Genomic DNA, 144,179 nt, shown 5'->3' with positions numbered 1-144,179 from the left:
CCAAAGCAATGGAAACCAATGCTCTGATACCACTTGTAGGACCTTGAGAAGAGGTGTCTAGAGGGGGGGTGATTAGACACTAAGTACCAAAGTTGCAGTTTTTAAGTTTCCTTAAGTTTAAGTGGTATTAGGCACAAGTTTAACATTCACAATACATATCAAGCAAGCATGCAAAGAGTTTATGAGCAGCGGAAAGTAAAGCATGCAACTTGCAAGAATGTAAAGGGAAAGGGTTTGGAGGATTCAAACGCAATTGGAGACACGGATGTTTTTGGCGTGGTTCCGATAGGTGGTGCTATCGTACATCCACGTTGATGGAGACTTCAACCCATGAAGGGTAATGGTTGCGCGAGTCCATGGAGGGCTCCACTCACGAAGGGTCCATGAAGAATCAACCTTGTCTATGCCACCATGGCCGTCGCCCACGAAGGACTAGCCTCACTAGCGGTAGATCTTCACGAAGTAGGCGATCTCCTTGCCCTTACAAACTCCTTGGTTCAACTCCACAATCTTGTCGAAGGCTCCCAAGTGACACCTAGCCAATCTAGGAGACACCACTCTCCAAGAAGTAACAAATGGTGCGTTGATGATGAACTCCTTGCTATTGTGCTTCAAATGATAGTCTCCCCAACACTCAACTCTCTCTCATAGGTTTTGGATCTGGTGAAAAGATGATTTGAGTGGAAAGCAACTTGGGGAAGGCTAGAGATCAAGATTCATATGGTAGGAATGGAATATCTTGACCTCAACACATGAGTAGGTGGTTCTTTCTCAGAAATGGTAAGTTGGAAGTGTAGGTTCGTTCTGATGGCTCTCTCCACGAATGAAGAGGAGGTGGAGGGGTATATATAGCCTCCACACAAAATTTAACCATTACACACAATCTACCAAACTCGGTGGGACCGAATCGTTGAACTCGGTCAGACTGATTTAGCAAATAATGTGACCGTTAGGGTTTTCGGTGGGATTGATATGCATCTCGGTGAGACCAATTCGGTTAGGGTTAGGGCATAACGTAATCTCGGTAAGACCGATTACACAAACTCGGTGAGACCGATTTTGGTAATAAGCTTTCCAGAGAGTTGGTCAGGCAAACTCGGTCTGACCGATTACACAAACTCGGTGGGACTGATTTTGGTAATGAGTCAATCCAGGAAGTTTGCATTGTAATCCCGGTAGTACCGATTGCTTAAACACGGTGAGACCGATTTTGGTAATGGACATACACAGAGAGATTACAATTCGATCTTGGTGAGACCGAGATCCCTATCGGTAGAACCAATTGCTTAGGGTTTGTGGCAGTGGCTATGACTTTTGGAATCGGTGGCGCCGGATAGTAAGAATCGGTGTGTCCAATTTTGGCTTTAGGTTTAGGTCATTTGTGGAAGTGGGAAAGTAGTTGAGGGTCTTGGAGCATATCACTAAGCACATGAAGCAAGAGGCTCATTAAGCAACACCTCATCCCTCCTTGATAGTATTGGCTTTTCCTATAGACTCAATGTGATCTTGAATCACTAAAATATAAAATGAAGAGTCTTGAGCTTGAAGCTTGAGCCAATCCTTTGTCCTTAGCATCTTGAAGGAGTTCCCACATCCTTTAGTCCATGCCACTCCATTGTTGAACTTATCTGAAACATACTAGATAAAAGTGTCAGTCCAACAAGAGATATGTTGACATTAATTACCAAAACCACCTAGGGAGCACTTGTGCTTTCAATCTTTAGCTTTAAATATGCGTTGTGCAGGACTGCATTGAAGCGAGCAAATGCGGTTCACCTGAGCAGTGTGTGGTAGTTGTGGCTGAAGGGGACGAAGTCGAAGATGAATGTCGGCGTTTCGGGAACTAGGGTACCTATACTTGCCTGCCTATGGCCCACGGTGTGGCTCCATCGACGGCCTGGTACGGCCCATCTTCAACCACGATAAGACAAGACCCTCACGAGGGGCCAAGCCTCGCGACGCGTGCAACATCAAGAACTCCCAAAGGAGCGGCCTCCTCAGGCAACCTCCTAAGGAGCGAAGATTTCTATGCAAGGCCCCACCTCATGAGGCTGAAATGACATCAGCCATGACGACCAAGGCCACGCGCACGCCAGCAGCCGCAGAGCGGCAGGTTTCCTCTTTGGTGCAATGGAGGCAAGCACAGGTGCGGAGTCCCAAGGAATCAGCCAAAGGTTGTCGTTTGTGTGCAACAAGAGCAGGACCGCTAGAGCGGCAGGATGGATGTCATCGTGGAGCCCACCATGACGTCATGATCAGAAGCTTTGCAGGCGAAGACCACCTTTCATCAGGATCGAGTGTACTACTTGTCCCCTTTCAAATTTGGTCGTTGTGGAATCTGATAACCCACAAGTATAGGGGATCAATTGTAGCCTCTTTCGATAAGTATGAGTGTCGAACCAAACGAGGAGCTAAAGGTAGAACAAATATTCCCTCAAGTTCTATAGACCACCGATACAACTCTACGCACGCTTAACGTTCGCTTTACCTAAAACAAGTATGACACTAGAAGTACTTTGTAGGTGTTGTTGGATAGGTTTGCAAGATAATAAAGATGACGTAAATAAAAGCTAGGGGCTGTTTAGGTAAATAAGCAATTAAGGTAGTATAGCGAGTATGGAAAAGTTGTGGTAGGAGTTGCGAAATTGTCCCTAAGCAATTGACTACTTTACTAGACCGATAGCAAGTTTTATGTGGGAGAGGCCACTGCTAGCATGTCATCCCTGACTTGGAATTCTATGCACTTATGATTGGAACTATTAGCAAGCATACGCAACTACAAACGTTCATTAAGGTAAAACCCAACCATAGCATTAAGATATATTGGTCCCCCTTCAATCCCGTATGCATCAATTTCTATGCTAGGTTGAAGCTTCTGTCACTCTTGCCCTCCAATACATAGTCCTATCAACATAGAACAAACCCTATGGTGTGATCCACGCGTGCGCTCATATGATGGGCACCAAAGGACAACAACATAACCACAAGAAAATTAAACGAATCATAGCAATTCACCAATTACCGAAAGGACAACGAAAATCTACTCAGACATCATAGGATAGCAACACATCATTGATAATAATATGAAGCATAAAGCACCATGTTCAAGTAGAGGGTACAACGGGTTGCGGGAGAGTGGACTGCTGAATATAGATGGGGGAAGGTGGTGGAGATGTTGGTGAACATGACGGAGGTGTTGGTGTAGATCGCGGTGATGATGATGACCCCGACGGCGTTCCGGTGCCACCGGGAGAGAGGGAAGAGAGCCCCCTTTCTTCTTCTTCCTAGTCCTTCTCCCTAGATGGGAGAAGGGTTTCCCCTCTGGTCCATGGTCTCCATGGCGTGGGAGGGGCGAGAGCCCCTCTGAGATTGTATCTATCTATCTGTCTCTCTCTATTTTTACGTTCCTAGATTCTGGCCTTTCACCGTTTCTTATATTCCCGGAGATCCGTAACTCCAATTGGATTGAAACTTTGAACACAATTTTTTCCGGATATTAGCTTTCTTGCGGCGAAAGAAGGGCAACAACCGCCATACGGGGTGTCCATGAGGGTCAGGGGCGTGCCCACCCCCCTGGGGCGCGCCCCCTTGCCTCGTGGGCCCCTCGAGCATCGTCTCACGTTGATTCCACTTCCCAAAATTCATAAATATTCCAAAAATAATCTCCGTCAGTTTTTATCGACTCCGTTTGATATGGATTTTCTGCGAAACAAAAAAGATGCAATAAACAGGAACTGGCGCTGGGCACTGGATCAATATGTTAGTCCCAAAAATAGTATAAAAAGTTGCCAAAAGTATGTAAAAGTTGTAGAATATTGGCATGGAACAATCAAAAATTATAGATACGACGGAGACGTATTAGCATCCCCAAGTTTAATTCCTGCTCGTCCTCGAGTAGGTAAATGATAAAAAGGATAGTTTTTGATGTGGAATGCTACCTAGCATAATCTTGATCATGTAACCTAATCATGGCCTGAATATTAAGACACGAGTGATTCAAAGCAATAGTCTATCATTTGACATAAAAGAATTTAATACTCGGGCATCCCAACAAACAATCATGTCTTTCAAAATATCAATGCTAAAGAACGTTGTCCCTACAAAATCATATAGTCTTTTATGCTCCCTTTTCTTAACACAAGGTAGCCCTCATGCCCATCCTGGTGTCAGCCAAGCAATTGGTTCCTAGTTTTTAACGCACTTCAGCTTTTTCAACCCTCACGCAATACATGAGCGCAAGCCATGGATATAGCACTACAGGTGGAATAGAGTATGATGGTGGAGGTTGTGTGGAGAAGACAAAAAGGGAGAAACTCTCACATCGACAGGGCTAATCAACGGGCTATGAAGATGCCCATCATTTGATGTCAATGCGAGGAGTAAGGATTGCCATGCAACGGATGCACTAGATCTATAAGTGTATGGAAGCTCAAACTAAAACTAAGTGGGTGTGCATCCAACTTGCTTTCTCGTGAAGATCTCGGGCATTTGAGGAAGCCCATCATCGGACTATACAATCCAAGTTCTATAATGAAAAATTCCCACTAGTATATGAAAGTGAAAGCATAGGAGACTCTCTCTATGAAGAACATGGTGCTACTTTGAAGCACAAGTGTGGTAAAAGGATAGTGGCATTGCCCCTTCTCTCTTTTTCTCTTTTTTTGGTGGGCTTCTTTGGCCTCTTTTATTTATTTGGGCTTCTTTGGCCTCTTTTATTTTTTATAAAGTCCAGAGACTCATCCTAGCTTGTGAGGGAATCGTTGCTTCCATCATCCTTTCCTCACTGGGGCAATGCTCTAATAATGATGATCATCACACTTTTATTTACTTACAACTATTACAACTCGATACTAGAACAAAAATATGACTCTATATGAATGCCTCTGGCGGTGTACCGGGATGTGCAATGATCTAGCATAGCAAAGATATCAAAAAACGGACAAGCCATGAAAACATCATGCTAGCTATCTTAAGATCATGCAAAGCAATATGACAATGAATGCTCAAGTCATGTATATGATGATGATGGAAGTTGCATGGCAATACTTCTCAGAATAGCTATGGAAATGCCATAATAGGCAGGTATGGTGGCTGTTTTGAGGAAGATATAAGGAGGCTTATGTGTGCTAGAGTGTATCGTATCATGGGGTTTGGATGCACCGATGATGTTTGCACCAACTCTGGAGGTGAAAAAGGGCAATGCATGGTACCGTAGAGGCTAGCAAATTGCGGAAAGGCAAGAGTGTGTATAATCCATGGACTCACATTAGTCATAAAGAACTCATATACTTATTGCAAAAGTGATGCGGAGCATCCTTCGGTCATCGCCATGGACCTACCATCGTCTCACCAAGCACCAAGAGGACCCATGACAAGAGCACGAGCTAGAGCTCTCGAGACCGAGGTGACTTCTCTCCTTAGTGATATCTCATATGATCCTCACGAGACATGGTTACTACCTAAGTCCGAAATGTTGTGCATGATTAGGTACCAAGAGGACCCTCCCAAGGAATCACATCAAGATGGTCAAGACACCAAGTCCAAGAAAGAACAGAACCAATGGAAGAAGGCAAGGACAGCTTCCAGGCACCAGACATCCGGCCCCTGGAGATCTACACCTCAGCCACGGGTCTGCAGCAGAAGCTACAGGGCCCGGACATCCGGCGTCCAGCCCGGACATCTGGCCCTCCGCACCGAAAATCCGGCAGCCAGCCCGGACATCCAGACACGCCTTCTAGGGAGCACAGAAGGCTGCCCCGACAGCTCGGACATCCCGCCGTCACCCCAGACATTTGGCTCCTCCCGAAGCCCCAGACATCCGGCCCCGTCCATCCAGAGAGCAGCAAGGCCAACTCCACCAGCCCGGACATCTGGCCCGATAGCCCGGACATCCGGCCCCTCGCGAGCGCCCGGACATCCGGCCAGACGCCCGGACATCCGACCCCCTCCTGCATGCATGCAGCACCTCTGAGCCGTAGCCCATGTATCCCTTCGCCCCTTAGACTATATATACTCCCTCTCCACCTACGTTCTAGGTTAGCATTGGTTTAGCTCATTTGAGATAGAGCATTGCTTATCCATATCGGATCTACTCCTCGTGAGGGACTGCACCTCTTCGGAGAAGATCCACCCGGATTAAAGACCTCCATCCGGAGAAGATCATCAAGACCTCCTCACGGAGAAGAACGTCTACCTTTGTATCGTCCCTTGTTGACTTTGGATCTCGTGTTACTTTGTGCCTCGATGATCTAGCACTTGTGTGATCATATTCGTGTCGGTTGAGTGTTTTCTCTTGTGTTCCCTTGTGATTTCCCTCGTTTCCTTCCGCGCGTTCTTCGTGTTCCTCGTAGGGATCCTCTCCAAACGTGAAAGATCGGCCCCATAGGGTTCCTCCCTACATCATCTTGGTATCATGAGCCACGTTGATCACGTTTTTGGAGCCCCTACCCCGTGTTTTCTAGCTTGATTTTGTTGTTTTCGTCCTAAATCCGAAAATCCCCACCACTTGGCAAGTGAAGAACTATGCTCCAAGTTACAATTGGTCAAGATGAAGCACCCACACCCCTACAAAGTCCAATGGCTAAGCGATTCCGGCACTCTACGAGTTGAGCATACGGTCCAAGTCTCCTTCAAAATTGGTGCATATGAGGACACTTTGGAGTGTGATGTCGTCCCGATGTCCGTTTGCCACCTCCTTCTTGGTCGACCATGGCAATTCGACCGCGGCGTCATCCACAATGAGTGTACCACAAGAATATGTGTTATGACCTATGTCTCCTAGTCAAGTGATAGCCGACAAGCAAGTCACCCATCATGGAGAGAAGAGTGAGAAAGTGATCCACTCAAAAGAAAGTGAGAGCCACAAGCCAAACTTGAGCGCCTCTTCGCCTAGAGAGAAAAACATAGTTCTTTTTGCCACCAAAAGTGAGATGAGAAAAGTGTGTGAGAACCCATCAAGTGTTATGCACTTTGTCCTTGTGTGCAAGGATGGGGAACCAAACACTAACACATCTCATGGTGGAAATGGCACCGTTGTTGGGATGACTAAAATGGCAGTTACCGTCCCGTGAACGTGGGGCATGGGCAGTCCGCGTGTCCTGGCTTAAATCACCCCACGTCGTCTCACATGGCGCGCGAGAAAATTGGAAACTAATTCAGTTACAGGTTAATGAAGAAGTAAGGAAAATATCAGGGAAGACATGGATCCCACTAAGAGTGGGCCGACACGCTCACCTGTGTATCTGTTAGGGCCTACCTCAATGATGCTTGGCAACACGTATGAGCCAGGCCCGGTGGATCCTGTCGGTGCAATGAACGACCATGTTTGTTCCCCAGACTTATACACAGGCATGCTAACACCCAATGTCCAACACCAACATCCAAAGCAAGACCAACCCAGAAGAACCGCTCTTCATGAGATCAAGGAGCATATCAAGAAGACCAAGACAAACAAGATAGCGGAGAACTACCTTGGGAAAACCTCCCTTACCGGGCAGGAGCGCTGGTCAGGTCAAGGCCGCCCCAAGGATGAATCCAAGACATCCCCGGCAGGCTTGCCGGGGCTGCCAGGGGCGAATCTCTGATATTTCTACGGTGTATCTACTTTTCCTAATGCTTTTCCTCTTCTTTTCGACTCTAATTTGCATGATTTGAATGAAACTAACCCAGACTGACGTTGTTTTCAGCAGAACTACCATGGTGTTATTTTTGTGCAGAAATAAAAGTTTTGGGATTGGAACGAAACTTTTTGGAGAATTTTTATACAATAAAAGCAAAATATTGGGGCCAAGAACCTTCGGAGGGGGCCCCTGGTGAGCACAACCCACCTGAGTGCCCCCCCTCAGGCGCGGCCAGGTGGGTTGTGCCCACCTGGAGGCGCCGTAGACCCTGATTCCAACGCTATAAAGTCCTATTTTTCTTGAAAAAAATCAGGGAGGAAGAATTATCTCATTTCGTGATATGGAACAGCCTCCACCTCCCGTTCTTCATCGGGAGGCCAGATCCGAAGTCGTTTTGGGCTCCGGAGAGGGGGATCTTCGATTTTCATCATCACCAACCCTCCTGCTTCGCCAATGCCATGATCATCCCCACCGTTAGTGAGTAATTCCTTCGTAGGCTCGCTGGTCGGTGAGGTGTTGGATGAGATTCATCATGTAATCGAGTTAGATTTGTTAGGGATTGATCCCTAGTATCCACTATGTTATGAGATTGATGTTTGTATGACTTTTACCATGCTTAATGCTTGTCACTTTGGGCCTGGGTGCCATGATTTCATACCTGAACCATTTGTGTTATCACCATTAGATCTATGTTCTAGATCCGATGATGTAGGTTGGAACCCTAGGTGAAGATCTTTCATGAATTGGAGGGGGAATCCCCAAGAACAAGATGAACAAAAGAGGGAAACAAAGAGGAACACTCAAGAACAAGTCAAATCACACATCCACTAGACAATCAAAAACATAAGATCCACAAGGTACATGAACAACAAAGGGAAATAAGATACATGGTAGAGTTCATCCCAAATCCTATGAAGGAGATGAGGGCTTGATGATCTAGATAGATCCTTCCCTCAAGGGGGTCTTCATCCACTAGGGATCTTCTCCAATGGAGGTCTTGAACTCCAATGGAGTGGAATCCCACAAGGGGAGGTACATGAGCTAAGCTCTAGTGTTGAGATCTAATCTTAACTTCCTCTAAATGGAGGAGATGAAGGAGTATATATAGTCCTAGGCAAAGAGGGGGATAGGCGGGGCGAAATGGTAAAAAAAGGGCAAAGCCCGCAGCATCACACAAGGGGCCCCGTGTGCACGGGGTAAGTGGAGCCCGTGCGCACACGGTATCCAGGGACCGGACGCAAGGGCCCGTGCGCACGGGGTCCGTGAGGCCCGTGGACACGGGGGTCCCGTGGGCACGGTACACGCCCGTGCGCATGGGGTCTTCAGGACCGCCAGCCTGGGAGGCCCGTGGGCACGCGGTCGGAGGGGCCCGTGCGCACGGGTTTGCCTGGGAGCTGCTGCCTTCTTCTTGGCGCTTCCTTCTCCTCTTCCAGGCTTCCCTCTTGGATGGTGTAGATGTTCTCTTCCGCATGAACTTGTCCTCGCTATGTTTGAAGCTCCGACAATACCTATGAATGCACACGGAAGGAATGTCAAGTAGTATACCATCCTCAAAGGGGTCAAGTGAACACGTGTAAAGGAGATGATTCACCTTTATGTATGTGAAGTAGATGTGGCACATGTCACTTGCCAAACGAACTCTTGACATGGTGATGTCCATAGGATGCTCCGCATCATCCCCTCCCCCCTGGGAAAGATCCGACCTCGGATCAAAATCCAAATCACCATGGGAAAGAGATGATGGTGTCGTGTAGAAGTGGACGATCACCAAGCATTCGTCATCTTGTAGTTCCAAATGGGCACTCTCCAATGTCGCACCATCTTGTAATTCCTTCAAAAGGAGCAAAGATAACAAGCACTTTGAAAAACAAATGTGGTTTTCATAAGAGCAAAACCAACCATTCAAGAGGTGATTCACCCAACAAGTGTTGTCATCAAGCATAGCATATGGTTTGACAAAGAAGTTTGGCATGGCATTTGAGCATATAAATTGAGCACAATCAAGGATATCATGGAAACAAGCATGCAAATGGGAGGTCGAGATGCAAATATGTGTGACAAGTGAACAAGCATCTACCTCAAGGACATAGCAAGAATGCACAAAGTGCTCAACAAATGGTCTATGGTATGCATAGGAATCATTCACAACACCAAATATAGCGAAATGTCTAAACACATGGGGCAAGTGCAAGACAATCCAAACATAATGTGCATAGGGTGTAGTTAAGATATCGTGGCTCTCAACACAAAGTAAAGAGCGATTGTTCAACATGCGTGAGGCAATCAAGTCAATCATGTGACAAACATGTAGATGGTTGTCATCAACTGCATGAAATAAGTAAGTATGAATCATTGGTGATGCAACATAAGCAAGTACATCAATCAAGTCGTGCAAACTAGTGGAGCGAAGATGCAACACAATAGAGTAAATCATGGCAATCATGTCATGTGAGTAAATAGTGGATATAGGCAATGCACATGACATATCGCAAGCACGAACACAAAGCAAGATCATAGTATCATCATAGGAATGGGTCATAGATGGAATATGGCAATAACAAGCAATATCTCCACCAAGCTTGCAAATACACATACAAGTATGAGAATCAATCATCATGTGTAATGCAAGGCATGGGTCACAAATGCATGGCAAAGGCATAGGAATAAGCATATCATGCAAAGTGAACATGGCAAGATGGGCATATAATATGTAATGGACAACAACCCATAGCTATGTGAGGGCCATGTAGAAGAAATGCGCTAAGTATTTGCGCAAACAGAACGGTGGGAAAGACAATCTATGGGATCCCAAATCATCGTTGCTCTCTAGAGCTCATTTTGTCAACTCATGGGATTGCGAGGTTGACAAGTATTCATGGGTACCTACACAAAAGAGACACAAACGAAAGAAAATTGTGTGTGTGGTAAATGTACAAATCATCCATCATGATGTGTATGTGCACGTGTGAGTTAGCACAAGATAAGCAATGCTCAAAGGAATTTGAGGCATGGTATATGAACATGTCATCCATCATGAAAGAATAGTTGTTATGTATGACACGATGGGGACACAAATTGAGCAAACAAGTATATGGAACATCAAAAGCATGTTTATTCATGGGGAGCATATGGTGCACACAATCATGGAAATCATGCAAATCATAGGATGGATCAAAATCTCCTAATGGGTATGAGGAAACTATGGGGGTCTCCTCATGAGCAATATCTGAAGCATAATATGGAGAAAATGGACAACATGGCAAACAATGCATGTTCGAAGCTCGATGGTCATGGCATGGCATATTAGATAATTGATGCAAAGGGAGCATATCAATATCATCACAAGAAAAACAAATGCCAATAACCATGGGCTTGTCATCTATGCCATATGTGCAAATTGGGTTTATTTTAATGGCATATGCATAGTCACTACAATGAGATTGCAAATATGACATAAGGGAGATCTCATGCATAGCATATGACAAGTCAAGCGGATTATCAAACATGATGTGACCAAGAGAATTATCACAAGAAATCCTATGTAACATGGCATCACAACTACTAGACTCCTCATGGCAATCATCAAACTCATCATAAATGGGTAAATCATCGCATGGGGAAATCATACTAGCATGAAGCATGGTAATAGGTGGATCAACATCATGCAAGCAATCAATTTGAAGAACGTCCACTTGTGGGACAAGAGCATCACCTTCACCTATGTTACCTTTGCCGTTCCACTCAAGTGGTGTAGGTGAGGTGGGAAAAACCAAATCGTGTTCATCTTCATCGTGATGGAACCATGTGGGGGGTGCATCATATTCCACCATGGCCATCATCTTGTCCAAAGGGAGGACGAAGTCGTCAAGGATTGGCGTGTCATCATATATGTAACCTAGCACCAAATGAGAAGACACAATAGAGGTAGAGGTTAAGTTGTTAGAAATCAAAATGGCCTCATATGCCTCATCAACTATCTCACTCTCTCTATGTGGCGGTGGCTCACTCACTCCCTCAAGGTAGGTGCACTCAATGTCGCATATGGTGGAGTCACTCAAATCACTCAAGTGGTGGTGGTGGTGGCTCTCTTCACATGGGAATTGGGACAGCTCATCATGTATGGGGCTAGTGGTGAAGTCACTCTCACTCTCAATATGGTGGCAAAAGTCACTCAAGTCATCGGACGTCGCCGTGGTCGAAGGGAAAATCCCATGCTCAACCGTCTCGTAGTCGTCGCCGTGGATGAAGGCCGAAGATGGCGCATCACCACTATCATCGTGGATGAAGGCCAAAGATGGCACATCATCGCTCTCGCCTCCAAAGATGGAAACATCATCCTTGCTCGCCACCTTGTCGCTTGCCTCCAAAGCTTGGTCCTTAAGGGTCTCCATAGCCGTACTCGTCGCCGCACCGTCTTGAAAAAGAGTCGAAGTAGACTCGGCATCATCAATGCCACAAAGAGGGATGGCAGTGAAGTCGAACTTGGGAGCATCGCCTTGGAGCTCATCGGGCTTGGACATCATGGTAGTACTAGCCTCATGCTTGTCGTAGAGCTTGGTCGCTGCGAAGTGTGCTTGGGCTGGAGAAGCCTTGGCCTTCATGAGTTCTTGTTCCGCCTTGAGAGCACCAATGTAGTAGTCGTCGAGGGACTTGTAGTTCCCGAGGAAGATCATCTTGGAGATGTCGTTGTGCAATCCCATCATGAAGTGGAACTTCATCGAAATGGGGTCATCCACGCCGGCTCGTCGCAAGGCAATCTTCATCTCCTTGAAGTACGCGTCGATGGACTTGGATCCTTGGATGGTGTTCTCCAATTGGCGTTGAAGTTGTTTTGTGTAGGTTGGAGGCACAAACTCTCACCGCAAAGCTCTCTTCGTCTTGGGCCAACTCATGTCGTAGTACTCCGAAGGTGTGTGAAGCCACCATGTCGAGGCGTAGTCGTGGAAGTTTCTTGTGGCGCACTTCACTTGATCTTTGGAAGGGACTTGATGTAGCTTGAGGTAGTCGTCCATCAAATGCTCCCACTCGAGGTACTCCTCAGGTTCTTGAGTCCCATAGAAAGGAATCGCATGGTCAATGTCGAGGTCGTAGTAGCTCGTGGAAGTAGTAGCTCGTGGAAGTCACGGACTTGAGCTTGGGGAGCTTCTCTTGAGCATAGTCTTGGGGTGCTTGTTGGCGAAGATGTCGTACGTTCGAAGGAGAAGATGCCTTGAAGTCACTTGGCGAAGATGCCAAAGGTGTTGAAGAAGCTGCATCCTTGTAGTTGATGTCGCGACTCTGTATAGCCCGTGTGCACGGGGGTACAGGAGGCCGTGTGCACGGGGTCCCGTGGGCACGGGGGTCGAGGGCCTGTGTGCACATGGTTGGCAGAGCAGCCAACACGTGTCCTGAAACTCGCTCTTCATGGTCATGTCGATGCTTGTGTGTACTTGCCTGAGGTGGTAGCTCAGGAGTCTTTGCACTTGAGCGTCTTCTCAAAGATGAGGAAGAGCGGTTGCGGTTCTTGATGAGGGCCTTGAGCTCCTCCATGCGCTTGTCCATCTTGGCATCGATGAAGTTCTTCATAGCATCGAACTCGTCATTGTTGTTGTAGACCGGAGATGATGTGCTTTGCCTATCCATCACAAGACTCGAGCAAAGGTGAGTAGGAAATGAGATAAACAATACCAAGCTACCTTTTCCCAAAGTTGAGGATGTATCTTGTATCACTCAATGTGAAATGAAAGAATAGTGGAATTGATACCGGACTTGTTCACTCACACCTACAAAGTACAACTTATCGAGTGGCTTGGTTAGGACAAGTGGCACAAATTTCATGCAAATTGAAGTCCAAGATATTGTAAATGTTGAAATAAATCCAAAGGACTCAAAATGCAAAGCAAGTGATCATAAATATAGAGGAGGGCAATAAAGAAACACATACGGTGGGATAATGGGGCTTCTGCAACTATAGGGATGAGCAATACAAAATTGCCTAACAAAGACTAAGCTCGTGTTGCACAAACACAAGGAGAGAACTAGCTAGATTGCACACTTGGGCACGATTCACTACTTGGCACCAACCTATATGTATGCAACAAAAATGTTTCCTATTCCATGTATCCTCATGCACAAGTATCCCTTTTCATGCTCAACTCTTTGCTTATAAGCTTATGATCATTCTCTTTCTGCTTAAAAGCTTTTTTTTTTACTTTCCTCTTCCTTTCCACTATGGTTGATGAGCCTCAACCACAAATATGGGACATGTATCACAAGATATGCATGGGAGTAAACAATGGCACAATATGATATATCTAATGATGCAACAATATGATATCGTATCACTATGGTGCACAAGTTTTCGCGAAGCCCGGCAATACTCGGATAGCTAGTCTCAATGGGTATGAAGGTATTCGCAAAGATGGTGGGGCTATCAAGATGTAATGGCAATGAAGGAGAAGTTTATGATGGAATGGATACCTTCGTCACACTTAACCTTTCACGAAGTCGGGGGTAACCGGCCTTGCTTCCGGTTGAAGATGGTCTCAAAAGATGGATGGTCGTCGTCGATGTGGAAGCTCGTGGTGGATGTAGTCGATGGAACGATACAAGTCACCAGTGGTGGATGAAGATGCAACCGTCCCTAAGTAGCCGAAACACCTTAGGAGACTCAAATCACAACTCAAACAACCACAAATACCAAAGGAACCAAAATGGGTTAGTTTGCGGAAGTTTTATGTGGTGGTGCGAAAGTTATGGCGGAGGGCCGATGCAAAAGATGCAAAATGGACAAAATTTGGAGTCAAATGGTGGTAAAACCAAGATGAGCACCTCGTGCACGTCGCTAGCTTTTCAACGAGCCAAAGAACACCCAAATCGGAGTTCGGGTGCGAAAGTTACGTCCAAAACGGTGAAGTCCGGGCGGCTGCTGTAGGGGGGCCGTGCGCACGGGGTCCAGGGCCGGGGACACGGGGTCTCGTGCGCACAGTACACGTACCGAGGACACGGGGTCTCCAGGGACTTCGCGGGGGCCCGTGGGCGCGGGGTAGGCGGAAATTTCGCGATTTTCTTGTCAAATTCGAAGGGGGAAAGAAAAATTGGGGTATGGGGACACAAGAGGGGGTAGATCTACTTGCTATACATCAGATCCATGGATCAAAATCAACAAAAACTCACAAAAACTTCAAATCACAGAAAAAATTGGTATGGCTCTTTTTGTGGTGACTTTCGAAATTGGGCAAGAACAAGCAAAATTAGGCTACAAAACTAAGAGGGGGGCTCCAATTTCGTGAGAAACCATGGCTCATGATACCAAGATGATGTAGGGTGGAACCCTAGGTGAAGATCTTTCACGAATTGGAGGGGGGATCCCCAAGAACAAGATGAACAAAAGAGGGAAAACAAGATGAACACTCAAGAACAAGTCAAATCACACATCCGCTAGACAATCAAACACATAAGATCCACAAGGTACATGAACAACAAAGGGAAATAAGATACATGGTAGAGTTCATCCCAAATTCTATGAAGGAGATGAGGGCTTGATGATCTAGATAGATCCTTCCCTCAAGGGGGTCTTCATCCACTAGGGATCTTCTCCAATGGAGGTCTTGAACTCCAATGGAGTGGAATCCCACAAGGGGAGGTACATGAGCTAAGCTCTAGTGTTTAGATCTAATCTTAACTTCCTCTAAATGGAGGAGATGAAGGAGTATATATAGTCCTAGGCAAAGAGGGGGATAGGCGGGGCGAAATGGTAAAAAAAGGGCAAAGCCCGCAGCATCACACAAGGGGCCCCGTGTGCACGGGGTAAGTGGAGCCCGTGCGCACAGGGTATCCAGGGACCGGACGCAAGGGCCCGTGCGCACGGGATCCGTGAGGCCCGTGGACACGGGGGTCCCGTGGGCACGGTACACGCCCGTGCGCATGGGGTCTTCAGGACCGCCATCCTGGGAGGCCCGTGGGCACGCGGTCGGAGGGGCCCGTGCACACGGGTTTGCCTGGGAGCTGCTGCCTTCTTCTTGGCGCTTCCTTCTCTGCTTCCAGGCTTCCCTCTTGGATGGTGTAGATGTTCTCTTCCGCATGAACTTGTCCTCGCTATGTTTGAAGCTCCGACAATACCTATGAATGCACAAGTAGTATACCATCCTCAAAGGGGTCAAGTGAACACGTGTAAAGGAGATGATTCACCTTTATGTATGTGAAGTATATGTGGCACGTGTCACTTGCCAAACGAACTCTTGACATGGTGATGTCCATAGGATGCTCCGCATCAGCCGATCTCAGAAGTTACCTATTACGTGTTATGATCCGTAAACCCCGGAGTGACAATAGTCAGGATACATTTCGGTGATGACCGTAGTTTGAGGAGTTCGTGTATTCACTATGTGCTAATGCTTTGTTCGGGTTCTCTGTTAAAAGGAGGCCTTAATATACCTTAGTTTCCATATGGACCCCACTGCCACAGGGAGGGTAGGACAAAACATGTCATGCAAGTTCTTTCCATCAGCATGTATGACTATTTAAGGAATACATGCCTACATTATATTTATGAACTGGAGCTAGTTTTGTATCACCCTAGGTTATGACTGTTATATGATGAATATCATCCAACGAATCCACCGATCTAATACCTACGAATTTCTGTTATTGTTCTTTCTAAGTTACTACTGCTATTGTTGCTATTACACTTGCTACGAAATCATTGCTATCACTGTTACCGCTACTATAAAAACCATCATATTACTTTGCTACTAATCACTTCGCCGCAGAGAATTAATCTCCAGGTGTGGTTGAATTGACAACTCAGCTGCTAACATTTGCAAATATTCTTTGGCTCACCTTGTCTCGAATCGATAAATTTGGGTGGAATACTCTACCCTCGAAAACTGTTGCGATCCCCTATACTTGTGGGTTATCAAGACCTTTTTCTGGCACCGTTGCCGGGGAGCATAGCTATATTTGTTGAGTCACTTCGATTATTATCAATCTATCGCTATGAAGAATCTGAAGGATCCTAAGACTAAGATATTCTCTCTAAGACAAGGGGAGGTAAGGAACTGCCATGTAGCTCTGCACTTGCTTCACCTTCTATTTTGAGTAACTTGCAACACCACCACATGCTGTTTATTCTAATATGTCGCAAGTTATTGACTACTATAGATAATTCTTATGATGATGCTAGTACCTTGCTTGATGATAATGTGCCACTAGGTGAATTTCTTGATGAACAAATTGCTAGAGCTAAAGTTACTGAGAATGCTGAAACTAGCGAAATCATTGAATCTGAAAATCTTGAGACACCTATTAGACCTAGGACTCCTAGATATGAATTGCCTAAGATAACGGAAGGTTATGTTATGGATGAGGAAACAACTAGTGACTTTCTGGCTTGCAATGATAGGGATGATCTTAAGAAGTTATTATGCAAACTGAACGAGAAATCTCTGAATACTAGAATGAAATGTGATCGTAAGTTTGCTACTTCACATATCTTTGTTGATCATAAGGATTATGAATTCTCTCGACCCAGAGTTGATTACTTTGGTTGAATATGATCCTTTCCATGGTTATGAAACTAGAACTGTTGTGGCACACCTTACTAAGTTGAATGATATAGCCACCCTATTTGCTCATGATGAGAAAGTTCACTACTATTATATTATAAAGTTATTTCCATTCTCATTAAAGGGTGGTGCTAAGACTTGGTATAATACTCTTGATCCTGGTTGTGTGCGTAGTCCCCGGGAATGATTTACTACTTCTCTGAAAAATATTTTCCTGCTCATAAGAAACAAGCTGCCTTACATGAAATATTTAACTTTGTGCAAGTTAAAGAAGAGAGTCTCCCACAAGCTTGGGGGAGGCTTCTCCAATTTCTAAACTTTTCCTTGTCATCCCCTTAAGAAAATGAAATACTTGATATCTTCTATAATGGACTAAACGATGCTTCTAGTGATTTCCAAGAGAGTTGTGCTAGTTGTGTTTTCAGGGAATGAACCGTTGAGCAAGACGAAGAATTATTAAATAGCATATTAAAAAATTATGATGATTGGACTCTTCCTGAATCACCACCTAAATCCACACCGAAGAAGAGTGGTATCTTATATCTCAGTCCTGAAGATATGCAAGAGGCAAATAAATGTATGAAGGAAAAAGGTATTAAAGTTGAGGATGTCAAAAATTTACATCCTATTGAAGAAATACATGGGCTTGATACACCACCACCTAAGGTCATAGATGTAAACTCTCTAATGAAATTTAATTATAATGACAATCCTTATAATTTGCATCATAGTCAACGCCCTTATAATATGCAAATGTTATGAAACAATTGAAATATAATTCTGATATGATTGCCCGCTTGAGTGATTTGTTATTTAGAATATCAAATGATGTTAGAGCTGTAGGAAAACATGTTTATATGGTTCAAACTCAACTAGAACAAGTTGCTAAATCTCAGAGAGAATTGCTTGATGAAATGAACAATAATATCCATGATCATGTTCTTAGGGTAATGACTAGAAGAGGTAGAATGACTCAGGAACCACTTTATCCTGAGGGACACCCAAAAATAATTGAACAAGACTCTCAAATAATTAACACTGATTCACCTAGTCCTTCTAAAAAGAAGAGGAAAAAGAAAAATGATAGGAATTTTTATGCCTCTAGTGAACCTGAGATAGAAAAACCTCCGGAAACTAATAATGATATTTGAATTTCTGATGCCGAAAATCAATCGGGTAATGAACATTCACCTAGTGATAATGAAAAATATAATGTTGATGTTCATGATGACACTCAACCAATCAATAAAGAACCAGATAAAGATGTTGAAATAGAACCAACTGTTTATGTTGATAACCCACAACCTAAAAATAAAAGATATGATAAAAGAGACTTTGTTGCTAGGAAACATGGAAGGGAAAGAGAACCATGGGTACAAAAATCCATGCACTTCCCACCTAAATCAACTAAGAAAAAAGATGATGAAGAATTTGAACGCTTTGCTGAAATGATTAGGTCAGTCTTTTTGCATACTCGCTTGACTGATATTCTAAAGATGACCCCTTATGCAAAGTATATGAAAGACATCATCACTAATAAAAGGAAAATATCTGAAGCTGAAATCTCCACCATGCTTGCTAATTATTCTTTTAAGGATGGGGTACCTAAAAAACTTGCAGATCTAGGAATACAAACTATACCTTGCTCCATCAAAAAAACTATGTGAAAATTGCTTTATGTGATTTAGGAGCTGGTGTTAGTGTTATGCCTTTATCTTTATACAAAAGACTTGATTTGAATAAACTCACACCTACTGAAATATCTTTGCAAATGGATGACAAATCAACTGCTATACCTATCAGTATTTGTGAGGATGTGCCCGTGGTTGTTGCACATGTTACTATCGTAAGTGACTTTGTTATACTTGAGATGCCCGAGGACGACAACATGTCGATTATCATTAGTAGGCCCTTTTTGAATACTACATGGGATATTATTGATTGCAACAAAAGCAAGATCACTTTTCATATCAATGGTAATGAGCATACGGTGCATCCAAAGAAACAATTCCAAGTGAATGGTATAAATGTTATTGAAAAATCTCCGACACTCACTGTTGGAAATTTTCAACTACCTCTACCTACTCCCAAAAATAAGTATGATATACTTATTGTTGGGGATATGCATATCCCCGTTGAGGTAACTTAGTGTTTTACAGTAGTTCATCGGTTTCATGCTAATCGAAGGTGGTTGTTAATATGACTTGATCAACCTTATTAATGGATCACTTTTGAGAGGTAAGAAGTTGATGAACCTAGTAGGCACAACCTTCTGTCTTTATCTTTTATTTTCTATTTTTCTTAGTTAAATAAAATAAAAATGCCATGATTATCCTCTTTTCTGGATTATCCACGCAATAAAAAAAGACCCAAAAATAAAAGTTGTCAAAATGTCCTGAAAATTTAATACGATTTTTTCTGAATATTTCTGAATTTTTAGTGCGAATAACATCAGAGGGGGGTGCACCAAGTGGGTACAACCCACTTGGGCACGCCAGCACCCCTCAGGCGCGCCCTGGAGGGTTGTGGTCCCCACGTGGGCCCCCTCACTTATCTCTTTAGCCCATGTCATCATCTACCTTCAGAAAAAAAATTCACCATTGCTCTCTCTCTCTCTCGTGTTCTTGCCCTCAAACCCACGGATTTCGATCTCTTTGTTCGAAGCTCCATTTCCGAAACTATTTTGGGGGATTGCTAGTTGGTATATGACTCCTCCAATGGTCCAATTAGTTTTTGCTTTAGTGGTTTATACTTTGAATAATTAGCTACTCTTTTTGCTGCTGTGATGAGCTTGCATGTTGAATTCTTAGTTCTAAGTAGTTTGAATGTTGAATATAGCCTCTATGCATTCTTATGAGTAGTTGCTATCAATCTTGTGAAGTTTTGTCGAGAAATTTTTTTGTTTACTAAAATTTTCAGAATTTTGCTCATAGGAATAAGATGAGTTTTTTTTATAAAGTTTGCTTCCAAGAAGACTCCAAAGGAGTTGTTGGGGAATCATCGGATAGTGACCTCCATACTGGGAGAATGGTGGAAGTGAGGCCGTGCGAATGGCCACATAACCCCTTCATGGATGGAGCCAAATCCTTCAAGAGTTTGCACAATTTGCTGCCAATGCAGGCCTCACCAACTGTCGGATTTCAGGTTCCGGCAGACCCTTGAGGTTCGAACTCTGGGGTGCGCACAAAGATCTTTCCCCTACCAGCTCACGTCTCGAAGTCTCGCAAAGGATCTAGGCTAGAAAGAAGAACACACAAGGGACACGAGATTTATACTAGTTCAGGCCACCATTGTGGTGTAATACCCTACTCCAGTGTGTGGTGTGGTGGATTGCCTCAGGGGCTGATGATGAAGAATACAAAGGGATAATAGCCTCGCGAGGGGTTGTTCTTGAGCTGGTGTGATGAACTGCTTGGGTGAGTTCAGTCGCCTCTCTCTCTCTCTCTCTGATCGATCCGTCTACCAGATGCCTCTACTCGATGCCTCTACTCTGTGGTGGCTAGTTCTATTTATAGAGGGAGGCCCTGGGCCTCTTCCCAAATAATGAGCGGGAAGGGCGCCAACAGTTGGCCATTTTGAAGGGGAACATCTAGTACACTTATCCTGACTAAAGTTGGTCTTCGGCTGCCAAAGGCTCTGACAATGACGCCGTCCTGGGCTCCACGATGACCTCCATCCTGCCACTCTGCTGATCTTGGCCTTGATGCACCCAAACGGTAACCTTTGCCTGATGCCTTGGCCTGTGCTTGCCCCCTTTGCACCGAAGGGGAAACAAGGACACTGTGCAGGCCGGCGCCCGCCTGGCGCCCACCTGTTCTCGATCGTCATGGCTTGTGTCACGGGCTCTTTGCGAGATACCCTGCCTTGATCTCTCCGCCTCCTCGTGAGCCTGCCTGACGAGGCTGCTCCTGAGGAAGCTTCATGTCGTCCGCCCCGCGAGGCTTGGCCCCTTGCGAGGGTCTTGAGCTTGAGCTGATGAAGCTGGGCTGCATTGGCCCCCACTTGAGCCACGTCGTAGGCCGCAGGCAGGCAAGTCTGGGGACCCCCGTTCCCAGAACGTGGACACTAGCCCCCGGGCCCAAGGCGCGCCCGGACTTGGCTTAGCAGAGAAGCGAAGGGGCAAGTGCGAAGCGCCGCGGGCCCCAATAGCCTACAGCCTTGGGTGCCACATGGTGATTGATTGGACGTGGGCGTCTCCGCTTCCCCATGACGCCTCGACAACCGCACGACTTGACAAGTCCCTGCATGCAAAAATGGGTCATGATTACCTGTGATTGTGGAGGCCAACAGTTGGCCTCCTCCGGCTATATGTACGGTACGGCGTGAGCCATTCCAGTTCATCTCTCCCTTCTACACCTTTCTTCTTCCTCCCCGCCCTTGCTTCACATCACGCCGATGGCACCAATCCGCCGGTTTTCGGCAGAAGAGAAGGGAAAGGCCCCCCGAGAGGGTCCCGACCCGCTTCCACCGAAGAAACGGCTAGTCCTCTACCACCGAGATGAGGGTGCTCGGCAAGAGGCATCGAGGCCCTGGTACAAGCGGCCGCCGCCTGGGTTTCCGCTGCCCTTGTACGCCCGCATCAAGGGACCTGGAGAAGAAGACGCCAAGCAACACCGACGGTGCCGCCGCAGACGCCGGCGGGTTACGATGGTGCGCATCGTTCCTCGTGGAGTCCACGCCGAGGGGTCCTCTCGCGAGCTTGTGCTCCACACCGCCATGCCTCCTCGATCTTTGATTCGCCTTCCTCCCTCCTTCGCCTTAGAGATCCCGGCGAGGGGGCCTCTTGAGCTCTGGCTGCAGCACGCTGACTGCAGTACCCCTGCGACCGGAGCGGAGGTTGAGGTTGTCGCTCCGGGCAAGGTCTACATGACCCGTGGCTGGGGCGAGATCGCCCGGGTCTGCCGGACAGGGGGCGCCCTCGTAATCCACCTCGAATACGATGGCGCCTCCTTGATGTTCTTCAAGGTCTTCGACGTGGAAGGACGCCAACTGGAATGTTGCCCCGAGAAAGGCGGCCAGGGCATCGTCGTGGCAAGGACCAGGCCCGCCAACCGCTTCCTTGGCAGCTCCTCAGGCAGCAGCGGAGGGGCCGGAGAATCCAGCGACTCCGCCGAGCTTCACGCAACTCCGGAGACAAGCAACGACAGCTACGAGCCCCCGAGCTCGCGACGCTCCCAGAGCAGGGCAGCTGCATCAGGCCCACTGATCTGGATGGGGTTGGAGCCGGTGCCTGACGACCCACTGTTGATGATGGTGTCCCCTGCGGAGGCGCGCGTAGTTAGTGTTCCTTAGGGTTAGCACCTTTTGTTCCCTGCGAGGAATCGAAGCACCACCCCACGAGGGTATGTAAGGTGCTGGCCATGTCTTTTGTGAATATTATATCCTTATTATGAATCGATGCGAGATGCTTGTCCTATCCCAGCTCGGCTCCCCCTTTCTTTCCTCACGAGGGCTTGGTGCTCTATGTTGACAGGTCCTGGTCCCCAGGCAGGCTTCAGCCGTCGCTTGTATGCCAGGTCGCTATGCCGTGGTCAAGGCCAGGAGATGAGCGGCCCAAGGTCCAGTAAGAGCCCCTGAGTCGCGATGCTCAGGAGGTCCCCTTTAGCGCTCAAGCAGCCTCCTCTAGGCAAGAAAGGCAGGCAACGTTGCCGTGACAAAGCTGCAATAGGCGAGGGTTTAGCGCTGAGTCGAATCAGTTTTTGCGTGATATATCTTGTAGGTTTGGAGTGGCTTTCGGCGAAGTGTCAGACCTGCGTGGCGGCAGCTGAGGTGTTGCTGGGTTAGGTCCACGTGAGCTTCTTCCCTTTCCCCCGCACTTTCCTTAATGCTCTACGTCCTTAGATCCCGCCCCTCGAGCGAGCTCAGCCGCCGCTGGTATGACAGATCGCGATGCCATGGGTCAAGGCCAGGGGGTGAGGGATGGAGAGACAGTAGGAGCCCATGAGTCGCGATGCTTAGGCACCCCCCTTTTAACGTGCAAGCGGATCGTGCCGGAGAGAAGGAGAGAAAAAGCTCGTGACGTCCCCAGCGTTACTTCTAGAGTGGGTCCTTCATATCAATCACGAGGGGAAACAAGGTCCGTCGTTACGGTTGCCAGCCAACCATTGGTCGCTCTGAGGGAGTGATTGGGGCACTGAGGGCCTGGTGAGGTGGTGCCTTGCGGGGCTGCCGCGGCCAGAGCTCGACCACTCAGATTTGTCGGTGTTGCAAGGACGGACCCATGCGCAAGTCCCGTGCCAGAGCGAGCTGCTCCAAAGGTAGGTGTCAATCGAGCAGGTGATTAAGTCAAGCTGGTTAAGCATGAAGAAGCAGATCCATTTAGATAGATGCGGAAAAAGCAAACGCCACTGGGTCAAGCCCGAGCACCTTGGGGATAATGCAGCCCGAGGGGCGCCCCCAACAAGGTACGTAAAGAGCATAAGCAAAACGGATACATGCCGCAGGGACGGACCCACGCGACTTGGGAATGATGCAGCCCTACGGGCGCTCCCAGCTAAAAATGGAACTTTGAAAGATGTCACCTGATACCGTTGATGATGAAGTGATGCTGAAGTGGCGGATGACGCGTGGTGAGGAAGCTGACCCTCACGAGCTCCCGGGACCTGGAGCCTCGGGAGGCTCCGGGGGCATGGGTGGATCTTCGAGGGCCATCTCCATCTCTGCCAGGACCCCGTGATGCCTGACCTCCTGAGCCTCCAGAATGCTCCTCAACAGGCGTTGATGAGCAGCGGCCGCGTTCGGCAGGCCGAAAGGCATGCGAACGTAGCTGTGAGGTGGGCCCTCGTAGCGCGCCACGCGTGAAGGCCAGAGGCGCTCCTGAGACGTGGCTCGGTTGAGCCCTGGTACATCGATGCAGACGCGCAGCCCACCATCCTCGCCTGGATGTGGGGCTATGGCAGGCAAGCGGCGGCTGCCGCGCATGACTCTTAACTCCTGTAGCTCCTGAATGTTCCTCGTGATGAACTCCTGAGGGTTTGGCCCTCCTTGCCTCATACCTTCCTGAGGGAAACGTGCTTTGAAGCATGCCTCCAAGTGGTGCCCGAGCGCCTCCCTCATGACCATGGCAAAGTCGGTGGCTCTCCAAGACAGAGCCCCCGAGCCCTGACCGAGGAGGGCGCCGGGCGCGCCTTCCTATGCGCCAAAGGGTGGCGCCCCTTGGATGGGCGCGGATCCTGACACAACACCTCTGGAGGTGCCTGCCTCCTGAGGGTTTGGGCCAGGTGAAGCCTTCTTCTTCTTAGGGACCGCCTCGGGAAGTCTCCCGGTCCTGTGATCTGGGTCTTCGATTGCCGCGGCCTGGAAGGCACGCTCAAGAGAACACACTACATCCCTTTCCTCACAGGGCACTGTGATGACTCCACCGCTTCCTGGCATCTTGAGATAATTGTAGACATGGTGAGTAACTGCCATGAACTTGGCCAGGGCTGGGTACCCGAGGATGGCATTGTATGGCAGGCGAATGTGGGCAACGTCGAAGTCAATGAGCTCGGTGCGGTAGTTGTTGCGCTGCCCAAAGGTGACTGGAAGGCGAACCTGCCCTATCGGAACAGTGGAACCATCAGTGACTCCTGAGAAAGGCTTGGTTGGCTGAAGCTGATCATATGGCACTTGGAGATTGTTGATCATCTCGACGGATGGGACGCTGAGTCCTGCTCCCCCATCGATGAGGGTCCTGGTGACTTGCACATTGCTGATGACTGGGGAGCAAAGCATCGGGAGGACTCCGGCTGTTGCTACGCACTTGAGCTGATCCGCTGAGCTGAACATGATAGCACACGCAGACCAATTGAGAGGGCACGTGGCCTCAAGCTTGCAGAGGACTGCATTCACCTCGCGAGCAAACTGCTTGAAGGTGCGTTGAGAGGCTGGGGGCTGAGCGCCGCCCAGGATTCAAGTGATTGCGCGCGGCTCCTGGAAGCCCCGAGCCCCCTCGTCCTGATGATGGTCTTCATTCCTCCTTGGCGGTGGTGGCAGAGGGGGAGGCCTGCGTTGCCTTGAGGGCGATCCTCACGAGGCTGATCCCTCCAATCTCCCTCGCGAGGCTGGTCCTGCCAGCGGTCCTCGCGAGGTCGGTCGTGCCACCCTTGGCGAGGGCCACGGTCTTCCCATCATCCTCCACCTCTTCCTCCTCCTCGGCAGTAGCCCCGGTCGTTCCGCTCAGGGCGTCGGCCGATACGCCCATCTCGCACAACCCTGAGCTCTTGGCATTCGTTGGTGTTGTGGGTGTGGAGGTCATGGTAGACCCAGTACCAGCTGCCCTTGGATGACTCAGGCTGATCCCTGCCTCGCTTGGTGTCTGGCTCCGCTGCGAGCACAGCAACTCCCTTACGCTTCACATCCTTGACCTTGGGCTTCTTCTCTTCTAGATCGGCAGCCGGAAGCTCGAGGAGGGAGAGGCGCCCTTCCTCAGCCCTGGCGCACTTGGTCACCAAGTTGAACAGCTCTAGGGATGTGCACAGGTCTTCATGGATTGCTAGCTCCTCTTTCATCTTGACATCAGCACGCCATCGGAGAAGGCTGAGATGATGGCCTCCTCACTCACCCTGGGGATATTGAGGCGGGCGTTGTTGAAGCGCTGGATGTGCTTCTGCAGGGTGTCTCCTGGATGTTGCTTGATGCAGCGCAGGTCACTCATGGCCGGGGGCCGGTCGTGAGTGCCTTGGAAGTTGGCGATGAAGCGGGTGCGCATCTCGTCCCAGGAGGAGATCGTGCCAGGAGCCAGGTTCAGGAGCCAGGTGCGGGCACCGTCCTTGAGCGCCATGGGAAACCACTTCACCATGACCTTTTCGTCCCCGTTGGCGGCTTCGATGCCCAGCTCGTAGAGCTGGAGGAACTCCGCATGGTCTGCAGTACCGTCATAGCGCGGAGGCAGGTCCGGCTTGAACTTGCCGGGTCATGCAACGCTATGCAGCTCGGCGGTGAAGGCGCGGCAACCTGCGGTGGCCACCGGAGCTCTTTGCTGATGTGGGGCTTGCTCCTGGGGATTCTGATGAGGACATCAATACAATTGTTACACCCACAGCCCCTGCTGCTATACATACTGGACCAATTACTAGAGCTCGTGCACGCCAACTAAATTACCAGGTACTTTCGTTTCTTGGTAATGATTCTAATGTTCATGAGAATATGATGCTGCCTAAATTGGATACATTTGTTTTGCTTACAAATGAAGGGCCTAGCTTGGAGAAAGATGAACATTGGAGGAAGAACAAACATGGAGATGATGGCATGCGCAAGGGGAACAAGAACGGAGTTACAAGTGATGATTTCAAGACTTTGAAGCCACCATAATGGGTGCATGAAGCCTTGGACGAAATATACAAGATGCCACTTCATAAATTTCGTCCCGAGGCTATTTTAGGTGCTGCGTCACCTTATTATTGGGCCAGGCCCATGTAATTTCGAAATACATAAGTATAGGCTATTTTTAGAGTCCGTATGTGTGGGGAAACAAGAGATAGGGTTGATTTCGGACTCCTCCACCAAGGGCCACGAAATTCCCCCCTCTTCCTCCATATATACAGCCCTTAGGGCATCGTTTAGACTTTGGGTTTTGTTTAGATTAAAAGTTCGCCATAGCTGCAACTTCGCGTACTTCGTTTGTGTTCAACAACCAGACAAAGGCGTCACAGAACCCCACCTTGATCAATAAAGCTTTCATCTTATATTCGCAATATCCAGATTGCAATCTTAGTTTCTTGCTTGTTCTTCGTTTGCTCGCAGGAAACAGACCCTCGTGGTCAGGTTGATCGTGCTCCGGCGTGGTCAATAACCTCTCGGAGTTGGTTTAGCGATTGCTAAGGCGCGACGTCCTCGCACGTTCGTAGTCGGATCGTCAAAGTCGACTTCCACCTAAGCGATATCCATCATCTCATCGAAAGACGGGACACCTTTGCCTCTATCAAGTGGTATCAGATTTCCAGGTTGCTCGGTGAGATTTTACAGTTTTTCGTAGTTTAGATCGAGTCTGTTCTTCATACCTATAGTCCACGAAAAAGCCACAAAAAAAATTAGGGTTAGTTCATCATATCCGAACCAATCTGAGCCTTGCATAATCTTTTTAGGGTTTTGCTTTGTTGAATTTGCGGTTGCATCGTCGTGTCTAGTTGCTGGTCTTAGAGTCTAGTCTTTTAGAGTTTCGAGTTCTGGTCATAAGTTGTCACGCCGCCGCCGCACCATCATCATCGCCCCTGCCATCTACCACCACCGCACCGAATCCGTATCCATATACCACCCCCAATCCGTGTCCATATACCACCACCGATCCATATCCATATACTACCACCGCTACCACCACCGCTGCCATATACCACCACCATATATCCACCACCAATCCGAGTTCTTTGCTTATTAGGTTTGTTTTCGGGATCCATCTAGATTCCGATTCGTGTTTCCTTGCCGGAGTAGGTTTCGGAAAAAAAAGAGTCGGGTAGCCACGCTCCGTTTTAGGCCCAAAATTTTTCGAAAACGCATTTTTCGAAAAAATTTCTGGCTATCCTATTTTTAGGTGTTTCTGAGTGTTTTGAGACAGGTGCCATTATAGGAAGTTTTTTCTGACCCGTTTCCAGTTTTTGGGTCCGGGCAGCCGAAAAAAAAAAAATTGGTCGAAAAAATTTCGTGCCCATCCTGTCAGTTTGAGCTAGGAAGAGTTTTGAGACACTCGCCATTATAGTGATTTTTCGCAAAAAAAAAAAAGAGCGAAAAAAAAATTCAGAGTGTGCTTTTCCCTTGTTTACGTGCCGCGCCGTGATTTTGTTAGTGTTCTAGGCTCGCGTCTCTAGCACAGTCTAGCCTAGGACCAGCACAGTACCGTCGTTGAGCGTTTATTCAACTTTGCATCTCTCAATTGATTATTGCTGACCCTTTTTGCTACCATATTATAAGCCTTCCCAGCTCCACATACATCTACGTCGTGCGTTTGACTCTCCCTGGTAATCACTCTATCCAAGCTTTGAGAGTTTTTGACTACAACGGTTGCCGATCACCGCCTGCTGCTGGGTAAGAACTGGTAAGAATTTGAGATTTGCTTGACGGATTTGTGACACCCACCACCACCACTTGTTCGTAGTCTGTAGGATCATATTCTTGTGTGTTTCTATTGCTGCTAACCATGCCAGGATCACAAGCCGACGAGATTGACTGGGAGAATTTATCGAACAAGGAGCTTCATGATAAGTTTCAGCAAATGATGACTGAACAGGTGCAAGATGTGCTGAACAATTTTGAAGAGGCCATGGAGAAGATCACTGGCTTTGAGAAGACGTTCGAAACAAAGCTCGATAACAAGTTTAATGAATTGCTCGCGCGTCTTCCACCACCACCACCCGCTGCAGCTAATGCACCTCTCCAACAACAACAACAACAACGACTACCTCCACGTCGCGAAGCAGACCTCCGCCGAGCAAGCCGTGTTCCTCTTGCGTTTGGCCAAACTGTTGGTGCTGCTGTTGATACTTCTGTGGCTCCTGCTGCTGATGCGGAGGAGGATGATTATGTGGGAGATTATGAGGATGAGGTTTGATGAGGACATCAATACAATTGTTACACCCACAGCCCCTGCTGCTATACATACTGGACCAATTACTAGAGCTCGTGCACGCCAACTAAATTACCAGGTACTTTCGTTTCTTGGTAATGATTCTAATGTTCATGAGAATATGATGCTGCCTAAATTGGATACATTTGTTTTGCTTACAAATGAAGGGCCTAGCTTGGAGAAGGATGAACATTGGAGCAAGAACAAGCATGGAGATGATGGCATGCGCAAGGGGAACAAGAACGGAGTTACAAGTGATGATTTCAGGACTTTGAAGCCACCATAATGGGTGCATGAAGCCTTGGACGAAATATACAAGATGCCACTTCATAAATTTCGTCCCGAGGCTATTTTAGGTGCTGCGTCACCTTATTATTGGGCCAGGCCCATGTAATTTCGAAATACATAAGTATAGGCTATTTTTAGAGTCCATATGTGTGGGAAAACAAGAGATAGGGTTGATTTCGGACTCCTCCACCAAGGGCCACGAAATTCCCCCCCTCTTCCTCCATATATACAGCCCTTAGGGCATCCTTTAGACTTTGGGTTTTGTTTAGATTAAAAGTTCGCCATAGCTGCAACTTCGCGTACTTCGTTTGTGTTCAACGACCAGACAAAGGCGTCACAGAACCCCACCTTGATCAATAAAGCTTTCATCTTATATTCGCAATATCCAGATTGCAATCTTAGTTTCTTGCTTGTTCTTCGTTTGCTCGCAGGAAACAGACCCTCGTGGTCAGGTTGATCGTGCTCCGGCGTGGTCAATAACCTCTCGGAGTTGGTTTAGCGATTGCTAAGGCGCGACGTCCTCGCACGTTCGTAGTCGGATCGTCAAAGTCGACTTCCACCAAAGCGAAATCCACCATCTCATCGAAAGACGGGACACCTTTTCCTCTATCAAGTGGTATCAGATTTCCAGGTTGCTCGGTGAGATTTTACAGTTTTTCGTAGTTTAGATCGAGTCTGTTCTTCATACCTACAGTCCACGAAAAAGCCAAAAAAAAATTAGGGTTAGTTCATCATATCCGAACCAATCTGAGCCTTTGCATAATCTTTTTAGGGTTTTGCTTTGTTGAATTTGCGGTTGCATCGTCGTGTCTAGTTGCTGGTCTTAGAGTCTAGTCTTTTAGAGTTTCGAGTTCTGGTCATAAGTTGTCACGCCGCCGCCGCACCATCATCATCGCCCCTGCCATCTACCACCACCGCACCGAATCCGTATCCATATACCACCACCAATCCGTGTCCATATACCACCACCGATCCATATCCATATACCACCACCGCTACCACCACCGCTGCCATATACCACCACCATATATCCACCACCAATCCGAGTTCCTTGCTTATTAGGTTTGTTTTCGGGATCCATCCAGATTTCGATTCGTGTTTCCTTGCCGGAGTAGCCACGCTCCGTTTAGGCCCAAAATTTTTCGAAAACGCATTTTTCAAAAAAATTTCTGGCTATCCTATTTTTAGGTGTTTCTGAGTGTTTTGAGACAGGTGCCATTATAGGAAGTTTTTTTTGACCCGTTTCCAGTTTTTGGGTCCGGGCAGTCGAAAAAAAAAATTGGTCAAAAAATTTCGTGCCCATCCTGTCAGTTTGAGCTAGGAAGAGTTTTGAGACACTCGCCATTATAGTGATTTTTCGCAAAAAAAAAAAGCAGCGCAAAAAAAAAGAGCGCAAAAAAAAAAGAGCGAAAAAAAATTTTCAGAGTGTGCTTTTCCCTTGTTTACGTGCCGCGCCGTGATTTTGTTGGTGTTCTAGGCTCGCGTCTCTAGCACAGTCTAGCCTAGGACCACCACAGTACCGTCGTTGAGCGTTTATTCAACTTTGCATCTCTGAATTGATTATTGCTGACCCTTTTTGCTACCATAGTATAAGCCTTCCCAGCTCCACATACATCTACGTCGTGCATTTGACTCTCCCTGGTAATCGCTCTATCCAAGCTTTGAGAGTTTTTGACTACAACGGTTGCCGATCACCGCCTGCTGCTAGGTAAGAACTGGTAAGAATTTGAGATTTGCTTGACGGATTTGTGACACCCACCACCACCACTTGTTCGTAGTCTGTAGGATCATATTCTTGTGTGTTTCTATTGCTGCTAACCATGCCAGGATCACAAGCCGACGAGATTGACTGGGAGAATTTATCGAACAAGGAGCTTCATGATAAGTTTCAGCAAATGATGACTAAACAGGTGCAAGATGTGCTGAACAATTTTGAAGAGGCCATGGAGAAGATCACTGGCCTTGAGAAGACGTTCGAAACAAAGCTCGATAACAAGTTTAATGAATTGCTCGCGCGTCTTCCACCACCACCACCCGCTGCACCTAACGCACCTCTCCAACAACAACAACAACGACTACCTCCACGTCGCGAAGCAGACCTCCGCGAGCAAGCCGTGTTCCTCTTGCGTTTGGCCAAACTGTTGGTGCTGCTGTTGATACTTCTGTGGCTCCTGCTGCTGATGCGGAGGAGGATGATTATGTGGGAGATTATGAGGATGAGGTTGATCAAAATCAACACTACGTGCAGCCACCTGTACCACCACCAGCAGGTCGACCTCAGGTATATATTCGTAATGGTAGGCCTGCACCACCACCTCAGGTACGAGATGATGTCCATATTCCTAAACTGAAATTGAATATTCCACCATTTGAGGGTAGATATGTTCCTGATATATATCTTACTTGGGAGTTAGAAACTGAACAACAATTTACATGTTTACAATATCCTGAGGAGAGACGAGTTGCTGCTGTTGTTTGTGCTTTCACTAGTTTTGCATGTGTATGGTGGTCTGAACATTGTAGATTATATCCTATTCCAACTACTTGGGCTGCTTTGAAAACTGCTATGCGTACGCGTTGGGTTCCACCATATTATCAACGTGAATTGCTTCAAAAATTGCAGCGTTTAAGACAAGGGAAAAATTCTGTAGAAGAATATTATCAGGAATTACAAACTGGCATGATTAGATGTGGTATTGTTGAGGAGAATGAAGCTATGCTTGCACGTTTTCTGGGTGTATTAAATAGAGAGATTCAGACCATTCTAGACTATAAGGAGTATACTAATATCACTCGTTTATTCCATCTTGCTTGTAAAGCTGAACGTGAAGTGCAGGATCGACAAGCATTGGGGCGAACTAACTTTTCTGCAGGCCGACCTTCATCATGGACACCACGTGCATCTTCTACTTCAACTGCACCAGCACCTCCATCCGGTGCCACCTCCAGCCGTGATACAAGAAAACAGGCACAACCACCATTATCTTCCAAGAGCGCACCTGCGGGTCCTGCACAGCGTTCTTCTTCTTCCATGGCATCAACAGGGCACACAAGTGATATTATTTGTCGTCGTTGTAAGGGAGGAGGTCATTATGCGAGGGAATGCAAATCTCCGCCTGTGATGATTGCTACCGCGGATGGTGGATATGAGTCCGCTAGTGACTATGATGAAGAGACATTGGCTCTTATTACACGTGAAGAACATGGTGGAGATGATTCTGATCATGAGACGCAATACATGGCTCCTGAAGACGCTGACAGGTATGAATGTTTAGTTGCTCAACGTGTTTTGAGTGTGCAGGTCACACAAGCTGAGCAAAATCAGAGGCACAATTTGTTCCATACCAAGGGAGTTGTGAAGGAACGTTCTGTGCGCGTCATAATAGACGGAGGGAGCTGCAACAACTTGGCTAGCATGGAGATGGTGGAGAAGCTTTCTCTCACCACAAGACCACATCCACATCCTTACTACATCCAATGGTTCAACAACAGCGGCAAGGTTAAGGTAACACGTACTGTTCGTGTGCATTTTAGTATCTCTACATATGCTGATTATGTTGATTGTGATTCGGTACCTATGCAAGCATGTTCCTTATTACTTGGTAGACCATGGCAATTTGATAAAAATTCTGTACACCATGGTAGAAACAATCACTATACTCTTGTTCATAAGGGTAAAAATATTACTTTGCTTCCTATGACTCCTGATTCCATTTTGAAAGATGATATTAATAGAGCTAATAAAGCAAAACAGGAGACGAATAAGAGTGAAAATCAGATTGTGGCAAAAGAATTTGAGCAACAAATGAAGCCTAATAATAAACCATCTAGTGTTGCTTCTGAAATTAAATTGAAAAGTGCATGTTTATTTGCCACCAAATCTGATATTGATGAGCTAGATTTCAGCAAATCTGTTTGCTATGCTTTTGTGTGCAAAGAGGCATTATTTTCATTCGAGGACGTGCCTTCCTCTTTGCCTCCTGCTGTCACTAACATTTTGCAGGAGTTCGCTGACGTCTTTCCACAAGACGTGCCATCGGGATTACCGCCTATTCGAGGGATTGAGCATCAGATTGACTTAATTCCCGGTGCTTCACTGCCAAACCGTGCACCATACCGTACCAATCTAGAGGAGACGAAGGAGATTATGCGTCAAGTACAAGAGCTTCTCGACATAGGTTATATACGCGAATCCCTTAGTCCTTGTGCTGTTCCTATTATTCTAGTGCCGAAAAAGGATGGTACATCACGTATGTGTGTTGATTGTAGAGGCATTAATAATATTACTATTCGTTATCGTCATCCTATTCCTAGGCTAGATGATATGCTTGATGAATTGAGTGGCTCTACAATATTCTCCAAAGTTGATTTACGTAGTGGATACCATCAAATTCGTATGAAATTGGGAGATGAATGGAAAACAGCATTCAAAACTAAGTTTGGATTATATGAGTGGTTAGTCATGCCTTTTGGGTTAACTAATGCACCTAGTACTTTCATGAGATTAATGAACGAAGTTTTACGTGCTTTCATTGGACGATTTGTGGTAGTTTACTTTGATGACATATTGATTTATAGCAGATCTTTGGAAGAACATTTGGAACGTGCTGTTTTTATTGCTCTCCGTGATGCACGTTTGTTTGGTAACCTTGGGAAGTGCACCTTTTGCACCGACCGAGTATCTTTTCTTGGCTATGTTGTTACTCCACAGGGAATTGAAGTTGATAAAGCCAAGATTGAAGCTATTGAGAGTTGGCCGCAACCCAAAACGGTCACACAAGTGAGGAGTTTTCTTGGCCTCGCTGGATTCTATAGGCGTTTTGTGAGAGATTTCAGCACCATTGCTGCACCTCTCAATGAGCTTACAAAGAAAGATATGCCTTTTCTTTGGGGTACCGCACAGGAAGAAGCCTTCACGGTATTGAAAGATAAGTTGACACATGCTCCTTTACTCCAACTTCCTGATTTTAATAAAACTTTTGAGCTTGAATGTGATGCTAGTGGAATTGGATTAGGAGGTGTGTTATTACAAGATGGCAAACCTGTTGCATACTTTTCTGAAAAATTGAGTGGGCCTAGTCTGAATTATTCTACTTATGATAAAGAATTATATGCTCTTGTTCAGACTTTAGAAACATGGCAACATTATTTATGGCCCAAAGAATTTGTTATACATTCTGATCATGAATCTTTGAAACATATTAAAAGTCAAGCTAAACTGAATCGTAGACATGCTAAATGGGTTGAATTCATTGAGACTTTCCCTTATGTCATTAAACACAAGAAGGGAAAAGAAAATGTTATTGCTGATGCATTGTCTCGTCGCTATACTATGCTTTCACAACTTGACTTCAAAATATTTGGTTTGGAGACCATCAAAGATCAATATGTGCATGATGCTGATTTTAAAGATGTAATGCACAATTGTAAAGAAGGAAGAATGTGGAACAAGTTTGTCGTTAACGATGGATTTGTGTTTCGTGCTAACAAGCTATGCATTCCAGCTAGCTCCGTTCGTCTTTTGTTGTTGCAGGAGGCGCATGGAGGAGGATTAATGGGACACTTTGGCGTGAAGAAGACGGAGGACGTACTTGCTACACATTTCTTTTGGCCAAAGATGAGACGGGATGTTGAGCGTTTTATTGCTCGATGCACTACATGTCAAAAAGCTAAGTCACGACTCAATCCTCATGGTTTATATATGCCTTTGCCTGTACCTAGTGTTCCTTGGGAGGATATATCTATGGACTTTGTTTTAGGTTTACCTCGAACAAAGAAGGGGAGGGATAGCATATTTGTTGTCGTGGATAGATTCTCGAAAATGGCACACTTTATACCATGTCATAAAAGCGATGATGTTGTTAATGTTGCTGATTTGTTCTTTCGTGAAATTATTCGCTTGCATGGTGTGCCAAATACTATTGTTTCAGATCGTGATACTAAATTTCTTAGCCACTTTTGGAGATGTTTATGGGCTAAGTTGGGGACTAAACTGCTTTTTAGTACTACTTGTCACCCCCAAACTGATGGACAAACTGAAGTAGTCAATAGAATGTTGTCTACTATGATTAGGGCTGTTTTGAAGAATAATAAGAAAATGTGGGAGGAATGCTTGCCTCATATTGAATTTGCTTATAATCGTTCATTGCATTCTACTACTAAGATGTGCCCTTTTGAAGTTGTGTATGGTTTCCTACCTCGTGCACCTATTGATTTGTTGCCTCTTCCATCTTCGGAGAAGGTTAATTTTGATGCTAAACAACGTGCTGAATTGATTTTAAAAATGCATGAGTTAACTAAGGAAAACATTGAGCGTATGAATGCTAAATATAAACTTGCTGGAGATAAGGGTAGAAAACATGTTGTGTTTGCACCTGGAGATCTTGTTTGGTTACATTTGCGTAAGGATAGATTTCCTGATTTGCGCAAATCAAAGCTAATGCCACGTGCTGATGGTCCCTTTAAGGTGTTAGAGAAATTAAATGATAATGCATATAAACTTGAGCTGCCTGCAGATTTTGGGGTTAGTCCCACTTTTAACATTGCAGATTTGAAGCCTTATTTGGGTGAGGAAGATGGACTTCCGTCGAGGACGACTTCATTTCAAGAAGGGGAGGATGATGAGGACATCAATACAATTGTTACACCCACAGCCCCTGCTGCTATACATACTGGACCAATTACTAGAGCTCGTGCACGCCAACTAAATTACCAGGTACTTTCGTTTCTTGGTAATGATTCTAATGTTCATGAGAATATGATGCTGCCTAAATTGGATACATTTGTTTTGCTTACAAATGAAGGGCCTAGCTTGGAGAAGGATGAACATTGGAGCAAGAACAAACATGGAGATGATGGCATGCGCAAGGGGAACAAGAACGGAGTTACAAGTGATGATTTCAGGACTTTGAAGCCACCATAATGGGTGCATGAAGCCTTGGACGAAATATACAAGATGCGACTTCATAAATTTCGTCCCGAGGCTATTTTAGGTGCTGCGTCACCTTATTATTGGGCCAGGCCCATGTAATTTCGAAATACATAAGTATAGGCTATTTTTAGAGTCCGTATGTGTGGGGAAACAAGAGATAGGGTTGATTTCGGACTCCTCCACCAAGGGCCACGAAATTCCCCCCTCTTCCTCCATATATACAGCCCTTAGGGCATCGTTTAGACTTTGGGTTTTGTTTAGATTAAAAGTTCGCCATAGCTGCAACTTCGCGTACTTCGTTTGTGTTCAACGACCAGACAAAGGCGTCACAGAACCCCACCTTGATCAATAAAGTTTTCATCTTATATTCGCAATATCCAGATTGCAATCTTAGTTTCTTGCTTGTTCTTCGTTTGCTCGCAGGAAACAGACCCTCGTGGTCAGGTTGATCGTGCTCCGGCGTGGTCAATAACCTCTCGGAGTTGGTTTAGCGATTGCTAAGGCGCGACGTCCTCGCACGTTCGTAGTCGGATCGTCAAAGTCGACTTCCACCAAAGCGAAATCCACCATCTCATCGAAAGACGGGACACCTTTGCCTCTATCAGATTCCCGTGCACCACTGCCTGGAGCAGCGCCGGGTCTTGACGTGGTGGTGCAGGGATGCGGTCATGGCGCACCGGTGCTGGGAGCACGCGGGCACCTTCTTGGGGACGAGGGATTTCATGGCAACTCCTTTCTTGTCGTGGAGGCGCAGAATGCGGAGGATCTTGTCCTGGGGCCGCGTGCCTTGGAGCCAGGGCGCCTTCTTGGGGAGGAGGTGGCGGAGGCACCTCTTGATCCTCGCCTCCTGCGCAGGACGGAGGGTGAGGCAGCGAGAGAGATGGCAAAGGAGAGCCCCCTGCGGCGCTGACGAGCTCGGTGATGTGGGCGAGCCAATCCTCGTAGAGGTTGTTGACGGTAGTGCAGGAGCTCATGCGCCAGGAGTAGCGCCTTGTGCGCGTTCGTGGGGGCGCGATGGGCGTGGGACGACGAACCAGCTGGAGTCAGCGACGGGGTGGTGGTGCGGCCTTCCCGCCACACCGAAGGATGCAGGGACGAGGCCTGCTGCTCGTTCCCCGCCGGGCCGGTGGTGGCGTTGGCGGCAGGCGATGGGGAACGACGGGGTCGTCCGCCCACGGGCGCCGTCTGGGCGACGCGGGTGGCGAGAGCAGCCCGACGCTCAGCGCGAGCTCGGCGAGCGTCAGCCATGGACGCGACGGAATATCACACGCGACCAGCGGAAGAAAGATTCCGGCGCACCCCTACCTGGCGCGCCAAATGTCGGATTTCGGGTTCCGGCAGACCCTTGAGGTTTGAACTCTAGTGTGCGCACGAAGATCTTTCCCCCTACCAGCTCACGTCTCGAAGTCTCGCAAAGGATCTAGGCTAGAAAGAAGAACACACCAGGGACACGAGATTTATACTAGTTCAGGCCACCATTGTGGTGTAATACCCTACTCCAGTGTGTGGTGTGGTGGATTGCCTCAGGGGCTGATGATGAACAACACAAAGGGAGAACAGCCTCGCGAGGGGCTGTTCTTGAGCCGGTGTGATGAACTGCTTGGGTGAATTCAGTCGCCTCTCTCTCTCTCTGATCGATCCGTCTACCAGATGCCTCTACTCGATGCCTCTACTCTGTGGTGGCTAGTCCTATTTATAGAGGGAGGCCCTGGGCCTCTTCCCAAATAATGAGCGGGAAGGGTGCCAACAGTTGGCCATTTTGAAGGGGAACATCTAGTACACTTATCCTGACTAAAGTTGGTCTTCGGCTGCCAAAGGCTCTGACGATCACGCCGTCTTGGGCTCCATGATGACCTCCATCCTGCCGCTCGGCTGGTCTTGGTCTTGTTGCACCGAAACGGTAACCTTTGCCTGATGCCTTGGCCTGTGCTTGCCCCCTTTGCACCAAAGGGGAAAGAAGGACACTGCGCAGGCCGGCGCCCGTCTGGCGCCCGCCTGGTCTCGATCTTCATGGTTTGTGTCACGGGCTCTTCGCGAGGTACCCTGCCTTGATCTCTCCGCCTCCTCGCAAGCCTGCCTGACGAGGCTACTCCTGAGGAAGCTTCCTGTCGTCCGCTCCGCTAGGCTTGGCCCCTCGCGAGGGTCTTGAGCTTGAGCTGATGAAGCTGGGCTGCATTGGGCCCCCACTTGAGCCACGCCGCATGCCGCACGCAGGCAAGTCTGGGGACCCCCGTTCCCAGAACGCCGACACCAACTTCATCGCTACTGAGTGTGAACAATATCATCTCCTTACAACGTCCTTTGTGTAAAGTTTTCATTTCATAAGTAGGAATAACCCCCCGAGGTGCAGTTTAATTTATATGCTAAAACCCGTCAGATACCACTTACTGAATTCTGTGATGTATGCTTGATCCCTTCTGATGGGAAAGCAAGCAAGCCTAGGCCTGCTGAGTTTGAGGGATTTTATCGCACTCTGTTAGTGGGAGATGAGAGATTGGTATCGAGTGTCACCGCCACTAGCCTGCAGTTTCCTTCCGTGCATTATTTTCTCTATTCATTGTGAAGTGTTTACTTGCTAGAGAGAAGGTTGGTGCACTTAGTGCCCCCAATTTCGCTGTCTTACGCCGTGCACTATACGGCAATAACACTTATAGCCTAGGAGCTATTGTTGCACGTCGCCTACACCTTAACAGGACCAAGGGTAAAATTCATGGCGGTATTTTTGCTACTCGCCGAGCTAGTCATTTTAACATTCAGATCCGCCAGCATGATCATTGTTTACCCAAGGTCTATTTCGATCACCAAGCAATGAAAGATCACCATTTTATTGATATTAATTATTCTATTAATAATATTCCTTACAACCTGGTCTTCAGTGAGGATACCCGCGATATTATGTCGTTGCATGCACTTGCTTTGTTTGATTATATTTCCAGGGGCAAATACAGGATTATGCCAAACGACATCGTGGCCTATCGGAACGCCCAAACAGCAGAAGAGGAGGAGCCTCGGGAGTGGGACGCTCAGATGCCTTCTCCACATCACTTCGAGATGGGGCCGTATGGCTACTACGAGTGGGGATTACCAAGTTAGGCCAAAAGCCTAAGCTTGGGGAGTACGTATTTCCACCGACATTACATTCATGTTCACACATTTCATTCCAGTTGTTGGTGTCCACACTTTTTCATTGTATTATCCATGTTAGATTTTATTTTCTCGCTTTCTTCTTGTGTGTTCGAAAAACTTTGAGAAAAATCCAAAATTATTCCTGCTTCGTTTCGGTTTTTCTTTCTAGTTTAATTAGTTGTAGTATTAAAAGAAAAACCAAAAAGATTTATCAATTCTTCTTCTTGCTTATTGGGAGCTCTCCCGTGTAAACAGTTTTTCTCGTTTCTGTTTTTCTTTCTTTAATTTGCTTTCTTCTAGAAAAACTAAACACTCCACAAATATTTTAGTGTGTTTCTCTGAATTTATTTTCTGTTTATTGAGTCATACTAAGGAGAAGACCGCTATGAAAATGTTGAGTGACTCACATTTGCATTATTGTTTATCTGACAAAGAGCCCAAAATTACCTTGTCTTCTCCTTTGAATAAAATGTTTGTAGATTCCAGCTTAGTCCACGACACTCTTGCACTATTATTATTTTCAAATCGTTCGGTCATGCAAGTGAAAGGCAATAATGAAGATATTTGGTGAGTTGGTTATGGCAGAGAGAAAAGGGTATGAACTCAACTTGTTTTGGTTTTGTAAATATGTTTAACCTAGTATCCATGATTTAGCATATTATGATCAAACATGTCTGCAATGAAAATTAGAGATTATAGTTTTTCATGCCATGCTTAAGTAGCTAGGAGTGGATAATGATTTATCTTGGATGTCAACACTGCGTTAAAATGATTGTGATGTAGTATGATGATATGGTATCCTCCTCCGAATGTTTCGAGTGGCTTGACTTGGCACATGCTCATACATGTAGTAGAATCAAACCAACATAGCCTCGATGATATTTATGTTCATGCTGTTCATATCCTACTCATGCTAGTATCCAATGTTCATCATGCATAATGCATGTTCATGACCGTTTTCGCTCTCTAGCTGGCCGCTTCCCAACCTATTTGCTAGCCTTCGCCTGTACTAAGCGGAAATACTACTTGTGCATCCAAACCCTGAAACCCAAGTTATTCTAGATGAGTCCACCATACCTACCTATATGCGGTATTACCCTGCCATTCTAAGTAAATTTGCATGTGCCACCTCTAAAAACATCAAATAAATATCCTTTTTTGTGTGCCTGGATTGTTCATAGAGTGATAGGTGGTAGTCGATATCTTCCATGCTACGCGGGTTATTCTCATGATATGTGTTTATTCACTCGTCCTTGCACGAGAGGAGCGGTAATAAGGATTCCCAGTCCCGAAATCAAATTGCAAATAATTAAACAAAACTCTCCCAGGACTGACGTTGGAATGGACGGTACCCGAGGATTCGGCTGGTCGTGGAGTGTGATTATTGGTGGAGGGGGGTAAACCTTTATTTTTATCACTTGGGAACTTCCACTAATGTGTTTAGCATGGAATATATAGATAACTAATGGTCGCGAAGTAACCAGAAGGGTGCATTTCTCAATTTCATTTACCAGTGTTTTAAAAACTGAGCTCTAGCACTGCTGCAAATCCCTTCTTCCCTCCGCGAAGGGACTACCCATTTAATTTTCTGTTGAGTCATCACCTTTTCAAATAAGCGCCAGATTCTAAGAGCAATATTGTCATCCTCATGCATTGTGTATAGTTAATATTGGATGCATCATGACTGGATCTTTTCTACCATGAATTACAATGTTTACTCACTGCTTGAACTTAGGAGGCGCTCTGCATTTATGTTTTGTGGTCTCAAAAAGAGCTAGCGAGATACCATTGTTGTCATATTATATCATGATTATTCTGACAAAGTGTTGTCATTTGAGATATTTTATTATTGCTCGCTAGTTGATTATGTCATTGATACGAGTTAATATAATTTTTAAGAGTTATTATTGACATGGTTAGTTATAATCTTTGTTGAAAACCTGGGTGCTACTTAAGCTTATTTATGTAAACAAGAGCAAAATAGTTCGTAAAAGTTTTTCTTTTTCATTTTCAGTTTATCAACTGAATTGCTTGTGGACAAGCAAAGGTTTAAGCTAGGGAGAGTTGATTCGCCTCTGTTGTATCTACTTTTTATAACACTTTTCCTCTTGTTTTGGACGTTAATTTGCATGATTTGAATGAAACTAACTCGGACTGGCGTTATTTTCACCAGAACTACCATGGTGTTGTTTTTGTGTAGAAATAGAAGTTCTCGTGTTGGAACAAAACTTTTTGGAGAATTTTATACAATAAAGAAAAATACTAGAGCCAAGAACCACCGGAGGGGGGCCCCTAGGTGAGCACAACCCACCAGGGCGCCCCCACCCCCCCGGGCACACCCAGGTGGGTTGAGCCCACCTGGTGGCCCCATAGACCCTGATTCCAACGCTCTAAAATCCTATTTTTCTAGAAAAAATGTAAGGGAAGAAGAATTATCTCCTTTCGCGATACGAAGCCGCCACCACCTCCTATTCTTCAACGGGAGGCCAGATCTGGAGTCTGTTTTGGGCTCTGGAGAGGGGGATCTTCGATCTTCATCATCACCAACCCTCCTTCATCGGCAATTCCATGATGCTCCCCACCTAGAGTGAGTAATTCCTTTGTAGGCTCGCTGGTCGGTGAGGTGTTGGATGAGATTCTTCATGTAGTCAAGTTAGTTGTATTATGGCTTGGTCCCTAGTATCCACTATGTTCTGAGATTGATGTTGATATGACATTGCCATGCTCAATGCTTGTCACTTTGGGCCTGGGTGCCAAGATTTCAGATCTGAACCGTTTATGTTATTACCATTATATCTATGTTCTAGATCCGATCTTGCAAGTTATATTCACCTATTATGTGTTATGATCTGTAAACCCTGGAGTGACTGTAGTCGTGATACTTTTCGGTGATGACCGTAGTTTGAGGAGTTCATGTATTCACTATGTGCTAATGCTTTGTTCCGGTTCTCTGTTAAAAGGAGGCCTTAATATCCCTTAGTTTACATATGGATCCCGCTGCCACGGGAGGGTAGGACAAAAGATGTCATGCAAGTTCTTTCCATAAGCACGTACGACTATTTACGGAATACATGCCTACAATATATTTATGAACTGGAGCTAGATTTATATCGCCCTAGGTTATGACTGTTATATGATGAATATCATTCAACGAATCCACCAATACAATGCCTATGAATTTCTCTTATATTGTTCTTGCTAAGTTACTACTGCTATTGTTACTGTTACACTTGCTACAAAATCATTGCTATCACTGTTACTGCGATTATTGCTATTGCTACTACTATCAAAAAAATCATATTACTTTGCTACTAATCATTTTGCTGCAGATAATTAATGTCCAGGTGTGGTTGAATTGACAACTCAGCTGCTAATACTTGCAAATATTCTTGGGCTCACCTTGTGTCGAATCAATAAATTTGGGTTGAATACTCTACCCTCAAAAACTGTTGTGATTCCCTATACTTGTGGGTTATCAATCGACCCGCCAATGCACCATTGCTGCACCGCTCCACCTTGTAGTGACAAAAATTACTTATCAATGTGGTGTCGATCCCCCAAGTGATTACGTGGATTCTACTAAGCACGTGGCAGCTCTATTGGAGATACATTACCTTCACATGGCACCGGTCTAGAGGCGTGTCAAGCTGATAAGCATAAGAGGATCAAGAGACACGACAGGCTTGTTGGGCTGCATCCTCAGCGTGACACCTAACAGTGCATTTAATTCACTTTGTCCTAACTAGCAGAGTTATGAATGATAGCCCTGTTAGCTATCTAATAACTAGATAATGACTGTTTTGCCACTGTGGTTACCTGTCGTGGATTTGTCACGGCAGATGTCCTCGTGAAAGGACTTAGTCGTGGAGCCATCGCTACGGGTTAACTTGAAGGGGTTAAAGCGGACACAAAGACACAAGGGTTTATACTAGTTCGGCCCCTTCGATGAAGGTAAAAGCCTACGTCTAGTTGTGATGGAATTGATGTGGTTTCGATGGCTAGGGAGCAAACAAGCTTCGCCTAGGCTCGAGTTGTTGTTGTCTGTCCTTGAACCACCGCCGGGTCGTCCCCTTATATACACGGGTGATGCCCGTCGGTCCATAGAGTCCCACACCGGTTGATACTCGTATCCCGGTTGGTCTCTATCTATTCCTAACTTACAATGCAAGTTTACATATCAAGCCGGTTTACGGCTACAGGTTCTAAACCGACTACAGGCCTTGGGCCTTCATCTGCTTAATCACCTTTATACTACTAATGAAGCTAACCCGGCCCAGGTAGGCCGGTTCACACCTAGTAGTAATATCCCCAACATTAGGCCCCAGATTGAGTTGAACTGGTTCATGTCAATCCTTCACAAAAAATCTTTGTCTTCAACATCTTCTGGTAATTGGTAAACCGCCATGTCGTCATCATCTCTGGTTGCTGTAAACCGGTATGACGTCATCATGAAGTTAACATTTATAACGCCTTCTTTCATTAATAGATCTGCGATACCCAAGGCAGCAACTTCACTTCCGAATTTTGTGGCTCCTGGATTCACGCGCCTGACTCACGTCCTTTGCCTTATAAATAGGACCGAAGGGTCATTTCTTTTTCTCCCCTTCGTCTCTTTCTCTTCCTCTTCCTCGCATCGCCAGCCTCGGAGCTCCGCCACCGCCATTGACCTCTGCACCATCTTGGGCCGCTGCATCAACCTGAACGTTCCAGAGCACTGCGGTAGCTTTTCGCGTCTTCCTCGATTCTGGTAAGCCTTCTGCTCTTCTTAACATAGATCTGTTCTAGGGTTTCGTGTTCTTGCCATGCTCCTCATTTGTTCATGCTCGCACCCAGACTCCTGGATAGATCCGTGAAACCCTGCTCTGATGTGCGGTAGCCTTTTAGCATCCACCTGTAGTTTTACGTTCAAGTCCATAGATCTCATCTACATACCTGCCCATTGATTCACTTCCGCTCTGCTTTAATCTTTTGAATATTTTCTGTTTTTCTGAACTTGCTTCAGATCCATTACTACAATAGGACCTTGTGAAACCTGTTTCTGCATACTTAGCCATCCGCAACCTCAATTGCTTTCAATGTTTAGATCAGGCGGTTTAACTTAGTATAGAAAAAGTTAATAAACCGGTATATACCATTAGTCCCCTTGTTGAACCGCCAGAACACTTTGGCCATATGATGCCACTTCATAAAAATCCAGTTTAAGTATACTGCCTCCGGTTTAACCTTGTTCATACCAGTGCCTTCTTTTATCCAACATGTTCTTGAACTGGAATCACCTATTTCTTGTAGATCTCACCATGGCCAAACAAGTATATGAGTGCAACTGGGTTCCTTCTCGTGTCACAGAAACCCAGTTGGATGATTTAGTCTCGATCGGCGCTTAGGACAGCAAAGAGACTATCCACTGGAGGGTTCCTGGTAATGAATGTCCTCCCACACCTCAAGAGGGAGAGGTTGTGATCTTTGCGGATCACTTAGCCTGGGGCTTCAAACCGCCCGGCTCCAAATTTTACCGGGACGTACTAGCCAATTTTCAACTTCTCCTGCAAGATATTGGCCCCAATTCTATTACCAACTTATGTCACTTCCAAGTGCTCTGTGAGGTGTACCTTCAAGAGAAACCCACAGTTGAATTGTTCAGAGACTGCTTCCACTTAAACCGCCGCACAGAATTCACTGATGGTCCCAATACCGAATTGGGCGGTATGGCAATTAAGAAAAGGAAAGAAATTACTTATCCCCATGCCAAACTACACAGTCACCCCAAGGAGTGGAATGCAACATGGTTTTACTGCAAAGATACTTCCCCTGGTGATGAAAATCCTTTGCCTGGCTTTCGTCCGGAACGGCTCAGCAATACACACCCCTTCCCACAAAGGTGAGGTGCCAAGGAGAGGAGTAAATACGCTCCGCAGTTATCCAAGCTCTGAGCCTTCATGGCCAACGGTTTAACAAGAGTTGATCTCGCACGTTGTTGGATATCATGGAGCATACTGCCTCTCAGCCGGCGCTCTGGTTTGATGTGCAAATATACTGGCAGCGTTGATGACCCACTCCGACACACCAACATCCAACTCTCCGATGATGAAGTCACAGAGGCTGTGAAGAAAATGCTGAACGAACCGGAGCATCTCTGCGCTCAAACCGGCCTGCCCCCTTTCTGTGCTACCAACAAACCGCCAACTGTAAGATTTTGATTGTACTTTTTATTGAACCTGTTATTGCTATCTCTGTCTGACATTAATTGCTGCTTACCCAGGGTGATAATCTGTTTTGGAGCAAGAAGCTTCCACAAGACAAACCGGAGAAAGCAGATCGGCCAATCCGGCCAAAGACCAAGGTCGTCAAGAAGCCTGCCAAAAGGAGGAAAACCACTGCTTCATCTGATCCGGCTGTTGATGATGATGTGGGTAACTCGGACCCTGAGGTAGAACTCGATTCACTAGGCTTACTTTTTACACGCCTTATTGATGATGATACTTGTCAGGACGACGCTGAAGCCAGTAATGCTGATGTTGCTGAGGTAATTATTCTCTCTTCCGATTCGGATCCTTTGCCTTTGCCAAAATTTCGCCAGGCAAACCGGAAAGTTAAATTTTCTCATCCCCTTGCTTATTTCGATCCCAAATTTCTTATGAAGACTCAGCAACATGAAGCTCGCCGCACAACCCGGCACAGCGGCCAGGTAGTTATCTCCGCCGGTATACTGAACAGTCCAGTTCGAAAACGCCGCTCCGAGGTCTCCGACCTTTTTATTAATTTATGTCCTAAAGCGGGTTTCATCCGTCAACCTCTTAATCCGTCCGACTCCGATTATCAGGTTACTTCCCATTCTTCCTCTGGTGAATCGTCGGCCACTCAGCTGCCACCACTGAAAACGGTTCTTGGGTAAGCTAGATTGAACATATGCTTCTGGTATACCACGTTACAACTTATGTTGTTCCTTGACTTTTTTGTTTCTCTTTCAGGGCTAAACCTAAACCAAGCAAGAAAGCCCGCCTGAATAAAGCGGCCGAGGAAGATGCTGCCCTTGAACAGGATAAAACACCAGATCTTGAAGCGTTCGTTCTTGAAGATATTCCCAATGATCCTCCTTTGCAAGATGATGCTATTACTGATAAAAGGCCTATCGATACCTCAGTCCCTGTTGACCAGCCTGCCAGCTCCGTCCGGATCGATGGATCCCGCATTCCTTCAAAGCCTGCTGATAAATCGACCGTGCCAACGCAAACCGGCGAGTCCAAGGATGATGACGTTGTAATTACCAGCGTAGGTCGCTTTGAACCAGGGAATCCCGTCGCTTTGGCCAAGCATACTGTGAAAGAAGATTCTCCTGGCATGAACAAAGGCAAATGGGATGTTGATCTGGAAACATATGCTGCTCTGAGTGCCCAAGATGTTCATTCTGGTTATTTGAACCGGCTATATACTAGTCGTGACTGTGAAGCTGGCCTGGTAAAGATAATGAGAGATAAATTTGAGGTAACTTCCTTGCGCTTCTTCTTTCTTTAATTACTGCTACTGTATTAATCCTCCTAGCCCCCAAGGGCCGATTTGTAATCTTCTTCAAACCGGGACTTGAATATAGTCCTCAATACTTTGAACTCCATCAATGTAGCCCCCAAGGGCCGGTTCAACTTAGTATAGTTAAACCGGGACTCCAATAAAGATTCTAACATCAGAACATAACTGAGCAAATAGCCATTAGCCCCCAAGTGCCAAGTTGAATACCTGTATTGAGCTTGGGACTTTGCGATTTAGTAATAGATGAAAATTGAAGGTGCATTAGCCCCGAAGTATCAAGTATGTAACTTGTTATGTGGTTGGTACTTAAAATTCTTGTACCGTTTGTTGAAAGCCAAGCACTGTCTTTATGCAGGCTGAAGGGAGGATCAAAGAAGACCGGATTACTGATCTGCAGGAAATTTTGAAAACCCAGCAAGCTGAAACCGACAAGGCAAGGGAAGAATTAACCAGCGCTTTGAGCATCACAGAACAGCTGAAGGAGGGCTTCGAGAAGGAGCGGACTGATTGGGCCACTGAGAAGGCCGATTTAATAAAAAGAGCTGAAAACGCTGAAGCTGCTCTTAAACCGGTGGTAGATGAGCTGACCGCCGTAAAGCGGCAAGTACATTCCATGACCGCTGCTATCTTTGGTAAGTTCCGTTTGGTTTCTTGGACAACTCTGGCCTGCTTATGATAGATCCGGTTTGTGATCTTTCCTGTATTGTTATAGGTACACGCATTGGTCACTTAGGGTCAGACGTTCGGAAGAAGTTGAAGGCTGCCTACACTTTAATTGAACAGCTGTATACCGGAGCGCAACGGATCATCACCACTGCATCTCATAACAATCCGGCACCCACTTTAATCCAAGACACTCTTAATAGATTTTCAATGCTTCCTGCTCGGATTGAAGAACTGAAAAAATCTGCTGCTCGAACCGAAGCCATCAACGCCTTTATCCGGGCAAAAGCATGGGTGCCGGATTTCGATCCTGTTGAAGCAGCTCAAGGCTATCCCAGCTTGAAGGAAGATGGCTCAGAGTTCAATGAAGATGATTTGAGGGCGATAAAAACCGTGCAGTACGCCCTCTGGCTTGTCAATTGGCTGAAGAGGCAGACTTGTCGCATTATCAAGCCCAGTACAATCATCAGAACAAACGAGTGCGTGCACCAACTCCTGAAGCGGAGAATCTGATTCCTCCAACCCGTAAGCATACTTACGCTCCTGATATTGAACCGTCTTCTCTGATCCATGAAGAAGCTGTCTTTCAAGCTTTAATGGGAATCGACTAGACCACTGTTGATTTCCAGCCAATGGATAGAGATGAGGAAGCTGAAGCGGCACGGGACGACCCACAACCGTCAGACCGGATTGATGAACAGACTTGAACCGGAAGTCGGTTTAAGTGGGTGCTTTATCATGATCCACCGGAACAACAATGATCTTATTTGGGCACCGCATTGCCTTGTAATAGGATAGTCAATACTTCTGCCTTAAATATGCCTTCATTCATAAGTACTGATGCTTTTGCTTGAAATCCTCAATTTATATTTCCTGCAATCAGAAAATCTTGAACTGCGGTGGCGGTTATACCGCCAACCGGTTTATAACCTTGATATATAGATATCAATGTATTTAAAACATATAATCAAATATGCGATACAAAATACCTGCCATCACTGGGCATGAGGTTGGCTGAGCCAGGCTTGAAACGGAGCATTTATAAACCGTTACCATCAAAGGGGAGAAAACAACTCCCATGTAAACCGTGCTGGGTCATTATAAGCCCCCCTGCTACTCCATGATGTTAACAGGAAAGTTAAACCGGGCATATTTCTCCGGATTAAAAATGAACTGAATCCCGTCAGCTGAACCGGAAAAAGATGTTGTTGGTTTAAAGGAAGCACAACAAAAATTGAAGAATAGTCATAAAAGAATTATCGAAGCAAAGGCAATGATAAAAACCGTTTGCAAAAACATGCTTTACTGAGCTGATCAGATGGTGTTACCACGGTCGGACAGGACCAAGCCCCCAATAGGAGTGACAATGGTTCAAGTCAGCCAGGTCCCCAAATGAAACCGTGGCATTTATGCCGATCAAAAGGCGTGGCAATGGTTTGGGTTCGACCAAGCCCCCAAGTGATTTTGTGGCCTTAGGCCGATCAAGAGGCGTGACTGGTTCAGACTTGACCATGTCCCCAAGTGATCTGGTGGCTCTTGCCTATCAAAAGGTGTCACGTTGGTTCGGACACGACCAAGGCCCCAAGTGATATCACAAAGCTTTTTTGAAAAGAAAATTTCAAGGGGTAAACCGGAGGCCGTTTTAAAACAGAACCACTCCATGTAACCACACATGATATGAAAGGACAGAGACCCCGCTTTAGTTGAGGTTCCGGTTTTATTATATTAATGATAATATATACACTGCCATAATATGTACAGAGATAGAGCCAATGGCTCAAGTGTAGTAAGGCCGAAGATGAGCTATATTCCACGGCCTGTTGGTCTCCTCCTCTGATGTGCGTGAGTCTTTATGCTCTCGAATATCAATCAGATAGTACGACCCGTTGTGCAGATTCTTGCTGACCACGAAAGGTCCCTCCCAAGGTGGGGATAACTTGTGCATATCCGTCTGATCTTGGATGAGCCGAAGCACCAAATCTCCTTCTTGAAAAGTTCTGGTTCTGACCCGGCGACTGTGATAGTGATGAAGATCTTGTTGATAAATCACCGAGCGGGCAGCTGCTATGTCACGCTCCTCATCTAATAGGTCCAAAGCATCTTGCCGTGCTATCTCATTGTCCGCTTCAACATAAGCCGCCACACGAGGCGAATCGTGCCGTATATCACTAGGGAGAACCGCCTCTGCTCCGTAGATCATAAAAAACGGTGTGTATCCTGTAGATCGGTTCGGCGTAGTGTTGATACTCCATAGCACAGATGGTAGCTCTTCAACCCAACATCCCGGTGTTCTTTGCAATGGAACCATAAGCCGGGGTTTGATGCCTCGCAGGATCTCTTGATTAGCCCGTTCTACCTGCCCATTGGACTGGGGGTGAGCCACTGATGATACGTCAAGTCTGATGTGCTCACGTTCACAGAATTCCTTCATAGCACCCTTGGATAGATTGGTACCATTGTCAGTAATGATACTATGTGGAAAGCCAAACCGGAAAATCACCTTTTTAATGAACTACACCGCTGTAGCTGCATCACACTTGCTGACAGGCTCCGCTTCAACCCACTTGGTAAACTTGTCAACTGCCACAAAAAGGTGGGTTTTCTTATCCTTGGATCTTTTAAAAGGTCCGACCATATCCAGCCCCCATGTTGCAAACGGCCAAGTAATTGGAATCATCCTCAATTCTTGAGCCGACACATGAGCACGCCTTGAAAATTTCTGACAGCCATCACACCACTTAACCAAGTCCTCCGCATCAGCATGAGCTGTCAACCAGTAAAACCCGTGACGAAACGCCTTAGCCACCAGAGACTTTGAACCGGCATGGTGACCACAATCCCCTTCATGGATTTCACGTAAAATTTCACAACCTTCCTCAGGAGAGACGCAGCATTGAAACGCCCGTGATACACTCCAATGATGCAATTCGCCATTGATAATTGTCATACATTTGGATCGCCGGACTATCTGCCTGGCTAGAGTCTCATTCTCTGGCAACTCTCCCCGGTTCATGTACGCAAGATAAGGAACTGTCCAATCCGGTATAACATGCAAGGCTGCCACCAATTGAGCCTCCGGATCAGGAATAGACAAATCCGCTTCACTTAGGAGCTTGACTGACGGATTGTGCAACACGTCAAGAAAGACATTAGGCGGGACCGGTTTACGCTAAGAACCCAACCGGCTTAAAGCGTCCGCCGCTTCATTTTTTCGATGATCCATGTGATCCACCTGATAACCCTTGAAATGACCTGCAACAATATCCACCTCACGACGATATGCCGCCATGAGTGGGTCTTTAGAATCCCAAGTGCCAGACACCTGTTGAGCTACGAGGTCCGAGTCACCAAAGCACTTCACCCGACTTAGATTCATCTCTTTAGCCATCCGGAGACCATGGAGCAAGGCTTCATACTCAGCTGCATTATTAGTACAAGGGAACATTAAGCGGAGAACATAACAAAACTCATCACCTCGTGGGGAAGTTAAGACGACTCCAGCCCCCGAGCCTTCCAGTTGCCTGGATCCATCAAAATGGATAGTCCAATATGTGTGATCCGGCTTTTCCTCCGGTGCTTGCAACTCCGTCCAATCATTGATGAAATCAACAAGTGCTTGAGACTTCACCGCCGTCCGAGGCACGTTCTTTAATCCGTGCGGCCCAAGTTCTATGGCCCACTTGGCAATCCGGCCAGTCGCCTCCCGGTTCTGTATAATATCGCCCAAGGGAGCTGAACTGACCACTGTGATGGGGTGCCCTTGGAAATATTGCTTCAACTTCCGACTTGCCATGAAAACTCCATATACCAGCTTCTGCCAATGCAGATACCTTTGCTTGGATTCAATAAGCACCTCGCTGATATAGTAAACCAGCCGCTGAACAGGATACTCCTTGCCTGCCTCCTTGCGTTCTACCACAATAGCCACGCTAACTGCACGAGCATTGGCCGCTACGTATAACAATAACGGCTCCCTGTCGACCGGAGCTGCAAGAATGGGCGGATTGGCTAATTGCCGCTTCAAGTCCTCCAACGCTTCATCAGCAGCTGGACTCCAGACGAATTGATCTGTCTTTCTCAACATCTGGTATAAAGGGATGGCCTTCTCTTCGAGGCGGCTGATAAACCGGCTTAGTGCGGCAATCTGACCCGCCAAACGCTGAACATCGTTGATACACTTCGGTTTAGCCAGGGAGGTGATAGCCGTAATCTTCTCCGGATTAGCCTCAATTCCTCTGTTGGACACAAGAAAGCCCAGTAACTTGCCTGCCGGAACACCAAAGACACATTTGGCAGGGTTAAGCATCATCTTATAAACCCGCAAGTTGTCAAAGGTTTCATTCCAATCATCAACCAGCATCTCCTTCTGTCTTTATTTGACTACAATATCATCCACATAGGTGTGCACATTGCGGCCGATCTGTTTATGCAGGCAATTCTGTACACACCGTTGATAAGTGGCTTGGGCGCTCTTGAGCCCAAAAGGCATAGATACATAGCAGAAGGCTCCAAAAGGAGTAATAAACGCCGTCTTCTCCTGGTCCTTAACCGCCATTTTGATCTGATGATACCCAGAATACGCATCCAAAAAACTCAAACGCTCACAACCCGCCGTGGCATCAATAATCTGGTCAATGCGGGGGAGGGCAAAAGGATCCGCCGGACAAGCCTTGTTAAGATCCGTATAATCCACACACATACGCCAAGTGCCATTTTTATTAAGAACCAGCACCGGATTAGCAAGCCACTCTGGATGGAACACTTCAACGATAAAGCCAGCTGCTAAGAGCCTGGCCACCTCCTCCCCAATAGCTTTGCGCCTCTCTTCCTTAAACCGGCGGAGAAATTGCTTTACCGGTTTATACTTGGGATCAACATTAAGGGTGTGCTCAGCGAGCTCCCTTGGTACACCTGGCATGTCAGAAGGCTTCCATGCAAAAATGTCCTGATTCTCACGGATGAACTCGATGAGCGTGCTTTCCTATTTAGGGTCCAAGTTGGCACTGACAGTGAACTGCTTGGACGAATCGCCGGGCACGAAGTCAACAAGCTTGGTCTCAGCCGCTGATTTGAACTTCAGATCTGAATCATGCTCCGTAGTTGGCTTCTTCAAAGGGGTCATGTCCGCCGGATCAACATTGTCCTTATAATATTTTAACTCCTCCATGGCACAAACCGACTCTGCATAGGCCGCATCACCTTCCTCACATTCCAAAGCAATCTTGCGGCTCCCATGAACCGTTATTGTCCCTTTGTGACCCGGCATCTTGAGCTTTAAATAGATATAACAAGGCCGTGCCATGAATTTGGCATAAGCCAGTGATGAGGACATGACTACCTTGGATATGACCAAAAATATTGCATATATGCATATTTGTCAGGTGATTTCTAGTGCAAACTATACAATAATCTATTTATGTTATCCAGAACAAAAATACTTCACACACTTTTGTGTTCTGTCTAATTGCAGGTGTATGGGACATTTGTACAATCCACATATGAAGATAAGGAAGAAATATATGTTTATTTAATGTCCAAAAAGTTCTCTCACGTCACTTTTGGCCCAAGAGAAGATAGAGTCCAAGTCTCTCACGTTCTGGATTCAGATTCGGACTGCACAGACACACCTGACTCAAAACGCACACAAGTTTTTCATACGGACTCCGAATTGGGTGATTCTTTTTTTGTTGGAAACTAGATTTCGTGCACTTTCCAACCCAATTGGAATCACCTTCAAATTCGTCCGGAGCGTTGAGTTGTGGACGAAACAATTTGATGCTGCAGCAGAATCCGAGTCAAACTACAAGTCCAAAGGTGTTACATCACCTCCACTTGGACCCATTGGCCTTGTACGACCTAGATTTAGTTTTAGGCTGCCTTGGGACGTCCTCCCACCTCCTTGGCCGCCACCCCTTGCTCCTATATAAGTAGATCCATCTAGTAGCTTTTCCTGGTGATTTGTTTAGTTAAAAGTTAGCCATTGCAACTTCGTGTACTTCGTTTGTGTCCAACGACCAGACCAAGACCGCTTCCGGATCCCCACCATTATCAATACTTCATATTTATTTGCAATATTCATATTGCTTTATCATATTCTTGCTCGTTCTTCTATTGCTTGCAGGAATAGACCTTCGTGGTCAGGCTGACCCACCATTATCAATACTTCATATTTATTTGCAATATTCAGATTGCTTTATCATATTCTTGCTCGTTCTTCGATTGCTTGCAGGAATAGACCTTCGTGGTCAGGCTGACCGTGCTTCCGGCATCGTCAGTTACCTCAGGAGATTGGTTTAGCGATTGCTAAGGCGCAACGTCGTGCACGTTTGTAGTCAGATCGTCAAAGTCGTCTCCACCAAATCGATAGTTATCATCTCATCGAAAGATTGGGACACTCTCGCCTCTATCAAGTGGTATCAGTTTTCAGGTTGCTCGGTGAGAATTTCCAGTTTTTCTTAGATTAGATTTATTTTCTTACCTATTGTCCAAGAAAAAGCCACAAAAAAAAGTTAGATCTGTTCATCCTTTATCCAAGCCAGTCTGAGCCTTTGCAATTTTCTATTCATTTCTTGCATAGTTGAATTATCGGTTGCATCGTCGTGTCAGTTGCTGGTCTTAGTGTCTAGTTCCTTTAGAGTTTCGAGTTCTGTTCATATTAGTCACGCCGCCGCTGCATCATTATCCATTCCGCTGTCCACCATCCCATCTATTAATTTCCACCACGTGCTATGCACTGTTCATTGTCATAATCATAGTTGAGGTCATTCACATCTTCGCCTCATCCAATCTGCATCTTATCTAGTTTGTCTTGGAAAGAGGGAGAAAAAAAAAAGAGAAAAAAAGGAAAGAAAAAGAGAGAGAAGAAAAAAAAAGCGTGAGAAAAAAAAGAGAGAAGAAAAAAATTGGATCTATCTAGAATCAATCTCGTACCTGAATTCGGATTGGAATCTGTTTTGCGCACTGTTCAGTAAAACAGGTGTATCTTCCTCATACGAAGTCAGTTTTGGCTCTGTGAGTACTCAAATTGAAGATAGCAACGAGCCGCATCTAAATAGTTGCAGAAGCTAGTTCAATATTTGACACCTCAAAATCGGCTTCTAAATACGTCTTTTTGCCCTCCGAAGTTCGTGAACATAACTTGTTCCAATTTTTCAGGCCAGTTTTAGAATTCTTTGACTCCTCATATCAACTCGGAATTGAGTGATTTTTTTGCATTGGAAAGCTTGAGTTAGTAGCATTCTTTGAAAGAATTTATCAGAAAATTGTCTCAAACTTTTCAAGAGGAAAGTTGGAGAGAGAGTTGTTGTATATCCTGCTTGGCAGTTGTTTTTCATCATTATCTTCACTGCCGTTGTGATCTTCACTTATATCTTGCTGTCAAGAGCTACTTAGTATCCTTCATTGATGCTAGTTGTGCTACGTCGTGACCTCATTAGTGTTCTAGGCTCGCGTCTCTAGTCCGGTCTAGCCTAGGACCAGCACAGTACCGTCGTTGAGCGTTTATTCAACATTGCATCTTTGAATTGATTATTGCTAATCTTTCGCTACCATATATAGCCAACCCAGTTCCACATATTTCTACACCGTGTATACGTATGCTCCCCTGGCAATCGCTTTACTCAATATTCGGAGTAACTTGACACCGCTGGTTGCCGATCACCGCCTGCTGCATGGTAAGAATTTGTAAGACATTGATATTTGCTTTACTGTGAGCGTTTTACCACCACATCCTAGTAGTTATAGGAACATTATTTTTGGGTTTTGTTTCTTGTTCTACTAATCATGACAGGATCCAGAGTCAATTCATGGGCTTTGTCGATCGCGGGAGACGTGCCACCACCTTTGCAAATACCACAACCGTCACAAGAGGTGCACAAACATCCAAATGCACATGATCAGGTTAATGTATCTATACCACCATTTAATGGCCGTTTTAAACCTGCTTTATATATTGAATGGGAGTTTGACATAAAAAATATATTTGCTTCCCATAATTTCAATGAACATAAAAAGGTTAAGGTTGCGGTTGGTTCTTTCACTGGTTATGCTTTGGTTTGGTGGAGTGAATATTGTCGGTTACACCCTGATTATATACCTACTACTTGGGATGATTTGAAACTTGCCATGCGACATACTTTCGTCCCTGCTTATTATACTCGTGACATGATTAAGAAGTTGCAACACTTAAAACAAGGTAGTGAAACTGTAACAAAATATTATGATGATTTACAAACTACCTTGTTGCATTCCTCTTTAGAAGAAAGTGAAGATGATTTAATGGATAGATTTTGGGGAGGATTAAACTGTGATATTCAAGAGATACTAATTCATGAAGAGTGTTATCCTATGGACCGTTTGTTTCATCTTGCTTGCAAAGCTGAACAGGAAATAAAACGACGTGTTGGCCACGAGGAGAACAAGCGCACGGTGCACATTCCAAGAGTTGATATGATTGTTCCTTCAACTACTAGGCATACTATGACAACCACATCCGTTGTTGTCAGGACTACATCACCTCCACCATGTGACACATCGCCCCCGAGAGTGGCTACATCATCTGAGTTGATCATAAGAGGTAATGACAAAGGTACTGATCTTCCATCTCTACATGAGAATGATGAATGCCTTGTCAATTTGAATGCACCATCTGATGAGCTACCCACTACTTTGATCACACCACCTATTTTAGAGGACTACGTTGATAATTTGACTTTGCCATGTGATCAAACAACTGAAATACCAACAATTTTGAGTGCACCCATGGAATTAACTATTGATGCAAAAGAACCAATGTTTAATCATTTTGATATGACCTCTAATCTTGGTGATGATTCTGTGTTGAATGACTTATTGCATGTTTGCTTATTTAAGCATGTTGTAGCATGTAAATTTGATGCAAGTAAGGTCTATTCACCAATGTTGGGATGGTTTAATGATGAACATTGTCAATCTTTTGAAATGAATAAGAGCTTCACTTATATGTGCAAACTGAGTTGCAATATTTTCATGCCTTCTACTTCTTGTGCTAATTTTTTGGCTTTACATTTTATGAACTATGCAAGTTACTCATCTATTCATGTGTCATATATGCAAAAATCAAGGAAAGTAAAAATGGATGACATATACATATACAACATGTACACCTTGTCTCTTTTGTTAGCCACATTTCAGATTAAGCAACACCGAGGACGGCTTTATTTTCAAGAAGGGGAGGATGATGAGGACATGACTACCTTGGATATGACCAAAAATATTGCATATATGCATATTTGCCAGGTGATTTCTAGTGCAAAATATACAATAATCTATTTATGTTATCCAGAACAAAAATACTTCACACACTTTTGTGTTTTGTTTAATTGCAGGTGTATGGGACATTTGTACAATCCACATATGAAGATAAGGAAGAAAGATATGTTTATTTGCTGTCCAAAAAGTTCTCTCACGTCACTTTTGGCCCAAGAGAAGATAGAGTCCAAGTCTCTCACGTTCTGGATTCAGATTCGGACTGCACAGACACACCTGACTCAAAACGCACACAAGTTTTTCATACGGACTCCGAATTGGGTGATTCTTTTTTTGTTGGAAACTAGATTTCGTGCACTTTCCATCCCAATTGGAATCACCTTCAAATTCGTCCGGAGCGTTGAGTTGTGGACGAAACAATCTGATGCTGCAGCAGAATCCGAGTCAAACTACAAGTCCAAAGGTGTTACATCACCTCCACTTGGGCCCATTGGCCTTGTACGACCTAGATTTAGTTTTAGGCTGCCTTGGGACGTCCTCCCACCTCCTTGGCCGCCACCCCTTGCTCCTATATAAGTAGATCCATCTAGTAGCTTTTCCTGGGGATTTGTTTAGTTAAAAGTTAGCCATTGCAACTTCGTGTACTTCATTTGTGTCTAACGACCAGACCAAGACCGCTTCCGGATCCCCACCATTATCAATACTTCATATTTATTTGCAATATTCAGATTGCTTTATCATATTCTTGCTCGTTCTTCGATTGCTTGCAGGAATAGACCTTCGTGGTCAGGCTGACCCACCATTATCAATACTTCATATTTATTTGCAATATTCAGATTGCTTTATCATATTCTTGCTCGTTCTTCGATTGCTTGCAGGAATAGACCTTCGTGGTCAGGCTGACCGTGCTTCCGGCATCGTCAGTTACCTCAGGAGATTGGTTTAGCGATTGCTAAGGCGCAACGTCGTGCACGTTTGTAGTCAGATCGTCAAAGTCGTCTCCACCAAATCGATAGTTATCATCTCATCGAAAGATTGGGACACCCTCGCCTCTATCAGCCGGCCGCCCAAGCAAGGCGTGATACGGGCTCCGGATCTTCACCACCTCAAAGGTTAACGTCTCGGATCGGGAATCATGCTCGTCCCCAAAAGCCACCTCCAGGGCTATCTTACCAATAGGATATGCTGATTTGCCAGGCACCACACCATGGAACACCGTATTAGACGGTCTGAGATCCTTGTCTGTTAGTCCCATGCGACGGAATGTCTCATAGTACAGGATGTTAATACTGCTCCCTCCATCCATGAGTACCTTGGTGAATTTATAACCTCCCACCTGAGGGTCTACCACTAATGCCAACTGGCCTGGATTGTCAACCCGGGGGGGTGATCTTCCTTGCTCCACGCAATAGGCTGCTCCGACCAGCGTAAATAACGCGGTACGGCCGGTTCAACAGAGTTCACTGCTCGCTTATGAAGTTTCCGGTCGCACTTATCCATGCTAGTTGTGAAAACGTGATACTGCCCATTGTTCAACTGTTTTGGCTAGCTCTGATAACCCGACCGCCGCCGCTGCTGCTGCTGTTGGTTGTAACCCCCTTGACCGTTCTGATTATCCAGGTTATTGTTACCGCCCTGATTGAAACCTGAACCGGAAGCTCCATCGTGACCCGGCCCATGGAAACCGGATCCTGAGCCACCACCTGAACCACGGTCATACCAGAAGGCATTAGAGTTTTTAAATTCCTGCATAATGAAACAACCCTTCCAAAGGTGGTTAGCCGGCGTCTCCTTCGTCCCGTGTTTTGGGCAAGGCTGATTCAGCAAATAGTTTAAGCGATCCGGGTTAGGATTTGGAGCCCCATTATGATTCGCCGCTTTACCTCTGCGCCGCTAACCCTTGTCCTGCGCATTAGTGTTAGCCACAAAGTCCATGCTGCCATCCGCCTTACGCTTGCCTCCATTTCCATGGCCCGCCGGTTTGTGTTGATGCCCCTTAGAGTTGCTATTCTTCTTTCCCTTCCCTGCTTCGTCATCGTTAGTCTCAGGATCCTTGGTACTATCAGAATCAGCATACTTCAGTAAAGCGGCATGAGAGTTCCCATGTCATTACAGAACCGCTTCATACGCCCTAACTTTTGCTTTAGAGGCTTAAACCGGCAATTGCCCTCCAGGGTTAAGATCGCAGAGTCAGCATTGATCCTGTCAGACGAGTGCAAGACTTCAGAAATGCGGCGTACCCAATGGGTTGTTGACTCTCCATCCTCCTGAACACAAGCCGCCAAGTCTACTATGGATTTAGGCTGCTTACACGTATCTTTGAAATTCTGGATAAACCGGGTCCGCAACTGGGCCCATGAACTGATAGAATTAGGCGGCAGGCCCTTCAACCAAGTACGGGCTGTGCCTTCAAGCATCATGGTGAAGTACTTTGCACACGCGGTCTCATCCACATCCAGCATCTCCATTGCCATCTCGTAACTCTCTACCCATGCTTCTGGAGATAAATCAGCGGTGTAATTCGGCACCTTGCGCGGGCCCTTGAAGTCCTTGGGCAGGCGTACATTGCGTAAAGCGGGGACTAAACAGGGTACTCCCAAGCTAGATGCGACCCCTAGCCCGACAGAGGTGGTTGGACGAACTGGTGTAAGCTGATCCGCCTCGTTTTGTGCTGCTAACTCGGCCTCCCTTCGTGCCCGGGCCCGGTCCACTACATCCTGAGCATCGTGAGCACCACCGGCCGGGTTATTTCCACGGGCCGCTTCACGGCCCCGCGCGTTGCTTGATATGGCCGGTTCATCCAGGCACCTACTATAGCTCCGGCTTGGACGAGGTGTTGAATGAATCCGATCGCGGCTGTATGAATATGCCTCCTGTTGAATCGAAGCGGTCCGGAGAAGTTCCTTAACCCGGCGCGTCTCTATTGCTTGCCGAGAGTCTCCTTCGACCGGGATAGCTTCTAATCACGCAGCAGCTGCGACAAGATTGACCATAGGATTAGAATAATGACCCGGAGGTGTCTGGACCGGCGGAGGAATCACAATGTTCTGCCGAGGAGGTTCCATCAGGCGGGGTTGGACCGTCGCCCCTGGCCCTGGTGCCTCAACCCGGTTTACCTCCAGGTGCCCCGGCGGATTACTGGTTCCCGCTCCCGGAGTACGAAAGAGATTTCGAGGGTCGAACCCTAACGGCAGGCGTGATCTGTGCTTCCGCTTCAAGACTTCCTGTGATGCGTTCTGGTTGAGCATAAGTTTATAGGCCTGGGCGTCCAAAGCGGCCTGCTCTGCGGCCATCCTGTCCTTCTCTGCTGCCAAGTCGGCTTTGGCTTGTGCGATCTGCTCTCTCACTTTTGCAATCTCTGCATCATGGGCCTCCTGATCCGCCAGATTGGCCTCTGCCATAAGTACGGCTAGTGCATCAAACAGGTCAGACAGAACTTGAACCGGTGGGCGCACAAGGCCTCCTGCCCCTGCTGCTGCTACCGCTGCTGATCCGGAGAGCATTGCTGCTGCAGTCGAGGAGTGATTCGCCGCCTGTGTACCGGCCATGAATATTCCAACCTGGTTGATCTGCACAGGGGGGTCCGGAATACTGTCGCCATCGGAACAGCCCCTAATCTGGTCGTCTTGCAACTGGTACAATGATTCGGTCTCTCGGTTGAGGATTTGTCGCCGGAATAGACGATAGTCTCGCTACCGTATTCTGACACGTCCCCATGCTCTCCTCCGTGGATGACCCCCACGAAGGCACGCTTCACGGCCGGTTTAACCTGGGTAGATCTCGCTCATTGAGCCGTCTCGACGAGGTCGGTGCGAATGTCCGGCTCAGCCCCAGGCTCACCAATCTTGCCGATAAAAACGTGTATGCCACCAATGGGGACCCGGTACCCGTACTCGATCGAGCCGGCCTCAGGACCCCATCCTGCATTGTCGATGTAGAGCTTGCCGCGACGACTCTTGGTCAACCGGCCCACAGCATAGCCTTTGAGTCCCTTGAGCTTGCCCTCCAAGATCATCAAACCATCGTGTGATAGCCCCACGGTGGGTGCCAACTGTCGTGGATTTGTCACGGCAGATGTCCTCATGAAAGAACTTAGTCGTGGAGCCATCGCTAAGGGTTAACTTGAAGGGGTTAAAGCGGACACAAAGACACAAGGGTTTATACTAGTCCGTCCCCTTCGATGAAGGTAAAAGCCTACATCTAGTTGTGATGGAATTGATGTGGTTTCGATGGCTAGGGAGCAAACAAGCTTCGCCTAGGCTCGAGTTGTTGTTGTCTGTCCTTGAACCGCCGCCGGGTCGTCCCCGTATATACACGGGTGACGCCCGTCGGTCCACAGAGTCCCACACCGGTTCATACTCGTATCCCGGTTGGTCTCTATCTATTCCTAACTTACAATGCAAGTTTACATATGAAGCCGGTTTATGGCTACAGGTTCTAAACCGACTACAGGCCTTGGGCCTTCATCTGCTTAATCACCTTTATACTACTAATGAAGCTAACCCGGCCCAGGTAGGCCGGTTCACACCTAGTAGTAATATCCCTAACATTACCCCTTGAGCTATAAAAGGAGGGCCATGGCAAATGAGAGAGGGATTCAGACCCTTCACACTTGTACGCGCGTAGCTGGTCTTCTCCCAAGGCAAACTTGCTGGGCTCGAGCGTTGCATGCCGTTGTGCTCCTCCACTTAATCCACCAAAGCAGGAGTAGGGTTTTACGCCTCACGGTGGCCCGAACCTAGGTAAAAACCACATGTGCCATCATCATCGTGTTGTTTAATTGCTTCCGCTCTTTGTGCAATGTGATCCCCCTTTGCTGAACCACAAGGGGCTCACGGCCCCATAGGTGATCGTGTCCACCCACGGCATATAGTCTACAAAAAAGCCCAAAAACATTTAGGGTTAGTTCAGCATATCCAAAGCAAAGAATCTTTTCAGTGTTTTTGCTTTTGAATTTGTGGTTGCATTCTCATGTCAAGTTTTTGGTCTTAGTGTCTAGTCCATTGAGTTTCAAGTTCTGTTCACAGGTTGTCACGCCGCTGCCGCACCATCGTTATCACCGCTGCCATATACCACCATCGTCATCACTGATGTCAGATACCACCATCGCATATCCGCCGCCAATCCGAGTCCATATACACCACCACATATCCATCGACAATGTGAGCCCACCTCCATCATAGATTCGCCACCAGTCCATCTTCCATCACCCCTACAATTATCCACCACTAGTCTGAGTTCCACCAGATTCATCTCTACCACCAATCTTGTTATGAGTCCGTATTTCCGTTTCTGTTATTGATTCGCAGCTCACGTACTAGTATGAGTCATGACCAAGTCGGGTTCCCCAACTTCCTTGCCACCCATAGAAAAATTAGTTCTAGTTAAAAAAACTAAGTTTGGAAAATTCTGGCTAGGCAGTTTTTAGACCATTTATAGACTTTTAAAAAAATTGTAGAGCAAAAAAGAGCAAAAAAAAAGAGATTCAGAGTGTGCTCCTCCTTTTTTTATGTGTAGCGTTGCGATTTTGTTAGTGTTCTAGGCTCGTATTTGTAGCACAGTCTAGCTTAGGACCAACACAGTATCATTGTTGAGCATTTATTCAACTTTGCATCCCCGAATTGATTATTGTTGACCCTTTTTGCTAAGATATATTAAGCCTTCCCAGCTCCACATACATCTACATCGTGCATTTGATACCACCTGGCAATCACTCTATCCAAGCTTTGAGAGTTTTGACTACAACGGTTGCTGATCACCGCTTACTGTTTGGCAAGAACTGGTAAGAATTTGAGATTCACTTGACGGATTTGTGACTTACCCCTAACACCACTTCCTACACTACAAAAAAAATACACTTCCGTGATGATATGTGTTTGTCACAGTAGGTCACGTTTTCTGTCATGCATGTACATCCATGACGATTTTATGACAGAATCAAGATAGTCATACCTGTGCTGTCGTAGAAGTGTTCCATGACATTACCAAAATTATCATCACGGAAGTGTCCACTTCCATGACGATAAATCGCGCGTCACAGAAGTGCTTTCGTCAAGGGTGACCGACACGTGGCATCCACCGTAACGGAACACTGTTAAGCTATCGGGTCTGGTTTTGGATCCGATAACCCGTTAACAGCCTGGACCAATGGGGATTTTCCACGTGTAAAATCATCATTGGCTGGAGGAAACACATGTCAGCTCTGCGTTGGCACAGGATTCACTCTTCCAACGGGCGAGATGCGCCTATGATATGTTCACACGTGGACCGGCCCAAAAGTGGCCCATACAGTTTAAATGGGCTGGCCCAACTAAAAGCCCACAAGATTTTGCTGTCCATAATGGGCCGACCCAGCTAAAGGCCCACGAGATTTTGCGGACCATAATGGGCCGGCCCAGCTAAAGGCCCACAACATTTTGCAGGCCATAATGGGCCATCCCAGCTAAAGGCCCATGAGATTTTGTGGACCATAATGGGCCGGCCCAGCTAAAGGCCCACAAGATTTTGCCGACCATAATGGGCTGGCCCAGCTAAAGGCCCATGAGATTTCACCGACCATAATGGGCCGGTGAGGGAGTCCTGGATTAGGGGGTCCTCGGACGGGCGGACTATGTAACATGGGCCGGACTGTTGGGCTATGAAGATACAAGACAGAAGACTCTCTCCCATGTCCGGATGGGACTCTCCTTGGCGTGGAAGGCAAGCTTGGCACTCTGATATGAAGATTCCTTTCTGTGTAACCGACTTTGTACAACCCTAGTCATCTCTGGTGTCTATATAAACTAGAGAGTTTAGTCCGTAGAGGCAATGATAATCATACAGGCTAGACTTCTCGGTTTTTAGCCATTACGATCTCGTGGTAGATCAACTCTTGTAATACTAATATTCATCAAGATCAATCAAGCAGGAAGTAGGGTATTACCTCCATAGAGAGGGCCCAAACCTGGGTAAACGCCGTGTCCCCTGCCTCCTATTACCATCGACTTTAGACACATAGTTTGGGACCCCCTAACCGAGATCTGCCGGTTATGACACCGACATTGGTGCTTTCACTGAGAGTTATGCTGCGTCATCACCAAAAGGTTTGATAGCTCCATCAATCATCTACAACAATGCGGTCCAGGGGGAGATTTTCCTCCCCGGACAGATCTTCGTATTCGGCGGCTTCGCACTGCAGGCCAACTCGCTTGGCCATCTAGAGCAGATGGACAGCTATGCCCCTGGCCATCAGGTCAGGTTTGGAAGCGTGAATTACGTGGCCGATATCCGCGGAGACTCGATCTTTGACGGATTCGAGCCCATGACGTCCGCTCCCTGCCATCACGATTAACATGACCTAAATCTATCATCGGACCGTGCTCAGGAGATAGCGGCTATAACAACTCTAGCCCTAGATCCAGAGCAGATTGCGCCGTCCGAGGACGGGAAGTTCAACCCCACCATGGAAGCCGTAGACTCAACGGTGTTAGAGCCGCACACAGATCCAACCACGAGCGGGGCTTGTGTCACCGGAACCTCGGATTCGTCTCCGGCTATAGGTTCCGAACCGTGGGCATCCGCGCCCATGAAACCTCATTAGGCGCCGATCGTTGAGTGCAGCTCCACGGACATCTTCCGGCACTCGCCTTTAGGCGATGTGCTAAACTCATTAAAAGCCCTCTCCTTATCAGGAGACTCTCAGCCGAACTATATCCGGCTTGAATTGGAAGCTGATGACGGCGAATTCCTCTTCCCACCCACCACCCACTTTATAGCCACTGTCGAAGACTTAACCGACATGCTCGATTACGGCTCCAAAGACATTGACGGTATGGACGATGATGCCGGAGAGGAGCAGGCACAAAAACCATCGCTTACAGGGCGCTAGAAAACCACCTCCTCTTACGATGTATACATGGTGGACACACATAAAGAGAAGGAGGCTGACAGCGATAACGATAAGCCTATCGATGAACGTCCCAAGCGTCGGCTTCAGAAGCGCCGATCTCGATCCGGCAAAGGGAAAGATAGCAACATTGTCACTGACGACGGTGATAATCCGGACCAAGCCGAGGACCTAGATCCAGCAATGGAGCAGGACGAGTTATACGTCTCCAACGTATCTATAATTTTTGATTGTTCCATGCTATTATATTACCCCTTTTAGATGTTTATGGGCTTTACTTTACACACTATATCATTTTTGGGACTAACCTACTAACTGGAGGCCCATCCCATATTGCTGTTTTTTTTTTGCTTTTTTCAGTATTTCGAAGAAAAGGAATATCAAACGGAGTCCAAACGGAATGAAACCTTCGGGAGCGTGATTTTTGGAACGAACATGATCCGGAGAGCTTGGAGTGCAAGTCAAGAAGCTTCCGAGGGCCCCACGAGATAGGGGGCCGCGCTCCCCCCCACCCCCGTAGGGAGCGCCCCCTGTCTCGTGGGCCCCTCGGGCGGCCACCGACGTACTTCTTCCTCCTATATATACCTACATACCCCTAAAACAACCAAGAGCACCACAAAACACAATTTCCACCGCCGTAACCTTCTGTATTCGTGAGATCCCATCTTGGAGCCTTCGCCGGCACTCTGCCGGAGGGGGAATCAACCACGAAGGGCCTCTACATCAACATCCTTGCCCCTCCGATGAGTTGTGAGTAGTTTACCACAGACCTACAGGTTCATAGTTATTAGCTAGATGGCTTCTTCTCTCTTTTTGGATCTCAATACAATGTTCTCCCCCTCTCTTATGGAGATCTATTTAATGTAAACTCTTTTTGTGGTGTGTTTGTCGAGATCCGATGAATTGTGGGTTTATGATCAAGTTTATCTATGAATAATATTTTAATCTTCTCTGAATTCTTTTATGTATGATTGAGTTATCTTTGCAAGTCTCTTCGAATTATCAGTTTGGTTTGGCCTACTAGATTGGTCTTTCTTGCCATGGAAGAAGTGCTTAGCTTTGAGTTCAATCTTGCAGTGTTCTTACCCAGTGACAGAAAGGGTTGCAAGACACGTATTGTATTGTTGCCATCGAGGATAACAAGATGGGGTTTATATCATATTGCATGTGTTTATCCCTCTACATCATGTCATCTTGCTTAATGCGTTACTCTGTTCTTATGAACTTAATACTCTAGATGCAGGCAGGAGTCTGTCGATGTGTGGAGTAATAGTAGTAGATGCAGGCAAGAGCCGGTCTACTTGTTATGGACGTGATGCCTATATACATGATCATGCCTAGATAATCTCATAACTATGCGCTTTTCTATCAATTGCTCGACAGTAATTTGTTCACCCACCGTAATACTTATGCTATCTTGAGAGAAGCCTCTAGTGAAACCTATGGCCCCCGGGTCTATCTCTTATCATATTTGCTTTCAATCTACCTTTATTTGCATCTTTACTTTTTGCATCTATCTTATAAAATACCAAAATATATTTATCTTATCATACTATCTTTATTAGATCTCACTTTCGCAAGTGGCCATGAAGGGATTGACAACCCCTTTGTTGCGTTGGTTGCGAGTTCTCAGTTTGTTTGTGTAGGTGCGTGGGACTTTTGAGGAGCCTACTACTGGATTGATACCTTGGTTCTCAAAACTGAGGGAAATACTTATGCTACACTTTGCTGCATCACCCTCTCCTCTTCGAGGAAAACCAACGCAAGCTCAAGACGTAGCAAGAAGGATTTCTGGCGCCATTTCCGGGGAGGTCTTCGCTCAAGTCAAGACATACCAAGTACCCATCACAAACCCATCTCCCTCGCATTTACATTATTTGCCATTTGCCTCTCGTTTCCTCTCCCCCACTTCACCCTTGCCGTTTTATTCGCCCTCTCTTTCCCAATCTCCTCTCCTCTCTTTTCGCTTGCCTTTTTTTGTTTTGCTTGTGTGTTGGATTACTTGTTGCCATGGCGCAAGATAATACTAAGTTGTGTGACTTCTCGAATACCAATAATAATGATTTCCTTAGTACTCCGCTTGCTCCTGTTAATGATGTTGAGTCTTCTGAAATCAATACCGCTTTGCTGAATCTTGTTATGAAAGATCAATTTGCCGGCCTTCCTAGTGAAGATGTCGCTACTCATCTAAACAATTTTGTTTATTTGTGTGATATGCAAAAGAAGAAAGATACGGATAACAATATTGTCAAATTGAAGTTATTTCTGTTTTCACTTAGAGATCGTCCTAAAGTTTGGTCTTCGTCTTTGCCTAAAAATAGTATTGATTCTTGGAACAAGTGCAAAGATGCTTTTATCTCTAAGTATTTTCCTCCCGCTAATATCATCACTATTAAGAACAATATTATGAATTTTAAACAAATTGATCATGAGCACGTTTCCCAATCTTGGGAAAGAATGAAATTGATGCTTCGCGATTGCCCCACTCATGGTTTGAATTTATGGATGATCATACAAAAATTTTATGCCGGTTTTAACTTTGCTTCTAGAAATCTCTTAGATTCAGCCGAGGGAGGCACCTTTATGGAAATCACATTGGGAGATGCTACAAAATTGCTTGATAGTATTATGGCTAATTATTCTCAATGGCACACCAAAAGATCTTCTAGTAAAAAAGTGAATGCTATAGAAGAAATTAATGTTTTGAGTGGAAAGATGGATGAACTTATGAAGATGTTTGCTACTAAAAATACTCCTCTAGATCCCAATGATATGCCTTTGTCTTCCTTGATTGAGAATAATAATGAATATATGGATGTGAATTTTGTTGGTAGGAATAGTTTTGGAAATAATGCTTATAGAGGAAATTTTAATGCTAGACCGTTCCCTAGTAATCCCTCTAATAATTACGGAAATTCCTACAATAATTCTTATGATAATTTTAATAAGATGCCCTCTAATTTTGAGAATAGTGTGAAAGAATTTATGATTTCTCAAAAGAATTTTAATGCCTTGCTTGAAGAAAAATTGCTCAAAGTTGATGATTTGGCAAGGAACGTTGATAGACTTTTGCTTGATGTTGATTCTCTTAAACTTGGATCTTCTTCTCCTAAGCATGATATCAATGAGTCTCTCAAAGTAATGAGAATTTCCATTGACGAGTGCAAGGAATGAACCGCTAGATTACGTGCTAAAAAAGAAAGCTTTATAAAAGCGTGTTCTTCTAGTCTTCTTGAAAATAATGATGAGGATCTTAAAGTTCTTGATGCATCTCCGATTAGATCTATGTTTTGCAATATGAATTTTGATGATTATGGGAGTGATGATGAATTAACTTTGCCTAGAAGGCGTCCCAAAACTTCGGTGTCTTTAGATCTTGATGCTAAAATTGGAAAAAGTGAGATTGGAGAATCCTCAACTTCTAATAATATTGAACCTACTATCTCAGATTTCAAGGAATTTGATTATGATAATTTCCCTTTAAAAGGTTGCATTTATTTGTTGCAATCCGTTGTTAATTCTCCTCATGCTTATAGTCAAAATAAAGCTTTTACCAAACATATTGTTGATGCCTTGATGCAATCTTATGATGAAAAACTTAATTTGAAAGTTTCTATACCTAGAAAACTTAATGATGAGTGGGAACCTACTATAAAGATTAGAATTAAAGATTATGAGTGTTTTGCTTTGTGTGATTTGGGTGCTAGTGTTTCCATGATTCCGAAAACTTTATGTGATATTCTAGGTTTCTTTGATCTTGATGATTGCTCTTTAAATTTGCACCTTGCGAATTCCACCATTAAAAAGCCTATGGGAAGGATCAATGATGTTCTTATTGTTGCAAATAGAAATTTTGTGCCCGTAGATTTTGTCGTTCTTGATATAGATTGCAATCTTTCTTGCCCTATTATTCTTGGTAGATCTTTCCTTAGAATGATTGGTGCGATTATTGATATGAAGGAAGGGAACATTAGAGTCTAATTTCCCTTAAAAAAAAGCATGGAGCACTTTCCAAGAAAGAAAGTCAAATTACCTTATGAATCTATCATGCGTGCTACTTATGAATTTAGTGCCAAAGATGGCACTCATTAGATCTATCTTTGTTTTTATGCCTAGCTAGGGGCGTTAAACGATAGCGCTAGTTGGGAGGCAACCAATTTTCTTTATGTTTTTTGTTTTTGCTCCTGTTTAGTAATAAATCTTGCATCTACCTTCTATTTAGATGTGTTTTTATCTTTAACTTAGTGTTGGTGCCAAGTAGAACCTATAGGATAACCTACGATGATAGTTGATTTGATTCTGCTGAAAAATAGAAACTTTGCCCGCACGAATATGATTTTGTTAAATATCAGGAACATGCTTTTGCGTTGATTCTTTTTGATGATGTTCAATAAACAAATTTTCCAGGACTTCCTAGTTTGGTAGGATTTTTAGAGTTCCAGAAGTTTGCGTTAGTTACAGATTGCTATAGACTGTTCTGTTTTTGACAGATTCTGTTTTTTGTGTGTTGTTTGCTTATTTCAATGCATCTATGGCTAGTAAATTAGTTTATAAACCATAAAGAAGTTGGAATAAAGTAGGTTTAACACCAAAATAAATAAATAATGAGTTCATTGCACTACCTTATGTGGTGGTTTTGTTTTCTTTCACTAACGGAGCTTATAAGATTTCCTATTGAGTTTTGTGTTGTGAAGTTTTCAAGTTTTGGGTAAATCTTTTATGGACTATGGAATAAGGAGTGGCAAGATCCTAACCTTGGGGATGCCCATGGCACCCCAAGATATTCAAGGATAGCCAAAAGCCTAAGCTTGGGGATGCCCCGGGAAGGCATCCCCTCTTTTGTCTTCGTTCATTGGTAACTTTACTTGGAGCTATATTTTTATTCGCCACATGATATGTGTTTTGCTTGGAGCATCGTGTATTATATTAGTCTTTTCTTTTTAGTTTACCACAATCATCCTTGTTGTACACACCTTTCTGGAGAAGCCTATTTGATTAGAATTTGCTAGAATACTCTATGTGCTTCACTTATATCTTTTGAGTTTGATAGTTTTGGCTCTAGTGCTTCACTTATATATTTTAGAGCACGGTGGTGTCTTAATTTTGAAGAAATTGCTAGTCTCTCATGCTTCACTTATATTATTTTGAGAGTCTTTTAGAACAGCATGGTATTTGCTATGATCATAAAGTTGGTCCTAGAACGATGAGCATCCAAGTTGGGTATAATAAAAACTATCATAGAAAGTGAATTGGATGCTATGATCAATTTGATGCTTGATAATTGTTTTGAGATATGGAGGTAGTGATATTAAAGTCATGCTAGTTGGGTGATTATGAATTTAAAGAATGCTTGTGTTGAAGTTTGTGATTCCCGTAGCATGCACGTATGGTGAACCGCTTTGTGATGAAGTTGGAGCACAATTTTATTTATTGATTGTCTTCCTTATGAGTGGCGGTCGGGGACGAGCGATGGTCTTTTCCTACCAATCTATCCCTAGGAGCATGTGCGTAGTGCTTTGGTTTTTGATGACTTCTAAATTTTTGCAACAAGTATATGAGTTCTTTTGATTAATGTTGAGTCCATGGATTATACGCACTCTTTCACCCTTCCACCATTGCTAGCCTCTCTTTTACCGCGCAACTTTCGCCGGTACCAAACACCCACCATTTACCTTCCTCAAAACAGCCACCATACCTACCTATTATGGCATTTCCATAGCCATTCTGAGATATATTGCCATGCAACTTTCCACCGTTCCATTCATATGACACACATTACTTTTGTCATATTGCTTTTTGCATGATCATGTAGTTGACATTGTATTTGTGGCAAGGCCACCTTCATAATTTTCATACATGTCGCTCTTGATTCATTGCATATCCTGGTACACCACCGGAGGCATTCATATCGAGTCATATCTTGTTCTAACTTTGAGTTGTAAATCCATAAAAGTGTGATGATCTTCCTTATTAGAGCATTGTCCTAGTGAGGAAAGGATGATGAAGACTATGATTCGCCCACAAGTCAGGATGAGACTTCGGACTTTACAAAAAGAAAAGAAAAAAAGAAGAAGAAAAAAGAGAAAGGCCAAAAAGAAAAAAAAGAAAGGCCAAAGAAAAAAAAGAAAAAAATGAAAAAATAAAATGAGAGAAAAAGAGAGAAGGGACAATGCTACTATCTCTTTTTCCACACTTGTGCTTCAAAATAGCACCATGATCTTCATGATAGAGAGTCTCATATGTTGTCACTTTCATATACTAGTGGGAATTTTTCATTATAGAACTTGGCTTGTATATTCCAATGATGGGCTTCCTCAAAGTGCCCTAGGTCTTCATGAGCAAGCAAGTTGGATGCACCCCACTTAGTTTCTTTTATTGAGCTTTCATATATTTATAGCTCTAGTGCATCCGTTGCATGGCAATCCCTACTCACTCACATTGATATCTATTAATGGGCATCTCCATAACTCGTTGATACGCCTAGTTGATGTGAGACTATCTTCTCCTTTTTGTCTTCTCCACAACCACCATTCTATTCGACATATAGTGCTATGTCCATGGCTCACGCTCATGTATTGCGTGAAAGTTGAAATTTTTTGAGATTATTAAAGTATGAAACAATTGCTTGGCTTGTCATCGGGGTTGTGCATGATTAAATACTTTGTGTGATAAAGATAGAGCATAGCCAGACTATATGATTTTGTAGGGATAACTTTCTTTAGCCATGTTATTTTGAGAAGACATGATTACTTTGATTAGTATGCTTGAAGTATTACTATTTCTTATGTCAATATGAACTTTTATTTTGTATTCATTTGGATCTGAACATTCATGCCACTATAAAGAAAATTACATTATGAATTATGCTAGGTAGCATTCCACATCAAAAATTCTCTTTTTATCATTTACCTACTCGAGGACGAACAGGAATTAAGCTTGGGGATGCTTGATACGTCTCCAACGTATCTATAATTTTTGATTGTTCCATGCTATTATATTACCCCTTTTGGATGTTTATGGGCTTTATTTTACACATCTATATCATTTTTGGGACTAACGTACTAACCAGAGGCCCAGCCCATATTGCTGTTTTTTTGCCTATTTCAGTATTTCGAAGAAAAGGAATATCAAACGGAGTCCAAATGGAATAAAACCTTCGGGAGCGTGATTTTTGGAACGAACATGATCCGGAGAGCTTGGAGTGCAAGTCAAGAAGCTTCCGAGGGCCCCACGAGATAGGGCGTCGCACCCCCCTATAGGGCGCGCCCCCTGTCTCGTGGGCTCCTCGGGCGGCCACCGACGTACTTCTTCCTCCTATATATACCTACATACCACGAAAACATCCAGGAGCACCACGAAACACAATTTCCACCGTCGTAACCTTCTGTATCCGCAAGATCCCATCTTGGAGCCTTCGCCGGCACTCAGCCAGAGGGGGAATCAACCACGGAGGGCCTCTACATCAACATCCTTGCCCCTCCGATGAGTTGTGAGTAGTTTACCATAGACCTATGGGTCCATAGTTATTAGCTAGATGGCTTCTTCTCTCTTTTTGGATCTCAATACAATGTTATCCCCCTCTCTTGTGGAGATCTATTCGATGTAAACTCTTTTTGCAGTGTGTTTGTCGAGATCGGATGAATTGTGGGTTTATGATCAAGTTTATCTATGAATAATATTTGAATCTTCTCTGAATTCTTTTATGTATGATTGAGTTATCTTTGCAAGTCTCTTCGAATTATCAGGTTGGTTTGGCCTAATAGATTGGTCTTTCTTGCCATGGGAGAAGTGCTTAGCTTTGGGTTCAATCTTGCGGTGTTCTTACCCAGTGACAGAAAGGGTTGCAAGACACATATTGTATTGTTGCCATCGAGGATAACAAGATGGAGTTTATATCATATTGCATGTGTTTATCCCTCTACATCATGTCATCTTTCTTAATGTGTTACTCTATTCTTATGAACTTAATACTCTAGATGCAGGCAGTAGTCGGTCGATGTGTGGAGTAATAGTAGTAGATGCAGGCATGAGTCGGTCTACTTGTTATGGACGTGATACCTATATACATGATCATGCCTAGATAATCTCATAACTATGCGCTTTTCTATCAATTGCTCGATAGTAATTTGTTCACCCACCGTAATACTTATGTTATCTTGAGAGAACCCTCTAGTGAAATCTATGGCCCCCGAGTCTATCTCTTATCATATTTGCTTTCAATCTACCTTTATTTGTATCTTTACTTTTTGCATCTATCTTATAAAATACCAAAAATATATTTATCTTATCCTACTATCTTTATTAGATCTCACTTTCGCAAGTGGCCATGAAGGGATTGACAACCCCTTTATTGCGTTGGTTGCGAGTTCTCAGTTTGTTTGTGCAGGTGCGTGGGACTTTTGAGGAGCCTCCTACTGGATTGATACCTTGGTTCTCAAAACTGAGGGAAATACTTACGCTACACTTTGCTGCATCACCCTCTCCTCTTCGAGGAAAACCAACGCAAGCTCAAGACGTAGCAACGAGCGAGAGGACGGCAAACATAGTCCGGGGCCGTTGTCTGACCACAATGATGCCGAAGATAGCAATTATCAACCTGTCTCCGAAGAGGATGTCAGCCTGGGCGACGACGAATTTGTCGTCCGGGAAGAACCCTTAGAACAAGAGTGCCTCCATCGAAGGCTTATTGCCATTGCAAGGAGCCTGAAGAAGCAAAAGCAGCGGCTTAAAGCCACACAAGATACGCTCAATGATAGATGGAACAAAGTGCTAGATGCTGAGGAAAAATATGGCTGTAATCGCCAAACAAAGGGTATCCTAAGCGTAAACTGCTCCCCGAATTCGACGACGAGGATATTGCGCCCATACCGCCGAAAAACAATATTACCGAGAAGCCGGACCGACCACCTCCTGAACGAGACAGAGTGGCTAGCAATGACGTACACAAGCCCACACACCCTCCCCGTAAAGGGCTGGCAAGACCAGATCCATCTACGGATCCAGGGATCGTGCCCCCATGCAGGACTGTGGTTATCAAGCCAAATATGACGGTCATATACCAGTTCGGAGCCGATACCGAACATAAAAACCGTCGGACCTACGCCACGACATAACCAAATACAGGGGTGCCGCACACCCCCTGTGCCTCACCGATGAGGTGCTGAATCACAAATTTCTAGAGGGGTTTAAACCCATAAATATCAAGGCATATGATGGAACGACGGATACTGCTGTCTGGATAGAAGACCTTATTCTTCACATCCACATGGCTCGCGGAGATGATCTCCATGCCATCAAATACTTACCCCTCAAGCTGAAAGGACCAGCTCGGCACTGGTTGGAAAGCCTCCTAGCAAACTCCGTTGGAAGTTGGGAAGAACTTGAGGATGCTTTTCGGGCCAATTTTCAAGGGACCTATGTCCGGCCCCCGGATGCTGACGATCTAAGTCACATAATCCAACAACCCGGGGGAAGGGAACTTAGAGCGAAGACGAGCATGAATCTCGCCAGCCGAACACGAGGGGGGGGGCAGAAGAAATTTCCACCGGAGATCAAAATAGTGAACATGATCTATGTCACTCATATCCCAAAGAGGGAGCGCAAGCGCGCACTTCAAGATGTCTATTCCGTTGAGCCTGTTGCCCACAAATTCAACCCATGGTCGGCCTGTCCGATCACCTTTGATCGCAGGGATCATCTGTCTAGTATCCGTCACGGGGATTCGGCTGCCCTAGTGCTCGATCCAATAATCGACCGATACCATCTCACTCGAGTCCTTATGGATGGCGGCAGCAGTCTCAATCTAATATATCAGGACACTGTCCGTAAGATGGGGATAGACCCATCAAGAACCAAGCCAAGCATCATGACCTTTAAAGGAGTTATACCGAGCGTAGAGGCCCGCAGCATGGGCTCTTTAACATTGGAGGTCGTATTCGGCTCTCCTGATAATTTTCGAAGCGAAGAGCTAATCTTCGACATAGCTAGCTCTGTTCTGAAGTGGCTATCATGCACTACTCAGAAGAACGGCCTTCACCCGCTTTAATGCAGTCCCGCATTATGCTTATTTAAAGGTCAAAATGCCTGGACCACGTGGCATCATTACGGGAAATGGAAATATGGAGCGCTCTCTCCGTACGGAGGACACTGCGGCCCTACCAGGAGAAGTCCAAAACGGCCTATTCAAGCCAAACAACTCATCGTTTGTTAAGAGTGCGGACACAGCTAAACATGTCCGGCGTACGCCTCAGTGCGGCAGCTCAGATGAACCTGAGCCCGATTAGCAGTTACGCCCCCATCGACTGACCCATAACGTGATAGCATACGTGCCTTGTGTACACAAGTATACCCTTAAAATTCCTTGGGCGGCGCTGGGGGCACATTGCACACAAATAGTCCATAGTTCGGCTCGACCATATTCGGGCTCTAAAGTTATCTTTCAAGTTTTATTAAATGAACCAGCTTTGTTTACGGCCACACTGGATTCCTTTTTCCAGTTTTTTTTACACATGACCATCACACTCCCCCCTTCAAGGACACATCACAAAGGAGAAAACGGCCCAGACGTGCAGTAGGGCCCCGCACTAAGGTTTCTTTTTAGATTAAGACCCTGTGAAAACCTTTTATCTCTTTTTATTTTATACTTTTTTGGCATTTAAATATCCAAGGAAGCTGTCGGCATTATCTATAAGTACACGGCTCGTCGTACTAGAAAGGGATATTATAGAAACAGCTTGGTTCATATTGTGTTTGGAGTTTTATTCTCTCACCACTTGCATTCTCTCCCCATGTCAGATTGCCACTCGTGCCTTGAAACCAGGGTCCATTATCGGGGGCTGTATTCGGCCTGGTATACGTTGAAAAGTCCAAATTCTGTAGGGAGTGCTCGACGTCATGAGTTTGGCCTTATATGCATCAACTTCGAATCATGTCTTTGGTCAATAGTTGGGTTGCCTGGCTCCTATGCTTACTACCTTACATTCCGCTCTATCAGCTAGGGTAGTAAAGGGAGAACTACTGCCATTGTGTCCTGGTTCATCCGGATGAGCACCTCAACAGAGATAGCCGAAAACTGCTGTCATGATGCAGCGAGAGCTGGTCAACCACTCGATGACTCACCGAAATCTTTGTGATTCCTTCGGTATTACACGAAAGACCGTTCTTCTGGTCATCTATGTAAATGCACCATATTCGGACAACCGCGTACATAGCAGGGGCTATATCGTAGACCCACCATCAAACTCCTATGGCTAAGTGAAAGTGTTAAAGCCCTATAGTCTGATTGCCTGGTTCGCCGCACTGACACCTCCTTAATGGACCAAGATGTTGGGTCAAGAGTGATCAAGTGCTTTTCCGAACACCCTCGCGTTATACGCGAGGGGGCGAAGCCGACAACTCGTAAACTTTCATATTATACAAAAAACGGCCGCACATGAGGCACCATAAACTTTTTGGGCGAAAGTATAAAACATAGCCCTAATATATCATAATATTGTTTTTACAATTGTGGTACATTTCACTCATATAGAATATCTTTCGAGCACTGATCCTCTATCAAGCAGGCACCCTCTAGGACATTCACAAAATAATGCTTCACCGTGTGATGGTCCTTGCCCTTGGGTGGACTTTTCGCTGCAATATTGGTGGCCTTCATATTCGCCCAGTATGTCTTGACACGGGTAAAATCCATCCGTGCACCTTCTATGCACGTTGACCGCTTTACATCGTCGATACGCGGCACTGCATCAACAAGTCGCTGCACCGAACTGAAATAACTATTCAGAATTGAATCGGTCGGCCACAGCCGAACAATGAAGTCCTTCATGGAAGATCCAGATTTTTTGTGGAGGTCGGCCCACTGGGCCATCTATTCGCTCAGCAACAACGGACCCTTTGGCATGCTGAATTGCGACTAGAAAAGCCTTTCTATCGCATGTCCTTCTTGCGCTTGGAAAAACTGCATCGCATCGGAGACACTCTTCGACAAGTCCAAAAATGCGTCCAGAGAACTCTACATTTGAGTAAGCGGGGCATACTTCGGATCGCCGAATTTAGTTTGTAATAAGAAGGGCTTACCAGCCGCGATCTCCCCAGCTTGTCGGATCTCCTCTCGAGCCGCTCTAGACTCTGACCATGCTTCCCCCGCTTCTTGTAAGGCCTTGTCAAGATTGGCCGCTCCAGTTTTGTTCTCTTTCTCGAGAAATTCACATCGGCTATTGGCATCCTTTAGCTCAAGCACCATAGATATTCTCTCCTCGCACTGGCGCCGAGCAGCCTGTTCGGCCTTTAATTCAGCATCTGCCTTTTCGGTAGCCACATTATTCATCCTGGCTTGCTCCTTTGCCCAAGCAAGCTCAGCCCAAAGGGCCTCAACTACGGCGGCACTATCTGTAGTTATGCATATCTCAGTATACAACTCTCAGCATCATGCTCATATTATAGTACTTGCATGTACTAACTGCCCCAAAAACATACCTTGTGCCTCGTCGAGCCGCCTGTTAATAAGCATGATGTCATCATCCGCCATGTCAAGTTTCTGCTTCAGATCTGCAACCTCTATAGCTTGGGTAGTCGCCAGGGATGTAACAGCCTGTGTTCGAATTAGTCAGACTATTTCCTGGGCATATCTTTCTCGATCCTCTGATCGCCTCCCTTTGGATGCCAACCAGAGTCTCAGGGGCTACACAGGTGCATTTTGCGTTTATAGCACAACTGAAAATATAACATTACGTACCTCAAAGCCTCTTAGCAGGCCCGTAAAGGATTCATTCAATACGCTTTTCACGGACAGAACCCTCTCAACTACCGTACCCATCAAGGTATGATATTCGTCTGAGATGGGCGCATGTCGCAATGTGTCCGTCAATGTATCCAGCACCTCCGGATCCCTAGAAGCAGCTAAAGGGGTACGGACCCCCTTCAAAGGAATATGTTTACTCGACCTTAGAGTCGTCTCTGTGTGTAAATCGGATAGTCCGGGGCCTTTACTGATGGTCCCCGTAGGGGCCGCACACCCCGAACCCTAGACGGCCGAAGTGTCACCTTCGGGCCCAGTCTTCATTATCCCTCGCACCGCTTGTTGATCGGGAGAGATCCTTCGGGATGACACCTTGGGGTCGTCTGCCCTATTGGACGGAGAGATCGGTGGAGGCGTCTCGCTCTCCATCATCTCTGGAAGAAGATCCCCCAGGGAGGAGGACTGTTGAGGAAGGCTAGATGCCAGACTGCAAATATATATTTTAAATATTACCCTTGCAACCAGGAAAGGACCGAATATGTTTAGAATACCCTTGTTCACTTACGGATCAGCTAAAGGCCTGTCCTTGCGGAGGAACTGCGTGTCAATGTCGCCACCTGAACCAGAACCCCCTGGCAGGGATATCTTCCCTCGCTTAGAAGCCTTTATCTTCAGGTCTTCGGAGGCGGTCCTCTTCTTCCCATGGGGAGAAGGGATGTCAGTTTTTCCTTCCCTTTCATCTTCGAAAGAGGGAGTTCCAATCTCCCCGGACGAGGTGTCTAGTGTACCTCTAGAATGGGGGCCACTTTGGGCCTTCTTGCTCTCCTCCCTGCCTTCCTCCGCCGGCACTTGATATGGTGTCGGAGCCATCATCCTTGTTAACATCGGATCAGCCGAGTCTTCGGGAAGAGGGGCCGAACACCTAATTCTCTCCGCCTTCTTTATCCAGCCCTTGCCGAGTATGGTTTTCTCAGTATATTGTTATGAGAAATTTAACTAAGCTGTGTTCGGGAGTCGAGTGCTTACCGAGGTATCTGGATGGTTGCAGTCAAGGACGATGTCCTCTGTAGTATCCAGCCACTATTTTCGTGTCCTGAAGAGTAATTTCCACATTCCTCTGAGCGTCGTGCCGGAGAAGTGCTGAAGGGTTCATGGTCCTTCCGAACTCAACTCCCACATGCGGAGAGGCCGTCGCTGACACGGTAGGACCCGACGAACTAGCATTACTTGGATTACGTTGATAAGACCGGTGTCCTTTTCAATAAGGCTCCGGATGCGGCTTTGCAGCGTCTGCACTTCATCGATGGATCCCTAGTCCAGCCCCTTACTAATCCATGATGCAAGTTGTGGCGGAGGGCCAGATCAGAACGCAGGTGTAGCTGCCCACTTGGTACCATGGGGTTTAGTGATGTAAAACCACTCCCATTGCCATAGGTCAGAAGTTTCTATGAAGGAGCCCTTTGGCTAAGGAATCTTAGTGAGTTTGCTCATTGCAGCACCATCGCACTCCGCCTGTTTCCCGTTGAGTACATTTGGCTTCACATTAAAGGTCTTGAGCCACAAGCTGAAGTGTGGGGGAATACGGAGGAAGGCCTCGCACACGATAATAAACACCGAGACGTGAAGAAAGGAGTCTGGAGCTAGATCATGAAAATCTAGCCCGTAATAGAACATGAGCTCCCGAACGAAGGGATGAAGAGCGAACCCTAGCCCTCGGAGGAAGTGGGAGATGAATACGACCCTCTCGCCGGATCAGGGAGAAGGAATAACCTGCCCTTGAGCAGGAAGCCTGTGGGAGATTTCCGCGGTCAGGTATCTTGCCTCCCGGAGCTTCGCGATATCCTCCTCTGTGACAGAGGAAGCCACCCATTGGCCTTGAGGGCTGGGTCCAGATATGACTAGGAAGCGCGAAGCGATTAACTTGAACCAAGGGTGCTGGAACTCGAGGTGTGAAAGGTTGAGGAAAGAGTTGGCGTGAAAAAGAAGAGATGGGTCTTAGCCCCTTTATAAAGGCGATGAATATCAAACGCCCCCTCCTAGGCCTTAAGACCTGCCTATTCCCAAGGAATCTTGCCAACGGAATGGTTGGGTTACCGATGCCCGTATTGATGAGAATCCCGCAATAAGGGGACACGATCTCTGCTTTGACAAGACGTGCCAATGAAACTGCATCTCGAAATATGGAGCGGCAAGCTAAAAAAGATTCGAAATAATGGTCGGGTAGTGACGTGATGTCACGCTACAAAAATTGTCTGCAGATTGGACTCATGATATATTATGCTCTCTACGACTGTGTGTGGATTTTGTTTTGTAGAGCCGGACACGATTCTTGTGTTCAAAGACTATTTTGGAGTACTCGGAGAAGGAACCTGCCTTGCAATGCCGAAGACAATTCACATGCCGGACACCTCGTCATTGAAGCCTGGTTCAGGGGCTACTGAGGGAGTCCTGGATTAGGGGGTCCGCGGACGGCCAGACTATGTAACATGGGCTGGACTGTTGGGCTATGAAAATACAAGACACAAGACTCTCTCCCGTGTCCGGATGGGACTCTCCTTGGCATGGAAGGCAATCTTGGCACTCAGATATGAAGATTCCTTTCTATGTAAACGACTTTGTACAACACTAGTCCCCTCAGGTGTCTATGTAAACCGGAGAGTTTAGTCCGTAGAGGCAATGATAATCATATAGGCTAGACTTCTAGGTTTTAGCCATTGCGATATCATGGTAGAACAACTCTTGTAATACTCATATTCATCAAGATCAATCAAGCAGGAAGTAGGGTATTACCTCCATAGAGAGGGCCGAACCTGGGTTAACATCGTGTCCCCCGCCTCCTATTACCATCGACTTTAGACGCATAGTGCGAGACCCCCTACCTGAGATCTGCCGGTTTTGACACCGACAGCCGACCCAGCTGAAGGCCCACAAGATTTTGAGGACACTAGTAGGCCGACCCATTAACAGGCTACCATGTTTTGGGCCAAATGCCGGCCCATATTTGATCTGGTTCATTAATAGCCTTTCACGTTCCGGGCCAAATAAAGGCCCATATGAGATCCGGCCCGTTAAAAGCCTACCACGTTCTGGGCCAAATTATGGCCCAGATCAGGTCCTGCCCTTTAAGAGGCTTTGGGCTAAATTATGGCCCATATCAGATTCGGCCCGTCAACTAGACGCTATGCTTTTGGGCCCACTTGCTAAAGACCCATTTAGTAATTCGACCTGATATTAGTTTCGGCCTATTAAATACCCGTTTAACATTTCGGCACTCTATTTATTACGGCCTGTTAAAAGCCCGTCATACAGTTGGGCCTAACTATGGCCCAGTTTGCATCTGGCCTGCTCACAACCGATAATCTGATTGGGCCAAACAAGGACCGAGACAATTTTGGCCTGTTAAAAGCCCGTGATTTGATTGGCACAATCATGGGCCGGGGTCTATTTTTGTCTGCTGCCAGCCATGATCTGTTAGGCACGTTTTAGGCCCAACCTAGTTTTCAGCCTCCTAAAAGCCCATTGAATTTTCTTATGAAAATAGGGTCAGTGGTTTACTCGGCCTATTAAAGGCCCGAATCTACTAGTGGGCTAGTTTACATTTAGGCCTGTTAACGGACCAAGATGATGGGGCCCATGATGCGGATCATACATAGTGATTTGCATGACGGCCCAATTATGTACCCTAAATTTACTGTTTGGCCGGTTTACTGCGAAGACAGGATATATATATATATATATATATATATATATATATATATATATATATATACAGTAAAATAACTGCAGCATCATGAATAAGAAAAAACCTAGACTATACAAAAAAGAAATTATGGCATATTACATCTACTAGGCATCAAAGTTTGCCACTATGATAATAAAGCACAAGCTAACTACAGATTACATACACTGAGCATCAAAGATCGCCATGAGTGCAAATAAACACATCGACAAATTAATATACAAAACCGACAGCACTTCAATAGAGTTCAAGAAAGGTTAGCCCTAGTCGGGAGCTGTAGCGTAAGCAGCTGAGCAAGCTGATGAGACTGTGCTTCTTTGACACTTATATCCTCCTCACTCTGAAAGATAAACAAGAAGACATATGACAGGTTTTGCACATATAAGTATCAGTGATGACAATTCATCACATTTCTTACTGATGAATAAAGTGACACAGTTTAAAATAGCATTAACACAATATGGTATTGTTCAGGTCAAGACATGGCAGGAAATGACATTGTGAAGGAGTTGGCAGCTTCACGACACCACTGGATTACAAATCAAGAACTCATAAGTATGAATGGTTAGTGTGCTATCAATTTATCCCATTTCAGATTGGCAAATAAAGAGACAGTTGTTCAGAGTTAAGACATTGCAGAATATGACATTGTGTTGTAGTGGGTAGGTTCACCACACCACTGGATTATGGATCAAGAACAGAAGCATACATGAAGTGCAAAAGAAGATCACTTGCTCTGTATATGTTAATTTACATAGTATGAATAAGGAACTTGTTTGTACAACTGAAAACTTAAATTGAGAAGGACAAACTTTTGTTTATGAACTACATAATAAACTTTAAACATGCAATTTGATGCAAACACCAAAAATAAACAGCTATTGCAGTCATGTCTAACCAAATATAAACAACAAAGTTTGAAGGCTTGAGAAGGACAAACTTACATTATTGGTGAAGACAGGCTCTATAAGGACCTTGTCCATGCTGACGGGGGGGGGGGGCGCAATTCAAGAAGTTTACCATAGAATCTTCTTCATAAGCATTGCCTTTATTCTACATTTTGTTAAGAGTAAATATAGATGTGATCATATAAGAAAAAATGGAGAATATTTAAGATAAGATGAAGAGTGATGCTACATAACCAAGTAGCTATAAATGTAAGTACAGCAATACAGGCAAAAGGTATAGCCAAGAGCAATGCAGAGCTAAACTTATTCAGTACCATCGGTGTTATCCAACCTTATGGTATGAGTAAATATAGATCTAATGTGTAGAAAATGGAGGGCAAAGGAAAATAAGCTGCAGAGTGATGGTACATGAACAACTACGTGTCAATATAAGTACACTGATAAAGGACAACAAGTAATTACAAGAACAATGCAGAGCTAAAAAATTTCATTGGCATTGGATATACTCTACACTAATGTAACCATTCATACATATCAGATAATTTGGAGCAAACAAATGATAAGCAGGCTATCATGCATACTGCTGTCACATAATGAACCAGGTATGTATGCAAGTACAATGATATAGGACAACAGGTACTAACAAGAGCAAAGTAGCGGGCAACATATTTGTGATATCCTATCGTTCTTTCCAAACCGGAATTCTTCTTTGAGCAGATTTCCTGCAAAAAAGATCCGTAAGGCACATGCGGAAAAGTAGAAGTTCAAATTGTCATGTGATATCATAGACAGTACCTCATCCTGGGAACAGGCCAGTGCATAACATGGTTTTTCCATTCAATGTCTTCTAAATTTAGCACAAGAGACTTCAGCAGAAATTCATTTATAGACTTGCCATCAAAGTGTGATTTCCTCAGGTAACACCAATACTACTGCAATGCTTCCTTGAAAAGCGCAAGCAAGCTTTGCTTGTCATGACTACCTAGATTGACCCTCGCCTACTTACAACAATGTAATGTAAATCATTGATGTGTTCAATCAGCAGAAAACAGGAAAATAATCACCATGAATAATAGCACTTACACGTAAGTGGGACAGGAAGATGTGAAAATGGTGTTTGTCTTCACTATAATCTTCCAATGATGGGAATATATGCATGTAATCCCTAACAACATTGAAAGCATTGTCTTTTAAACTGGGAATAACTGGAATGGGGTTCCAATATGCAGGAATTGGCCGTCTCTGCAGTTGGGATAGGTCTTTGGCCGGTGGACTTTTTGTACTTTTTGCTGGAGTGGGATTTTTCTGTGGTACGGCTGGTGCTATGGCAATTGAAATTGGCATACCTTTTGCTGGAGTGCAGGTCCTCTTTGGTGGCGCTAGTGGTGTCGTCAGTGAAATATGTGTACAGTCTGCTGGAGTCGGTCCTACATTTTCTGTCACTGGTTGTACAACCAATATAAGTGGGGTGCTGTTGGATTGCTCCGGCACCACCATGTTTTGCAGGCAGGAGGGGACCGAATGTCCGGGCATCAGGCCGGATGTCTGGGTGGTCGCGACGGGCCGGATGTCCGAGCTGACCGGTCGGATGTCCGGGCTGGTGGAGTTGGCGTTGCGGCTCTCTGGATGGACGAGGCCGGATGTCCGCGCGGAGGGGCCGGATGTCTGGTGCTTCAGGAGGGGCCAGATGTCCAGTGAGGTAGCCGGATGTTCGGGCTGTCGGGGCAAGCCTCTGTGCTCCCTGGATGGCGCCTCCAGATGTCCGGGCTGGAGGCCGGAATTCCGGTGAGGGGGGCCAGATGTCTGGGCTGGACGCCGGATATCCGGTCCCTGTAGCTTCTTCTGCCGACTCCTGTCCAAGTAGATCCCCATGGGGCGGTTGTCCGGGGCCATGGCCGGATGTCCGGTGCCTGGAGGCTGTTCTCGCCTTCTTCCTTTGGTTCTCTTCTTCCGTGGACTTGGTGTCTTGACCATCTTCATGAACATCGTCCAGAGGGTCCTGTTGGTACCTAATCGTCCACAACATTGCGGACTTAGGTAGTAGCCATGTCTCAAGAGGATCAAATGAGATTTCACTAAGGAGAGAAGTCACCTCGGTCTCGAGAGCTGTAGCTCGTGCTCTAGTCATGGATCCTCTTGGTGCTTCGTGAGACAATGGAAGGTCCATGGGGATGACCGAAGGATGCTCCGCATCATCTCCCCCCCCCCCCCTTGGGAAAGTCCGACCTCGGATCGAAATCCTTATCACCATGGTACGGGGGAGATCGGAGACGTTGAAGATGGCCCTCATGTTTTACTTGTCTCATGGGAGATCGATCTGGTAAGCGTTGTTGTTGTAGCGTGCTCGCACCTTGAAGGGTACATCGGCTCGAGGGAGAAGTTTGGACTTGTGTTCATTGGGGAAGCGGTCCTTGCGAAGGTGTAGCCACACGAGGTCTCCAATGTTGAATATCATGGGATGCTTGTTGATGTTGAGCTTGGTTGCGAGTCGTTGTACTTGGCGCTCAATGGTGTGCCTTGTATCTTCATGCATCTTCTTGATGTAGCTTGCACGGTCACTTGCGTCGAGGTTGGTGCACTCTTGTAGAGGAAGAGGTAGAATGTCCAATGGGGACAACGGGTTGAAGCCGTAGACGACCTCAAAGGGGGACTTATCGGTCATCGAATGTCTTGCACGGTTGTAGGCATACTCGGCGATGGGTAGACACTCCTCCCACTCCTTGATGTTCTTCTTTATCAACACGCGAAGTAGAGTGGAGAGCGTACGGTTCGTCACCTCCGTTTGGCCGTCGGTTTGAGGATGGTAAGCGGATGAAAACAAGAGCTTGATTATGAGCTTGGCGCATAGCGTCTTCCAGAAGTAACTCAAGAACTTGATGTCGCGGTCGGAGACGATTGTCTTTGGTACTCCATGGAGGCGCAATATTTCCCTACAAAGAGATTTGCACCGTGTGAAGCATCGTCTATCTTGTTGCAAGGAATGAAATGTGCCATCTTAGAAAATCGGTCCACAACAACAAACACGGAATCCTTTCCATTTTGAGTTATAGGCAAACCAAGTACAAAATCCATGCTAATGTCTTCCCAAGGTTGATAAGGAATAGGAAGAGGCATGTAAAGACCATGGGATTGAGCTTTAGGCTTAGCTTTGCGACATGTTGATCTTGGGCCAAAAGTAGTTCTTGGAGAGCGTGGCGAATGTCTTGTCGCATCCGAAATGTCCCATGAGTCCTCCTCCATGAGCCTCTTGCAAAAGCAGCAAACGAAGAGAAGATGCGGGAATGCATAGTTTGTTAGCTCTCATAAGATAACCATCATTGATGTAATATCGTTCGCAAGATGTATGCGTCAAACATTTAGCATAAGGAGTAGCAAAAGATGGATCATTAGCATACAAGTCTTTTATGTGCTCAAAGCCAATAACATTCAACTCAAGTTTTGTGACAAGTGTGCATATGCGTGAAAGTGCATCCGCAACTACATTTTCCTTGCCCTTAATGTACTTGATCACTTACGGGAAAGATTCAATAAATTCACTCCATTTGGCATGGCACTTGTTTAATTTAGTTTGACCTTTTAAGTACTTACGTGTTTCATGATCGGTATGGATGACAAACTCATGAGGTCTAGGATAATGTTCCCAAACATGTAGTACACGCACTAAAGCATACAATTCTTTGTAATAGATGGGATAGTTAAGTTGAGCACCGAAGAGTTTTTCACTAAAATATGCAATGGCTCGTTTTTCTTGCATCAAAACGCCGCCAATTCCGGTACCACTTGCATCACAATGAACCTTAAAAGTTTTGTACAAATTGGGCAAAGCAAGAATCGGAGAATGAGTAAGCAAAGTTTTGAGCTCATCAAAAGCGGTGGATTGCAAAGATCCCCAAACAAAAGGAGCATTCTTCTTACTCAAGGCATGCAAAGGAGCGGCAATAGTGCTAAAAAAAGCAAAGGTAAAAACCTGCAAGACCAAGAAAACTATGCACTTGTTGCAAATTGGTGGGTTGGGGTCAAGTTTTAATTGCTTCAATTTTAGATTCATCAACATGGACACCCTTTGAAGAAACGACAAAACACAAGAAAACAAGTTTGTCAACACCAAACGTGCACTTTTTCATGTTGGCACAAAGACGTTCCTTGTGAAGCGTTTGCAAAATAGCCCTAACATGATTAAGATGCTCTTTCATGGATTTGCTAAACAGAAGAATATCATCAAAGTAAACCACAACAAACACTCCAATATAAGGTCTAGGCACAAAATGCATAAGACGCATGAAAGTATCGGGAGCTTCCGATAAACCCATGGGCATAACCAAGCACTCGTATAAGCCAAATTTGGTTTTGAAAGCGGTTTTCCACTCATCACCCTCTTGTATGCGGATTTGATAATAGTCACTTTTAAGATCAATTTTTGAGAAAAAGGCGGCACCGCTAAGTTCATCAAGCATATCGTCTAGGCGAGGAATGGGATTCCTATAGCGAACGGTAATAGCATTTGTAGGTCTACAATCGAAGCACATGCGAAAACTTCCATCTTGCTTAGGGACAAGTATAACCAGAATGGCACAAGGGCTTAGGCTTTCACGTACATGACCGTTGTTGATTAGTTGTTGTACTTGCCGTTGGATCTCCTAAGTTTCTTCGGGATTGGCGCGGTATGGAGCTTTGTTTGCAAGGGGCGCTCCGGGGATGAGGTCAATTCGATGCTCAATGCCTCGTAGTGGAGGTAGACCCGGAGGTAGCTCATCCGGGAAAACGTCTTGGAATTCCTGCAAAAGAGATTGAAACACTAAAGGTAGCTCATGAGAGGTGTTAGTTTTTGGTTCCCCATCCTTGCACACAAGGACAAAGTGCATAACACTCGGTGGGTTCTCACACACTTCTCTCATCTCACTTTTTGTGGCAAATAGGACTAGGTTTTTCTCTCTAGGCAAAGAGGCGCTCAAGTTTGGCTTGTGGCTCTCAATCACTTTTTGGTGGTTCACTTTCTCACTCTTCTCTCCATGATGGGTGGCTTGCTTGTCGGCTATCACTTTACTAGGAGACATAGGTCGTAGCACATCCTCCTTTCCTTTCATCTTGAAGCTATAGTGATTGGCACGCCCGTTGTGGAGGACACCACAGTCGAATTGCCAAGGCCTACCAAGAAGGAGGTGGCAAACGGACATCGGGATGACATCACACTCCAAAATGTCCTCATATGCAACAATATAAAAGGAGACTTGGACCGTATGCTCAACTCGTATAGTGCCGGAGTCACTTAGCCATTGGACTTTGTATGGATGCGGGTGCTTCATCTTGACTAATTGGAGCTTGGAGCATAGTTCTTCACTTGCCAAGTTGTGAGAACTACCTCCATTGATGATGACCTTGACGGACCTTCCATTGATGCCGGCCTTTGTGTGGAAGATGTGGCATCGTTGGTTTTCTTCTTGTTGATCTTGAAGAGTCAAGACTTTGGAAACAACGAGAGCGGGGCTCGAATCCTCATCACAGATGACTTGATCATCTTCATCCTCGTTCACGCGTCAGTGCATGGCCACTTGCTCAAGGGCTTCCATCTCCTCGTCACTCATGGAGTCATAGGTTCCATCATCATTGAGGATCATGGTGCGCTCGTTTCTGCATTCGTAGGACTTGTGGCCTCGGCCGCCGCAAGTGAAACACTTGAAGGAGCTTGTCTTGACGGTCTCATCGGTCGGAGTAGATGATGAAACACGCGGCTTGAAGTTGCTTGTAGTAGGAGGAGGACGACTCGAGCTTGTCGAAGTTTTCTTGTAACTTGACTTGTCGTCGTTGCTTGTAGAAGGCTTGGTTGATGTAGAGGTTGGAGGAGTTGTTGAAGCTTGGTTATTGGAGAAGCCGTATGTCTTGTATGAGTACTTGGCGTACTTGAAGTCATCTTGCACTTGACGTTCCGCCTTTGTAGCTTGATGCACGAGCTCAATGAGGTTGGAGTAGGGTTGGAAGTCGGTGATCTTCTTCATGGGATGATTGAGTCCATTCAAGAAGCGTGCCAGAGTTTGCTCATCATCTTCCGTGACATTGGCTCGAATCACGGCTATCTCCATTTCCTTGTAGTATTCTTCAACACTCTTTGTTCCTTGCTTGAGGAGTTGGAGTTTCTTCAAGAGATCGCGGTTGTAGTATGTAGGCACAAAACATGCTCGCATGACATCCTTCATTTGAGCCCAAGTGGTGATTGGAGGTTCACCTCTTGCTTGTCGGCGCTCAAGGACTTGTTCCCAGCATATGAGCACATAGTCTTGGAACTCAAGTGATGCCATAGTGATCTTATTTTCTTCCTCATAGTTGTGCAAACGAAAGATTTTGTCGACCTTCAATGCCCATGAAAGGTACTCTTCAGGGTCATTGCTTCCATTGAACTTGGGCATGGTGAATTTTAGCTTGCCGTAGCGTTGCTCTTCATTGTGTTGTTGGCGATGGTGATGATGACGCCCTTGACGTGGAGGGTAATCATCCTCATGTTGCTCTTGGCGTTAGGAAGTCCATGATCAACTTGCTCTTGTTGAACTTGAGGTTGAGGTGGAGCTTGATGAGCTTGTGGAGGAGCTTGAGGAACTTGATGTTGCACTCGCGATTGGTAGTTCCTCTCTTGGATTTCTTCTCGAAGGGCTTCCTATTGATTGCGCCATTCAAGATTGCGGTTGGTGATGGCTCGACTTGATTCTTGAAGGGCACGTTGCGCCTCAAGAGCATGTGCTTCACCTTGTTGTTGTTGAAGACTTTGAGCCTCGGTGTCATTTTCCTCTTGGTGTAGACGCGCTCGTTCTTCCTCTTGGTGCCGTTGTCGTCATCGTTCTTGAGCTTGTGCAAAAGCGACTTGGTGTGGTTGAGCACGAAGTACTTGCTCATCGACTTGCTCTTGTGAATGCTTATCGTGTAGAGGACTGCGACATGCATGACGGTCTTGACACGCGGCTCGTCGAAGAGTGTTCGATGATGGTGTACTTGTGCAAGAGAAGGAGTTGTCGGAGTGTTGACTTGAGCGGCTCCGTCTTGAGTATGAAGAAGTTGAAGGAGGACGGTTCACCAACAAGGCATGGATCTTGTCTATTCTTGCATCGTTCTCTTGCTTCTGAGTGTCGAGCTTGTTGTCGAAGTAGTCCTTGGTACGTTGCTCGGAGAGTCGCAAGTCAGTGGCGAGGTTATCGATGCGGTCGGTAATAGCTTGTTGCTCTTGATGCAACGCTCGTTGTGCACCAAAGAGGTGGCTCTTGGTGACATATGATGACATGTCGTCGTCTTGCTCGATGAAGAGTGGGTTGGTGCAGGTACTTGGCCTATCCATCATTCCAAGCAAAAACGTGAGTGGTAGAAGCAGAAGAACTTATACCAATGAACCTTGATCGATGTTGACGATGAATCAAGTTCACTCAAATGCGGACAAAATGGAATAGCACTATTGGTACCAATTCTTGTCGGTTCTCACACCTACACAAGTAAAAGCTTATGGTGGAGCTTGGTTAGGACGGTGGCACAAAATTTGATGCAATTGTAACTGAGCTTCAATAATGTTGTAAAAGATTCGCAAATTTGCAAATGCAACAAGTAGACCATGCAAGTAGTGGTACACGGAAACACACTCGCAAATAGATAAGTGGGATTGTGCAAACCAAAAGTGAGCCAAAATGTGGAATCCAGGAAAATGCTCTTGTTGCACAATACACGAGAGACGCTAGCACGGTTGCACAATAGGCGGATACGGAACTTGTGCACAACCTACTGGGCAAAAATGCAACAACCTATATCCTAAGTATGCTATATGTGTGGTATTTCAGTGCTATGATCCAAGATGATCGACTATGACAATCTTAATGCAGTATGATGATATGGTTCTTGCTTATAAGCTCTTTGCTTTTCTTTCCTCTTTGCTTAAAATCTTGGGTGGCTCTTTCACTTTTGAGCTCTTTTCTCATGCACATCTTCACGAACCAAGATAGCAATTGTGTATGCTATGACAACTTTGTGACACAAAAGTTGATGCCAAGATATGCACCACGATGGTATGGTATGTATGCTATGGAGTATGATGACTAATTTGCACAAGTTACGTTGCCGGCAATACTCAATTGCTAGTCTCGATGGGTAAGCTACGCAAAAGTAAGGCCATGTGTGTGTCAATGCACTTGCAAGGTATGAAAAAGATGTCGTCGAAGTTACCGTCCTTGGCGATGATGAGTAGTCTATGGAGATGAGCCGTGGTGATGTTGATGTCGAACCGTACCTATATAGCCGAAACACAATAGGACACGGGAACCACAACCCAAAATCTCAAAGACCAAAACGTGTCAAAATCGACATAGGAGGTAGCAGTGAGCGGTGGTGGTTTTTGTGGAAAGTGGTGGGGGTATGCGGAAGTAAGCGTGGTCACCGGGGCAAAATTGGGCGATACTAAGCGGAAATGGGCGCAGGGGATGGAGTTGCTGCTGCCAGGGACCGGATGTCCAGGCCAGCTGCCAGATGTCCAGGACGCCGTATGTCCGGTGGACACGGGCGGATGTCCGGGCCCCTGGATCGGGGACGAACACAATGAACTCCACGGGAAAAAGGGAAACTCCGGGGCAAAATTCGAACGAATTGGTGGATGGAAATCGTGGGAGAGATGGGGAAAAGCTAGATCCACTCGATGGAAAGCATATCTGTGGATCAAATCCAACAAAACTTCATCACACCAACAAATCACAAAAAAAGCGTGGGGCTATTTTTGGTAGGGAATTTTTGGATTTAGGACGAAATCAACAAAATCAAGCTAGAAAACACGGGGTAGGGGCTCCAAAAACATGATCAACGTGGCTCATGATACCAAGATGATGTATGGCAGAACCCTAGGGGCCAATTTTTCACGTTTGGAGAGGATCCTACGGGGAACACGAAGAATGCGCGGAAGAACACGAGGGAAATCACGAGGGGAAAACAAGAGAAACACTCAACCGACACGAATTTGATCACACAAGTGCTAGATCATCGAGGCACAAAGTAACACGAGATCCAAAGTCAACAAGGGACGATACAAGAGTAACTGTTCTTCTCCGTGAGGAGGTATTGATTGTCTTATCCGGATGGATCTTCTCCGAAGAGGTGTGGTCCCTCACGAGGAGTAGATCCGGTACAGATGAGCAATGCTCTATCTCAAATGATCTATCACAATGCTGACCCTAGAACGTAGGTGGAGGGGGAGTATATATAGTCTACAGGGCGAAGGGGTATATGGGCCATGGCCCTGAGGCGCTGCACGCAGGCAGGAGGGGACCGGATGTCCGGGCATCGGGGCGGATCTCCGGGCACTCGCGACGGGCCGGATGTCCGGGCTGGTGGAGTTGGCACTGCGGCACTCTGGATGGACTGGGCCGGATGTTCCCGCGGAGGGGCCGGATGTCTGGTGCTTCAGGGGGGCCGGATGTCCGGTGAGGCAGCCGGATGTCCGGGCTGTCGGGACAAGCTTCTGTGCTCCCTGGATGGCGCCTCCGGATGTCCGGGCTGTAGGCCGGAATTCCGATGAGGGGGGCCGGATGTCAGGGCTGGACGTCGGATGTCCGGTCCCTGTAGCTTCTTCTGCCGACTCCTGTCCAAGTAGATCTCCAGGGGCCGGATGTCCGGGGCCATGGCTGGATGTCCGGTGCCTGGAGGTTGTTCTCGCCTTCTTCCATTGGTTCTCTTCTTCCGTGGACTTGGTGTCTTGACCATCTCATGAACATCGTCGGGAGAGTCCTCTTGGTACCTAATCATGCACAACATTTCGGACTTAGGTAGTAGCCATGTCTCGAGAGGATCAAATGAGATATCACTAAGGAGAGAAGTCACCTCAGTCTCGAGAGCTCTAGATCGTGCTCTAGTCATGGGTCCTCTTGGTGCTTGGTGAGATGATGGAAGGTACATGGGGATGACTGAAGGATGCTCCGCATCAGGACCTCCTGAGCATCGCACCTCAGGGGCTCTTACTGGACCTCGGGCCGCTCACCTCCTGGCCTTGACCACGGCACCGCGACTTGGCATACCAGCGATGGCTGAAGCCTGCTTGGGGACCGGGACCTGTCAGCGTAGAGCACCAGGTCGTCGCGAGGTTAGAAAGGAGGAACCAAGCCGGAACAGGACAAGCATTTGCATCACTTCTTAATAATGATAAAACCAACAAAAGACACTGCAGACGCTTTACATGCCCCCACGAGGTATTTCCTTGATTCCTCGCAGGGAACAAAAGGTGCTAATCCTAAGGAGCCCTAACTAAACGCGCCTCCACGGCCGACGCCATCCTCAACAGTGGGCCACGAGGGGCTGGCGCCAACCCCATCCAGATCAGCCGCATCGGCGGCCTGATGCAGCTGCCTTGCTCCGGGCGCGACGCGAGCTCGGGGGCTCGTAGCTGTCCTCACTCATCTACGGAGTCGCAAGAGGCTCGGGAGAGTGGCTGGACTCCCCAGCATCTCCGCTGCTACCAGAGGAGCCGCTTTGGAAGCGGACGACAAGCCTAGCCCTTGCCACATCGACGTCCTGGCAGCCTCATCTAGGGCAGCACTCCAGCTGGCGTCCTGATACGTCTCCAACGTATCTATAATTTTTGATTGCTCCATGCTACTTTATCTACTGTTTTAGGCAATATTGGACTATATTATCCACTTTTATATTATTTTTGGGACTAACTATTAACCGGAGGCCCAGCCCAGATTTGCTGTTTTATGCCTATTTCAGTGTTTCGAGGAAAAGGAATATTAGACGGAGTCAAAACGGAACGAAATCAACTGGAGAAGTTAATTTTGGAAGGAAACCAATCAGATGAGCTTGGAGTGCACGTCAGGGGACTCCTGGGCTCCCCACGAGGGTGGGGGGCGCGCCCCAGTGCACGTCAGGGGACTCCCGGGTTGCCCACGAGGTTGGGGGGGGCGCCCCCCCTGGGCGCGCCCCCCTACCTCGTGAGCCCCCCGGAGGTCCACCGACGTACCCCCTGCACCCATATATACCTACGTACCCTAAAACTTCCAGAACATAAGATAGATCGGGAGTTCCGCCGCCGCAAGCCTCTGTAGCCACCAAAAACCTCTCGGGAGCCCGTTCCGGCGCCCTGCCGGAGGGGGATCCCATCATCGGTGGCCATCTTCATCATCCTGGCGCTATCCATGATGAGGAGGGAGTAGTTCACCCTGGGGGTTGAGGGTATGTACCAGTAGCTATGTGTTTGATCTCTCTCTCTCGTGTTCTCTCTCGTGTTCCTCTATGGCACGATCTTGATGTATCCCAAGCTTTGCTATTGTAGTTGGATCTTATGATGTTTCTCCCCCTCTACTCTCTTGTGATGAATTGAGTTTCCCCTTTGAAGTTATCTTATCGGATTGAGTCTTTTATGAGAACACTTGATGTATGTCTTGCCGTGATTATCTATGGTGACAATGGGATATCATGTGCCACTTGATGTATGTTTTGGTGATCAACTTGCTAGTACTTTTATGTTGGTTGGATGAATCTGAGATTGTGTGATGCATATCGTATAATCATGCCCACGGATACTTGAGGTGACAATGGAGTATCTAGGTGACATTAGGGTTTTGGTTGATTTGTGTCTTAAGGTGTTATTCTAGTACGAACTCTTTTATAAATTGATCCGAAAGAATAACTTTGAGGTGGTTTCGTACCCTACCATAATCTCTATGTTTGTTCTCCGCTATTAGTGGCTTCGGAGTGACTCTTTCTTGCATGTTGAGGGCTTGTTATATGATCTATCTATGTTATTATTGTTGACAGAACTTGCACTAGTGAAAGTATGAACCCTAGGCCTTGTTTCCTATCATTCCAATACCGTTTACGCTCACTTTTACCACTTGTTACCTTGCTGTTTTTATTATTTCAGATTACAAAAACTTATACCTACTATCTATTTTGCACTTGTATCACCATCTCTTCGCCGAACTAGTGCACCTATACAATTTACCATTGTATTGGGTGTGCCGGGGACACAAGAGACTCTTTGTTATTTGGTTGCAGGGTTGCTTGAGAGAGACCATCTTCATCCTACGCCTCCTACGGATTGATAAACCTTATGTCATCCACTTGAGGGAAATTTGCTACTGTCCTACAAACCTGTGCACTTGCAGGCTCAACAACGTCTACAAGAAGAAGGTTGTGTCGTAGACATCAAGCTCTTTTCTGGCGCCATTGCCAGGGAGGCAAAGGTAAAGGGCACTCACTCACACCCCGTCAACTAAGCTCTTTTCTGGTGTCGTTGCCGGGGTGGTGAGTGCTTGAAGGTATATATTTAGATCTTGCAATCGAATCTTTTTGTTTCTTGTTTTAGCACTAGTCTAGTTTATAAAAGAAAATTACAAAAAAATGGAATTAAGTTTGTCTCATACGCTTCACCTTTTTAATATCTTTCGTGAGTATGATGGAAATGAGAATTGTGCTCAAGTACTAGAAGAAGAATTACATAGAATTCTCTGCATGAAATATGTGAATGATGAGCATGATTGCAATGTTGTTAGTATGAATTCCTTGAATATACATGATGCTAATGATATGCAAAGCCACATGCTTGGGGAAGCTATGTTTGATGAAGATGATATTTTTTGTCCCCCAAGCTATGATGAGCAAATTTACTATGACGAAAGCATGCCTCCTATCTATGATGATTATTGTGATGATACGTATGCCATAAAGAAGAATTTTGCTTATGTGGAGAGTAATAAAATTGCTATGCTTGTAGATCATGAAAAGAATGCTTTAGGTGCTGGTTATATTGTTGAATTCATTCATGATGCTACTGAACATTATTATGAGGGAGGAATATATGCTTGTGGGAATTGCAATAATGTCAAGTTTCCTCTCTATGTGCTTAAAGTTTTAAGCTATGCTTGTGTTACCTTCCTATGCTAGTTGATTATCGTTCCCATAAGTTGTTTGCTCACAAAATCCCTATGCATAGGAAGTGGGTTAGACTTAAATGTGCTAGTCATATGCTTCATCATGCTCCCGTTATGTTTCAATTCTTATCTTTTATGTGAGCATCATTGTCACCATCATGCCTAGCTAGAAAGGCATTAAAGAAAAGCGCTTGTTGGGAGACAACCCAATATTTATCCTTACTGTTTTTGTGTGTTCACATGATTATGCTACTGTAGTAATCATGTTTTATAGATTTTGTTTCAATAAAGTGCCAAGTAAGACCTTTAGGATAGCTTATGGTGATAGTTGTGTTGATCCTGCTGAAAATCAGAAACTTTTGCACTCAGTAAATTAGTTTTGTTAATTCAAAGAAACATGCTTCTGATCTGAATATTTTTTCTCTAGATTGTTACACGAATTGCATAGGACTTCCTAATTTGGTAGACTTTTGGGAGCTCCAGAAGTATACTTTTGATACAGATTACTACAGACTGTTCTGTTTTTGACAGATTCTGTTTTCTATGTGTTGTTTGCTTATTTTGATGAATCTATGAATAGTATCGGAGGGTATGAACCATAGATAAGTTGGAATACAGTAGATATTACACCAATATGAATTTAGAATGAGTTCATTACAGTACCTAAGTGGTTGTTTTATTTTCTTATACTAACGGAGCTTACGAGTTTTATGTTGAGTTTTGTGTTGTGGAGTTTTCAAGTTTTGGGTAAGGATTCGATGGACTATGGAATAAGGAGTGGAAAGAGCCTAAGCTTGGGGATGCCCAAGGCACCCCAAGGTAATATTCAAGGATAGCCAAAAGCCTAAGCTTGGGGATGCCCCGGAAGGCATCCCCTCTTTCGTCTTCGTTCATCGGTAACTTTACTTGGAGCTATATTTTTATTCACCACATGATATGTGTTTTGCTTGGAGCATCATTTCCTTTTGTTAGTTTTGCTTGCTGTTAGTTAGAATAATGTTTTGCATCTTTAGTTCTAATAAAGAAGTCAAGGATAGCCTTTGCCATGCTTATTTTGCCAGTATACATGTTGCTGTTTGAAAACAGAAAGTTTACCGCTGTTTCAAAAATTCCCTAGAAAAGTCAGAAAGTGGTATAATGTTAAATCTTTTTGCATATTGAGCTCTGATAAATTTATTACAGAGGGAATTTTTGTTCATAATTTTTGGAGTTAGGTAAGTATGATGAATCTTGCATTCTTTACAGACTGTACTGTTTTGGCAGATTGCTGTTATGGTTGCATTGTTTGCATATGTTTGCTTGTTTAATGATAGAGTATTAAATATACAGAGGCATTTAGTATGCAATGTTGAATAATATATTTAGTGATTTGTTATAGTAGAAAATGATAAGGTTTTGCATTGGTTTATACTAACCTATCTCACGAGTTCTTGTTGAGTTTGTTCTGAATGAAGCTTTTGATAAAAAGAGAAACCATGATATGAGAGGAATTAAGGAGACACAAAAGTTCAAGCTTGGGGATGCCCAAGTCACCCCAAGATATTATTTCAAGAAGTCTCAAGCATCTAAGCTTGGGGATGCCCCGGTAAGCATCCCACCTTTCTTCTTCAACAACTATCGGTTAGTATCAGTTGAGCCTAAGTTTTTGCTTCTTCACATGAGTTGTGCTATCCTTGCATTGTAGTTTTCTTTAGCTTTGCTTGCTGTTTGAATAAAGTATCAAGATCTGAAATTATTAAATGAGAGATCCATACATGAATTGGAATTTGTTAGAATACTCTATGTGCTTCACTTATATCTTTTGAGCTTGATAGTTTTTCTCATAGTGCTTCACTTATATCTTTTGAGCGTAATAATTTTTGCTCTAGTGCTTCACTTATATCTTTTATAGCACGGTGGTGGATTTGTTTTAAAGAAACTATTGATCTCTCATGCTTCACTTAGATTATTTTGGGAGTCATTGATAGCATGGTAATTTGTTAATGTTAGTATACTTAGTGTTCAAGACATGTGAAACTTTCTTTTGAGTAAATTGAATACTAAAGATAAGCTTGGGGATGCTTGATAATTGTTTTGAGATATGGAGGTGATAATATCAAAGTCGTGCTAGTTGATAATTGTGAATTTGATAAATACTTGTGTTGAAGTTTGCAAGTCCCGTAGCATGCCCGTATGGGTAAAGTTGTGTAACAAATTTGAAACATGAAGTGTACCTTGCTTGTGCATCCTTATGAGTGGTGGTCGGGGACGAGCAATGGTCTTTTCCTACCAATCTATCCCCCTAGGAGCTTGCGCGTAGTACTTGAATTTTTTGATGGCTTCTAATTTTTTTGCAATAAGTATATGAGTTCTTTTGACTAATGTTGAGTTCATGGATTATACGCACTCTCACCTTTCCACCCTTGCTAGCCTCTTCGGTACCGTGCATTGACCTTTCTCACCTTGAGAGTTGGTGCAAACTTCGCCGGTGCATTCAAACCCCGTGATATGATTCGCTCTATCACACATAAACCTCCTTATATCTTCCTCAAAACAGCCACCATACCTACCTATCATGGCATTTCCATAGCCATTCCGAGATATATTGCCATGATACTTCCATCACCATCATCATGGCATACATTACTTTTGTCATATTGCCATTGCATGATCATGTAGTTGACATTGCATTTGTGGCAAAGCCACCATGCATTATTTTCCATACGTGTCATTCTTGATTCATTGCACCATCCCGGTACACCGCCAGAGGCATTCATATAGAGTCATACTTTGTTCTAAGTATCGAGTTCTAATTATTGAGTTGTAAGAAAAAAAGTGCGATGATCATCATTGTTAGAGCATTGTCCCAAGTGAGGAAAGGATGATTGAGACTATGATTCCCCCATAAGTCGGGATGAGACTCCGGACGAAAAAAAAGAGGCCATAAAAAAGAAGAAGAGAAAGGCCCAAACAAATAAAAAAATGAGAGAAAAAGAGAGAAGGGGCAATGCTACTATCCTTTTACCACACTTGTGCTTCAAAGTAGCACCTTGTTCTTCATATAGTGAGTCTTATATATTGTGCTTCAAAGTAGCACCAAGATCTTCATGGTAGTGAGTCTCATAATTTGTCTTTTTATACTAGTGGGAATTTTTCATTATAGAACTTGGCTTGTATATTCCAATGATGGGCTTCCTCAAAATGCCCTAGGTCTTCGTGAGCAAGTGAGTTGGAGGCACACCCACTAGTTTTCTTTTGTTGAGCATTCATAGCTCTAGTGCATCCGTTGCATGGCAATCCCTACTCCTCATGTTGACATCAATTGATGGGCATCTCCATAGCCCGTTGATTAGCCTTGTCAATGTGAGACTTTCTCCTTTTTTGTCTTCTCCACACAATCCCCATCATCATATTCTATTCCACCCATAGTGCTATATCCATGGCTCGCGCTCATGTATTGCGTGTAAGTTGAAAAAGTTTGAGATTATTTGAGTATGAAACAATTGCTTGGCTTGTCATCGGGGGTATAGAAGTTGGGAACATCTTTGTGTGATGAAAATGAAGCATAGCCTAACCATATGATTTTGTAGGGATGAACTTTCTTTTGCCATGCTATTTTGAGAAGACATGATTGCTTTGATTAGTATGGTTGAAGTATTATCATTTTTGTGTCAATATGAACTTTTGTCTTGAATCTTTCGGATCTGAATATTCATATCACAAGTAAGAAGATTTATATTGAAATTATGCCAAAGTATCACTCCGCATCAAAAATTCTTTTTTATCATTTACCTACTCGAGGACGAGCAGGAATTAAGCTTGGGGATGCTTGATACATCTCCAACGTATCTATAATTTTTGATTGCTCCATGCTACTTTATCTACTGTTTTAGGCAATATTGGGCTATATTATCCACTTTTATATTATTTTTGGGACTAACCTATTAACCGGAGGCCCAGCCCAGATTTGCTGTTTTATGCCTATTTTAGTGTTTCAAGGAAAAGGAATATCAGAAGGAGTCAAAACGGAACGAAATCAACTAGAGAAGTTAATTTTGGAAGGAAACCAATCAGATGGGCTTGGAGTGCACGTCAAGGGACTCCCGGGCTGCCCATGAGGGTGGGGGGCGCGCCCCCCTACCTCATGAGCCCCCCGGAGGTCCACCGACGTACCCCCTGCACCCATATATACCTACGTACCCTAAAAGTTCCAGAACAGAAGATAGATCAGGAGTTCCACCGCCGCAAGCCTCTGTAGCCACCAAAATCCTCTTGGGAGCCTATTCCGGCGCCCTGCCGGAGGGGGATCCCATCACCGGTGGCCATCTTCATCATCCCGGCGCTATCCGTGACGAGGAGGGAGTAGTTCACCCTCGGGGTTGAGGGTATGTACCAGTAGCTATGTGTTTGATCTCTCTCTCTCTCTCGTGTTCTCTCTCGTGTTCCTCTATGGCACAATCTTGATGTATCCCGAGCTTTGCTATTGTAGTTGGATCTTATGATGTTTCTCCCCCTCTACTCTCTTGTGATGAATTGAGTTTCCCCTTTGAAGTTATCTTATCGGATTGAGTCTTTTATGAGAACACTTGATGTATGTCTTGCGGTGATTATCTGTGGTGACAATGGGATATCATGTGCCACTTGATGTATGTTTTGGTGATCAACTTGCGTGTTTCGTGGCATTGGGAACCTATGCATAGGGGTTGGCACACGTTCTTGACTCTCTGATAGAAACTTTGGGGCACTCTTTGAAGTACTTTTATGTTGGTTGGATGAATCTGAGATTGTGTGATGCATATCGTATAATCATACCCGCGGATACTTGAGGTGACAATGGAGTATCTAGGTGACATTAGGGTTTTGGTTGATTTGTGTCTTAAGGTGTTATTCTAGTATGAACTCTTTTATAGATCGATCCGAAAGAATAACTTTGAGGTGGTTTCGTACCCTACCATAATCTCTATGTTTGTTCTCCGCTATTACTGGCTTCGGAGTGACTCTTTGTTGCATGTTGAGGGCTTGTTATATGATCTATCTATGTTATTATTGTTGAGAGAACTTGCACTAGTGAAAGTATGAACCCTAGGCCTTGTTTCCTATCATTGCAATACCGTTTACGCTCACTTTTACCACTTGTTACCTTGCTAATTTTATTATTTCAGATTACAAAAACCTATATCTACTATCTATTTTGCACTTGTATCACCATCTCTTCGCCGAACTAGTGCACCTACACAATTTACCATTGTATTGGGTGTGTTGGGGACACAAGAGACTCTTTGTTATTTGGTTGCAGGGTTGCTTGAGAGAGACGATCTTCATCCTATGCCTCCTACGGATTGATAAACCTTAGGTCATCCACTTGAGGGAAATTTGCTACTGTCCTACAAACCTGTGCATTTGCAGGCCCAACAACGTCTACAAGAAGAAGGTTGTGTAGTAGACATCACGTCCTTCCGCGTCCAAGAGCTTGAAGAGCATCAGGGAGGCACCGTCGTATTCGAAATGAATCACGAGGGCACCTCCTGTTCGGCAGACCCGGGCGATCTCACCCCAGCCTCGGGTCATGTAGACCTTGCCCGGAGCGACGACGTCAACCTCTGCTCTGGTCGCCGGGGTACCGCAGTCGGCTTGCTGCAGCCAGAGCTCGAGAGGCCCCCTCGGCGGCATCTCAAAGACGAAGGAGGGAGGAAAGAAGATCCAGGAGCTTGGAGGCATGGCGGCGTGGAGCACAAGCTCGCGAGAGGAGTCCGTGGCATGGACTCCATGAGCAATGACGCAAACCGCCGTGACTCGTCGTCGTCACCGACGGCGCGATCGGCGCCGCTCGGTGTCTCCTTCTCTAACGCCCTCAGCCCGGGTGTACAGAGGTAGCGGAAACCCAGGAGGTGGCCGCTCGTACTAGGGCCTCGACGTCTCTGGCCGAGCAACCTCGTCGTGGCGGCCGGGGACCAGCCGTTTCTTCGGCGGGAGCGGGTCGGGCCCCTCTCGGGGGGCCTTTCCTTTCTCCTCGGCTGAGAACCGGCGGATCGGTGCCATTGATGATAAGATGGAGAAAGAGCAAGTAAGAAGGAGCGAGTGGAGCAAGAAGAGATGGACTGCAGGAGCTCACGCCTCTCCGTACTTATAGTCCAGAGGAGGCCAATCGTCGGCCTCGACAATCGCAGGTAATCATGATCCTTTTTGCATGCAGCAGGGACTCGTCAAATCGGACAGTTGCCGAGGCAGCGTGGGGAAGCGGAGACACCCACGTCCAATCAATCGCCACGCGGCGACCAAGGCCGCAGGCTGATGGGCCCACAGCGCTCTGCACTTGCCCTTTTGCTTCGCTGCTAAGCCAAGTTCGAGCACGCCTTGGGCCCGGGGGCTACTGTCGGTGTTCTGGGAATGGGGGTCCCCAGACTTGCCTGCCTTCGGCCTGTGGCGTGGCTCAAGCTGAGGCCCAGTGCGACCCGTCTTCATCGACCCAAGCTCAAGACCCTCGCGAGGGGCCATGTCTCGCAAGGCGGACGACGCATGGCTTCCTCAGGGGCGGCCTCACCAGGCTGGCTCATGAGGAGTCGTAGAGATCAAGGCAGGCTACCTCGCGAGGTGCTCATGACACAAGCCATGAAGATTGAGACCAGGCGGGTGCCAGACGGGCGCCATCCTACGCAGTGTCCTCGTTTCCTCTTTGGTGCAAAGGGGGCAAGCGCAAGCGCGGATTACCGAGGCATCAAGCAAAGATTAACATTCGGTGCAATGAGACCAAGACCAGCAGAGCGGCAGGACGGAGGTCACCGTGGAGCCCAAGACGGCGCCATCGCCAGTGCCTTTGGCAGTCGAAGACCAACTTTAGTCAGGATAACTTGTACTAGATGTTCCCCTTCAAAATGCCCGTTGTTGGCTCCCTTCCCGCTCAATATTTGGGAAGAGGACCAGGGCCTCTATGAATAGAGCTAGCCACCACAGTAGGTAGAGAAAGGGAGATCAAAATCGACACCGCACCTAGAGGCGGGAAGATCCATCCCAAGTAGAACACCGCATCAGCCCAAGAACACCTCTCACGAGGCTGTTCTTCCTCTGTACTGTTCATCATCAACCCCTGAGGCAATCCACCACACCACAAACTAGAGTAGGGTTTTACACCACAACGGTGGCCCGAACAAGTATAAACCTCGTGTCCCTTGTGTTGTTCATCGTGTAGTTTAGATTCACGATGACGCATTGGGACGTGGATCGGTAGGGGGAAGATCTTCGTGCGCACCCCAGAGTTTGAACCTTAAGGGTTTTGCTGGAACCCGATATCCGACAGCATTGTTCTGGTAATTAAACACAGGGCAATGCAAAATAATCTGAAGGATTAGCGCGACCAACTATATCTTGTCATCGATCACTCGAGCAATGACCACAACACGGACAACAGCGTGGGAAACGATCTCTGGGGCGATGTCCACAGGAATGACCGCAACATCAAAATCGATCTCTGGGGCGATGTCCATGGGATGGACAGCGGCATCGGAATCGATCTTCGGGGCGATGTCAACAGGACGGACCACGACATCGAAAACAATCTCTGGGGCATTGTCCACAAGACGGGCCGCGACATTGAAATCATCAAGGACGTCCACCTGCACCTGCACAACCCTAACATATTAGGAAGCACATTGCAAATAATCAAAAACCACAACTATGGTAAGCCATTATTTTTTACCTTGTCCAGCTCACCGGGGGATCCCATCCCTCCGGGGGCCATCTCCTCATCCTCGATGGGGGCCATCAGCTTGCCAGGGGAATACTGCTTCTCAACGGTGACTATCTCCTCAAACTCGGCCTTGAGCCTCGCATAGGTGGCCATTACAGTTTCTGGGGTACGCACGGTAGGGCCCTTCTGTTATTCCAACTTTCTTTGAGGAGTTCATCCGCCAACATCGTCAACTCTTTGTCCAGTGCTTGTTTCTTGGAGTTCTCCGTCTCCATGGGTTGGCCCGCCAACATGGTCAACTCGTTGGTCGGTGCTCGCTTCCTGGAGATCGCTGTCTCCAGTGGGTTGTCCACCGGGAACTCTTTGCTAAGTGCTCCAGGATCCATCAATGAACTGACAAACAAAAAGCAATCGAAAGGAAACCACAATCGCAATGAAAACGGGAAAAGAATATGCTGTGAGAATCGGTCGGTGCTTCGCAAAAAGAAGATTTTTCGAATGAAAATATATCAATATAATGTGATTCGCCCACCTTTCCTTCATCGGTGCAGAAGAAAAATGGCAGAAGTGAGTAGCCTGGAGTGAGGATTTCTTCAAGAAAGGGGACAAAGTGCTTCAATGAGTGTTCCAGTGAAATGATGGTTGCTTCATCCACTCCAACTTCGAGGCCACTTTACCACTGCTGGCAAAGGTGTGGGTTTTCAGATATGACGGGTCATGACAGCCACACCTGGGTGACCGGTGATTCTCGACTGTAGCACCTCGCTGTGATTTGGTGGATGGCACGCGGGCCCGGATGTTTGATGTCCCGCAAGTAGATAGAGCGACTGGTCATATAGGAGTGCTCAATATTGTGCACCGCGACCAAGGCGGAGAGGAAAACGAGAGAACTACGTAATTAATGCATGAGTTTAATTAGGGTAGTTTTGTAAAGTACGAGATACATTCCTCCAATCACAAAATGCCTTGGTTGATGAGATTTGAGATTTGAGCCCTGTAAACCGAAAGGAAGGGAGTACTGCACGCGGTGTAGTCTAGTCACTTGTTGAAATCTCTAGGAAGGCAAATACTCCTTTCTGGTTTATAGGGCTATACTAGCAAGTACTAGTACTACAATAGTGGGCTCAAATAGCAATTTTGTCTCATGCAAGAGCCTGGCTATATGCGTGCTCCAAGGCACCGCACCACGCCCCACCCCTACACAAAGACTGTCACGCGAGTGTTCGCAACTGCCACATTCGGGTTGCGCTTGGCTCTTCGCCTCTTCGAGAAGACGAACAATGATGTTACTACAACTTCTACAGTATCGAATTCACTGCTACTTGTCTATCCACCTCGTTCGGGAGGGATAGCATGTAGCGAAAGCTTCTACTAGTCCTGCCAGCCACCACGCTCATGCGCGAGGGAGGGACGCAACTTAATTGACTTACTGCTCCTCCCTTTGCGTCTATGACAGGCGGGCCCAACAGGTGGGTTTCCCACCTGTCATGCAGCCAAAGGCAGGTGCAGCTAAGGCACCGGAGCTTAGTCCGCGAGGGAGAGGGCGTTGTAGTAATCAAACTTCTCGGTCTTGTACGAGTTGACGCGACACATCAAAGCACTGCACTCGATATATTTCAATAATTTTCGTTTACCTATGCATTAATTATGCAACACATCATAGCATTGCACTCGACAAAAGTCTTTTTAGACATTTCAAATGGACTACAACATACAGATGTATGTAGACATATCTTAGGGTGTAGATTCACTCATTTTGCTTTGTATATAGTCACTTGTTGCAATCTCTAAAAGACTTATATTTGGAAACGGAGGGAGTACAACGCATGCATGCATGCCGTGACTTTCCTTTTGATACTTGCATGTGTTGATTTGATGCACCTTGCCAAATTTTGACTATAAATTTAACTAACCAAATGTTCATGCATGTCACAAAAAATTATGGGTCTGTTTGGATTGTGACTATGTTTGTCTTATGTTGCCACATTGTTTTTCCCACACTTGCCACACTTGCCTAACTTGAGTTGCTCAAACTGTTAGACACACTTTGGCTTCCCTAAGGGAATCTTGCCACACTTTTTGTGTCTATGAGACGTGGGGTTCACTGCTAATAAAAAAATTCTTGTCTTACGTGTGGCTAATAAAAAAAGACTTATATTTAGGAACGGAGGGAGTAGAAAATATAAATAATAATGCATGTTGGTGCAACCCATGTTTCCTATAATTTTAGTCGTGGGCTTGTTCACAATTTTTACGAGGGGGTGGTTGTTCATTTAATGGAGGGACTTGTACCAGACTTGAATGATACAAAGTGCAACCTAGCGCACCGTAACACCACTTGGAATAAGCGTGTAGCTATCTCAAAAAAAAATCAACTACTAAAAAATGATTGTTTTGATGGAGTGAAAAAGGAAAACTACCCCACTATGTATATATAGGCCGGAGCCTCTGCGCTTGCTTGCTAGGGTTGCTCTATTCACACACTCTCATCCTCTCCAGATCTAAACAAGATAGCGGTGGTAACACTGTCTTTCTCCCTTCAAAAAACACTGTCTCTCTATCCTCACTGCTGGTTACAGATCCAGATGTATCCCCCTCCGCCAGTGAAGGGGAGGAGGGGCAGCGTTTAGGCCGTCATCAACAGCGAGGGAGGAGACCCACTGCCGACCGCACCGTTATCTCTGGCCGAGCGCCGGCGCGAGAGGTCCTCCAATCCCTTCGTTATTTCCCTAGTGTGGGCGGATCCAACCTCCCGCTGCCCACCTATCCACATCCCGATGACCTTCAGGTATGTCTTCCTTCGAAACCGCCTTAGCTCTACTTCCCATGCTCGCTACATTGCTGCATGTGCATCATTTTCTACCTCTCAGCCCCTCTCGATCGGATGGTCCAACATCACCTATTTTTTCTATTGTTAGAGGTAAAGCTACTTCATGGAGTCAAATCTTGTACTTGGTTAAAACAAGAAATAAATTGGGGGCGGGGGAATTTAGTATGTACATCGTACTTGGTACAAACAGGAAGGAAAGGGGGTGAATGTAGTACAGACTGGTCATCCAACCAGTCTCTTGGTCGAAAAGGGAAATATAGGGGTAATGTTGTACACAGTGGTATGAACAGGACTAGATTTGTTATCCACACATAGGAGTAGGTGGCTAGAGTGAACAAAAATGGGACCAACCCAGATAAGTTTCTTGGATGTTCGTTTCTCGGGGGAACAAACTATGAATCACCACTTTATGCCCCTATTTAGGTACATGGTGTTTGGACTGCTGGTGCACCCACTGTCCCATGCCCTTATACGAAATATTTAGGTGTTCTTAGGGGCTGTTTGGTTTGTGACTAACATTGACCAACTTAGGCAAGTGTTTGGTTCCAGCCACACCTTTGGCAAGCCACATTTGGGTCCCACATGGCATACGCACAAAACGTGTGGCAAGATTCCCTTAGGCTTGCCAACTTGTGGCTTTCATTTTGATGAACTAACCTTAGGCAAGCTTAGCAAAAATGTGTGGCAAAGTATGGCAATGCTAGGCGTAGAACCAAACAGCCCCTGAATCTAATGCCCCTGGTAAAATGAATCCATGGCACTGTTATAAGCCATGACAAGTTTAGCCAAATGTTTCTGCCTGTAACTGTTTGAGACTCTGAATATTCCATCTGTAGTTTTTTGTGCAAATAGGGATATCCATTTCACCTGGTTGCTGTTGTGACCTTTTAGTGCATTGCACAAAACACTAAAGAAGTGACTTTTGTGTTGTTTAACTGGAATGTCAAAATGGAACAGATGGTTCATCTCGGTGGAACTGCACAAACTGAGATCTGTATCCAGTCCTCATCATCTGTATTGGCACCATGACCTTCCTTTAGTAAGAATGATATTTAATGCATGTGTTCATCTCTATTTTGTGACTGCCATGAGAAAATAATGCTATTTTTTACTAGTACACTTGGACTCCCTCACCGACAAAACCAATTCTGAAATAGAAGGCCAATCATGTACTTGGTTTCACTAACTGGTGAGGAGAAAGAGAAACAGAGCATGAAGAGGAAGAAGAAGAAGAATAAACAGTGCCAAGGTGATCTTGCTGAAGCTAGAGGCCTTAGTAGAGGCCATTCAAGGGCTCCAACAACAACTACCTTACATGTGAGACGATCCTCCAGGGAGCCCTTCCACTTCTGCTGTCTCACTTAATTAATTAGGAGTACTTAAGTACCACTAAATTATTGCTGCCTAATTTTCCTGTCAGAGTTAAACAAATCTTTAGTAGCACCCTATGCTGACTCATGTACGTGTGTATGTTTGTCTATGGAGGTGAATCATGTGGTGGAGCATGGAGGGAATATTATTAGTGTCATGACATAATAGTGCTATTGTTTTGCATGTCAATTTATTGCCATTGGTTCAATGAGGCAATGTTTTACATATTGTCCATCATGAATTTGATGCTACTATTAGAGTAATATGCTAATGTCTTTCTATCCTTTCTCACTAAGCTAATGAAGGTTTCACCTTGTTCCTACTTGTGCAAACAGGGATCATGTTGTGCCAATCATACATTTTAGTGGAACTACACAAGACAATACAATGTACTATATCCTAGTCAGTGCTTTAACTCTGCTGGAAGTTCTCGATAATCTTTCGATACAATCTCAGCACTGGTAAACAAGAGTGATTTCAACCATACATTTGAAGTGCACAAAAATATATACTGTTGAGTGATTCCAGTGAGTGCTTTATCATCTCTTATGGGACTACATGAATAAGCCTTTTTCCTCAGGTTGGTACGGGCCAAACGCCTTCATCCATATTAGATTACTGTCATCTCAATTTGTATCATGCTACTGTCATGAGAAACTCCTTTATCTTTGCACGTTAAAGTTTTGCAACCTATGATACATGGCAATGCTTTGAGTGTTGAGCTAATTGGCACTGATTAAATAAACTAATACCTCTCTTTAAGCAAGACTACTATGTTGCTAACTTTACCCATTAAGATAACGAGGGTGCTTCTATTTGTTAGTGTATGTTTTATCAACTAGTCCCACTATTACAGTAATCACACTCTCTCAATATATGCGCCAATAGGGATGCTCGATTTTGGTGGAACTGCACAAAAACTTCGGGTGTTTCATTGCCTCGATAGCTTCCGTCCTTTCCTATCAGTCGCTAATCTGGGCCTGCTTTCTTCCTTTGCTGTCAGTCGTTTCGCTTATCTCGGCTTCCAGTCAAAGGAAATAGTAATTGATATGCTACCTCACACAAGTTGGTACTAGTCTTTATCTTGATTATTGTGCTTGTCATGTATTGGTAATTTGGTATTTTGCTACTGTTTTCCGATTTTATAAAGGAGTAACTTGGAGCCTGAACTCGCAGGCAAATCATTGCATTGGGTGATTTCAGTAGAACTGCACAAAAAGATCAGATGGACAGATACTCATGATGCTGCTATGTACTCCAAAGTTCACTCAGACAAGCATCGATGTTGACAAGAAGTGCCTATATTCATTCGAGTATCAACCGCCGTCAACCAGTTGTCAAACTCCAAGTATTAGGAGAGTGAACGCCAAAAATATTGCTTGGCACATAGCCTAGAAAAACACAGTCCAGTCTTTGGTCCCAACTTGTGCCTTTTGGTTATCGACAGATATGGTAGCGAGCTGTTTGGCATGGAGTCTAAAGATTCCAGACAAGTTGGTTGACGTGTATATTCATCTGGCACTTAATCAGTCTGCACGCCAGGGATGCTCCATTTCAGTTGAACTGCACAAAAAATTGGATGGTTCATTTTCTCAATCGCATCCTTTCTTGTCTGCAATGTAAAATTTTGGTGAGCTACAGGACCAAGATGAGTCAGTAAACTAGTTGGATTAAAGTAGTGGCCAAGTTGCTCAAACCTCCCCCGGCACGAGGCCACTATTTGAGGATAAACCTACAAGTCAAGTTCAGATTGTCTGTGCTTCCTCTTATGTACTCGAAAGTTTACTCGTACAAGCATTAATTTTAGTAAGAAGTACCTCCGACTGAACACCATTTACCAGTCTGTACCCTAGGTAATTAAAGTTCGTCCATGGATCATATTGGCTGTGATCTCAATCATTTGGATGCATAAACATACTGAACATGTGTATATCTGAATCTTTTTGTGAATTATCTATGAATATTGTCGTGTGATCTATCAATCATTTGGATGCATAGACATGTTGAACTTGAGTACATATGAATCTTTTCAGTTGTTGATTGTGAATGTTGGCTATGAATATGAATGTGTCCTGCGAACCTGAGTTTGATATGAATGTTTACCTTTTTTGTTGTACTTGTGTGTGAACTTGTTAGTATGCCTATGGTGGGATATGTGACGTGTGGGTGTCAACGACACATCTTCTTCCCGAGAAGAATTGCACCTGCTTTGTTAGGGTAGCAATGGCGCATCAACTCTTTTTAATCTTTTTGCTCTGTCTTCCCCCTCCTCTGCTCAACCCCTGCCGTAATGTTATCAGCCTCAAAACAAACATTGTACTGCGTTGATTTTGGGGCTTCATGAAAAATCCAGTGCTGGTTTCTATAGGTTGGCCCGCCCAGCAAATGGGATGCTCGTCCACCACGGACTGAGAGGCCAAAAATACAAGTTGTATGGTGCAGAGGCAAGTAAAAAAACGCCATCGAGACCCATCCACTGAAGAAAAAAAAACGTTCCTGATGTGCTCCTTCAGTCGTGCCGCCGGTCCCCTCTTTAATCCAGTTCGCTCGGTGATCTAGCTGGTATAATTTTTTCTAGAGGGCGAACAAGAATCAGCTAGGCATATGTTTTGTATTTTAACATGCGTAGCCCATGACATACGGAGACAGTTGTTTCAACTTATTTTTCGAGGTCCATACCAACCGATGGGCTTTTTCTTAAAGATCAGCAGCCCAATGTATTTTTTTAAATAAAATGCAGGTCTCTGTTCCATTTATCTATATATCAGAATATTAATGTTGTGTCCAATTTATGTTTTCCCTTCTAACCACATTATATATATTTATATTATTACTATTATCGTATATTTTATAGAGACTTATATATACATTATAAAAACATCCCATGTGTTATTAACTTATAAAAGTAAATGTTTAACACAAGTTGGCAAGGAAAATCCTGGTTGTTTTTGACTCACATGCAAGGAAAATCCTGGTGATTGCGTACAAAAGCTTGCGAAGATTTGAAGGACCAATGTAATAATAGCATGCTCATTTTTATTTTGAGCAATAACCCGCTAATTTGTTAATTTTATATATAAAAAATGTGCCTCTCCGGTTTATTTTTTGATATTAATTGCTCCTTCTAACATAACATTATATATAGGACGAGCCCAGCTAATTCGTGTATTTCAAGGAAGTGCAAATGCGCTGGGATTTCTTAGAAAATATAAATGGGCCGCATTGACGTGAAATTATTTGTTCACCCAGCCCAGCAAATGGACTGTACATTCTAGAAAACATGGGTTAAATATATTCCACATTTTTGTAGGCTGACATGTGGGCCAATAGGTCGAAGCCTACATACATACGAGCGGGGTCTTGGTGTGCTCGGCACGATGTGGTCAATGTGTACAACAACCGAGAGTCATCGTAAGATGACTGTACATGAGAGGCTGACAGTGGGGACGCACCACACCCATGGACGCATGCATGCAATGGAACATGGCGTGGTCAACATGGTCAAGGAACGACTTCCATCGGAAGAGTACTGTATGTGGAGAGGCTGACAACTGGGTCCACGGCCGCAGCAAGAAAGTGCCTCCTTATTATGCGGAAAATAATGATTCCTCCACCTGACAGCAGGGACCCACTAGATGGGCCACCGTATTTTGTGACAAAAAACGTTTCTCCCCTGACTGCTGGGACCCACCAGCTATATCTTCGCACGCAAGGAAGTGCGTCCGGGCAAAAGAAAAACAATTAGCCCCCCTAACTACTGGGACCCACCAGCTACATCTTCGCATGCAAGGAGGTGCCTGACAGTCGGGACCCACCTGGTCGAAGCGTAGGTAGCATTGTCATTCTGGTCGTGAACGTGTACGTACATACTGGTCGATGTAGTGGCGTGCATGTGTTGTAGTAGAGGTGCGCACGTAGCATGTACACGTACGTACAACGGCCAGGGTGGAAGAAAGTAAATACGGCCACATACGTACATACGGGCGGGGTCTTGAACGCCTACTCGCGCATACGTATGGCCAGTACGGTCGGAACGGAGAAACAACGTCTTCATCGTGTTCATGGGGAGCCAACCGGCTGGGTCGGAATAGAATGCGTCGTCGTGTTCATCGGGAGGGCACGGACGGAACAGCCAATGGAAACGAGGCCTAGCGTACCACAGAACGGAGGAAATGGCCTTGTGTTCGACCGACCATGTTTGAAACGGGATCCCGTTCATCGGGAGGGTTCTGGCGTACCGCAAAAATGGAGGAAACAAATTTCTGTTGGACCTCCTATGGTCGAAACGGGGTCCTGTTCATCGGGAGGGGTGTGGCGTACCGCAAAATAGAGGAAACAGACTTGTGTTGGAGTGCTACGGTCGAAATGAGGGTCCTGTTCATCGAAACGGGGGTCCTGTTCATCGGGAGGGGATGTGGCGTACCGCAAAGTGGGACTCCACGGGAAACTATTCATCTCCATCGTTGGCCTCCTCCAGCCTCCACGGGCTACTGTTCATCCATCTTTGACCTCCTCCAGCCTCCACCTGCGACTGTTCGTCCATGGGCTCCTATTCATCCAGCCTCCACCGTGCACTACTCCATCGGCTATGGTTCAACCAGCCCTCTCCCCGTGGTCCTGTTAAAGCACCCCTCCATGGGCACTATTCATCTTGCCCTCCACCAGCTACTGTTCAACCAACCCTCCATGGGGTCCTATTCATCCAGTCCTCCACGGGGTCCTGTTCATCCAGCCCTCCATGGGGTCCTGTTCATCCAGCACCAACCGGCTCGATCGATCGGGGTCCTGTTCATCCAGAGGCAACACCACGGGGTCCTGTTCATCCACCCCCACTGGGAACTGTTCATCCAACCCCCCCAGCAACGCTTACTATTCATCAAGGGAAGGAGGCAGCAGGGTTCGATCGACTTCAGTTAGTAGCAGTAGCGAAGGAATTGCTCGATCGCTCGGCTTTAGTAACGCATAGCCTGCAGTATAGTCGCTCGGGTTCAGTTAGGCGACGCCTCGCTCGAGTTCAGTTAGAGGTCAACGCCTCGCACCCACGCGCGTACGGTACGGGCGAAACACACATTCCTCGGCCCCGACCACCCACGGTAACCTAGAACTCCTTGAAATTTTCCTCGCCCTCGCTTCTACCATGATTTTTTCCATCATGGACGGCCCAAAGAATGTCATGCAGCTGCATCTCCGGCCCGCTCAGGACGAAAAGCCCATTTTCTGTCATGATTTTTTGTCATAGATGTAGGAGCCCACCACATCTATGATGATACCGGGTTTTGTCACAATTATCGTCATAGAAGTGTCATAAGTATGATAGATTTTTTTTCGTTCGGCCCAAAAATGTCACGGATGTGTCATTTTTTTGTAGTGCTAGTAGTCTGTACGATCATATTCTTGTGTGTTTCTCTTCCTGCTAAACATGCCAGGGTCATAAGCAGACGAATTGGACAACGAGAACATGATGAACAATGAGCTCCATAATAAAATTCAGCTAATGTTGGGTGAACAGGTGCAAGACATGATGAGTAGCATTGGAAAGGCTCTGGAGAGGATAGATGAAATTGAGAATACAATTGACACCAAGTTCGATGCCAAGTTCACTGAAGTGCTTGCTCATCTACAACAACCTGCTTCCTCTGATGCACCCTTGCAACAACAACAACAACACCTCCATGTCGCGATAAAGTAGGACGAGCGAAGCGTGTTCCTCTTGAGGAATGCCAAAATTCTAGTTTCACTGCTACTATTGTCGAGGAGGACAATTCTTATGAGGGTGATTATGAGGTTGAGGTTATTCCAAATCAGAACTATGTGTAACCACCAGCACCACCAGGTCGTCCACATGCATATAATCGCAACGGTAGGGCTGCACCACCACCTCGGGTACGAGATCATGACCATGTTCCTAAACTCAAATTGAATATTCCGCCACTTGATGGTAGATACGTTTCTAATGTATATCTTATTTGGGAGTTAGAAATTGGATAACATTTTACATGTTTATAGTATCTTGAGGATAGATGTGTTGCTATTGTTGTTGCTGTTTGTGCATTCATTAATTTTTCTTGAGTTTGAGGCCTCACCAAGGACAAGTCCCAAGATTTCCCTGGCAGGCTTGCTGGGGCCGCCAAGAGCCATTCTCCCTGCAAAGTCTCCACCGCTCCATCGCACAACGACGCAAGTCACTTATCAGTGTGGTGTCGAGCCCCCAAGTGATTAAGTGGCCGTCACTTAGCATGTGGCAGCCATTTGGAAGGGAGATCCCCTCTACATGATACCCATCCAGATGCTTGTCATGTAGAACGGTGGAAGATGATTAAGCGGTCCGGCAGGCTTTTCGGGATGCATCCTCCGTATGACACCTTCCCAGAGCTAGGTATGATAGCACTATTGGCTATATATGTAATCAGTAGATAATGACTGATTTACTATGGTGGTAACCCTTTAGCCTATAAAAGGAGGGCCATGGCAACCTAAAATAGGATTCAGACCCTTGTACACTCATATGCGTGTTGCTGCTCTCCCTGAGGCGACCTTGCCGGGCTTGAGCACTGCGTGCCCACAATGGTCCTCCCTTCAATCCACCAAAGCAGGAGTAGGGTTTTACGCCACCAGCGGCCCGAACCTGAGTAAAAATCACCAGCATCACATCTGCCGTGGTGTTCCATGGCTTCTACTCTTTGTGCTACGTGATTTCCCCCTTGTGGAACAACTGGGGGTTGATGCCCCCCATAGGTGATCGTGTTCCACCAGGACATCTTTGGCGCGCCAGATAGGGGGTGCATCGCTGGTGCGAACCTGAGGTCCAAGACAACACATCAAGCTACATCATCATTTATGTTGACGTTCCCTCCATCGACGACTTTGGAGAGGAAAGGCGACGTCGCTCACTTGCCCCATCCTACGTAGATTCCGTCGCACATCTCCGCTGCAGCCGCAACAGCGGCGGGAATGGGAGACGGAAGCGGCATGACGACCCTGGACAGCCCGGGTGGTGTGGCCGCCCTACCGCACCCGTCCATGGTAGGAAGCGAGACGTGCTATGACGCCGTCCTCCTTGCGAGTTCCCGCCAAACATACCTGACGCCTGAGAGAATCGTTGGGCCAAGCAGGAAATATGGTATATGGTCTCCTCCTCCTCCACTTTCTCTCATCGATGATCAAGCCATGCGGGGGTAGCATCGTCAACGTCTATGAGCCCACGTGGATCTTGGTCCACATTTACCCCGCCAAGGGAAATCTGAGTGAAACGCTAGTGTGAATATGTTGATTGATGCCCCGGCAAGCATGCTCTGGTAGGGCTGTCCGCCCCAGCACGCCCTTTATGCCCATAGCCATGATATCGTTGATAGTGTAAGGAGGAGGAGAGAGAAGCCGGCCCTTTCTTTTTACCATGCACTATCACCTATAATTGTTCTGTTATCCCCTCCGGCCCTTGCCGCAGGTGGATGCGCAACTCATAAACTGCCAAGTTTCGTTCTTCCGCATTTTTTCTGTTATTGATTTTACATATCTAAGGCAAGAGCGCAAACGCTCTCCCCTCAAGGTATACAGATGTAATGAACGACCGTGACTAAGGAAGGAGGAAAGCGTGAACAAAAGCTAAGTCAACATGGTCACTGAATTTTTCTCCAAAGTTCGGATTTGCTTATCCCTCGGACAACCAAGTTATTTTTGTATGGTTAATCTTTTGTGTGATGGAACCTTTTTGTATTTGTCTGCGCCCCCGCTTTATTTTGAGCCTACTCAACAAAGTGGGTGGCAGCATCAATGACTCCTAATTGAAAACCGACCAGGGCATGTCCCGACAGCGGAATGCTAAGGACCCACTGCTCATAGAAATCGCGGGAGCATGCTAACGGAGGGCAACCAAAACACACAGAAAGAAGCTAACCATAAGAACATCCATCGGTAAAAACACAAGAGCGATAGCGTGCACTTAAATTTAATTAAACATCTGTTCAACGGGAACAAAGGCAAAAACAATACGGGCCCTAAACACGAGACATGCACAATGTTTTGTTACAGGGCATCACGAAGACAAGAATGATTCAAGGTTGTGCTTGGCGGCCTTATGGGACCCTGGGGACAGAGAGAACATTGTCAGCGAAGGGACCAACCTTTTCCTCAGCAGCAAGAACGTTGGCACCTGCCGGCAGCCTCCTGAAGCCATCAGCAAGGTTGAGATCTAGATGGAGATAGGCAAGGTTTCTCAAGACCATGAAGAGTGCATCACGGGCAAGATTTTGGGACTCATTTGCAAAGCCAGCGGCTCTGTCATCCTCGTGTGTCTTCAGCCCTTCAATCAAGCCTTTGAACAAGAGCGCTAGGTTGATGCTTGGGACCTCATGGCTATTGACTGAGAAGGCCCAGCTCCTGACATTCATCGTTGCAATCATGCAAGAGAGGCGCTCGGCAATATCAACCAGACTCTTGATCTAGAGGTCATGCTGCTCAACTTGGTTCGCCAGTTTATCCTCTGCGTCCTTTCGGAGGATTCTCACGTTGTCCAAGTCCTTCATCAGCTGCCTCTCATGAGCTCCAGCAGACTCAATTCGGCTCTCCAAAGTGCCAGTTCTTGCCTTCTTGTCGGTAATGGTGCCATTGGCAGTGTCGAGGTCCTGGCTCTTAGATGAGAGTTGCGATTGCACCTCCTTCAGAGGAATCTCTGCCTTCTGCACTTCCTCCTTGAGAGCCATGATTTCCATGGTGCTCCCGGCAAGGTCCTCTGCCAGTTTGGCCACCTGTTGATCGAGGTCAGCATTGGCAATGGATGCAGCGGCAAGATCATCAGCAGTCTTCTTCAGCTGGGTAGTAGAGTCAAGGGTGAACGCGTCAAAGGGCTGCTCTGTGCTTGTCCTCCAGATCTGTGGTGCGTTGCTGGATAAGGGCCTCTAGTTCTTCATCTTTGCGGCGCAGGGTGGCTTCCAGGGTCCCTTCCTGAGCAGAGACATCCTTCTCCTTGGCGTTCAGAAGCGCTTCACGCTCCGCCAAATGGACCTCCCATGCAGCGACATCCTCCTTCATCATAGTCACCACCTCCTGTTGCTGTAGAAGGGTTTGGAACTGCTTGTTGTGCCACTTGCGCAGCTCACTGCCCTTGTCCCTCAGTTTTAATCAATGAGGCCGGGGGAGTTACGCTACTCCTTAAGCACATGCCACTTTTTGCTGTGCCTGCTCTGCATATCCATAATACGTGTCGCCATGGACTCCAAGAAGGACATGTCCATGGCAACGGTGATGGATTCGTCCACCTCTTTGGTCCACTAGTACAGCGGCGCCAAGGTACGCTGGATCTCTTCATCAAACTCTACACTTGTTGCCGCGGATGAGTCAGGGGCTCCGAGCCCAGGTTGGGCTAGAACCAACGCCAACTTGCTTTAAGAGGGCTGTAGGGTTGCGGCCGAGGCGCCAAATGGGGGAAGAGGGCCGATAGTTTGAAGAGGAACCTTCTCTTCGACAACTACCTCTGACCCTGGCATGCTACCTGGGATCTTCTCTGCTTCCTCTGCGGGCCTCTTGGATGTCCCCGACAGTGTGTTCCTGGCCCTACGCGACAGCTATCTTGGCAACCTCATTGGCAGCATCCTTGCCCATGCTGGCCACTTTTTCCAACAACTCTAGTTCCTCAACCAATGTGAAAGCACAAGTGCTCCCTAGGTGGTTTTGGTAATTAATGTCAACATATCTCTTGTTGGACTAACACTTTTATCTAGTATGTTTCAGATAAGTTCAACAACGGAGTGGCATGGACTAAAGGATGTGGGAACTCCTTCAAGATCCTAAGCACAAAGGATTGGCTCAAGCTTCAAGCTCAAGACTCTTCATTTTACATTTTAGTGATCCAAGATCACATTGAGTTTATAGGAAAAGCCAATACTATCAAGAAGGGATGAGGTGTTGCTTAATGAGTTTCTTGCTCCACAGTTCTTGGTGATATGCTCGAAAACCCTCAACTACTTTCCCACTCCCACACATATGTCCTAAACCTAAAGTCAAACTCGGCCCCACTGATTCTTTCTATCCGGCGCCACCGAGTTTGAATGTCATAGCCACTGCCACAACCCTAGGCAAATCGGTCTCACCGATAGGGATCTCGGTCTCACCGAGATGGGATTGTAATCTCTCTGTGTATGTCCATTACCAAAATCGGTCTCACCGAGTTTGAGCAATCGGTACTACCGAGATTACAATGCAAACTTCCTGGTTGACTCATTACCAAAATCGGTCCTACCGAGTTTGTGTAATCGGTCTAACCGAGTTTGTCTGACCAACTCTCTGGAAATCTTATTACCAAAATCGGTCTCACCGAGTTTGTGTAATCGGTCTTACCGAGATTACGTTATGCCCTAACCCTAACCGAATCGGTCCTACCGAGTGGCATATCGGTCCCACCGAAAATCCTAACGGTCACATTATTTACTAAATTGGTCCGACCGAGTCTGTTGAATCGGTCCCACCGAGTTTGGTAAATTGTGTGTAACGGTTAGATCTTGTGTGGAGGCTATATATACCCCTCCACCTCCTCTTCATTCGTGGAGACAGCCATCAGACTGAAGCTACACTTCCAACATACATTTTCTGAGAGAGAACTAACTACTCATGTGTTGAGGCCAAGATATTCCATTCCTACCATATGAATCTTGATCTCTAGCCTTCCCCAAGTTGCTTTCCACTCAAATCTTCTTTCCACCAGATCCAAATCCAATGAGAGAGAGTTGAGTGTTGGGGAGACTATCATTTGAAGCACAAGAGCAAGGAGTTCATCATCAACACACCATTTGTTACTTCTTGGAGAGTGGTGTCTCCTAGATTGGCTAGGTGTCACTTGGGAGCCTCCAACAAGATTGTGGAGTTGAACTAAGGAGTTTGTAAGGGCAAGGAGATCGCCTACTTCGTGAAGATCTACCGCTAGTGAGGCAAGTCCTTCGTCGGCGACGGCCATGGTGGGATAGACAAGGTTGCTTCTTCGTGGACCCTTCGTGGACTCGCGCAACCGTTACCCTTCGTGGGTTGAAGTCTCCATCAACGTGGATGTACGATAGCACCACCTATCGGAACCACGCCAAAAACATCCGTGTCTCCAATTGCGTTTGAATCCTCCAAAACCCTTCCCTTTACATTCTTGCAAGTTGCATGCTTTACTTCCGCTGCTCATAAACTCTTTGCATGCTTGCTTGATATGTATTGTGAATATTGAATTTGTGCCTAAACTCCATTTAAACTTAAAGAACTTAAAAACTGCAACTTTGGTACTTAGTGTCTAATCACCCCCCTCTAGACACCTCTTCTCAAGGTCCTACAAGTGGTATCAGAGCCAGGTTTCCATTGCCTTGGTTTAATCACCATTGGAGGAAGATGGATGAGTCTGCTTTGGGGAGTCTTAGACATAGAGTGCCTATTCTTGATGGAGAGTACTTTCATGAGTGGAAAAATGAGATGCTTGTAATTTTCAATCAATATCATTTGAACAAGTACATTGCTAGCCCTAGTGCACCTCATGTTGACCCTATGCATCCTATCGATGATGAGTCAATTGACATGATTAGGAATCTTAGAACTGCTGAACTTATCATTAAAGGGTTGCCTAGAAACTTGATTGGATGTTTGCCTACTCTTAAGTGTGCCTACACTATATGGCAATTTCTTGAGGAACGCTTTCCAAATTATTACTTGAAAAATCTTGATGAAATTCTCCATAAGTCTACTGCTTTGAGTAAGATGAATACTAGTGATCCTATGTTTGGTGATCGTCTATTTGAGCTTACAAACCTTATGCATGCCAAAGGAGATGTTGGAATTATTAGTGATATTATTTCCGAAGCTATAAAAATTCATAAGCAAGATCATTGTCAAACTCACTCTAATGAATTACCCTCTCTAGGATTTAATCCACCACATGACGAGGATGATGATAGTGACTTCAATCTTGATGATGCAATGAGACACTTTGGTCTTATGGCAAATCTTCAGGGATATATGTCAGGAGGAAAGGAATGGGTTCTTGATAGTGGATGTACCGATCACATGACCGGAGATAAAGACATGTTTCGTGAGCTTGCTGAAAATGATAGTCCTCGAAAGTATGTCACTTTCGGTGACAACTCAAAGGGTAAGGTGGTTGGCCTCGGTAAGCTGGCCATATCACATGATAGCTCCATACAAAATGCCATGCTCGTTGAATCTCTTGGATACAACTTACTTTCAGTATCTAGACTTGCTGATTTCGGTTTCAATGTCCTATTTACTGAAGTAGATTGCCAAGTGTTTCGTCGAGACAATCATAAAATGGTCTTTACCGGTGTGCGTAGAGGTAATCTATACATTGTTGATTTCACTAAAAAGGCCCAACCTAAAACTTGCTTCATTGCTAAATCCTCAAAAGGTTGCTTATGGCATAGACGACTAGGTCATATTGGTATGCGAAACCTTGACAAGCTTATTAAAGGAAATCATATCCTTGGAGTTAACGATGTCATATTTGATAAGGATAGACTTTGCAGTGCTTGTCAAGCAGGTAAACAGGTTGGAGGAAGGCATCTCGTGAAGAACATCATGACCACAAGGAGGCCACTCGAGCTACTTCACGTGGATCTCTTTGGTCCCAACTCCTACAAGAGTCTCGGTGGAAATTCTTTTGGTCTAGTTATAGTTGATGATTTTTCAAGATTTGCGTGGGTGTTCTTTCTCGATGATAAATCGCAGGTCCAAAAGATCTTCAAAAACTTCGCTAGGAAGGCCCAAAATCAATTTGAAGTGAAGATCAAGAAGGTTTGCAGCGACAACGGAACAGAGTTCAAGAACGCAAATGTGGACACCTTTCTTGACGAAGAAGGGATTTCACACGAGTTCTTGGCTACGTACACACCTCAACAAAATAGAGTTGTTGAGAGGAAGAACCGGATGCTCATCGAAATGGCGAGAACGATGCTTGATGAGTACAAGACACCGAAGAACTTTTGGGAAGAAGCGGTTGAGACAGCTTGTCATGCAACAAATCGCTTGTATCTTCACAAGCTACTTGGCAAGAAGGCATAAGAGCTCCTCACCGGTAACAAACCCCAAGTTGGATACTTTCGAGTATTTGGCTCAAAGTGCTACATTCTTGATAAGCATCGTCGTTCTAAATTTGCTCCTAAGTCTTATGAAGGTTTCCTACTAGGTTATGGCTCAAACTCTCACACTTACCGTGTCTACAACAATTTCACCTGAAAGGTTGAAGAGACGGTAGATGTGAAGTTTGATGAATCTAACGGCTCGCAAGTAGAGAAATTGCCAATTGATGTAGGAGACAAAGATCCTTCAGAGGCAATCCAAGACTTGGCTATTGGCAAGGTCCGTCCAACGGAGGTGAAGGAGAGTACCTCGTCCGTCCAAGTGGAAGCTTCTACTTCACGACAAGGTGAACCAAGAATTGATACGGAAGCATCCACAAGCGGGACGCACCAAGATGAAGAAAACAAGGAAGTGCATCAAGATGAACATCAACAACCTCCTTCTCCACCACGACAATAGAACGACAACGCCAACATTGAAGAAGGCCAATAAGAAGAACAAGATGAATAAGAAGTTCAACAAAGAAACAAGCAAAAGCTTTCACGAGTTCGAGCAAGAATTGCTAAAGACCATCCCGTCGAGCAAATCGACAATGATATTCAAACCGGGAGAATCACTCGCTTGAAAACTCGTTTAGCTAACTTTTGTGAAAACTATTCTTTCATCTCTAGCATTGAACCTATGAAGGTTGAAGAAGCATTGGAAGATCCGGATTGGATAAATGCTATGCATGAAGAGCTACACAACTTTCAGAGGAACCAAGTTTGGACATTGGTTGAGAAGCCCGACAACAACCACAACATCATCGGTACCAAATGGGTGTTTCGCAACAAGCAAGATGAAGATGGACAAGTAGTTCGCAACACAGCATGTCTTGTCGCCCAAGGCTACACACAAGTCTAAGGTATGGACTATGTTGAGACTTATGCTCCTGTTGCTAGACTTGAGTCCATTCGCATCTTACTTGCCTATGCTAAGCATCATGATATCACCTTGTACCAAATGGACATTAAAAGTGCTTTTCTAAATGGTGAAATAGAGGAGGAAGTTTATGTGAAGAAACCTCTCGGCTTCGTCAATCCTAAGAAACCCAATCATGTTTACAAACTTCACAAAGCTCTTTATGGTCTTAAACAAGCTCCTAGAGCGTGGTATAAATGCTTGACCAAGTTCCTTATTGAAAAAGGCTTTGAAATTGGGAAAATTGATTCTACTCTTTTTACTAAAAGGGTTAATGGAGAACTATTTGTTTGCCAAATCTATGTTGATGATATTATATTTGGTTCAACTAACCCTCATTTTAGTGAAAAGTTTGGGAAGCTAATGTTGGAGAAGTTTGAGATGTCTATGATGAGTGAACTCAAATTCTTTCTTGGGTTGCAAATCAAGCAAACTAAGGAAGGTACCTTTGTTTCTCAAACAAAGTACACCAAGGACTTATTCAAGAAGTTCAATATGCAAGAATGCAAAGGTATGTCTACACCCATGCCTACTAGTGGACATCTTGACTTGACCAAAGATAGTGAACCGGTTGATCAGAAGGTTTATCGCTCTATGATTGGTTCATTGTTATATCTATGTGCTTCATGTCCCGATATCATGCTAAGTGTGTGCATGTGTGCATGATAGCAAGCTGCTCCTAAAGAATGTCATCTTAAGGCCGTGAAAAGGATAGTGAGATACTTAATCCATACACCAAATTTTGGCATTTGGTATCCTAAGAGGGCCTCTTTCGATCTTGTTGGCTATTCCGACTCGGACTATGCCGGAGACAAGGTTGATAGAAAGTCCACTTCGGGTACTTGTCAATTTATTGGTAGATCTCTTGTGTCTTGGTCCTCCAAGAAACAAAACTCGGTATCGTTATCCACCGCCAAAGCGGAATATATTGTCACTGGTTCATGTTGTGCTCAATTACTTTGGATGACCCAAACTCTTAAAGATTATGGGATATATGTGAGACATGTTCCATTGCTTTGTGACAATGAAAGTGCTATCAAAATTGGTCATAATCCTGTACAACATTCTCGAACTAAGCATATTGAAGTTCGTCATCATTTCATTCGAGATCATGTTGCTAAGGGTGACATTGTTCTTAAGCATGTTCGCACCGAAAAGCAATTAGCGGATATATTCACTAAACCTCTTGATGAGAAAGTGTTTTGCAGGTTAAGAGGAGAATTGAACATCATCGATGCTTCAAACTTGGAGTAGGAACTCCATTGGATACATGCAAGACATGAGCTTATGACTAATCCTTGATATTTCTCTTATGATGAAAATCTTATATCTTGGATATATTTGGATCTTGCATGTTATCTAACCCATGTAGGTACTTGGTGGAATCAAATTCCATGAGATTGTAATCTACTCACATCTTGAGCAATCTCTACATCACCAAGTCTCTACACTTTGGTGGTTGAAGACAAGGAAGCACGGAACCACTCAAACATATCCTTTGACAAATTCTATGTTGAGCTTCATGATTGTCAATTTTGGATACACAAGTGCTCTTCCTTGCAAGAACTAACCCATGTAGGTAGATGGACTCAAATTCCAAGTGGTGCTCCCAACTCTTGATGAACTACATCAACCTTGAGCAACCCACACAAGTTCAACTACATGGACAACACCACCAACCAAGGTATGTTATTCCATCTTAGAGAAGCTTTGCTCCAAGTTATGAGCTAAAGCAACTCTACAAGATGTGAATACATCAAGATGCCTAAACGAAAAATGGCAAACCCATTTTGAGCTTAAACGATGAGTATGACCTATGATCAAGTGATCTCACTTGACTCCTAAGTCAATATACTTTAACATAGGTGACTTTGTTGCCGACCATCTCTAGATGAAGTTCTCTTGTGTTGTTTTCTATGTTTTTGCATTTGTCTCATGCATATTTGTTTCCCCTTTCAAAAAAAACTTCTTCTAGATTTCTTTCTGTTTGCTCTGCATTTTTCTGCATCCAATTCCTTGCAAATCTTTGTGAGATCTTACTAGTCTAGTGAGTTGAGGTGACAAGTGTTTTGTCTGTGATGAACTCGGTTTCACCGATTTGTTGTTTTCGGTCCAACCGAACCCCTTCGGTACAACCGAAACATACCACTCGGTGCCACCGATTTCACAACAGGAAAAACAGTTTGCCACTTATTCTGTGTTTCTTCTGATCCAGCTCCACTCAATGAATCTTGTCCTCTACAAGCATCACATTTTTATCATTGCTTTATGCTGTGACTCAAGGACCAAACCCATTCGACAGATTCCAGAAAACCCTTCTTGGAAATTGATGTCAAAGGGGGAGAGAGAGATCACATCAAAGCTTATCATTTAGAGAGAGATCACATCAGAGAAAGAGTTTATCAACTCCTTAGGGGGAGAGAAATCCTCAGGGGGAGAGAGAGATCTCCAGGGGGAGAGAATACTTAAGTAGAAAGTATTTCTCAAGGATCCCAGATGCTTGGTGTTAAAGAGGAGAGATGCCCACATGTCTTCTTGAGGGGAGAGACATGTTCATATGATCTTATGTGCTTATTTGCATTAACTTGCATTAGCCCTGTTCATTTATATCTTTCAGCTCTGATTTTCTATTCCCTATCTTCTCCCAGTATCCCATGTTAGATTCAGGGGGAGCAAGACATCTAAGGGAAAGAAATCTTTCAAATTTATTGCATATATTTACTCTTGGGGACATGTCTAATGCAATGTGGTACTTAGTACTCACTCTCTACATGTCATCCTAGTCTTGGTATTCTTGTAGTTTCTTTTGTTTGCTCTGGCTAGTAGGTGCATCTGTGTTATCTAACCTTGTTTACGCAGGTTCATTCCATCCTAAGCCAACTCAAGACTACAAGGTAAGTATATGCATCACAATCATGTGTATGAGGAATTCTTGCTGATGTACATACTGTTTGCAAGAAGGACTCAAGAGCATGAAGGTATTTTCTTTAATATTCTTTGCTCTGATGCATACGGCCAAGATACAGGTAACACATTGCCTACTCTATCATGGTTATGCTCTCATGTGCTTCTATATTCCATATTCACATGATTGCATACATGTAGGGGGAGCCTATGCTTGTTACATGTCTTTCCAAAGCTTTACTTGCTATTCTCTATATCTTTATCTAAAGCTTTGATGTATGTTGTCATCAATTACCAAAAAGGGGGAGACTGAAAGCACAAGTGCTCCCTAGGTGGTTTTGGTAATTAATGTCAACATATCTCTTGTTGGACTAACACTTTTATCTAGTATGTTTCAGATAAGTTCAACAATGGAGTGGTATGGACTAAAGGATGTGGGAACTCCTTCAAGATACTAACACTACTAGGGAAAAGCCAAGCAGCAGCGCGGGTTTTGGGCCTATAAGTAGCGTGGGGGCCGGCGCTACTAATAAGGCGCTACAGCTAACGTATAGCAGTAGCGCGGGTGCCACCCGCGCTACTACTACATCCATTAGTAGTAGCGTGGGTAAAAACCCGCGCTACTACTAATCTCTAATCTCTAATTATTTTTTTGGAATTTTTTCGAAATTTTTTTTCGATTTTTTCCCTAATTTTCAAATTTCTGAATTATTTTAATCTCAAATCTCTAATCACCCCTCATCGCTGCTCTATTTAATATACTTTTTGAATTTTTCTGAAAAAAATTCGAATTTTTTCCCCTAATTTTCAAATTTCTGAATTATTTTAACCTCAAATCTCTAATCACCCCTCATCGCTACTCTATTTAATCTCTAATCTCTAATCACCCCTCATCATTCCAATAATCTAACTTCCCGGACAGTCACCCATCCTCTCACTACTCCAGCCTGAGGACGCTTAACTTTCGGGTTCTATTCTCCCTCGTTTCCAAGTCTACACTTGTTGTTTTCCTGACAATAGTAAGATGTCAATCCTATTAACCTCAAGAATTTAGCTTGAGCATGAAGTCACACATTTCACTGTTTGAGTTTGAAACTATTGTTCTAAAAAATTAGTAACACTAATATTTCTTGAATAATTAGTTTGACCATTGTTTGACCACAGTTTGACCATAGTTTGACCAGATTTGACCAAAATTCAAAAAACTGAAATAATTATTTAGTAACACTAATATTCTTGAAAATTTTAAAAAAACTGAAATATGATGAATTTTTTTGCCTCCAGATCTTAAAATACCCTAACGTTTTTTCTGTTAGGTTTTTGAGGATTTTGAAAATGTTTAACGGGGTTCCCTCGGTTAAATTCGGATGTAACTTTTCGAGTAGATGATTTTTCATATAAAAAACTTTTTCATCCGAGTTAGTATGCAAAAATTATGCCCATTTTTACAAATTCTCGAGAGATTTTGCAAGTGAAGTCAAAATTCATATTTGCAAATTTTCCCAACAACTAGACCACATATCAAATGGGAAACTTATTTTCTTTTATTTTTTTGACATTTTCATCATTTTCTTTTATTTTTTTTAAACTGAAAAGGCGATCCACAGTTGGGGGGTAGAGTTTGAAAAATTTGCAAACAGGCCATACCCCGCGCTACTACTATGGTAGACGATTAGTAGTAGCGAGGGGTAAAAACCGCCGCTACTACTATCAACTTAGTAGTAGCGCGGGTTTATAACCATCGCTACTACTATGGCATGGTCCAGGGGCACGGTAAAAACCAACGCTACTGCTATCAACTTAGTAGTAGCGAGGGTTAAAAATCCGCGCTACTACTATGGCATGTCCCGGGGGGCACGGTACAGACCCCTTAGTAGTAGCGAGGGTTAAAAACCCGCGCTACTGCTATCAACTTAGTAGTAGCGAGGTTTAAAAACCTGCGCTACTAGTAAGTAGCAGTAGCGAGGGTTTTTAACCCTCGCTACTAGTAAGCGTCTGTGTATAAGCTTTTCCCTAGTAGTGTAAGGACAAAGGATTGGCTCAAGCTTCAAGCTCAAGACTCTTCATTTTACATTTTAGTGATCCAAGATCACATTGAGTTTATAGGAAAAGCCAATACTATCAAGAAGGGATGAGGTTTTGCTTAATGAGTTTCTTGCTCCACAGTGCTTAGTGATATGCTCCAAAACCCTCAACTACTTCCCCACTCCCACACATATGTCCTAAACCGAAAGTCAAACTTGGCCCCACTGATTCTTTCTATCCGGCGCCACCGAGTTTGAATGTCATAGCCACTACCACAAACCCTAGGCAAATCGGTCTCATCGATAGGGATCTCGGTCTCACCGAGATGGGATTGTAATCTCTTTGTGTATGTCCATTACCAAAATCGGTCTCACCGAGTTTGAGCAATCGGTACTACCGAGATTACAATGCAAACTTCCTGGTTGACTCATTACCAAAATCGGTCCTACCGAGTTTGTGTAATCGGTCTAACCGAGTTTGTCTAACCAACTCTCTGGAAATCTTATTACCAAAATCGGTCTCACCGAGTTTGTGTAATCGGTCTTACCGAGATTACGTTATGCCCTAACCCTAACCGAATCGGTCCTACCGAGTGGCATATCGGTCCCACCGAAAATCCTAACGGTCACATTATTTACTAAATCGGTCCGACCGAGTCTGTTGAATCGGTCCCACTGAGTTTGGTAAATTGTGTGTAACGGTTAGATCTTGTGTGGAGGCTATATATACCCCTCCACCTCCTCTTCATTCGTGGAGACAGCCATCAGACTAAACCTACACTTCCAGCATACATTTTCTGAGAGAGAACTACCTACTCATGTGTTGAGGCCAAGATATTCCATTCCTACCATATGAATCTTGATCTCTAGCCTTCCCCAAGTTGCTTTCCACTCAAATCTTCTTTCCACCAGATCCAAATCCTATGAGAGAGAGCTGAGTGTTGGGGAGACTTCATTTGAAGCACAAGAGCAAGGAGTTCATCATCAACACACCATGTGTTACTTCTTGGAGAGTGGTGTCTCCTAGATTGGCTAGGTGTCACTTGGGAGCCTCCAACAAGATTGTGGAGTTGAACCAAGGAGTTTGTAAGGGCAAGGAGATCGCCTACTTCGTGAAGATCTACCACTAGTGAGGCAAGTCCTTCGTCGGCGACGGCCATGGTGGGACAGACAAGGTTGCTTCTTCGTGGACCCTTCGTGGGTGGAGCCCTCCGTGGACTCGCGCAACCGTTACCCTTCGTGGGTTGAAGTCTCCATCAACGTGGATGTACGATAGCACCACCTATCGGAACCACGCCAAAAACATCCGTGTCTCCAATTGCATTTGAATCCTCGAAAACCCTTCCCTTTTCATTCTTGCAGGTTGCATGCTTTACTTTCCGCTGCTCATAAACTCTTTGCATGCTTGTTTGATATGTATTGTGAATATTGAATTTGTGCCTAAACTCCATTTAAACTTAAAGAACTTAAAAACTGCAACTTTGGTACTTAGTGTCTAATCACCCCCCCCCTCTAGACACCTCTTCTCAAGGTCCTACACAATGGAACTGCAAGCGAGGTTAGCAAACAATGACAAAGACATAATATAAATTGTTGAGCCAGAGATTAGAGGCAAAATGCTACAACCAACAAAAGAGAAAGAGCGAGCGGATTACCCCGAGATATTTGCTGCGGGAAGGCATCGGTTTCCCCAGCAATACCAGTTGTCGGGGCATGACCCTTGCCCCCTTCCGCGATAGTCATAACATCGGCATGGGTCCAGTGGAGGCCCTTGCCGCGGATCTCTCGGCTTGAACATCAGGCAGGGTGAGCCCCTCCCGGGGAGCCTCGCTCAGGAGGTCTCCCTCTTTTCCTTGGAGCAGGACGGGACACGCTCTTCCACGCCTCCCCTGGCGGGAGAAACATGTCCCATACCTTCGTGTCGAGGGCTGGGCCGGGGGCTTGGCGCTAGATCATTCGTGCTACGTCCTGCCAAGCCTGTGTCCCTAGAAGGCCCCGATGACTCCACTTGCTTGGGTCATTTGTCCCGGTGGTTGAGGGTTTCTTCTTCTTATCTAGGAAAAACAACAAACAAGATTGATCAGCAAACGAACAAGTGTATGACACTTCGACAAGGAAAGATAGTATTTTACTTATTCTGAATCAATGAGCATGGAGCCCACCGCGAATTCCATGGGTGGTGGGGTCACTCTACTCCTCTTCCGGGTTGGGGGAGCAGTGCTTCCTGGCAATTTTGTGCCCTTTTGAGGGGCCAGGGGCTCCAGCGATGTCGGTGGGAAACGCCACCTATGGGATCACAAGAATCCCTACTACGGTTGCGGGGCACGGGGTTGTGAGAAGAGCAGAATTAGTAACCGGCATAAGGATCGTTTACCCAGGTTTAGGCCGCGAGGATGCGTAAAACCCTAGTCCTGCTTTGGTGGATGTATTGAGTGTTCTTGAGCTCTTGAACTAGCTACGGTGCTTGCGTGGTTCAAAAGAGCCGAATCCCTCTCCAGTGCGTGATGGGCCTCCTTTTATAGTCGAAAGGGGCTGCCACTGTGGCACACAGGAGGTGGAAAGGCCTACAGTGCTACGAGCTTATTGCTCGTATTACAGGACAAGGTGCATTTAATGCGTAGCTTAGGTGTCCTCTTGCTTTATTGGGGACGGGAGCGAGGCCCGTCCCGTCCGTCGCCACTCCTCCTTGCTTCGACACGCGCCCTGGCTAGCGATGCATGCGGCGCCATGTAGGCAGGCAAGTAGCTGAGGTGCTGCGGTGGTGGAGCCTCCATGAAGATCTTCATGCCGCCACACAGGCCTGTGCTGAGTTGGCCTGGAAGCTGCATGTCGCCACGCAAGTGCCTGCCCAGCTGGATGGGCTGGCAGCTGCATGTGAACGGCGGTGGAGACTTGGTTGGTGTGGGCCTGGCAGTGGCCCCGCTAACGCCCTTGGCCAGGGTCTTGCCGGGTGGCCCGGCAAGGGTCTTGCCGTGTGACCCGACAAGGGTCTTGCCGTGGCGCGCTGTCGTCCCCAGCAAGGATCTTGCCAGGGGTCTTGCGGGTTTCCTCGGCAAGGATCTTGTCGTGGATCGTTGCCTTCCAATCCTCATCTGATCTTGAATATTCTTTGTCTTCGCAAAGATCTGCATGCCACCATGGAGGTGCCTCCCGAGCCCTAGCACAACGTGGTTGATGGTGTTGGAGACCGTGGGTTCGAGGGTGGATCACTCCACTGGTGTGGGTGAGCCACCCCGGCAAGGGGCTTGCCGGGGAAACCTGCTTCGCCCATCTGCTCTCTGTGGTCTCGGTCTTTGGCGCTGGGTTGATTGTCTTGTGCCTTCGACTCTTCCCTTTTGCCCTGCTAAGTGTGGCTTCGGCCTATGGCTCTGACTACCCGCGCACAAGTAAGGGGTACAAAGGAGTGCCCCTACTTTAGTACACCGACTGGAACCCTCGGGCCTGGGTCACACATAGGTGCAACGCGTTGTTGGGCTAGGCCCAAAACGGTGCGCGGACAGACGGGGCGGTCTACACTGCGGTAAAAACTTTTCATCCGCTGCGCTTCCCCCGACATGCGTTGAATGCGCGAAGTGGGGGTCGCGCGTGTGCGCGTGACCAAAGCATGCTGGCGTCATCTTGTGGTGGACAGTAAAGAGGCAGCTTGCGTGTCTCCTTGAGACCACAGGGCCACTGCTCATTTACTACCCTTACTTGGGAACCGTCGCTCCACGCGTCCCATTGCGCCCGTCTCTTGCGCCACGTTAGCTGCATGCATGACATAGAGCGAATGACAGGTGCGCGGGACACGAGAAGTCGCGCGCGCGTGGGTCGATTCCCACGCGCCTTCAGTTGAGCAGGGAGGGCGGTCGATGGCCCCGCCCGTTGTCACTTCGATGGGCCGGATTGGCCGAAGGGGCGGCCAAGCCCCGCCCCCGCCCCTTTATAAGGAGGGGGCGGGAGGAACGGCGCCTCTCAATCCTTCGTCATCCGCTTCTCCCCATTCCTGCTTCCTCCTTCCTTCTGCCATGGTGAGGGGGCGTGGCGACGCTTCATCGGTGGCGGCGAGGGTCTCGTCTAGACAATGCATCGCTCCTCCCTAGGAGCTCATAGCGGCGGAGCCAGCCGTTAGAGGGAGGGGGAGGGGGCGAGGTCGAGGCCGTCACGGCGCTCGAGGGAGAGGAGGACGGGGCGGCAGATCGGCCTCGCCTCCGCCAGCGGCCCCTCCCCCGGTGGAGGGCCACGTTGGGGATAACCCTTACGAGTTCTTGATCAGGCTACGCTAGCCGCCGCACCGTCATCTTTGCCTCCCGACCCCATTTGCGCCGGAGATGGAGCTGGCCCGCCGTAGGCGCTGCGGCTGCATATGAGGGGTTGTGGGAATAGCGGCACATGGGCCAACGTCGAGTTCCCCGCCCCTCACGTCATGTATCTTCGCCGAGGGTGGAAGACTTTTGCCCGCATCCACAGCCTAACGGAGGGGCTCACTCTCCATTTCAAATTAATGGAGAGCAACATCCTCTCCGTCAAGGTTTTCAGGCACTTCGGGACTCGCGTAAGGTGCTGCATGGAGAGCTCCTCTGACGACGGAAACTCTTCCTCAAGGGAGAGTGACGAGGAGGACAGCGGGGCAGATGATGGGGACGAGTCCGACTAGGCGTCGGACGCCCCGCACCTGGGCGGGTGCGGCAGCAGCAGCATCTGCACCTGGCCGCTCCTCCGTCGGAATCTGCCGGGGGAGGGGCCAGCTCCTTGAACTTCTCGGGGTCGTCTCCTTGGGCGGCTGGCGTTGGGAGGCTACAAAAGAGGAAGAGGGCGGGTGGCAAGGTCGTCAAGTCGGCGTACGCGGGCACCAACGCCTTGATCGCGTATTGACGTCCCGCCGCCTCGTCTTCGAGCTCTTCCCCTGGTGCCGTCATCACCAGCCAGCCTTTGGATGGCCATCGAGATGTTCTCTTGGTGCTTTCTGCTGCTTGTAGCTCGCCTAGGCGCCCCTTTTGCACCTTTTCGCTTCCTTGACCTGCTTCCTGAGGAGAGGGACAAGAAAGGGATTACGGGCATCTTATCTCTTTTTAGTCTATAAGCCTTCGGGTCTTTGTTAAATTTAGAACTTGTAATCCTCTTGCTCATGTTTTTCACTCCGTATGAACTGTACCTGTACGGGATGTTTTTAATGAAAAAGGGATGTTTGCCGGGTTTTTCATTTGTGGGTGAAACCCACGACAAGGAGCAAATCCTCGTTATTATTTAAGATAAACGTTTTTCGCCCGGCAACAGGCCTTGCTGTCCCCCCACTTTGCTCGACCTTTCTTGCGCCCTTGGCGGAGGCAGGGATGAAGTGGGCTTAGGCTCCTGATTCCATTTCCTTGCTGCCGCGACTACAACCAGATCCGGACCCAGGAGATAATCCTTGGGTACAGAAAATGGGGAGCATGGTAGCCTCGAAATAAAACGAGGTTTCATATATCCCAGTTCCATATTGAAATGCATGATAGAGGATACAAGACTTATCTGGATCTGCAGCCCCCGGCAACCTTGGCTTGCCGCGGTTGGATCCTTGTACTTGCAGCCCCCGGCAAACCGGGTCGGTGTCGGTGTCAAAACTGGCGGATCTCGGGTAGGGGGTCCCGATCTATTCGTCTTAGGCTGATGGTAACAGGAGGCAAGGGACACAATGTTTACCCAGGTTTGGGCCCTCTCGATGGTGGGAAAACCCTACTTCCTGCTTGATTGATACAGATGATATGAGTATTACAAGAGTAGATCTACCATGAGATCATAGAGGCTAAACCCTAGAAGCTAGCCTATGATGATTATGATTATGATCGTCCCTCTAAGGACTAACCTCTCCGGTGTATATAGACACCGGAGAGGGCTAGGGTTTACATGGAGTCGGTTACAAAGGAGGAAATATAATATCCGGATCGCCAAGCTTGTCTTCCACGCAAAGGAGAGTCCCATCCGGACACGGGACGGAGTCTTTAGTCTTGTATCTTCACGCTCCCACAGTCCGGACAAAGTATATAGTCCGGTTGTCCGGATACTCCCTAATCCAGGACTCCCTCAGTAGCCCCTGAACCAGGCATCAATGACAATGAGTCCGGCGCGCAGTCTTGTCTTCGGCATTGCAAGGCGGGTTCCCTCTCCGAATACTCCAATGTAACTATCGAACACTTAGACCGTGTCCAGATCTGCAAGATGATCTTCACATACCATCGTAGAGAGAATGATATTTCACAAATATAATCTGCTGACAACTTTAGACAAAGTGACATGTCACCACGGTCAGGTCATTATTCAAACCGCTTTCCCACAACCAGCCACAACGCATATTGCGAGGCGGTTTCCTTGACACGTCTTGCCGAAGCGGAGATCGTGTCCCCTTATCACGGGATTCTCATCAATACGGGTACGGGTAATCCAACCGCACCGCTAATTGCGGCGAGTGGGGAACGAGCGGGTTCCACCAGGCAAGTGGGGAGGCGCAAAAGCTTTTACCGTCTCTATAAAGGGATAAGGTCTCTTCCTCTTTACCCACGCCTTTTCCTTCCGCTAGTCCATTCCCCTTTGTTCGAGCCCCAGCGCCCAAGCACTCTTCTTTTCAATCGAAGGGAGGTTTTCCGAGGATGTCCACATCCGGAGCAGGAGGCAAATGGATGGCCTCTACCGTCTAGGAGAAGGATATCAAAAAGCTCCGAGAGGCCGGGTATATGACCAAGAAGATCGGCCACCGTCTACCGCTGGCGGGACAGATCGTCCCTACTCTGGAACCCCATGAGAGGGTCGTGTTTCTTCCCCATTTCGTCCACGGGCTTGGGTTTCCCATTCACCCATTTGTTCGCGGAGTCATGTATTACTACGGGATTGATTTTCATGATCTTTCCCCAATTCTTTCCTTAACATCTCGACGTTCATCGTCGTGTGTGAGGCCTTTCTCTGGATTTCGCCTCACTTCGGCCTGTGGCTGAAGATTTTCAATGTGAAGTCCAAGGTGGTGATTGGCGAGCACGCCGAGTGCGGCGGCGCCATGGTGAGCAAGATGCCCAAGGTCGTTTGGCCGACGGGTGCCTTCAATGACTCTGTGAAGGAGTGGCAGCAGCAATGGTTCTATATCACCGAAGCGCGTGGCAAAAAGTGGGCCGACGCTCCTGAGTTCAGATATGGAGCCCCACTGCGGCTCACGTCCTGGACCGAAAAGGGCCTGAACTGGTCCTCGTCCGATGATGTATTACTGCTCCAGACGCGCGTCCAGAGTGTGGTCAACAAGGATGTCAAACTCGTTGACGTAGTCTAGGTGATGTTAGTTCGCCAGATTCTCCCTTGACAGCGTCGAGCCTGCAATTTGTAGGAATATGACCCAACCGAGCACCAGACCCTTCGGGACCTCTATGGTTCCTCCCACAAGGATATCTGGAAGGTGCTCTTTAAGTCCGGCAAATCATGGCCGGGCTCCACCGAGGACCATGGGTATCAATTACCCCATTCTGCAAGTTTGGTAAGTTATTGCTATGCTCTATCCATTCATGCTTCAGTTGGAATGTCCTGAGGGAAACACTTTTATCCTGCTTTATCGTAACCCCATGTATGGATAAAAAAGGTGGAGCGGATACACTGTCCTGCCCCACTGCCGGAGGAACCAGCCGGACCTCTTCTGACGAAGATGCTGGTTCCAGCGCCCTATGAGGCGCCGAAGAAAGAGGCCCCTAAGAAGGTCAAGAAGACCCGGAGCGGCCTCCATTATCGCGATGCTTCGGACGCAAAATCCGAAGACTCCAGCGACCATCCCTCCTCTGAAGACGAAGAGGAGGAGGAAGAAGATGAGTCCCCCGCAGGGGGGGGTGAAGAAAAGGACTGCCTCCACATCCCTGGAGGCCGAATCGCCAAAGAGGGGGAAAGGCTCCCTTCCAGAGGCGTCTACCACGGCTGCCGATAGCAGCCCGGAGTGGGATCCCAGGGTCCAGCCCCTGGTAAAATCATAAGTATACGAAATCTGTACGCACCTACGCGCTCGAGGTTATTAGGACGTAGTAGTTTTAACTGTCCCCACATTTTGTGTAGCCCGGCAAGGTCCCGCGCCAGACAGTCCTCATTGGAGGATTCGCTGAGCTCAGATGCTTTGGCGAGTGAGACGCCTCCAGAGGCCCCTTCCCCAAAGCCTAGGCGCGACACCGAGGTGTCGTCTCAGCGGGACCCGGACCAGGGGGGCATATCTCTGGGGCCGGACACACGAGAGCAGCGACCCCCCCCAGGTGTGTCGACAGCGGGGGTGATCTCGGGTTCGGACCACAGCCAGACACGGTCCTGGAGACCTTTAAAGCTCCAAGACTGGGCGAGCAGCCACCTTTGACAGGGGGAGGCTTGCCTAATCCACCAGCAACCTCTGTCCAAGCGGAGCTGCCGGGCGGCCTATCGACAATGCTAAGGAGCGCGTCTATCGTCGATGAACATCGGACCCTCATGGGTGCAGTGATTGAAAAGATTCAGTCCGCTGAGAGCGGACTGAATGAGTCCTGCCTTGGCCTTATAAAGGCCTTTGAGGTATATTTTTGCAAACCTTTGGGAGATTGTCACAGTATGAGTAGTAGCCCCTGATGCACTGTCCGGCGAAAGAGAGAGAGAAAGCCGGACATGGAATCAAATCATCCATTTTTGCAGGAGCCTCTGTTAATGATGTATATCCCTTTGTTTGAAAACAGGCGTCTGCAGAGACGACCGCCGCTCATAGTGGGAGGTGTCCGGACTGAAGCAGAGTCTGGAATGGGCCGAAGAGGAACTTGGCCGTGTGAAGAACCAATTGGAGGACAAGCAAGGTATGTTGAAACTGTGTCCTAAATTCGGCACGAATGAGTAGTTGTGCCTGATGAAAAAGTATTTGTCTCATATGCTCTAGGAGCGAGTGCCGAATTTGAGGTAGTGAAGAAGGCTGTGGCCGAGGCCAACGAGAAGGCTGCCGCCGAATAGGCTCTTCGTGATAAACATGAGGCCAGGGTCATCGAAGCTGAGCGAGAGCTCCAGGAGGCTGTGAAGAAGAGTGAGGCCTTGGAGCAGAGTTTAGTAGGGAAAGAATCCGAACTCGCCCAAGCTCTCCAAGCCGCGGAGGATGCTCGGGAAGAATCCCTAGGTGCTCTGAAGGATATTCAGGAGGCACGGAAGGTTGTGGTTGGTAAGGCCTTTTGTACTCAAAGCCATTTTTTGCATAGTAATAGGGGCGCTGAGCGACGAGCTGAATTCTTGTTCCTTCAGGTGTGTGTGCGGACCTGCCACACAACATATCAGATGCTGCCCAGTTCTACCGTGCTGAGGAGAAGAAGTCTGCGGAGAAGGATTTCTAGTCGCAGTATTTCGCACCGAATTATCCGGTGCCCTTTATCGATCAGCTGAAGCAGCTGGTCGAACTGCACCAGGCAGCTAAACTAGCCATGAAGGACTTGGTTGTCGGACTGTGGCCCGCAGGGCCAATTCCAAGCAGTTACTTCGGGCTCGTGAAGCGGATTGTTGGTGCTTGCCCTCGGCACGATGTCATTAAGCGATCGGTTTGCATAAAGGGTGCGCGCATGGCGTTTGCCCGTGCAAAGGTGCACTGGGGCAAGCTTGACGCTGAGAAGCTGATGATTGAAGGGACGCGGAGGGTAAGGAGCATCGCAAGCCTGAGTTGTACTATGAGGGTGTCCTGAAAGGGGCCCGCCTTGTGGCGGATAAGTGTACCAAAGACACTATATTTACATGAAGGCAGTCGTGCCATTGTAATGCTGGAAAATGACACTTTTATTATTTATTCCATGTTTATGTGAACATTTGTTCTTCCTGTGTGGTCGTTTAGCGTGTATAAAACCTGAGAGTTGGCCAGTCGTCGGCTTTTGCCCCCACGTAAAAGGTATGGGGGTGTGCGGGCCATACCTGAACACTCTTTATCCCATTTTTGGGTCCTTTTAAGGAGGTGTTTCTTACCACGAACCAGGCAATCAGACTATAGGGCTTTATTACTCTCACTTAGCCATAGGAATTCAAGTATGGTGGGCGCAGCCCCTGGTGACCGTACTAGGGGCTCTATCGGCGCCTGATCGGGAGACCGATCCATCACACTTTGCATTTATAATGGCATTATACGGAATAAATCTTTAAGGATTTTACAACCTCTCGAACAGCTGACCAGCTCTCGCCGTATCATGACAGTCAGTTTTCGGCTTTCTTTACTGAGGTGCTCTTCCGGGAAGAACCGGGACACAATCGCAGTAGTTCTCCCAGCGCTACCTTAGCCGATGGGGTGGAACGTAAGGTACCAAAACATGGGAGCCGGGCAGACCCAACCAATGACCCAAGACATGATTCGGAGCTGATGCATATAGTGCTATAAGTTCGGCGTGCCGAGCGACCTAAAAGGTGGTCGGACTTTATTGCCGTACTATGAAGCCCCTAGCGTAATCGGGCATAACACAAGGCGTGGGTGCCGTTTGTGACAAAGAGGCGTCAATGAGAAACGACGGCCGGTAAGTGTTATTTAAATCTACGCATTGTAGTAAAATGACATGTCTATACATATGAGTGCGGTGTATGCTTATGAAAAGGAGTATTTTTGGCGGAACCTGTCGTGGCCGGACTAGAGAAGGCTATGTGTGGATCTGAGGTGTATCTGGACTGCCTGCCTTGTGCGTTCGAGCTGATTCCGCGTCACTAGTCCTGTTCCGCGCCAAAGTTAGTCTGTAAAGACAAATGCTTAAAGGCAACTGCATATACCGTTGTGGTCGAACCGCGGGTGTCTGAGCGAAGCCTGGCTGAACGATGCCGTAAAGTAGTTCGGATTCCATAATGTGTGTCCGGGTGTTTGGCTGCCGAATCAAAAGTTGATAAACATGCGCGACTCGCTATTCCAGCGGCAGTATGATTTCCACTCTAAGGGTGGAGTTCGACCTTGCCCATAACTGTGAATATGTCACGCGGGGCTGGCCCGAGTTCTACCTCGTTGAATCTAGCCAACGTGGTTCATCCCGGTAGTATATGGTAATTACTATATAAGGGGATAATGCCGAAGACTTATTCTTCGGTGTGGTATTTGTTTGGTGATCCGAAGACAACCATTAGTATGGTGGGTCAGTTAAAACTTGACCTTTGCACCTTGCATCTTTGAGGAGATGTTATTGATAGTTTTGTGCCTGTGGGGGCTCGTGTAAAATGGAGCCCCCAAGCTACTGGGTAGATAGTGGGTGCAATAAAATTGCCATGGCTGGTGTTATCCGGACGGTCGATGTGATTAGAGACAATCGGCCGTATTTTTGTACTGTGAGGGGATCTTCCTCATCGTGTTTGACTGGTCCTTTGTTGTTTCGAGACCTCCCTTTATTGTTTCCGGTGCAAGATCAGTCGTTTTGTTTGGAAGATCCTGCATTTTCTATTGGTATGCTTGGCCGTCCTTCTGGGGGAACCATGAACTTCACATGGTTGATCGAGTATGATGCCTGGGCCAGATGGGCCTGGGCTGTTCTTTTCCGCTGACCGGACTGGGGACCGCTGAATTCGGCACCAGCTTCCCTGACGTGACGTTTATGACGATTGCGCCGAGGCTTGAGGATGCCTCCTCATGTATCCTTCGTATTGTCTTGGACCGTGGTGGTATGTTGATGTTAGGGTATGTGCCTTAGGTTCTCCTTCTTAGTTTGAGGTAGCAAATTATGTCATGTGTGCCCTTTGTCGGGGCGATCGAGTTTGTATTCCTCTGTGGCCAAGACCTTGGTCCATCTGTCCAGAGAAAATCTTGGTCAGCCTTGAGCTGCTGTTGCTTCCTTTGCAGGCTCCTCGCAGTGGCCATGAGTCGTCGCTTGAAGCGAACTTGTTCCACGGGATCTTCAGGCACGCCGAATTTGGCATCACCGAGGCTTACCTCGTCTTAGGAGGAGGGCATATAGTTGTTCCTCTCCAAGTATCCCATCGTGGCTAGTCCAGCATGCTTGGAGGCAGGCTGATCAGGGTTGTATTCATCTTTGGCACCATCCGGATTGTTTTCGTCTCTTGTGCCGGTATTGTTGTGGCGGGGCTTGCAGCGGCGTCGACGATGCCCATGCTTTGCTTTCTTCCTTGAGGGGTTATCCTCCGTTGCCTCATCGCCATTGGTTTCCTTCGGGGTGTCCACAATATAGATATCATATGAGGAGGTGGTTGTCCACTGCCGTGTGAGCGGTGGTTCCTATTCTTCTCCTGCATCGTCGTTCATACTGTCGATGTCTTCGGAGTCGAAGTCAAGCACGTCGGCTAAATCATCGACCGTGGGAATGAAGTGGGTGGTGGGTGGGCAACGAATTCCTTTGTCGCCTACTTCCCACTCGAGCCAGACATACTTCGGCCATGAGTCTCCTGACAAATAGAGAGACTTTAACGAGTTCAGCATGTCGCCAAGGGGCGAGTGCTGGAAGATATCCGCAGCGGTAAACTCCATTATCGGAGCCCAACCAGGCTTGGCGGGCTCGGGAGCGTGCGGACTGGAACTTACAGCTGTATACGAGTCTGGGGGTCCGGTGTCACAGGCTTCGTTAGAGGTGAGGCCTCTGTTCGGCTCTACCGCCGATGAGTGTGCGGCCTGCGGGGCGTGGTCAATCCACCTGTCCTCAGGCAACACGGTCTGCTCCGGATTTAGGTCCGGGGCTACTTCAGGGGTGATATCCCGAGCATTGTCCGACAGCAGGTCTAAGCCGTCCTCATCGTGACTGTCCGGCACTCCTGGCACAGGCCCGATTCCATCAAAGATCAAGTCTCCGTGGATATCGGCCGTGTAGTTCCGCTCTCCAAACCTGACCTGGTGGCCAGGGGTGTAGCTGTCAATTTGCTCCTGTTGGCCAAGCGAATTGGCCCGCAGTGCAAAGCCGCCAAACACGAAGATCTGTACGGGGAGAAAATTCTCACCCTGGACCTTGTTGTTGACGATTGAAGGCGCCATCAAGCCTTGAAGCGGCGACACAGAAGAACTCTCAATGAAAGCACCAATGTCGGTGTCAAAACCGGCGGATCTCGGGTAGGGGGTCCCGATCTGTGCGTCTTAGGCTGATGGTAACAGGAGGCAAGGGACACAATGTTTACCTAGGTTCGGGCCCTCTCGATGGAGGTAAAACCCTACTTCCTACTTGATTTATATTGATGATATGAGTATTACAAGAGTAGATCTACCACGAGATCGTAGAGGCTAAACCCTAGAAGCTAGCCTATGATGATTATGATTATGATCGTCCCTCTAAGGACCAACCTCTCCGGTTTATATAGACACCGGAGAGGGCTAGGGTTTACATGGAGTCGATTACAAAGAAGGAAATATAATATCCGGATCGCCAAGCTTGTCTTCCACGCAAAGGAGAGTCCCATCCGGACAAGGGATGGAGTCTTGAGTCTTGTATCTTTGCGCTCCAACAGTCCGGATAAAGTATATAGTCCGGCTGTCCGGATACCCCCTAATCCAGGACTCCCTCAGTCGGGACGCTGGTCCGTTCCCTTTCTTACAAATAGCTCGGCAAAAGTGCTCATGTGCCCTGCGAACCAAAGAGGACAGAAAAGAACAGAGAGATGCGTACTCGACCTCTAAGCTAGGGGTTAGCCACTGCTAAGCACTATCAACCCTAACTGAGGAAGAGACTCGACCTAGCATGCATGCTATAACTTAGGGCGCTAGCGCTTCGTTTATTTATGCTCAGGGTCTGCGCCTGACTTTGTACAAAGGGTTACATGCCTTGCCGGCAAGGCTTGTACAAAAGGTGGTCTGCCGGGAGGCCCGGCAACCGCGCCTTATGGGTAAAACTTGCAAAGATGCTCGATGTTCCAGGAGTTGCTCACTGGAATGGCATCTTCGGTCTCCAGGTGGACTGCGCCGGGCCTGGTGACTCGTGTTACCCGATAAGGGCCTTCCCACTTCGGCGTCAACTTGTTGGAATTCTTGGCCGACTGAACGTGCCGAAGAACAAGGTCGCCTTCCTCAAAGCTTCGGGCATGAACCTTGCGGCTATGGTAGCGGCGCAAGGCTTGCTGGTAGCGTGCTCACAGCCGCCCAGAGATGATCTTCCTCAAGGAGCGTTGCGTCATCTTGCCGCAATCGCTCTTGCTCAATCTCATCATAAGCGAGCACTCGAGGTGACCCGTATATGAGTTCCGTGGGGAGAACTATTTCTGCCCCATAGATTAGGGCAAAGGGTGTCTGGTCGATGGCTCGATTTGGCGTCGTTCTGATCGACCAAAGAACCACCGGCAACTCGTCAATCCAGCGCCTTCCGCTCTTGCGCAGCATGTCAAAACTCTTCATTCTTAAGCCTCGCAGAACTTCAGCATTTGCTCTCTCTGCTTGGCCGTTGCTCCGTGGGTGTGCCACGGAAGCAAAACAGACCTTGCTGCCGAGATCCCCAATGTACTGCATGAAGGCGTGGCTTGTGAACTGTGTGTCGTTGTCGGTGATGATCCTGTTGGGTACCCCGAAACAACAAACTAGCCCCGTGAAGAACTTTATGGCTGACTGCGTTGTCACCTTCCTCACTGCTTCCAACTCTGGCCACTTTGCGAACTTGTCGATTGCAACGTACAAGTACTCAAAGCCCCTGACCACACGAGGGAAATGGCCCAATATGTCGAGCCCCCAGACCGAGAAGGGCCAGGAGAGAGGGATGGTTTGAAGGTCTTGAGCTGGTTGATGAAGCTTCTTTGAATGGAACTGGCACGCTTCACACTTGGTTACTAGTGCCGTCGCATCCTGGAGGGCAGTGGGCCTGAAGAAACCTTGCCGGAAAGCCTTGCCAGCAAGGGCCCTCGACCCTATGTGGGAGCCACATATGCATCCATGTATCTCTGCCAACAACTCTAGTCCTTCCTCCCGGGAGATGCACTTCAATTTCACCCCATTCAGTCTTTTTCTATACAAGGCGTTGTCAACAAATTGGTACAGAGAAGACCGGTGGGCTACTCTCTCTGCCTCTTCCTACTCCTCAGGAAGCTCTCCTCTTTGGAGGAATCGGACGGTGTGTTGCGCCCATGCCGGAGCCCGTGGCTCGATGACAAGGACCAAAGGCATTTCTTCTTCCACGGGAGCGGTCGTCTCTACGGCCATGGCCTGAGGCCGTGTCAGAGTCGGTTGCCCCGCGGCAGGATCGACATCCACGGCAACATCTTCGCCAGCGGCTCCGGTAGCTCGGTGGGGAAGTACTTGCCGGGGCGTAGCTTCCTCCGCTTGTTCTGCCCGGTTGATGGTTCGACGGATGGTTGAGTTAACTGAAGCACAGAAGTACCTAGTTCCACAGGTAGCTTGAGGGCAACATGCTTTGACAGGTAGTCGGCGATGTCGTTTTCCGTCCGGGGGACATGCTCTGCTCGTATACTGTCAAAGCGCTCCTCCAGTTTCCTCCCTTCATCCACGTAAGCTTCCATCAACGGGCTTTGATAATCTTTGTTAATCTGCCTGATGACGAGCTGTGAATCACCCCTGACGATGAGCTTTTGACTCCGAGGTCCGCCGCGATCCTGAGACCAGCAAGCAAGCCCTCGTACTCGGCAGTATTGTTAGTTGACATCTCCCGGGGAAGTGCATTTGGATGACATACTTGATGTGCTCTCCGATGGGTGCGAGAAGCAGCACACCAGCACCGGCGCCTTGCAGCGAAAAAGCCCCATCAAAGTACATGATCCAGTTGCGGCTCGTTTCCTTCCCGGGGAGAGTGGTCTCCTGTACTTCTTCGTCGGGCGTCGAGGTCCATTCTGCAATGAACTCCGCCAAGACTCTGCTCTGAATCGTCGAGGTGCTTTCGAACTTTAAACCAAAACTCGACAGCTCCAGGGCCCATTCCACAATTCTTCCCGTTGCATCTTCGTTATGCAGTATCCGTTGCAACGGGAGGTGGGTGACCACGGTGATATCGTGCGCTTGGAAGTAATGACGCAGCTTCCTCGAGGCCATAAGGAGGCCGAAGAGTAATTTTTGCACACCTGAGTACCTCAACCTAGCCCCCTGCAAGAGGGAGCTAACGAAGTAGACTGGGTGATGCACCATTTTCTTCTTCTGCGCCACTTCACCCAGTCGCGTGGGCCCTGTCGCACCGGCGTCAGCCTCTGCCGTGGATTCAGTCTTGCCGGGACCGAGCCCTGCCGGGGTGGATTCCGGCTCGCCATCCATTGACTCTGTCGCTGTCGCTGCCGCTGCCTCTTCGTCGACCTCTCTCTGCGCCACTAGTGTAGCGCTAACCACCTGATTCGTTCCCGCTAGGTACAGCAGCAACGGTTCTTGTGGTCTGGGCGCAACCAGCACTGGGTAGAGGAGAGGTACTTCGTCTAATCCTGCAGCGCTGCCTCGGCTTCTGGGGTCCACTCCATTGGTCTCGTCTTCTTCAAGATCTTGAAGAAGGGAAGGGCACGCTCCGCGGACTTGGAGATGAATCTGCTCATGGCGGCAATGCAGCCAGTGAGCCGATGCACGTCTTTGATCCATTTAGGTGCCTTGATCTTATCTGGGTTTGCCTCAATCCCGCGCCGCGACACAAAGAACCCGAGATGCTTGCCGGATGGGGCACCGAAGACACACTTCTCAAGGTTCAACTTGAGGTTGATCTTGCGCAGGTTCGCAAATGTTTCCTCTAGATATTGCACGAGTGTTGCTCTGTCCTTGGTTTTGACCACTATGTCATCCATATAAGCTTCCATCTTTGTATGTAGCTGGAGCTCAAAACCAATTTGGACTGCTCTTGCAAAGGTTGATCCAGCACTTTTCAACCCGAAAGGCATCCATAAAAAGCAATACGTACCACATGGGGTGATGAATGTTGTCTTCTCCTCGTCTTCTTTCGTCATGAAGAACTGGTGGTACCCTGAGTAGGCGTCGAGGAATGATAACAGGTCACACCCAGCCGTGGAGTCGACAATCTGGTCGACGTGTGGTAACGGGAAGGGATCATTTGGACAAGCTTTATTGATGTTTGTGTAACCAATACATAGCCTCCACTTCCCGTTTGCATTGCGCACCACTACCGGGTTGGCCAACCACGTCGGATGGAGCACTCCCCTTACCAAGCCTGCCGCCTCTAGTTTTCTGATCTCCTCCATGATGAAATCTTGCCTTTCCAGAGCATGCTTCCTGACCTTCTGCTTGACGGACCGTGCATAGGGACAGACAGCAAGATGGTGCTCAATCACTTCCCTGGGGATGTTGGAGGCTTGCCATGCAAACACATCGACATTTGCCCGCAGGAAAGTGATGAGCTCGCTTTCCTATTTGCTGTCGAGGGTGGAGCTTATGGTAAAAGCTCCCCCCGTACCATCCTCCTTGACGGGCACCTTCTTGGTCTCTGGTGGTGAAGCTTTGGACTTCTTGCTCTTGCCAGTGGAGCTCCCTGGCACGTCCTCAACAGGAGCGCAACACCCCGAATAGGTGCGCTTGCTATAGTGGGTGCGAGGGGTCAAGCCGGTCTTTTTCCCTCACAGGGCTCCATGGGCAGGAGCAGGTGCCTTGGCAGCAGCTGCTGCAATTGCTTCTCGGTAGAGTTGGTCGGCAAATCAATGCGTCTTTCTTGTCGAAGGGGACAGTGATGATGTTCATCGGCCCGGGCATCTTCAGCGTGTTGTAGGCGTAATGTGGAGCACCCATGAACTTGGCTAGTCCCGGGCCGTCGAGAATCCCGTTGTAGGGCAAGGGGATCTCGACTACATCAAAGACAATCCACTCCGTCCCATAGTTCACCTCACCTCTGAACGTCACGGTCAGCATGACCTTTCCCTTCGGCTGGCTCCTCCCCGGGTTGACCCCTTGGAACGTGCCCGTCTCCTCGAGGTCTCCATCAGGGAGCTGCAGCCTCTTGATCACATCAGGCGAGATCAAGTTCAGACCGGCCCCGTCGTCAACCAGCATCTTCGTCACCTTGAGGTTGCAGATTGTCGGTGAAACCAACAACGGCAAGCACCCGACCGCAGTAGTGCGGTCAGGATGGTCCTCGGTGTCAAAGATGATAGGCGTGCCGGACCACTTCTGTGGCTTCCGTACATATCTACCCTCAAATGGTGGAATATTCAATTTCAGTTTAGGAATATGGACATCATCTCGTACCTGAGGTGGTGGTGCAGGCCTACCATTACGAATATATACCTGAGGTCGACCTGCTGGTGGTGGTACAGGTGGCTGCACGTAGTGCTGATTTTGATCAACCTCATCCTCATAATCTCCCACATAATCATCCTCCTCCGCATCAGCAGTAGGAGCCACAGAAGTATCAACAGCAGCACCAACAGTTTGGCCAAACGCAAGAGGAACACGGCTCGCTCGGCGAAGGTCTGTTTCGCGACGTGGAGGTAGTCGTTGTTGTTGTTGTTGTTGGAGAGGTGCGTTAGGTGCAGCGGGTGGTGGTGGTGGAAGACGCGCGAGCAATTCATTAAACTTGTTATCGAGCTTTGTTTCGAACGTCTTCTCAAGGCCAGTGATCTTCTCCATGGCCTCTTCAAAATTGTTCAGCACATCTTGCACCTGTTCAGTCATCATTTGCTGAAACTTATCATGAAGCTCCTTGTTCGATAAATTCTCCCAGTCAATCTCATCGGCTTGTGATCCTGGCATGGTTAGCAGCAATAGAAACACACAAGAATATGATCCTACAGACTACGAACAAGTGGTGGTGGTGGGTGTCACAAATCCGTCAAGCAAAACTCAAATTCTTACCAGTTCTTACCCAGCAACGGGCAGTGATCGGCAACCGTTGTAGTCAAAACTCTCAAAGCTTGGGTAGAGCGATTACCAGGGAGAGTCAAACGCACGACGTAGATGTATGTGGAGCT

Source organism: Triticum dicoccoides, chromosome 6B (assembly GCF_002162155.2).
Source record: "Triticum dicoccoides isolate Atlit2015 ecotype Zavitan chromosome 6B, WEW_v2.0, whole genome shotgun sequence".
NCBI lineage: Eukaryota > Viridiplantae > Streptophyta > Magnoliopsida > Poales > Poaceae > Triticum > Triticum dicoccoides.
Note: the sequence above shows the minus strand (reverse complement) of the source record.